The sequence below is a fragment of the Oncorhynchus kisutch genome, linkage group LG13, assembly GCF_002021735.2.
Source record: "Oncorhynchus kisutch isolate 150728-3 linkage group LG13, Okis_V2, whole genome shotgun sequence".
Classification (NCBI taxonomy): Eukaryota; Metazoa; Chordata; class Actinopteri; order Salmoniformes; family Salmonidae; genus Oncorhynchus; species Oncorhynchus kisutch.
In genome coordinates, this window is record NC_034186.2 from 58,643,315 (window position 1) to 58,787,493 (window position 144,179).

The 144,179-nt window shown below is 41.3% G+C and overlaps 6 protein-coding genes across 10 annotated transcripts in view; 2 read left to right on the forward strand and 4 right to left on the reverse strand.

Annotated features, from left to right (window-relative positions):
* Positions 1-13,161: 13,161 nt before the first annotated feature.
* On the reverse strand, positions 13,162-15,756 carry arl4aa (ADP-ribosylation factor-like 4aa). 2 transcript variants are annotated; one of them, XM_020498163.2, is made up of 2 exons: positions 15,629-15,756; positions 13,162-14,621 (listed from the first exon to the last, which is right to left on the reverse strand). In XM_020498163.2, exon 2 carries the CDS (start codon positions 14,519-14,521, stop codon positions 13,919-13,921), a length of 603 nt encoding a protein of 200 aa, XP_020353752.1. In that variant the 5' UTR covers positions 14,522-14,621; positions 15,629-15,756; the 3' UTR covers positions 13,162-13,918. The 2 variants fall into 2 exon arrangements, with proteins under 2 accessions (XP_020353752.1, XP_020353751.1); XM_020498162.2 differs by having other exon boundaries at positions 15,088-15,652.
* A 189-nt stretch (positions 15,757-15,945) lies between these two features.
* Positions 15,946-20,011, reverse strand: lg13h7orf78 (linkage group 13 C7orf78 homolog). Its single transcript, XM_031838058.1, has 4 exons — positions 19,537-20,011; positions 19,292-19,376; positions 18,937-19,079; positions 15,946-18,517 (listed from the first exon to the last, which is right to left on the reverse strand). Exons 1-4 carry the CDS (start codon positions 19,978-19,980, stop codon positions 18,434-18,436), a joined length of 756 nt encoding a protein of 251 aa, XP_031693918.1. The 5' UTR covers positions 19,981-20,011; the 3' UTR covers positions 15,946-18,433.
* A 14,589-nt stretch (positions 20,012-34,600) lies between these two features.
* LOC109901741 (von Willebrand factor D and EGF domain-containing protein-like) lies at positions 34,601-62,253 on the forward strand. Its single transcript, XM_031838086.1, has 31 exons — positions 34,601-34,670; positions 35,765-35,955; positions 42,345-42,576; positions 43,756-43,821; positions 44,562-44,794; positions 45,229-45,318; positions 45,504-45,657; positions 45,866-46,083; positions 46,832-46,905; positions 47,050-47,323; positions 47,662-47,864; positions 48,207-49,075; positions 49,291-49,427; positions 50,959-51,123; positions 51,463-51,567; positions 52,383-52,497; positions 53,049-53,311; positions 53,685-53,904; positions 54,223-54,422; positions 54,521-54,779; positions 55,041-55,472; positions 59,007-59,102; positions 59,264-59,359; positions 59,589-59,684; positions 59,837-59,932; positions 60,046-60,141; positions 60,313-60,408; positions 60,559-60,654; positions 60,789-60,884; positions 61,005-61,102; positions 61,194-62,253. The coding sequence occupies exons 1-31, from the start codon at positions 34,601-34,603 to the stop codon at positions 61,206-61,208; spliced, it is 5,451 nt and encodes a 1,816-aa protein (XP_031693946.1). The 3' UTR covers positions 61,209-62,253.
* A 177-nt stretch (positions 62,254-62,430) lies between these two features.
* LOC109901470 (von Willebrand factor D and EGF domain-containing protein-like) lies at positions 62,431-64,756 on the reverse strand. The gene is made up of 5 exons (XM_020497468.2): positions 64,340-64,756; positions 64,052-64,147; positions 63,709-63,813; positions 63,335-63,430; positions 62,431-62,769 (listed from the first exon to the last, which is right to left on the reverse strand). Exons 1-5 carry the CDS (start codon positions 64,578-64,580, stop codon positions 62,660-62,662), a joined length of 648 nt encoding a protein of 215 aa, XP_020353057.1. The 5' UTR covers positions 64,581-64,756; the 3' UTR covers positions 62,431-62,659.
* Positions 64,757-95,556: 30,800 nt separating this feature from the next.
* Positions 95,557-104,611, reverse strand: LOC109902087 (transmembrane protein 106B-like). Its single transcript, XM_020498161.2, has 8 exons — positions 104,451-104,611; positions 103,445-103,655; positions 103,128-103,191; positions 102,829-102,988; positions 99,923-100,063; positions 99,456-99,505; positions 99,316-99,369; positions 95,557-97,104 (listed from the first exon to the last, which is right to left on the reverse strand). The coding sequence occupies exons 2-8, from the start codon at positions 103,647-103,649 to the stop codon at positions 96,984-96,986; spliced, it is 795 nt and encodes a 264-aa protein (XP_020353750.1). The 5' UTR covers positions 103,650-103,655; positions 104,451-104,611; the 3' UTR covers positions 95,557-96,983.
* Positions 104,612-133,784: 29,173 nt separating this feature from the next.
* LOC109901740 (thrombospondin type-1 domain-containing protein 7A) overlaps positions 133,785-144,179 on the forward strand; it is a 97,660-nt gene continuing 87,265 nt past the window's right edge. For 2 of the 4 annotated variants that reach the window (XM_031786704.1, XM_031786705.1), the window contains exon 1: positions 133,785-134,526. In XM_031786704.1, coding sequence (XP_031642564.1) covers positions 134,346-134,526 — 181 coding nt within the window. In that variant the 5' untranslated portion in view covers positions 133,785-134,345. The remainder of the gene's footprint in view (positions 134,527-144,179) is intronic. The other 2 variants (XM_031786706.1, XM_031786707.1) reach the window with 1 other exon arrangement.

Consider the following 144,179-nt stretch of genomic DNA (forward strand, 5'->3'; position numbering starts at 1 on the left):
AACATTCTGAATGTATAAACTTTAGAATAAAATGGGAAGAACAGGACATGCAACACAGAACACACACACACACACACACACAGAACATGCACAGAACACACACACACACCCACACACACACAATGTTATAATCCTGGGTCATTACACTCAAAAGTACCATACTGACAACTGTAATTTTGGCAAAGCTGAAAATGACAGAGGCCTACTGTATAATATTCTCTTTGAATAGTAGGTACCTGTATCAGTCAATGTTTATGTAATGACTGTTGTGTTAGACTGCATGGCACAGAACATCGGGTTCGGGGTTAGACTTTGACCATTGTGGATGAGCTAACACCCACTGGTAAGGACACTGTCAACAAAACATTGGGAAGAGTTGACATCATGGCGGGTTATCTCATAGTGAATGGAGTCTTTGTTTGCTTACGAGGTGCCACTGGTCATTACTGTTTAGAGGGAGGGCTGTTTTCACAGAGGCACTTCTGAATGACTAAACCAAGTCATTGTGAGCATTGACTATCGTTTAAACTTACAGGGCAGACTTGTTATGTAAAAAATACATGCAATAAACCAGTGTGATTGTTTATTATTTCCTGTCTTTCACGTTAAGCTGACAGATCTCAGTTGGTCAATGTCCACAATGTGAACCACAGAGCCTCATTCCCATAGATCTACATCTATCTGTCCAGTGATTGGGTTAACAGGAAATTATACTCTGACCTGTAAAAATGAAGCAATGAATAACTCAAACGTTCATTTAGGGAGACCTCGTGCGATCCTTGGGAAAGGATATCCCCCCCCAGGTTAGCTAGATAACTGAGAACCGTAACACGTCTTGTGTCCGTGGCGAATAAACGGTCTTCAACAAATGTTCGGCTAGTTGGTAAATTGGGAATGATCAATAACACAATCCTCAGTGTGACCTCTCTGTTTTAGTGTGAAGGCGATCTATTTATATAATCACAATATTACACTCCGTCATGGTCTTACTCCACTCCTCCGTTATTACCATGGGAGAGCCTCAGGTTCCAGAGGCTCAGAATGTCTTTGTATTGGAGTTCAGGTAGGACACATACCTCTTGCTCTGTCTCTGCATCAGTGGAGGCTGCCTATGGGAGGACGGCTTATAATAATGGCCGGAAAGGAGCAAATGGAATGGCATCAAACACATAGAAACCATTTGTTTGATGCATTTGATACCGTTCCACTAATTCTGCTCCAGCCATTACCACGAGCCCGTTCTTCCCAATTAAGGTGCCACCAACCTCTTGTGCGCTGCATGGACATTTTTTATTGGCTGGATTATGGCCTACTTCCCTAGCCTATAGCACCGCTTGTTTCTCTGCCTGTAGAGTGGGTGAGTGTGAAAGAGAATGGGGCGAAAGGGGAGAAAAGGGGGAATCCCCCCTACTGTGAGACAGGACAGCGGATGGGGGAACAAAACAGAACCTTCTCTCCATTAGCAACAGTGCAGAAATAGGATACCATCCACTAATGTATTTTTATATTCAACTAGGCAAGTCAGTTAAGAACAAGTTCTTATTTACAATGACGACCTAGGAACAGTGGGTTAACTGTCTTGCCTAGCGGCTGATTTTTACCTTGTCAGCTCGGGGATGCGATCTAACAACCTTTCGGTTACTGGCAAACACTCTAACCACTAGGCTACCAGCCACCCCAATGCAACAATTGATGACACACTAGCAATTCAAATAGCTCAAAGCACCATAGGCGGGGTGGAACCTGAGTGGTATGTGGACAGGGATTTCCCAATGTGGTTCAAAATCAAACTGCTTCCTTTTATACTGGTTTTGCAGCTTTGTTTAGGAATGATGGCATGTGGACTTGACTATTGTCATGACAGACCATGAAGATTTCTTCCAGACCTACACCAAGTCCACAAAACTGTCACATTCTATGCCAAAATAAAACTGTACTGTATTTCTATCATTGATCGTCTCCGGGCCTTCTGGTGGTATGCCCTCACATGACAAGAAACGCTGCGATGCAGATGTTGACGACAGCGGATGAGGGCTTATGTGCAATGGGTTTTCCTGCCCAGAGAGTGCCCTTTCTCCACATGCCTGTTGTTTGTCCTTCAGTGACCGGTGTGCTCTGCCGCTGGTGAGGATTTTGTACAAGGAAGCACCTGCTCTGAGCAGAGCTAGTCCAAATCACAACACCACCCACGCCTTCTCCCACCGGAGGGGTCCATTGTGAGGACAAAGAGACAGTTGGACTCAAATAACACTCAGGAGTGAGCAAAGTGTCAACAAATACAAACATGTATGTTCTTTGTGAGTAATATGGGGTTTTGGAGGGTTTGGCTTATACTTTTCTTCAACTTTCTATCCAAGTTCTTGGAAAATTAGGATTTGCTGACAACAACTCAATACAGTGTGGGATCTCCCATAAATTCACATGCAGACCATCTCTAATAAGTTTTCAACTTACAGTTGAAGTTGGAAGTTTAAATACACTTCGGTTGGAGTCATTGAAACTTGTTTTTCAACCCCTCCACAAATTTCTTGTTAACAAACTATAGTTTTGGCAAGTTGGTTAGGACATCTACTTTGTGCATGACACAAGTAATATTTCCAACAATTGTTTTTCAGTGGGTCAGAAGTTTACATACACTAAGTTGACTGTGCATTTAGCAGCTTGGAAAATTCCAGAAAATGATGTCATGGCTTTAGATGCTTCTGATAGGCTAATTGACATATTTTGAGTCAATTGGAGGTGAACCTGTGGATGTATTTCAAGGCCTACCTTCAAACTCAGTGCCTCTTTGCTTGGCATCATGGGGAAATCAAAAGAAATCAGCAAAGACCTCAGAAAATTTTTTTGTGGACCTCCACAAGTCTGGTTCATCCTTGGGAGCAATTTCCAAACTCCTGAAGGTACCACGTTCATCTGTACAAACAATAGTATGCTAGTATAAACACCATGGGACCACACAGCCGTCATACTACTCAGGAAGGAGACACGTTCTGTCTCCTAGAGATGAACGTACTTTGGTGCGAAAAGTGCAAATCAATCCCAGAACAACAGCAAAGGACCTTGTGAAGATGCTGGAGGAAACAGGTGCAAAAGTATCTATATCCACAGTAAAATTAGTCCTATAAATCGACATAACATGCTCCAAAACAGCCATTAAAATGCCAGACTACAGTTTGCAACTGCACATGGGGACAAAGATTGTACTTTTTGGGGAAATGTCCTCTGGTCTGAAGAAACAAAAATATAACTGTTTGGCCATAATGACCATCATTATGTTTGAAGGAAAAAGGGGGAGGCTTGCAAGCCGAAGAACACCATCCCAACCGTGAAGCACGAGGGTGGTAGCATCATGGTGTGAGGGTGCTTTGCTGCAAGAGGGACTGGTGAACTTCACAAAATAGATGGCATCATGAGAAGGAAAATTATGTGTATATATTGAAGCAACATCTCAAGACATCAGTCAGGAAGTTAAAGCTTGGTCGCAAATGGTTCTTCCAAATGGACAATGACCCCAAGCATACTTCCAAAGATGTGGCAAAATGGCTTAAGGACAACAAAGGCAAGGTAGTGGAATGGCCATCACAAAGCTTTGACCTCAATCCTATAGAAAATTTGTGGGCAGCACTGAAAAAGTGTGTGCGAGCAAGGAGGCCTACAAACTTGACTCAAATTACACCCGCTCTGTCAGGAGGAATGGGCCAAAATTCACCCAACTTATTGTGGGAAGCTTGTGGAAGGCTACCCAAACATTTGACCCAAGTTAAACAATTTAGAGGCAGTGCTACCAAATACTAATTGAGTGTATGTAAACCTCTGACCCACTGGGAATGTGATGAAAGAAATAAAAGCTGAAATAAATAATTCTCTCTACTATTATTCTGACATTTCACATTCTTAAAATAAAGTGGTGAACCTAACTGACCTAAGACAGAGCATTTTTACTAGGATTAAATGTCAGGAATTGTGAAAAACTGAGTTTAAATGCATTTGGCTAAGGTGTATGTAAACTTCCAACTTCAACTGTATATTGAGTATTATCATTATGTACTCGGTGTTAGTGAGAACAGACATATGCAAAATCACTTTGTCACTAAATGACAGCATGTGCACACTTACTGTCCAGCGAATCAAGATGCCAGTTGTCATTGTCTTAAGGTCCACAGCTCAGAATACAACATAAACAACACACCACCTCAACCAGTATGGAATGTTACCCCCGGTGACAGATAGTGTTTTTGCCATCTCCTAGCTAATTGCCTTCCTGTTTCTGCGTCATTCACTTTTCCTCTCATTCAAGCTTTTCCAGTTACCTGCCAGGCTATTGTGTTGCCCAGAGCGAGTGGGCCACACTTCAAGATCAATGTCAACAAGCATGCCAGCCTTCCGGTGAAGAAGTGAAGTGTCAGTAGCGGGGTATCAAAACTTCCCAAAATCATCCAAGTGAAGTTCCAGATTCCACTATTGTGGTATTGCACCTGTAGTTATCTAATCTGTTACCACATATGTAGGATGAAAGGCAACTACATTAGTGGACAATCTGTATTACAAATCTCTATTGAGCTCATGTTTCAGGGGAGATAGGTACTGAACTGGCCTTGCCCTTGATGACGGGGGATGATGGACAGCCCCTAACTGTCCTCCGTGGTTTCAGGGAGAGCTAAAAGGTGGAGCCAGCCCTCTTTTGAAGTATCTCCATCCTGAGTCAGATTGTCTTTCTCAGCACAGGGCCTCACTGTGTCAAAGACCCAGACTGCATAGAGACAAAGCTACATTGTGTTCAGCCAATGCAGCCAGAGAGATATACTGCTAATGAGCTTCCAGTCTACAGTCTCAGATCTGGCACTGGGAGGCTCGGCTAGAGTTTCAACTACCATCACAAAGTCATTATCGCCGTGCTTTCATTTCAGAAACAAAGTACCGCTCAAAGGAATCTGTTTGTTTGATCCAAATGGTGGGCGCCTGGGCGGAGCAGCTTCTTATGGAACAGCGGAGAGTCAAGTCCCTTTCAAAGAGACAGACGAATTAAACTTTCATCAAGTTATCTTGACGTCCTCTCATTCAACGGGACATTATTTGGTTATGAGGAACACATGAAATAGAATAGTTATTGTATTTCTATGGTTCAGATGTGACAATTATGGTGTAAGAAAACCCAATGCATTTTTTTTGTGTGTAGCAATTGAAGAAATACAAACGCTTATGTGTAAACGCGTTAGAAAAGGTCTACAGCATTGGCCTTATTTGGAAGCTGTGAGAGGTAAGAATCAGGAAAGCGACAGGGACCATAGCAGTAGCAGGAAACAGATTGAACAGGAACCACCTGTGCTCATGGAGTAGAAAGTGATATTGGTTTCCCACAGAAAATAACAGGGACAAATGGCCATAAGGACCGCAAGGAGTTCTGTGTTTCTCAGGTTGGCAACTATTGGATGCATGTCCATTCTAGCATGCCAAGTCTAATGCATGAGGCAAGATAATCCCTATCCACTCAGTCCTCTCACTGCACATTGTTGCACTTGTAGTTCTACCTATTCTTACAGTAGGCCTTAACAAAAGTAGATATTTGTTGGACGGTTAATGCTTAGATCAAGGACGAACCAAGAGGTGTTCAAGGTCTTGGGTCTAATTCAAAAGAACAATACCTAATAGTTAACAACATACTGAAAATGTCAAATTCATATGAAAATAAGTGTTGGTCAGTGGTGTCAGAGAGCTGCATATGGGTCACATGTCCCCATTAAGGATATAGCAAATGACCAGTAACGAGAGGATTACCCTCTTTAAATGGATTTATCAGCCATATCTAGGCAGATAAAAGCACAGCTTTACTAGTGAGTCCACTACAGCTTATCAGGCCCTTCACTTCCCTCAATGCCATAGAGCAGCCTCAAAGCCTATAGTATGCCAAATAATTCTAACAACACTGAACATATGGTACTTGTCCATTTTTCTTTGGTAACATCCTGATTGTGACTTATCAAATAGCAGTCATTGATAAACAGCATATTAACATACATACTGTGGTGGTTTCACAAATAACCCTAATTTGGTCTTTTTTTTTTAAAACCTTTATTTAACTAGGCAAGTCAGTTAAGAACAAATTCTTATTTTCAATGACGGCCTAGGAACAGTGGGTTAACTGCCTGTTCAGCTCGGGAGTTTGAACTTGCAACCTTCCGGTTACTAGTCCAACGCTCTAACCACTAGGCTACCCTGTCTTCACTCCAAGCAGGGGACAATGCTTTAAGAATTTGGGGTGAGTTGAGAGTGAAGGGTTCATGAAAACAGTGGGAGAGAAAGTGATACGAAACTTAACTCTGCATGCAACATACAGTAATTGCTGCCATATGATCCATCAGAGAGAGAGAGAGAGAGAGAAAGAAACCTGAGTTGAAGTAAAGAAGAATCCCATTGCTTCCTCCTGATAACAGGGTTTCTGTTATCCGCAACCCTGTTGCGCCTTCCTCGACAGGAGTGTTCCAGTGCATTGGACACCGATGAGTGAGCACACCAGAGAGAAGCAGTGATGAATGCAAAGGGAGAGCAGGGGCAACGGCAGGGCCAGGCTCTGTTACCAGGGGTGGGGCAACAGATGCACTGGGGATCCTGACTTTAATTTAGTTTGATTTAAGACCAAGGGGGTCAGAGAGCAATAACCGCCCCACGAGGTTTCACTTGTAGAGAAAGGGGTTCTGTCCCATGTCTACTTCATATGAAACCTACACTATCATTCTAGTTCGTCTTTTGTAATATTGTATATATATTTGGGTTCACTAGCTGACATATCACAGCTGTGTTTCAAAACTGACTAAGCTGATCAAACATGAAACCCTTACTATGAACAGATCAATGTACTTAATTCGAAGTACCCCACTGGGCACACACTGGTTGAATTTCATTGGAATGACGTGGAAACATCGTTGAATAGAGGTTGAATTGACGTCTGTGCCCAGTGGGACCATTCTTGCAAGTTACTTTAGCACACACATTTTGGTCCAAAAACATTCTTCAAAGCCGAACACAATCATAATGTTCAAATTGCTAGCTGTAGCCTACAAATCAAGCCCTGGCACTGTAAGATAAGGGTTTGAAGATAAATAATTTAATTACCACAGATTCTGTCAGCCCGCTAACAGTTCCAAGCTCTCCATGCCGACAGCTGAGAACAGAGTGAGAGAGACTAACCAGACATCTCCTCTTACTGTTGTTAAAAAAAGAAAAAAAAGAGGAGACACGGGACAGATAAGGGGAATGTTTGAGTGCAGACCCATGAAACACAGACTCTACTGAACCCAATCATTTGCTCTCTTATCTTGACTTTAATGTGACTGTGGGGCAGATGGTGCACTCGTACAGCCCCCCCTCTAATACACCAGAGTACCGAAGCAGAGCGCCTCGGCCTGAAAGCAATGAGCTCCCACACTGAGGGCCATCCCTGAGTGCCATGGAAATCGAAACAGATTGAGGACCCCTGGCCAGTCGGTGGTGGGCGTAAATGATTGGGCAACATCAATACGACCCCTCCTCGACACCGTTAAAAGTATCTGGTTCCATTATTCAATCCCAATGTTCTTTGTAGTTAATGAACTCCTATAAAGAGTCTTTATGGCACGGCTGTTGAATTACCTTGCAGATAGTAGGGTGCCCCCACAGTGTCTCATAGAAAAGGCTTGCCAAGTGTCAACCTGTGTATAGAAATAGAGACGTTTCTGAGATGTCTACCCCTTACAACTAAAACTACATTTTAGTCAATTACATTAGCAATTAGGGTTAAGTTGTCAAAAACTTTCTTCTGCACACTGATGTTTAACAGTTAGGAATTACATACAATCATAAATCTATCACATCCATTAGATATGACATTAGCGACATACTGTATAGAACAAGAATGAAATGCAATGGGACAAAGAAGAGAAAGTCATGAGGGGAAACTGCATTAACTTCTGTCGTATGACACATTACCCTCTCTTGGATTGCAACTTCATTTTTAGGGTCGACATCCTTATGACAGGCTGACTTGAATATCAATGCGACAGACAGGGACCTTCCAGACAAAGGCAATGTACAGTTGAAGTCGAAGTTTACATACACCTTAGCCAAATGAATTTAAACTCAGTTTTTCACAATTCCTGACATTTAATCTTAGTAAAAATTCCCTGTTTTAGGTCAGTTAGGATCACCACTTTATTTTAAGAATGTGAAATGTCAGAATAATAGCTGATTTATTTCAGCTTTTATTTATTTCATCACATTCCCAGTGGGTCAGAAGTTTACATACACTCAACTACTATTTCATAGCATTGCCGTTAAATTGTTTAACTTGGGTCAAACGTTTGGGTAGCCTTCCACAAGCTTCCCACAATAAGTTGGATGAATTTTGGCCCATTCCTCCTGACAGAGCTGGTGTAACTGAGTCAGGTTTGTAGGCCTCCTTGCACACACGCTTTTTCAGTTTTGCCCACAAATTTTCTATGGGATTGAGGTCAAATCTTTGTGATGGCCACTCCAATCACTTGACTTTGTTGTCCTTATGCCATTTTGCCACAACTTTGGAAGTAGGCTTGGGGTCATTGTCCATTTGGAAGACCCATTTGCGACCAAGCCTTAACTTCCTGACTGATGTCTGGAGATATTGCTTCAATCTATCCACATAATTTTTCTCATGATGCCATCTATTTTGTGACATGCAGTCCCTCCTGCAGCAAAGCACCCCCACAACATGATGCTGCCACCCCCGTGCTTCATGGTTGGGATGGTGTTCTTCAGCTTGCAAGCATCACCCTTTTTCCTACAAACATAACGATGGTCATTATGGCCAAATAGTTCTATTTTTGTTTCATCAGACCAGAGGACATTTCTCCAAAAAGTACAATCTTTGTCCCCATGTGCAGTTGCAAACTGCAGTCTGGCTATTTTATGGATGTTTTGGAGCAGTGGCTTCTTCCTTGCTGAGTGGCCTTTCAGGTTATGTCGATATAGAACTCGTTTTACTATGGATATAGATACTTTTGTACCTGTTTCCTCCGGCATCTTCACAAGGTTGTTTTACTGTGCTGTTGTTCTGGGATTGATTTGCACTTTTTGCACCAAAGTACGTTCATCTCTAGGAGACAGAATATGTCTCTTCCTGAGCAGTATGATGGCTGCGTGGTCCCATGGTGTTTAGACTTGCGTAGTAATGTTTGTACAGATGAACATGGTACCTTCAGGCATTTGGAAATTGCTCCCAAGGATGAACCAGACTTGTGGAGGTCTACAATTTTTTTCCTGAGGTCTTGGCTGATGTTACTTTGATTTCCCCATGATTTCAAGCAAAGAGGCACTGAGTTTGAAGGTAAGCCTTGAAATAAAACCACAGGTACACCTCCAATTGACTCAAATTATGTCAATTAGCCTATCAGAAGCTTCTAAAGCCATGACATCATTTCTGGAATTTTCCAAGCTGTTTAAAAGGCACAGTCAACTTAGTGTATGTAAACTTCTGTCCCGCTTTAATTGTCATACAGTGAATTATAAGTGAAATAATCTGTCTGTAAACAATTGTTGGAAAAATTACTTGAGTCATGCATAAAGTAGATGTCCTAACCGACTTGCCAAAACTATAGTTTGTTGACAAGACATGTGTGGAGTGGTTGAAAAACAAGTTTTAATGATGCCAACCTAAGTGTATGTAAACTTCTGACTTCAACTGTACAGTATGTGTCATTTTTCAGAAACATAGTTCAAAGTAAACAAAATACTTCACAACTAGCCTATTTAGATTTGAGCTGCCTCCATATATTTTTTCCCCGTATCCCCTCACCAAAAGTATCAGTCCTTTGAGTTGAACCCTTGCTTTACAGGTCACAACTTTCCCTAACGTTTGCCACCAGACAATGGAGCCACTACAAAGCTATGGGGACCTCAGTCTGCCCCGGTCCTAATCCTGCACAAACGAGACGAAAGCCAGATTTCACAGGCTCATGCTTCACAATAACTAGATTGACAGGTTTTGTTTTTTTATACACACACACACACACACACACACACACACACACACACACATGCATGTGTGTGTGTGTGTGTATGGCCAAATGGCAGAGAGAATGACAAAGTCATCTACACATTATCTCTCTGTCTGTCCCCCTCTCCCACATAGACAGTCTCCCATACAGATCACAGCTTCCAATGTTCAAGCCCTCTCAGTCACAGACAAAGTTGACAAAGCAATCATCACCTTGACAATGAGCCAATCACAGAGATGCTATCACAGAGCCTTCCACACAGGGTAAGGCAGGGGATGCCATCACAGAGCCTTCCACACAGGGTAAGGCAGGGGATGCCATCACAGAGCCTTCCACACAGGGTAAGGCAGGGGATGCCATCACTGAGCCTTCCACACAGGGTAAGGCAGGGGATGCCATCACTGAGCCTTCCACACAGGGTAAGGCAGGGGATGCCATCACTGAGCCTTCCACACAGGGTAAGGCAGGGGATGCCATCACAGAGCCTTCCACACAGGGTAAGGCAGGGGATGCCATCACAGAGCCTTCCACACAGGGTAAGGCAGGGGATGCCATCACAGAGCCTTCCACACAGGGTAAGGCAGGGGATGCCATCACATGAACACGCAGGCAGCACTGACTTCTATGCATAGTAAAACAGCCCAGACAGGAATAATAAAATCACATTCACATTCAGTGAGTAGCTAATGAACTAACTCATAGAGTTGGCGTTGCCAGCACGATATCCAAACCAACTGAGCAATATTTTATCAAAATAAATCACCACAAGCAACAACAGCAAGGACAACACAATTATTATTGGTCTTACTTCCCATGACTTCCAAGACCCAGAATATTAAATTAATAATTTCTAGGAACATATTCCTAATAAGAACAATGATACAGAAAGTTATAATCCCTAATGAATGGATAATGAATGAATCTATGGGACCAACGATAGATTATATGCCAGGGATCACAAACTACATTAAGCCGCAGGCCGATTTCTTCCTTGAGCGGATAGTCAGGAGGCCAGAACACAATGACAAATCATTTGAAGACTGCAAATTTGAAGTCCAAACTGATATTTTTGACTAAAACATAACAATTTCAAACCTTGCTTAGATTTGTATACGTTCACATATATCTATTATGGTTGGGAATATTTTGGAACAGATTTCCAAATTAAAATCACTTGGAGCTGATTTGCTGGTGGTTTTTTTTTTGCTCAGAAAACTTGGGGGGCCAAATAAAAGTCACCCGCGGCATAAATTTGGTAAAACCCTGTTATACTGTTCACTTTTTCTCAGTCTCTCTTTTCATGCTTCTGAGGATTAATGTAAAGAGAGCAACCTTACACCAAAGAAGAGCAAGAGCAAGCTTCTCTAGAGCGGTCTTTCTTTCCCTCCCCTTGCAGGTGGCCCCGTTCACCCTACCTTCAGAGAGGCTGCTAGGACGATGGAAGAATTCACATGTAAATAGGCCACTCGCTCGCTAAAACAGGAAAAAGATTCATCCTGATATAACCCTGCATAATGAGCAGCATAGGAATATGCATTATTGCTTCTTCCCTTGAGTACAGTGTACACAGCTTGAAAATGTATAGTTATAGAAAATATATTTTTACTACACAGGTAGAGAAAATATTTCCACAAAAAAACATTTGATTCCGACTTGCTCCAGAAGACAGACCTGATGTACATGTTCTTGCATTTTGAGAAAGTGAGTTGAAGCACGACATTCCTAATCTCAAGGTTAGCTAGTAGAGTAGTGGAATGAGGAGTGGTGCTCTCCTTTCCTACAATTGTCTTCCTAAAGCGACACGCAGTTTGCCAGTGCAGCCGTGAGACAATGCCTTTCCTACAGTGATCCTGTTACTGAGGAGAGGGACTTACTATCGTCACAGAGTTGACCTCAGCCAGGGCCAAGCGGTCAAATAAAACCCACCAACTAGTAGATGTCCAGGAAACTAGTTGGGCACAGGGATATCATGTGACGACGGGCCATTACAGGGCATGTACTTTCCCGTGTTAGTGTATAATTGAGTTAGCAAAAGCAAAGTGTGAGAAAGGAAACCAGCTTCAGGATTTCCAAAGCTATGTTCAAACATAATCCCTAGTTAATTACATCAGCAGATCAACGGAAGAGACCCTGCCACCAGGCCTGTATCAGGATCTGACCCCAAATCTAGTCCCATGATCAGACTCACTCCCATTACCTCCATTTCCTAGAATGGAGAGCAGGACATGGGAATAACAGGAATATGTGTTGCTGCCATCCAATAGCGTTTCCTTCCTTGGAAAACAAGCTGGGAAGAGTTGCGCAACACAGATAAGGAGTGACACCCTCAAGATTAATCTTGGACCTGAGACTGTACTGTCTGTCTTTAAAACCTGATGCATATCAATCAAAATGACAGACATTGTAAAATGTGGTGTAGGTTTAACATTACTAATATCATTTGAATCAGGAAAGAAAAGACAGTGAAATGGCATCTATAACACACAGGTCCATTACAAACAGGTCAAATAATTTGGTCAAATACATCATGAGAACATAGAGCAAATTCTGCACTTGAAGTGGAGCATTGTAAGGAACAGAATAACATATGCAAATATAGTACTATATTTAGTAGGTCAACTGCTGCTCCCCCTGTTGCTCTACAGTACAAGGTTAGAATTGTTCTAAAGGGATGGGTGAGCAACAGGCATCACTTCACTGAGCTATGTGACAACAGCCTCTCCCCATCACAAAAATGTTCCCAAGCCTCCAGTCTCCTGCCCCAGCCTGTTGTAGAGGGTATGGCATCTGGCTTGGCATGCAGAGTAGACTGCCCTGACTGCATTGCTGAGCCTCTCGGCTCCAGAAAACAGAAAAAGGACTCCAGGCCCTATAATCACACTGCAAGTAAACACTCAACCACCATCACCTCAATCATATCCGTCTTGTTTACTTTCAGAAAGAGAAAAAAGGGAGGAGATTCATTCTCCATCAGTACAAAGTGTGAGCAGGAGCAACCAAGATTCATTTTTGATTTACTTCAGTTTCTTTCAAATATGAGAATCAGAGGACATACATTGTACACATCTCATCAGGTTTATCAGATCTGCAGAACTTCTCTGAAAATATTATGACGACAAATAATCAAAATAGAAATATCCTTCATACAAAACAAAAGCAGTGCTGCAAAGATTAGGTTTTTATTAAAGATGAAAACATGAAACACATATCCCATCTATTGTCCATGTGGCCAATAGGGACCCAGTAGTTGGCTTCTTCTGAAGCAACTAAACTCTTTGTGTAATAAGCTATATTGGGAAACCTCAAGGCTGTAAACTCCATCAAAAAAGGTCATCTAAAGTGCATTAACAAACAGACAGTAGAGGTACACTAGACAGACAAAAAGCACAAGACTGTACCTTCCTTTTGAGAAGGAAAGAAACATGTAAAAAAAAAAATTACAAAAAAGGTACAACATTTAAAAGTAGCTTAGGCACTCTTTACAAGGTTCAAAAGTTCCCTTTCAGGAAGACCACATTTGTTGTCCTCCCACTAACCTTTGTAGAGAGAAGTTAATTATTTTCTGTTCTTCGTCAAACATGTCATTTTTGGTGTTCAATTTTGAAGTAGCCATTACTAATGGTCTAATATCAAGGATCAAAACCATTCTTTGTAACGACAACTTACAAATTCCTATATAAATCCATAAACACCCAATCCTTTACCTTCATAGTGCTTTCTCAACCACTAAAAAGCAACAAATACCGAAGACGAAGCAAAGAGACTTTGCTGTCTGAGACACGAGAACCTAGTTTAACATTGACTGATAAAACTCAGTGTGCCGATCCTATGGGAGAATTCCTATATCCACCCAGGTGCGAGAACATCTCCTTTTTGTCCTTCATTTAAAACAAGAGATTCAGTTCCCTCCTTGATCATCTCTTTTTCTTCTGTTGACGGAGCATCTTTCTCCGTTTAAGGATCATGTCATGGAGTCTCTCCATGCCATCTTTCAGTCCGTCTCCTATGATGGCACAGGTGGGCTGCAGGTGCCAAGGCGTGCCAGGGCCCAGTTCCTTCAACGCTAGTGCCTTTTCAATCTCCGCCAGGCTCAGAGAGTGCCTCAGGTCTTGCTTGTTAGCCACCACCAGCAGTGGCACTCCCTGGTTGTCTCCGGTCTTGGCGATCTTATGGAGCTCCGTTTTAGCCTCCTCCATGCGTTCGGCATCTACAGAGTCCACCACGAATACAATTCCATCGGTACAGCGTGTGTATGACTTCCACAATGGACGCAACTTCTCTTGACCACCCACGTCCCAGAAATGGAAGGTCACCGTCCTGTGGCCGCCCAAAGACACATTGACCTTTTCTGCATTGAAGCCTTTGGTAGGCACTGTGTTGACAAACTCATTGAACTGCAACCTGTACAGGACAGTTGTTTTACCTGCAGAGTCCAGTCCCAAAATGGCGATATGGAATGACTGAAAGAAGGGGATTCTTGAGAGGAAGGTCTGTGGTTCTGATAATCTATTCCCCATCTTTTCTCATGTGGGGAACAACAGGTGGAATAAAAGGGTTGGGCTACTTTTCCAACGATGATTGGCACTGATTATATTCCAATTAGAAGACAACAGTGACCTAAAAACAAAACAAATTTTACTTCAGCCAAGCAAAAATAGGACACAAATATAAGTCTACCGCAAACTTAAGTCGACACAGAATACCTATAGACTATATGAAGGTGATCAAATCAGTTATCCATGTGTTATTCACTTATTGAGGGCAGCATTTGACCTGAGTACTGCCAAATGCATATGACATTCATTAGACACCCTCAATTATAAAGGCTCAAATGAAAATACAATGCAGAAATACCGGACTTTGTCAAGGTATGCTACACACTTGAATTTTAGGCGGCAGCAATGCACAATCCTATTGCCAAGGATAGGCGCGTAAATGAATATAAAGTCGATAGGCATACAGATGCTGACAGCCAGTAACGCCACTTGACCTGATACCAGGCTCTCAAATTGCGGCATAAATCTTTATAATAGCCTACAACCGTTCCGTCCAGCCAGACATTTTCGTGCAGGGCATCACTTACATCTATCCACTCTGAATACGCGGAACTGTGTTCACGAGGTCCAGTAACATGTTATCCAATGTTCACAATACAGAGCTTCTGATGACTGTCGCGCGGTCAGCAGCGTCCTATTATTTTTACTAGACGGTTTCATTCCCATAGAATAATACTGCAGTGCAATTTGTGGAAAACCCTGCTCATGTTCTAGCAAACGATTGGTTCAAGGGGTAGTCCATCAATAATGTATCCATTCAGACCACGCCCATCACCTGTTGCTGTAACGTCATTATTCCAGCCAATAGATTTATTATACTATCATTACGCAATACTATGCAACATCAACAATGCCTAAAATAAAAACGTATCTGATAGTCTGCTAGGTCAAAGTCTAAACATAATATTTACGAATGGTTATTAACATAACATAGCAAGCCAAGCATTCTGTAGGCTATATTCGTAAAAGTAAAAGAAACAAAAAGTAAAAGAAAAGTCACTAAATAGTTTGTGATATGAATGAATTAAAATGAACAATTTATTGAACTATAAAAAATGCCTAATTTACCGTTTTTTTTGTTGTTGCTGTGTTCGTGTGTCGCATGTGGCTTGGCTTGGGTTTTGATATACGCTAAACAGCGCCGCCCCATGATGCGTCCTTATCTGTTTACTTTCAAACTGATTGGTCAATAGTACAAATTGTATCCCACGCATACTGAATTTATAGTGAGAATAATCACAGGATTAATTGTAGAAATTATAATCCTGCGGTATCTATTTAAATCATGTTAATTATATATAATTAAAAATAAATACGATAGCCTCTGTTTTTATAAATAGCGCCCCATTGATGTTTACATTTAAAATAATGAAGGTGTGATTTAGTTTAGGGACGTCCCAGGGATTCTGGATAGCACTATCCGTCTTGTCATGGGGTTTGCGAAGAAGGAGTCAGACGGAATCAGGTGCAAAATGAACAAAATGGTGGAATTTATTTACAGGTGCAGAAGGTTAGCTTCCTTTTAGGCAGAGTGCCGACAATTCCTCACACAGTTGAGTTTAGCAGAGCCCCAGCTGGGACAACATGCCACTCCAGCCTAAATTTACCCGAAAATGAGCCATCTGAGGCTAGTAAGTTAAAATAATAATAATAACCCAACCCTTAAACCTGGCATCCAAAATTAACATAAACAGGTATTTCCTCAGTTTAAATAAAGATCTCACTCAATACTTCACTAGTTTCAATATCACTAGCAAATACATAATACATTTCAACACATCTGGACATAATGTCACATAAATATTCAACGAAGAAAGATATTAGGCAAACACCCATCAACAAAGAACATTGTAATTACTAAGCACCTGTTGGATAAAATGTGGACGTGACCAAAGCGCGCCATCCAGGTCGAACCAGTTTACAAACAATCGAAATTGGCGAGTACAGACAGAGGGGTCCAACTCGGCGGAAAATCTGCCTTCCTTCAGCAGGTGGCGTTTAATGGCTTATTTGCAACACGAGGTTTATTTGATCGAATATACGTTTTGTAATGTTTAAGTTGTTACGATTGTACTGTTATAAATAGGGTACGTGACATCCCGGCAACTTTGGAAGAAAAAAAACACTTCATATTGGAGTTGTCTCGAGATTGAATACAGGTGGTTGACGTCAACGACTCTAATCTAATATTTAAAAAAGGATTACAATAATGTGATGTAGCAACCAATTCAAAGAAAGGATAGGCGGGAGCGAGACAGCCCTCCATGCCGCTTTGTGGACAAAGGTTTCGTTAGGGCAGAGGGACATGTATCTTGTCAGTATATCCATGGTCTACTGCAGAGGGGTATATGGCCAATATACCACAGCTAAGGGCTATTCTTAAGCACAACGTCTTACATTTTAAATTTTAGGAGACACTCTTATCCAGAGTGACTTACAGGAGCAATTAGGGTTTAGTGCCTAGCCCAAGGGCACATAGATTTTTGTTTTTGCCCAGTCAGCTTGGGGATTCAAACCAGCAACTTTTTGTTTACTGGCGGGACTCTGTTAACCACTAGGCTACCTGCAGAGTGCCTGGAGTCAGACATTAGCCGTGGTATGTTGGCCTTAAGGTGCCTTAATGCTTTCACAAACTGGTTACCAACGTAATTACAACAGTAAAAAAAAAAAAAAGTCATACCCATGGTATACGGTCTGATATACCATGGCTTTCAGCTAATCGGCATTCAGTTTTCGAACCACTCAGTTTATAACAAGGTTTAGAAATTCTGGGCATACTACAAAACAGGATTATACCAATATTCTGATAATTTTGTAGAAAGATAAGCTTGACATGGGCATGGTCTAATTGATTTAACAACTATTTTATTTTATTAACCATAAAACCAAGTTATTTCTGGTTGCTTATAAAAGTTAGCTGGCTAAATCATTGATGCTGCTTTGTAGTATACCCCCCAGGTCAGGAATACAATGTGTAGGCTATAACTTCTAAATATACCTAACTTTTTTCTCGAATGCAAACTTTTATATAGCCTACAAATGTAGGGCATGTTTAGGAATGTGCTTGTAATTGCTACATGAACAAACATTTGCAATAATTTGGTTCCGGGTTCCGAAATTAGTTTGGCTGCTCTCTAATCTCTTGTGGACAGACGACTTTAACATAAATGGTACATTCATTTGTCACGATACAACGGGAAGTGTGAGATAATGAGCAGCATTAGTTCCGGTGCTTTAGAATTTCGTAAAAGGGGAGGGAACATTTGGCCCATAGATTTGCCCCTAACTTGCGAAGAGAACGGGTGGAGCTGTTTGTTCCCTTCTCCCTCCCTCATGTATGGACCCAGAATTTAATCGAGGATCTGACTAATTACACAATATTTTTGTTCTGGATTAAGCAAGGTTTGGCTGCTCTCCAATTGTGAACTTTAATTGCATTTCGGCCTACATTTTAGAAATGTGTTTCAATGGCATTGTAATGACACACTTTGTTTACATTTTCCAGTTACTGGGATTATCTTTGTTGCCTATTGTCTTGAGAGAATAGATTTATACACACACAATAGCCTATTAGGCCTAGATCAATTGAAAAAAATGACATCTTTCAAAAAGTGTCATGGCATGGGCAATTGTTTTGCAATGAACTCTCTAGTCTAGCCTACAATTATTGTATTTTCATGATACCTCAAAGTATTTTAATTATGCTATAGCCTGCAAGATTCCTTTCTGTGAATGCAAATATTTCAGCCATGCCTTTCACACACCCAGATTAGAACATATTGTCTGGTTTAACACACTGGACATTTTAGTGGAGCCGATGCACAGATCACTGCACAGCTGTGGACTCCATAGAAGACTTTAGAGGTCAAAGTGTCAGCCAGTTTTCCAAGAGCTGGAGATCTTCTCCTCTACTCTGTCCATGAAAGCACTGTACACTCCGCGTCTGTGCCTGTGTCTCTGAGAAGAAGAAAATATTTTAGAAAATGTATATCAGTAGACACTTTAAGCAGAAGATACTATATTTATTATGGGTTTGCATTATGCTCTAGGCTTTTTAATGGAGGAAAGATGATCCTACACTGTATATCCTTAAAACATGTAGTTAAAACAATAATCTTGATATCATGGCGGCTCAATCATTGCATCAATATATCTGCCTATGAATTTGAGTGGTTACATTTCTCCAGCCCTAAGCTTTTTACCAAAACAGTGACAGGCGGGGAAATGATTTTGTTTTAGCACTTTTGTGTTAAACAGCATAATAACTTGGTAACTGACTAAGTCACGCTACGGAAGTGGCCTAAAGTATCATGAAAGCATTGAATTAAAATGGTGTGGGGCCTATAGCCAGACTGGGCATAAACCAGCCCACTCACAGTGTAGGAGGCAGATTTTGGGGGCCAAGGCAATTTAGGGAGTGTGAGCCTGGCCTCCCATCTAGGCTCTGTTGGCTTATAGGTGTCCATCTTCCCAAAAGGTTCCCTTGAATAAATGTCTGTGTCCGATCTGGTCCCCCTAACTGGAGTAGAATGGAAACCAGTGTCACAGTCGGCAGGATATTGCTGAGTTTGCTGTGTAATGTAGGCATAGTTTTGATAAAAGGCCATGGACTTAGCCTTCAAATGATAAATGACTTTGTGCTTTTGTCATGAGTGGATGATGCTTAGGAAATTGTCTAATTACAGTAATAGAGCAGTGTCTCCGCACCAATATTCAGGAAAGCTGACTTACTTATACTCAGGTGCTGAGATTTGAAGTTCAACTGACCAGGATCCCTTTCAGCTGCAGTAACCATATTTGGCATGTCATCAGCAAGCTGAAATAAATGTTTCAGAGCAAAATGTTTTTCAATATATTTGTCGCCATCTTGTGTTAGAATCATACGCGGCAAGAATTTTGTACCAGGATTTTGTACAAATCATGGAAATCACAAAGAACATGTAAGGAAGGTGTTATGTTATATCACAGCAACATACCTGTCTAAAGTTACGTGGTTTAGGGTTCTTGTAGGCCACAGGAGGGTATTTCCCTGTTTTAACGAACATCAGCTTGGATTCTAAAGAGCCAGGAGGTCTGTATGATGTGCTGAACTTTGGCAGTGCTTTTTTATTCTGGTCAATCTCAGGAATTAGAATGTTTGGGGTAAATCTGTCCACACTTAAGACTGTCTCACTGGAGGCAAGTGTCAGTAAAGGATGATGTGTATTTTTTGTCTTCTTCCTTCGAGGGACACTCAGAGATGTGTAGAGTTTAGGAGAGAAATCAGGCGGCTTCAAGTTCCATGGGTCAACCTGATGTGAATAATGAGGACGGATAAAACCTTCGCTTCTTATGGTGGCTAAGTTCAGGCTAGCAGAAAAGACTGTCTTTTTATTCAAATAAACGGATGTCGAAGGATCCAAATAACTGTTAGAGGTCATTGTGATATCACAGTCCTGAAATTGTATGAACGGTAACCTGTTCAGGTGCAAAGAAAATAATTAAGGGCTATTGAACTTCTCAACCATACAGCAGTAGAAAACTCTAAAGTGTCTAACATTACACACTTTGCTTCTACCTCTTTTAAATACATCAAACGGCGTTGACCAGGGATAAATGATTTTACTCTTACCTTGAATTTCAAAGACACAATCTGTTACAGAAGACACATGTTCGGAAATTACCAAGTTTCAAGTTCAGCTTGCACTGTTTGATGTGAAGTAAGGGACAACACAGGAAGAAAGTGTTAATACAATAAAAGTGGTTGCTAAGTGACCAGGGTCTGGAGACTTTACATAAAGAACATGCAAAAGGTCTGAGAACAGCAGGAGACTCCGCTAAAAGAAAAAAGAGAAACGTCCTAGCAACCGAGGAACAATGGGCCCTCTGAATGCCAATATCAACCCTCAAACTTAAGAACCTGTCAGATTAGTAAAGACTGACTAAGTCATTTGGAGGCATATGAAATGAGTCTGTGCTTGGTAGACTTTCTATCCTGAAGGGTAGTTTTCGAATGTGTAAACTTTAGTGTAGCTTCTTAGAATATTTTATTAAATCTACAGTGTTTGTCTGTTCACAAATGTGTTTGATCACTGAATTGTTATGAGTAATAGAGTAGAAAATGATATGGTAAGTCTAATCTCATACTAGATAGTACATGAAAATCCGGGACACTCAAATTAGTATGATATGTTATGTTTGGTATGGTTACAGAACATAGAAGGCTACTTAGTCGGGGTGGATGGGTGGGCATAGAAGGCTACTTAGTCGGGGTGGATGGGTGGGCATATAACACGAACGTCTAGCAAACCTGAGGTTGCGTATTTGAATCTCATCATGGACAACTTTTGATTTTTAGCTAATTACTTACAGGATTAAGATTGAATCCTACTACACCGGCTCTGACTCTCGTCGGATGTGTCAGGGCATGAAAACTAATACGGACTACAAAGGGAAACCCAGCTGCGAGCTGCCCATTGATGCAAGTCTACCAGATGAGCTTAATGCCTTTTATGCTCGATCGAGGCAAGCAACACTGAAGCATGCATGAGAACACCAGCTGTTCCAGACGACTATGTGATAACGCTCCCGGTTGCCGATGTGAGCAAGACCTTTAAACAGGACAACATTCACAAAGTCGCGGGGCCAGATGGATTAACAGGACGTGTACTCAAATCATGCACGGACCAACTGGCATGTGTCTTCACTGACAGTTTCAACCTCTCCCTGACAGTGTCTGTAATACCTACATGTTTCAAGCAGACCACCATAGTCCCTGTGCCCCAGGAAGCAAATGTAACCTGCCTAAATGATTACCACCCCGTAGCACTCATGTCGGTAGCCATGAAGTATTTTGAAAGGTTGGTCATGGTTCACATCAACAGAATCATCCCGGATACCCTAGACCCACTCCAATTCGCATACCGCCCCAACTGATCCACAGATGACGCAATCTCAATCACACTCCACACTGCCCTTTCCAACCTGGACAAATTGAACACCTATGTGAGAATGCTGTTCATTGACTACAGCTCAGCATTCAAGACCATAGTGCCCACAAAGTTCATCACTAAGCTAAGGACACTTGGACTAAACACCTCCTCCTGCAACTGGAACCTGGACTTCATGACGGGCCACCCCCAGGTGGTAAGGGTAGGCAACAACATGCCGGCCACGCTGATCCTCAACATTCGGACTCCTTAGGGGTGCGCTCTTAGTTCCCTCCTGTACTCCCTGTTCACCCACGACTGCGTGGTCAAACATGACTCCAACACCATAATTTAGTTTGCTGACGACACAACAGTGGTAGGCCTGATTACCGACAATGATGAGACAACCTATAGGGAGGAGGTCAGAGACCTGGCAGTGTAGTGCCAGGACATCAAACTCTCCCTCAATGTGAGCAAGACAAAGAAGCTGATCGTGGACTACGGGAAAAGGCGTGCCGAACAGGCCCCCGTTAATATCGTCAGGGCTGTAGTGGAGCGGGTTGAGAGTTTCAAGTTCTTTGGTGTCCACATCACCAATAAACTATCATGGTCCAAACACACCAAGAGAGTCGTGATGAGGGCATGACAACACCTATCCCCCCTCCAAAAGATTTGGCATGGGTCCCCAGATCCTCAGATCCTCAAAAAGTTATACAGCAGCCTCCCGGGTGGCGCACCAGAGACCCTGGGTTCGCGCCCAGGCTCTGTCGTAACCGGCCGCGACCAGGAGGTCCGTGGGCTGACGCACAATTGGCCTAGCGTCGCCCTGGTTAGGGAGGGGTTGGCCGGTAAGGGATATCCTTGTCTCATCGCGCACCAGCGACTCCTGTGGCGGGCCGGGCGCATTGTTGGTTAAGTGCTTGTAAGTAAGCATTTCACGGTAAGGTTTAAACCTGTTGTATTAGGCTTGGCGCATGTGACAAGTAAAGTTTGATGTGACTTACTACTTTTTAGCTACTTAGCAACTACTTAACATGTTATCTAACCCTAACCCATAGTCTACACCTGTTTTATTCGGCACCTGTGACTAATAACATTTGATTTGATTTAATGTTAGCCTAGCTAACATTAGCGTTAGCTAACATTAGCCACAACAAATTGGAATTTGCAACATACACTACATGACCAAAAGTATGTTCACACCTGCTTGTCGAACATCTCATTCCAAAATCATGGGCATTAATATGGAGTTGGTCCCCCTTTGCTGCTATAACAGCTTCCATTCTTCTGGGAAGACTTTCCACTAGATGTTGGAACATAAGTGAGGTCGGGCATTGATGTTGGGCAATTAGGCCTAGCTCACAGTCGTCGTTCCAATTCATCTCAAAGTAAGTTTGATGAGGTTAAGGTCAGGGCTCTGTGCAGGCCAGTCAAGTTATTCCACACCAATCTCAACAAACAATTTCTGTATGGACCTCGCTTTGTGCACAGGGGCATTGTCATGCTGAAACAGGAAAGGGCATTCCCCAAACTGTTGCCACAAGGTTGGAATCATTTAGAATGTCATTGTATGCTGTAGTGTTAAGATTTCCCTTCACTGGAACTAAGGGGCCATGCCCGAAACAATGAAAAACACCCCCAGACCGTTATTCCTCCTCCACCAAACTTTACAGTTGGCACTATGCATTCGGGCAGGTAGAGTTCTCCTGGCATCTGCCAAACCCAGATTCGTCCGTCGGAATCCAAGATGATGAAGCATGATTCATCACTCCAGAGAACGCGTTTCCACTGCTCCAGAGTCCGATGTGGCGAGCTTTACACCACTCCAGCCGATGCGTGGCATTGCGCATGGTGATCTTAGGCTTGTGTGTGGCTGCTCGGCCATGGAAACCCATTTCATGAAGCTCCCGATGAACAGTTATTGTGCTGACATTGCTTCCAGGGGAAGTTTGGACCTCGGTAGTGAGTGTTGCAACCGAGGACAGACGATTTTTAGCTACTCGCTTCAGCACTCAGCAGTCCCGTTCTGTGAGCTTGTGTGGCTTACCACTTCACAGCTGAGCCGTTGTTGCTCCTAGACGTTTCCACGTCACAATAACAGCACTTACAGTTGACGGGGTAACTCTAGCAGGGCAGAAATTTGACGAACTGACTTGTTGGAAAGGTGGCATCCTATGACGGTGCCACATTGAAAGTCGCTGAGCTCTTCTGTAAGGCGTTTATACTGCCAATGTTTGTCTTTGGAGATTGCATGGGTGTGTGCTCTATTTTATACACCTGTCAGCAACAGGTGTGGCTAAAATAGTCTAATTCACTAGTTTGAAGGGGTGTCCACATAGTGTATCATACGATTAGAAAATTTGTAACATATTGCACGAATTGTAATTCGTAACATATCATACAAAATGAATGATGGACATCCACAAATGAATACATACCAATACGAAACCTAACATATCATACTAATTGTAGTGTCCCTTGATTTACCTTTACTATGTTACGTCTACCCTTGAGTCCAGGTTGACAGGGAATTTCTAATTATTAATTCGGTCTCCAATAGTTTACCTCTTGTCAGGTGGGGTGAGGAAAATAAGAAACCACTAGATGGCACTACATACTCCAAGTGAAAAGTATGTTGTATGTGTTAACATCAGTTGAGGAGGCTCTACAGTGTGTGAGAGAGAGAAAGAGGAGTCTGCATAGGTGTAGAGGGAATGTCTCTTGTTATATGTAATGTATGTAAACTCGGCAAAAGAAAAGTCCCTTTTTCAGGACCCTGTCTTTCAAAGATAATTTGTAAAAATCCAAATAACTTAACAGATGTTCATTGTAAAGGGTTTAAACCCTGTTTCCTATGCTTGTTCAATGAACCATAAACAATTAATGAACATGCACCTGTGGAACGGTCGTTAAGAAACTAACAGCTGGCCTCTCGGGTGGCATAGTGGTCTAGGGCACTGCATCGCAGCGCTAGCTGTGCCACCAGAGACTCTGGGTTCGCGCCCAGGCTCTGTTGCAGCCGGCTGCGAACCGGGAGGTCCGTGGGGCGACACACAATTGGCCTAGTGTCGTCCGGGTTAGGGAGGGTTTGGCCGGTAGGGATATCCTTGTCTAATCGCGCACCAGCGACTCCTGTGGCGGGCCGGGCGTAGTGCACGCTAACCAAGGTCGCCAGGTGCTTCCTCCGACACATTGGTGCGGCTGGCTTCCGGGTTGGATTCGCGCTGTGTTAAGAAGCAGTGCGGCTTGGTTGGGTTGTGTTTCGGAGGACGCATGGGAGTTGCCTGTATGGGAGCCTGTACAGGATAGTAATTACTAACAATTGGACACCACGAAATTGGGGAGGAAAGGGGTAAAAAAAAACACACTCTAACAGCTTACAGCTTGGCAATTAATGTCACAGTTATGAAAACTTAGGACACTAAAGAGGCTTTTCTACTGACTCTGAAAAACACCAAAAGAAAAATTCCCAGGGTCCCTGCTCATCTGCGTGAACATCCCTTAGGCATGCTGCAAGGAGGCATGAGGACTGCAGATGTGTCCAGGGCAAAAAATGACAATGTCCGTACTGCGAGACACCTAAGACAGCGCTACAGGGAGAAAGGACGGACAGCTGATCATCCTCGCAGTGGCAGATTGTGAGCACTGATGGAGGATTGTGCTTGTTGTCATTGCAGGCAATCTCAACGCTATGCGTTACAGGAAAGACATCCTCCTCCCTCATGTGGTACCCTTCCTGCAGGCTCATCCTGACATGACCCTCCAGCATGACAATGCCACCAGCCATACTGCTCGTTCTGTGCGTGATTCCCTGCAAGACATGTATGTCCGTGTTCTGCCATGGCCAGCGAAGAACCCGGATCTCAATCCCATTGAGCACGTCTGGAACCTGTTGGATCGGAGGGTGAGGGCTAGGGCCATTCCTCCCAGAAATATTCGGGAACTTGCAGGTGCCTTGGTGGAAGAGTGTGGTAACATCTCACAGCAAGAACTGGCAAATCTGGTGCAGTCCATGAGGAGGAGATGCACTGCAGTACTTAATGCAGCTGGTGGCCACACCAGATACTGACTGTTACTTTTGAATTTGACCCCCCTTTTGTTCAGGGACACATTGTTCCATTTTTGTTAGTCAAATGTCTGCGGAACTTGTTCAGTTTATGTCTCAGTTGTTGAATCTTGTGATGTTCATACAAATATTTACAAATATTTAAGTTTGCTGAAAATAAACAGTTGACAGTGAGAGGATGTTTCTTTTTTTGATGGGTTTATTTCAGCAGTTCTCTCAGTATTTCAGTTAAATTCTGAGGCATATTTCCATCAGTAAGACACAGTGTAGCCTACCTGGTAAGCAAACAGTTTATAATGAATACTTCATCAGAAACCCTCTAGAGGCCAGGGCATGCAGAGATTATGCCTCTTCCAGACCTTGACTTGCTATCATTCTCTGAATCAGACCGCTGTTTTATGTCTACTATACAGGTAGCTACATGGAGATACTTTTACAGACTAAACCTCCCAGACAAATCAGACTGTCAGCAGCAAGTTCTGTCCTGCACAATACATTTCCACCTTTAATTATGTCTTTGTAACAACTGTCCCAATAGTAAAATGAGTAGCCCCCTCATCAATATGTTGTGATCATTGTGAAATGGATCTAGTCACATCTCAGTGTTTTATGTCAGCTTTATCCCCAAGCAACAATGAAGTTGTTGGACATTACGTTGTATAGAATAGTATGATGAGTTATCCTCAAGACGGTTTCCTCCTTTCAGGTCAGCGTTCTCAAGGAAACTAAGAGAAACATGCACAAACCATAACTGCATTCATTGTATTCAGTTGCCAGTGTGCTATGCTAAGTCAGCCATCTATAATGGTCAATTGTGCTATGAGTAAAACATTTTTGGACATGCTGAAAGAAACCTTTGTCGATTTTTTTCTTGATAGATTCCCAATATCCTGTGGTCGAATGAGGATGGAACCTCAGGCCTAGACACAGACAGAGGAGGTCAGAGGTCACAGCTGCAATATATTGGGGTCAGACGTAAAGCGGAGGGTATCCCCTTACACAAATTCATATCTGCATGTGGGAGAGTTTACCCACGCAGTTGGTGTGGTGGCCTTTTTATTTGGGCCCATCATGGCAGCTGAACAGAGAGGCTAAAGGCAACAGGAAACCTGATACAGGCCATACAACCCCTGTAAAGGAGTTGACCCTAATGCCACTATAAAGCTGGGTTTAACCTTTGCCTTTTCAGCTGTGTCTTTAGAATAGTTCTTGCCATTGTATCCAGTATCATTTACAGCTACCAAGCCCTCAAGGTTCAGTTGTACCAATTATTGTGGGTTTTTGTCAAAGCTGTCAACCTGAGAGGCCACTGATGACCCTCTGTTTAAGTGCACTTAAATACATCCCACTTAACCCCACAGTAAGTGTAGTGGAGAGTGCCAAAGCAGAGAACTGTCAGCGGTGCCTAATTGCTATATTGTCTGAACACAAACAAGTGAATAGCCCAGACAAATCACGCTGTGAAACAGAGAGATATCTCTGGTAGCTGTAGGTGTACTGAAAGAAAGAAACACACAAAGCTAAATACAGATGGAGAACACAAAGAACAAATGGCAGCCGATAGTATATGTGTGGACTGTGGAGGTGGGCTGTGGAAATGGTTCTTCCATTAACCGCTTGGGTTCATTACTAAGCTGCATGTCTCCTATTTCCTCCCCAGCCATTCTCCTTCAGCTCAACGCCCCCATCTGCCTGGGCCACAGCCCGCCTCTGACCACGTTCCAGGACCCAACGTCTGTTTTTACCGTTGTTTAAGCTCAGTCACAAAAGCAACTGGGTCCTAGATCCAGCCATTCCCCCCCCATCCTTTCAACTGTCTACCCTCTCACCCCTCCTCCCTTAGGTAGGCCTACTTTTATCTTTGTCTGGAAACAGGATGTTTGGTCTTAGAAAAAAAGAAGTGAACAGATTGCAGTGTAAATCAGGGTGCTGGGTCAATGTCATATTTAGATGTCATGTCAGAAAGGGTGGAACACTGAATGCATATCTAAAAAGGTCAGGTCAGCAACTGACTTGATAAAGACCTCATATTTTAGGTTGTTTCTGGAGCACAACAAGCAGTGTGTGGGTTATTTTTTATTTCCTGTACATCTAGGGCACCAGAAGCACGGTCATGTATATCGACGGCTTTAATACGGCATGTTACCATCTTATCTAATAGCCTCCCATCCTTTTGTCTGTATAACAATTAACCATGTCAATATGCCAATCTGCTCAGCAGTACCTCCTCCTTGGCAACTGATTATAATGAACATCACTTTCTCCATAGTGCCATCTTTCTATCAATAAGCAGAAGTGGGCTGGGCATGTGAGCACATGTCTGGACGCGTGTGTGGCTTTGGCCTCTGGAGTGGTTCCCTGTTGCAGCGCCACTGAGCTACATGGACAAGTTCAGTCCGGTAATGGTCCTATAAGGCCTGTCACTAGATCTATCCGTTACTTTTCCTACTGACATAAATCATGGAGCTTGTTCTGTCTTTATCTTTTGTATTTTGCTTCCATTGTTTTGTTCTGTTGGTGATTATAGTTAAAACTGTGTGTGCTTTAGTGGTAGGCTTTACACTGTTTTGTAAATATTGTTTGTGAGAGGGCCGCGTTTTGTGTTGCACAAATTAGGGGATAAAAGTATAAATACCAAAACCATGTTGTGTGTACATGAAGTTGTACATTCAGGGTTTGTAAGTGGAGGTCAAAGTAATTACACAGCAGTATTCCATTAGCTGATATTAGATTTTCCACAGGAGGTATAGGAAGTAGTATTTTCTCCTCACTCCATCCATGCATAACTAATTGTAATAGGGAAAATTGCACAAAATGAGGTCAAGTGTTCAGATTAAAATATCAAATTGTCAATTACCTGTATTTGTTAATGGGTCAGATCACTTATTCTTTCCCGGGATTAGATTTATACATGATTGTATATAGTGTTTACATGGTTGAAAAACTAAGTGATTAGGAATGTACGATCAAGATTTTACCTAATTACTTGTTATGGGAAAGAAACTGCATGAGGGGAATATCTGTGTTTTACCTGATAGATTTTCCAGACACTAACAGGTTGATGGTCCAGGAGATTTACGAGCGAGCGGTTGTGCCTCCCTCTGCCTGAGAGTCAAAAGGAGAAAGCCTTGGACAAGATGGTTAGGGAACCTTTATCCAGCAGTATATAAAGGTCATCATGTGAAAACCATTCTATGACTTTCAGAAAAAGTTATCCCCCATCTGATTGGTTTGTTAGTTTTTCAAGAGCTCTTTGAGCCCACTGAAAATCCTCCCCATTAAGATATCAGTCCTGTCTTTATAGTGTCATTCTGTGTTATGTAATTCTAACAGTTATCAAACAAATGTTAGTGTGGGATGTCAATGTGTTATTGAATGATGTCCACAGCTATAGTAAAATTTCAATCTTTATAAACACAATTCAACAGCTTTTTATTCCCCACACACATCACTGAACATATTTGCCTTTATATCATAGGTTAAATTTCTGCTCAGTAATGAATAGCATTTCACATTTCCCCTCTGTAGGATCTTAATTGGATCACTATTGTTGATGAGAATTTCCCCATACATCAGGAAAAGCAAACGTAGTGTATTCGAAGGTTTAAAAAAAAATCTTCTAACATCATAATACACATAGTAATTTCCACTTTAAAATAACAAATGTGCCATAACAAATGTATCAGCCCCTACAAAACATTTCCATATTACAATCAACATGTTGCTACAGGATTATTTTCCTGCTGTAGCAAACTGGCTCAAATTAAGATCCTACATCTGTGTATAAACGATTCGAACTGAGCGATCATTGTCGGTTCAAATCCAAACACTGAAAGAGATCTTGGAATGCCGTAAACAAGGTATACGGTTGCACAATACACTTTCAAGTTAAATGAGAATGGAAAGATACCGTTTAGAGTGAGCTATATTGGCCTACGTGATATCTGGCCTATCCAAAATCTCACTCTTAGACCGAGTCATTTTCCTGAAAGATACAGTATGACCATCTGGTTTAGTGGATTGGAGTAGTGACTAAACATCCCATGACTGCATAGTGAATGGAAATCATTATCGCCTAGATTGTCGCTGGATAATTAGAGAGAAATCTAGGGAGAGAGAGAAAAATCATAGACTGTACACATCTTTGCCTGTGGTAAATTCAGTTTAACCTTACTGTTCTGGTCCTACATGGGCGTATGGAATGTATAATTATTGTATACTGCAGAATAATTATAAGGCAAATAACCAGCCAAACTCGGTCAAGTTGGTCAGGTTCAATCACCCAATGGTAATGTCATACATTTTAGTGCTAATATTAATTTCCATCGTTTTTGTTTATTATGCATTTGTAATTATGATGGTATTCAACGTCATCCACTCAGCAGCAGCAACGGTGACACAATTATTATGTGTTTTGGGTAGAGTTCACAGTTTGCTGAGTGGTAATTATAGTCCAGAGGAAAAATCAATCATGACTAATAGCATTGTACCAAGAACAAACATTGTAATAACAGTCCATTATTTTCAACAACAAAAAAACATAAATTCTACTTTTATTTCATAATTGATTTAGGTTTACATTTGCTCAAAATGGAAAGCTGCATAAGTTCTCAGCGAATGAATGACCACAATCATGATGACGACTCGACCATTTTCCTGTTGATGCAACTGGATAGTCCCCGACTTTAATCCTTTTATCACTTGTCCTCGTCTAAACAGTCGTCGCTGTTGATTCGGTCGAGATAAGGTTCGTGGACGCTCCTCCTAATATGTTGTTGATTTTGCTCTTGGAGTTTGTGGTCACGCGCCGCAGTCCGGTGTGCCGGGGAAGTGCTTTTATCAGCTCTTGCGAACCTCTTAGAAACGGACTTTCTTTGACTCTCGGCGGTGTCTTTGATGGTCGTTTATTTCTGCCTATCCCTACTCTTTTTTTAAGGCTACTGGAAAATCGAAGGCAGCTGAACTGAGCATACCTTTTGAGGAGCCAAGGACCGTTGTAAAACCGTGGTCTGTCAGTGGTCATTTTGGAAGGCTTCACATTGGCTCGTGAACGATGAAACTTAACATAGTTTTGGAACATTTGTATTTACTAATTTTACTCCCTAATACAATGTTTTGTCAAACAGGTAAGTGGTATGCCAATGTTATTAATTGATAATGCCAAATTGGGACTACATTGGATGTAGACCGTAAAATGATGTGCGTAAATGACCTGTAGCCTATCAATGGGTTTCAAGCTTATTTTTTCAACGGACATTGTTTACGATGAATATTATGAACACAGTAAGCCTACTATTATGAACTGGGGGATAAACGTAGCATAGCTATGGAAGAAAAGGTGACAATACCGTTTTTAATGCTGAAAATATATAATTTATTAGAGCCAGATAAACATTTTGTATCTGCTCTCTCCATTAGTCCTGTCCATCTGGTAAGAATGGTGTAAATCTGTGGCGTGCATACTGATAGTAAAGTTCATCAATCAAGGTTCTGTCATCCAAGGGCACATACCTACGACTCTCATTGCTATGGCAGTCTGTTGACCTGTCATTGGAGGCAGCAGGGGCCAAGCCTGTCTCTGTGTCTTCTCCAACCACACAAGCCTTTGACCCCTGCGGCCAAGGTGGAAAGAGACACGTGTCCATGAGGGCCGCCCACTCGGACAGAGATATGGTGCTGAAGGGTATCTCAGGACATTTACTATGAGAGTTCCCGTCTTGGCGGAAGAGAGATGGACTGACCAGGTGCTGCTGAGAGTGAACGATGATAGGGTAGCTCTGAAAGATCCTGTCGTCACCTGCAACAACTTGTCCGACTGGCGTCACTGTGTCATAGTTAGTTGGGCTATGACTTTTCACTTGGCTGTGAAATCTCTGCCTCATGCTCATCTCATGTTGGCCTTTAAGTCCCACAGCTCTCACTTTTGGAGTTTTCTCTCCATCTTTATCTCTATTCATCTTGTCTTCGTCTTTATGTTCCCTCATGCTGTTCTGCTCTTCATTAACCATTAGCATATATAAGTCTCTGTCAGGGGTACCCACCACTTCTGTTTTGGCCTCAGTTGCCTGACTTGGAAGATTCACCATATCAGTAGCGTCCCATCTCTGATAGTTTGTATAAGAGGTGTCGTCAATTTTGGTTCCAGTCTTGCCCATCACCATCATCAGTCTCCTGTATTTCTGAGTGAAACTGTTAGGGTCTCTTTTTGCCCTCGACCTAACAGCTCGTTGCCTTTTATCCTTCTCTCTTTTCATCACCGTAGAGGGGATGCTGGGATCAACCACAGACACGGGAGGAATAGCAGCCATGGTTGGAACACAGTGGTATGGCTGTGAGGGCCAGGCTGGTCCAATAGGCATCACCGGAAGGTGCTGAGGGTGTGGTGTGTAGACATAATCAATCAATGGAGTAGATGGCTGGATGATACCTCCAGAGGTGTAGGCCTCTGTGGAAATGTTTGCAAGAACAACAGAATCTAGGCCCATTTTTGAACGGTGTCCTGTATATTGAAGACAATCAAATTAGTTTTATAATAAATATTTGATCAATCATGACCATCTATTTTTGTTAGGCTTGCAATTTAATAGTAATCATTAAAAAAAAAAGTACACTTTTTCTTTGTGAAGAAATTTCTGATTGTTTCAACATTTTTGGTTTTGTGGTTATGCTTCTAAAAGATGTTCAAACAACACACTTACCATGATCTTGTTGTAATAAGTGTTGTTGGTAATTGTACTGAAAGTTCATTTTTATCCTCTGCTCTTATGCCAGATACATTATAAAGGACACACCTACATAAAATCAAGAGCATCAGTAGCACATTTTAGAATGTTTTTAGAATGTTACCTGACTGTGATGTCAGAATTGTTACTCAGGTGAACACAGCTGGTGTTACTGTGGCAACAACCAAACATTCCTGCTTCAGAACAGCTGTATTTGCAGTAGGCCCTACTTTCCCTCTCAGCAAAGTTTCAAGAGGATGTCTTTCTTTTAGATTCTGTCCAACGCCCGAGGGTCTTGCTTCGGTATGCTCCAAATAAATACTTTCCCTCCTGTTTCAATTTCACATTTCACCCTAAACTGAGAAGTCGGACTGTCTTTGAAGCTACTTTAAGCATGCTTATCGTAAGCAACATTTTGATCACCACATCAGTTTTTTACCACATACCATTGAATAGCATGTACCTCATATTCCTTCCCCCTTTTATGATACCTCTCATGTGAAGGCATACATTAAAATTGATCATATGGACATTATCAGTCACATCCTGCCAAAGCTGAAGTGTCTCTACTTAACTTGGAAGCCTGTAAATAATAAGGCTGTTAGCTGTGGCTACGGCTTAGTTCCGTAGCCAAAGAGACGCCATGTTTGGTAACGGATCCTTTCATACTAAACACTTCCACTCTAACTGCTCCCAGCTGGGACTGTCATTGGCTACATTAAATTACAATATAGATGTAGGGGAAGTTGAAGACAATCACATACAAAGTGGATCTCCTCACTGTGCATAGTGGATTTGACAATCACCCTTCCCTGTAAATCACATTCAATTAGTGAAACACGACTGTCTGTAACTTGCATACAGTACAGTGACAGTCGGTGTAGAAAACATAGAAGTGAACCGTCTTTACCACCTTTTGTAGTATACCCCGTGCATCACTATAGTTTCCTAAAATATACACTAAACACATGCAAACCAACAAAAATTGCCATTCATTTATTCCAGATCTCCATGAGCTTTTTCCAGGCGCTCATGGTTCCCTTCAGCATGGGTACCGTGGGACTACTCAGGTATTTCTCCAGAGTGTACTGGTCCCTGTTGATGAACACGTTGTGGTCCCAGCCTTGTTTGGTGATCTGGGACACCCTTTCTCTCTGCTGCTGGGTTTTCCTCTTCATGTCCTCCCTCTCCTCCCTCTGCCACAGAGAGATGGGCACCGAGGCCTGCCACGGGCTGGGAAAGTAGAGGGAATCAGGAGGGGGTAACCTCCCGTACTGCCCAGGAGGGGTTGGGTGATGGCACGTGTTGGGATGGCGAGAAGCACGGTACCTTCTCCTTGGTTGAGGGTTGGGGGCTTTGAACGGGGGGTGGTTTTGGGTAATGGGTGGTGCGAAGGGTAGGGGTTGTGTGGGGTCGCTATGGATTGTTCCCCCTGGTGAAGTTGGTTGCCTACTCTGACAGGATGGGGAGACAGACTTGGTTGTGGAGCTAGCATACTTCTGTGAAAGGTTGACAAGTGTTATTGGGTTGTCAAAGACAGTTGGTTTTGCAGACAAAGGATGTTCAGCTTGGGATGCCCCAATGGTATCTACATCATCTCGCATTCTTATTTCCACCACTGAGGAGTGACTGTTTGCTACGGTAACATGAATTGTATCAAAGTCTAGCAGGTCACCGTCAATCAAAATGACCTGTTCTTCTGTTATTTGTTCATTGGCAATAGACTGGTTGGACTGATTGGATGTCTGGGATTTTACCCCAAGTTTGTGGAAAACCTGAACAGACTGCATCATCTGATGACCCAGACGGCTCCTTGTCAATTGGAGTGGTTGGGGAGCGTTTGGGGTAGGCTGCACCCCTAACTTAGCCCCCTTAACACTACCTTTCTGCTTCCTGGATGAGGAAATGTCTGAACTTGTTCTGTCCCCACCTCCATCTGCAGCACCGCTCCTTACACATTGAACCAGCTCCTTCACAGGACTAGGGTTACTCTCCTCTACACTTCTTTCTCCATCCCTCTTTTCACCTTCTATCTTTTCACTGTTCACGCCATCACTACTGTCACCAACCTCTCCAATGATGGCCATTTTCTTTGTCGTCTCCCCTCTTCCCTGCTCTGCATCCTCCTCTTTATTTTTAGCAGCTTCCATCACAGGGCTTCCTGCAGCCTCCTCCAATGGGACTGGATTGCCAGTGTTCATTGTTGTGTCAATAGGTGCCATGGTAATGTTGGTTGCAGCTGCTGGTGCTGGTGCAGCCACACAGATGTACCCTGGTGGGGGGCATACTGCCCAGATTTGTGGCACTGGTGGTGGCTGAGGGGGCTGATCTTTGGTAGACAACAATGTGCCATAGATCGCATGTTGATGGGTTTGATGATGAGAAAGAAGGGGTTGATGGTGATGATGAAGATGGTGATGAAGGAGATTGGGATGATTAGGCGGCTGCTGGAAATGGGCTGTTACAACCGGAGGGTTTGTGCTGTGATCTATGACCAGAGTTATCTGTCCTGCCAGTAAACTGTTTCCTGAAAGGAAACCAAATTATAATTTTTTGATTCACAAAATATTTTGTACAGTATGTTATGAATACATGCATTTGTAAAGTCATTATGCCTTAATTAATTTCTGTCAAAATGATAATTTCATGTTAACTTTAGAATAAAGCATAAAGCATAGATAGTTAGAAAGCTGAAAAGCTAACAGACAGTTTTGAGAGGTTTGAATTGTAATTGAACATAAAATGCTTACCTTGTGTTGAGTCAGGTGTGAATGCATTACTCTGGAAAGGGTTATGATCCTCCATAGTTATAAACAGTTATTTTAACTAGTATAACACAATATTTTTTGAAAGTACTTTGTTGTTTAGTCAAGTAATTGTTTGATTGATGCACCTAGAATGTCAGTGTCTCTCTATGATGTCACCATTTTTTACTTGATTCTGACTAGAGGGAGTACAGCTACGACCGATCGTAGCAGGTTAGGATAATTTACTCAGCAGGTTAGGATAATTAATGTGGCAGGTTAGGAGGCTTAGGTTAAGGTTAGAAAAAGTTTAGGGTTAGCTAAAATGCTCTCCTAACCTGCTGCGAAAAGTAACTTCCGGTCGTAGCTGTACTCCCTCTAGTCACAACTCCTAGACGTTCCAACTCCAAAAGTTTTTTGTTTTGTTAAGAGTTTCATTTCTCCAAATAAATGTTTTTTATGCACAAAAGTACAAACAAGATCAACATATTTTCAACATTAATTTGTCTCATAATTCCATAACTCCTATTTTACAATTATTATGATCAGGCTAGGCCTAGTTATTACATGGTTGCAACATAGTATTGACAGTGTTTCATTGCTAATTCAGTTGATTTTGTTTGTTACCGATCCCAGTAACTTGGGATCGGTAACTTCAAATCAAATTGTGTGCATATGCGTGCGTGTGCTTTGAGTGAAAACACAGCAGCACCTTATTGACTCATGTTTGTGCTACATGTTTGGCTGCTTGTGTCTATCCTCAGTGCTTCCCCCAGAATGTGCTCCGGGGGGTCACTCTCTGCTCCAGAACCCATACCGCAGCACCAGTTTCAGCTCCCGCAGCCTGCAGCAGTCAGCCCTCCAGGACTTCATCTGTGACCATTCCCTCATACCAGGCTGGTACCAGTTCCAGATCTTTGACAAGCCCGCCAGCATGCCCACACAATGTGTGGAGGTAAATGCCGATGATACATTTTATTTTATAGTACTTTTTATCTCTAGGTCTCAAAGCATGTTACAATGTATGGAGGTCACCCAATGCCCCTACCCAATGCTAACACCCATATATAATAAAATTTCCAAAACAATGGATAGAGGACTATTTTTAGGAAATATTTTTTTAAATATCAGTGCCGCCCTCCGGACCTCTGTTGAAGACCGAATGTGGCCCCCAGAGAATTTTTTTGTTGTACACCCCTGGTTTAGGTGGTCTTTCATAGCAAATGCCATACCTCAGTCAGAACAGTACAGAAAAATATTGTCCCCATGATATAAGATCTTATAATGGCGCCGGAGGGGATGGCTGCCGTTTTACAGGATCCTAACCAACTGTGCTATTTTGTGTGATTCTTTGCATTATTTGTAAATTATTTTGTACATAATATTGCAGCTACCATCTCTTATGACTGAAAAGAGCTTCTGGAAATCAGAACAGCGATTACAGGGGGCGGAGATCGGGGTGCCTTAAGAGAATTCATCGGCGAGTGGGTAACCCGTCTCTACCATCCGTTCTATTGGCCAACGTGCAATCACTGGAAAATATACTGGATGATCTCCGTTCGAGACTATCTTACCAACGTGACATTAAAACCTAGTTGTGTTTAAACGACGACACAAATAATATACATTTTTCGTAGCCGCCTATTTACCACCACAAACCGATGCTGGCACTAAGACCAGTAAGGCCATCAGCAAACAAGAAAATATTCATCCAGAAGCGGCGCTCCTAGTGGCCAGGGACTTTAATGCAGGCAAACTTAAATCCATTTCAAATCAAATCAAATCAAATTTTATTTGTCACATCCACATGGTTAGCAGATGTTAATGCGAGTGTAGCGAAATGCTTGTGCTTCTAGTTCCGACAATGCAGTAATAACCAACAAGTAATCTAACTAACAATTCCAAAACTACTGTCTTATACACAGTGTAAGGGGATAAAGAATATGTACATAAGGATATATGAATGAGTGATGGTACAGAGCAGCATAGGCAAGATACAGTAGATGGTATCGAGTACAGTATATACATATGAGTATGTAAACAAAGTGGCATAGTTAAAGTGGCTAGTGATACATGTATTACATAAGGATGCAGTCGATGATATAGAGTACAGTATATACGTATGCATATGAGATGAATAATGTAGGGTAAGTAACATTATATAAGGTAGCATTGTTTAAAGTGGCTAGTGATATATTTACATAATTTCCCATCAATTCCCATTATTAAAGTGGCTGGAGTTGAGTCAGTGTCAGTGTCAGTGTGTTGGCAGCAGCCACTCAATGTTAGTGGTGGCCTTGAAATAGAAGCTGTTTTTCAGTCTCTCGGTCCCAGCTTTGATGCACCTGTACTGACCTCGCCTTCTGGATGATAGCGGGGTGAACAGGCAGTGGCTTGGGTGGTTGATGTCCTTGATGATCTTTATGGCCTTCCTGTAACATCGGGTGGTGTAGGTGTCCTGGAGGGCAGGTAGTTTGCCCCCGGTGATGCGTTGTGCAGACCTCACTACCCTCTGGAGAGCCTTACGGTTGTGGGCGGAGCAGTTGCCGTACCAGGCGGTGATACAGCCCGCCAGGATGCTCTCGATTGTGCATCTGTAGAAGTTTGTGAGTGCTTTTGGTGACAAGCCGAATTTCTTCAGCCTCCTGAGGTTGAAGAGGCGCTGCTGCGCCTTCTTCACGATGCTGTCTGTGTGAGTGGACCAATTCAGTTTGTCTGTGATGTGTATGCCGAGGAACTTAAAACTTGCTACCCTCTCCACTACTGTTCCCTCGATGTGGATAGGGGGGTGTTCCCTCTGCTGTTTCCTGAAGTCCACAATCATCTCCTTAGTTTTGTTGACGTTGAGTGTGAGGTTATTTTCCTGACACCACACTCCGAGGGCCCTCACCTCCTCCCTGTAGGCCGTCTCGTCGTTGTTGGTAATCAAGCCTACCACTGTTGTGTCGTCCGCAAACTTGATGATTGAGTTGGAGGCGTGCGTGGCCACGCAGTCGTGGGTGAACAGGGAGTACAGGAGAGGGCTCAGAACGCACCCTTGTGGGGCCCCAGTGTTGAGGATCAGCGGGGTGGAGATGTTGTTGCCTACCCTCTCCACCTGGGGGCGGCCCGTCAGGAAGTCCAGTACCCAGTTGCACAGGGCGGGGTCGAGACCCAGGGTCTCGAGCTTGATGACGAGCTTGGAGGGTACTATGGTGTTGAATGCCGAGCTGTAGTCGATGAACAGCATTCTCACATAGGTATTCCTCTTGTCCAGATGGGTTAGGGCAGTGTGCAGTGTGGTTGAGATTGCATCGTCTGTGGACCTATTTGGGCGGTAAGCAAATTGGAGTGGGTCTAGGGTGTCAGGTAGGGTGGAGGTGATATTGTCCTTGACTAGTCTCTCAAAGCACTTCATGATGACCTCATTTCTACCAGCATGTCACATGTGCATCCAGAGGGAAAAATACTCTAGACCACCTTTACTCCACACACAGAGAGGCATACAAAGCTCTTCCTCGCCCTCCATTTGGCAAATCTGAGCATAATTCTATCTCCTGATTCCTGCTTACAAGTAAAAACTAAAGTGGTCAGATGACGCGGATGCTACCCTGCAGGACTGTTTTGCTAGCACAGACTAGAATATGTAATGGGATTCATCCAATGGCATTGAGTATACCACCTCAGTCACCTGCTTCATCAATAAGTGCATTGACGACTTCATCCCCACAGTGACCGTACATACTGTACAGTTGAATTCTGAAGTTTACATATCAGTGCCTATTTGCTTGACGTCATGGAAAAATCTAAAGAAATCAGCCAAGAAAAAATGTAGACCTCCACAAGTCTGGTTCATCCTTGGGAGCAATTTCCAAATGCCTGAAGGTACCACATTCATCTGTACAAATAATAGTATGCATGTATAAACATCATGGGACCATGCAGCTGTCATACCACTCAGGAAGGAGTTGCATTCTGCCTCCTAGAGATAAACGTACTTTGGTGTGAAAAGTGCAAATCAATCCCAGAACAACAGCAAAGGACAATGTGAAGATGCTGGAGGCAACAGGTACAAAAGCATCTATATCAACAGTAAAACGAGTCCTATATCGACATAACCTGAAAGGCCGCTCAGCAAGAAAGAAGCCACTGCTCCAAAACCGCCATAAAAAAACAGACTACGGTTTGCAACTGCACATGGGGACAAAGATCGTACTTTTTGGAGAAATGTCCTCTGTTCTGATGAAACAAATATCTAACTTTTTGGCCATTATGACCATCCCAACCATGAAGCACGGAGGTGGCAGCATCATGTTGTGGGGGTGCTTTGCTGCAGGAGGGACTGGTGAACTTCACAAAATAAATGGCATCATGAGGGAGGAAAAGTATGTGGATATATTGAAGCAACATCTCAAGACATCAGTCAGGAAGTTAAAGCTTGGTCACAAATGGGTCTTCCATATGGACAATGACCCCAAACATACTTCCAAAGATGTGGCAAAATGGTTAACGGCAACAAGGTATTGGAGGCAAGTATCAAGGTATTGGAGTGGCCATCACACAGCCCTGACCCCAATCCCATAGAAAATTTGTGGGCAGAACTGAAAAGGCGTGTGCGAGCAAGGAGGCCTACAAACCTGACTCAGTTACACCAACTCTGTCAGGAGGAATGGACCAAAATTCACCCAACTTATTGTGGAAGGCTATAAGTTGACAATTTAAAGGTAATGCTACCAAGTGTATGTAAACATCTGACCCACTAGGAATGTGATGAAAGAAATGAAAGCTGAAATAAATAATTCTCTCTACTATTATTCTGACATTTCACATTCTTAAAATAAATTGGTGATCCTAACTGACCTAAGACAGGGAATTTTTACTAAGATTAAATGTCAGGAATTGTGAAATACTGAGTTTAAGTGAATTTGGCTAAGGGGTATGTAAACTTTCGACTACAACTGCACATATCCCAAACAGAAGCCATGGATTACAGGCAACATCCACACTGAGCTAAAGGCTAGAGCTGCCGCTTTCAAGGAGCGGGACACTAATCCCAATATGCCCTCGTCGGATGTGGCAGGGCTTGCAGACTACAAAGGGAAACCCGACCTGCCCAGTGACGCGAGCCTACCAGACGAGCTAAATGCCTTTTATGCTCACTTCGAGGCAAGCAACACTGAAGCATGCACGAGAGCACCAGCTGTTCTGGACTACTGTGTGATCACGCTCTCCATAGCCGATGTGAGCAAGACCTTTAAACAGGTCAACATTCACAAGGCCGCAGGGACAGACAGATTACCAGGACATGTACTCAGAGCATGCGCGGACCAACTGGCAAGTGTCTTCACTGATATTTTCAACCTTTCCCTGACCGAGACTGTAATACCTACATGTTTCAAGCAGACCACATAGTCCCTGTGCCCAATAAAGTGAAGGTAACCTGCCTCAATGACTACCACCCCGTAGCTCTCATGTCTGTTGCCATGAAGTGCATCATCCTGGAAACCCTAGACCCACTCCAATTCGCATACGGGCCCAACAGACCCACAGATACCGCAATCTTAATCGCACTCTACACTGCCCTTTTCCACCTGGACAAAAGGAACAGCTATGTGAGAATGCGATTCATTGACTACAGTTCAGCATTCAACACCATAGTGCCCACAATGCCCATCACTAAGCTAAGGACCCTGGGACTAAACACCTCCTTCTGCAATTGGATCCTGGACTACCTGACGGGCCACCCCATGTGCTAACAGTAGGCAACAACACATCTGCCACGCTGATCCTCAACACTGGGGCCCCTCAGGGGTGCGTGCTTAGTTCCCTCCTGTACTCCCTGTTCACCCACGACTGCGTGACCAAGCACAACTCCAACACAATCATTAAATTTACAACAGTGGTAGATCACTGTCAACGATGAGATAGCCTATAGGGAGGAGGTCAGAGGTCTGGCAGTGTGGTGCCAGGACAACAACCTTGAGCAAGACAAAGGAGTTGATCGTCGACTACAGGAAAAGGAGGGCCGAACACGCCCCCATTCACATCGACGGGGCTGTAGTGGAGCAGGTTGAGAGTTTCAAGTTCCTTGGTGTCCACATCACCAACAAACTATCATGGTCCAAACACACCAAGACAGTCATGAAGAGGGCATGATAACAACTTTTCCCCCTCAGGAGACCGAAAAGATTTGGCATGGGTCCCAGATCCTAAAAAAGTTATACAGCTGCACCATCGAGAGCATCCTGACCGGTTGCATCACCGCCTTGTATGGCAACTGCTCGGCATCCGACTGTAAGGCGCTACTGAGGGCAGTGACTACCGCCCAGTACATCACTGGGGTCAAGCTTCCTGACATCCAGGACCTATAAACTAGGCGGTGTCAGAGGAAGGCCCAAAAATTGTCAAAGACAATTCACCCAAGTCATAGACTGTTCTCTCTGCTACCGCACGGCAAGCGGTACCGTAGTGTCAAATCTAGGTACAAAAGGCTCCTTAACAACTTTTACCCCCAAGCCATAAGACTACTGAACAATTAATCAAATGCCCCCCCCCCTCCCACTTGTTGTTACACTGCTGCTACTCATTGTTTATTGTTCATGCTTAGTTACTTTAATAACTCTACCTACATGTAAAAATGACCTTAACTAACCTGTAACCCTGCACATTAACTCGGTAACGATACCCCCTGTATATAGCCTCATTGTTGTTATTTTATTGTGTTACTTTTTACTTTAGTTTATTTAGTAAATATTTTCTTAAGCAGCTTTTCTTGCACTTGAGTACTTTTCAGTGAGTAGCCAAATCATTGCAATGGTAACATGAGTGCTAGTCTTGCCCTTTGAAGTGAACATAGGCTCTTTGTTCTGAGGACCCTGGGATGGTATCAGCATTAAGCACAGGACCAAAGAGAGCGAGAGACAGGAGAGAGATATTAGAGACACAGGAGAGACAGGAGAGAGATGAGAGAGACACGAGAGACAGGAGAGAGAGTTAGAGAGAGAAAGAGACATGGTTAGACAGCGAGAGAGGGAGAGAGAGAAAGATGTTCCTCATTTTCCCTAGGCTGCCCACTGTGCTGCAGACTGAAGGATCCATCAGAGGTGTCAGCTTCCTCTTCTTCCCAGGGCATTGTCATGTGTCATATTGCAGTTGTTGCCTGCAAAGTGTCGCCCTACCAATCATTACCCATGTGGTTGTATTATTACCACCCAGTATAAACTAGCCTGGTCCCAGACATATTTGTGCTGTCTTACTTTTTATCACATTGAGTGACTAGAAGTTTGCAAGACAGCGCAAACAGATCTGGAACCAGGCTAAAGTAATCTCATTCTGTTCTCCATTGTCTTTATCTGTGTCCACCAGGTGAACCACTGTGGGACCCAGGCCCCAGTCTGGCTGTCTCTGGGGGAGGGCGAGAGCCTTCCCCGGCCCCTGGAGGTGACGCATCTGACGGCCTGTGCCACCTGGCAGTTCTTCCTCAGCAGCAGTAAGGACTGCTGCCTGTTCCGCATCCCTGTCACCGTGCGCAACTGTGGAGACTTCTACGTCTACCTGCTCCAGCCCACCCAGGGTTGCATGGGCTACTGCGCACAGGGTACAGCAGTTGTTTATGATAGTCTGTTTAGGTGGAGGCAATGAGGAGCTCCAAATGCTATGAAAGTGAGGTGGCATAGTTTTTTTCTTCTTCAATGGGCAAAAGCGTAGTGCCATGGTCTTCAGCGCCACAATGTCATAAAAGGCAATTCATCCACAAACACAAATATAATTTCATAAATGAACGTGTTTTCATTAATTTGATGATATAATCGTCAAGCCCACTCAAAAGATTAGGGCTGACCTCGGAAGTACAGTCCGATGTAGTGCTGCATCACTTTCATAGCGTATTGCCAATGCTCTATGCTGTGATCTCTTACTGTATGTGTCAATGTAAACATGACATTACTTTAATCAAATCAAATTTATTTATATAGCCCTTCGTACATCAGCTGATATCTCAAAGTGCTGTACAGAAACCCAGCCTAAAAAACCCAAACAGCAAGCAATGTAGGTGTAGAAGCACGGTGGCTAGGAAAAACTCCCTAGAAAGGAAGAAACCTAGAGAGGAACCAGGCTATGTGGGATGGCCAGTCCTCTTCTGGCTGTGCCGGGTGGAGATTATAACAGAACATGGGCAAGATGTTCAAATGTTCATAAATGACCAGCATGGTCAAATAATAATAATCACAGGCAGAACAGTTGAAACTGGAGCAGCAGCACGGCCAGGTGGACTGGGGACAGCAAGGAGTCATCATGCCCGGTAGTCCTGAGGCATGGTCCTAGGGCTCAGGTCCTCCGAGAGAGAGAAAGAGAGAATTAGAGAGAGCATACTTAAATTCACACAGGACACCGGATAGGACAGGAGAAGTACTCCAGATATAACAAACTGACCCTAGCCCCCCGACACATAAACTACTGCAGCATAAATACTGGAGGCTGAGACAGGAGGGACTGAGACTTTAGGTTTCTTTAAAAGTGTTAGCTAAATGCTGTACATGCTCCTAGAATAGGATATAACTCATTTTACTATTATTATTATTAAGAGGGAATTCTTATAGTGGTAATAGCGTAAAGGTGACATGATACAACTGTAAAAACGCTAAAGAATTAACACTAACCACATGTAACTCATTAAACTGTTATTTATGTGCTTGTGACTCAGACCTCTGTAGTGTTAACTGTTAAGACCACCACTATTAATTGTCTGTTCATTGTCCTGCTCTCATTCACCATGTAGAGATGTCAGACTCTGCGGCTGTGGTGTGTGGTCCTGACGAGGTGGAGGTTGATGGAGCGTGTAAAGGTGAGTGAGCTCTCTGCCTCCTGACTGTGTGTTGCCTGGCTCTATATGAGGCCCTTGTTAAAGTCAGACACCACAACAATCCACGTCAGAATTGCCATGCGGTGTGGAATGCAGCAACAGGCCCCTCACAGGTCCTCTTAATGAGCTAAGCATGTGTGTCCTGCCTCCCTCGCCCCGTCTCCATGACGATATCTCTCGGCGAGGTCGTGAATTTTCCCTCCCGGTTTTAGGGCGAAGGAGGAGGGGGGCTGGGGACATAGGTGGATGGTTTAATGAACTTTTATTCACACAAGAGATGCTATCAAGTTGGAAGGGATACTATAAATAGGAGAAGGTACCCGCCGTTTAGGTACCTACTCTTTTGGTTTGTTATGGTTGGACCCTTTCCCTGATTAGAGCTACAGAAATAGACCAAAATGTTGGGACCCACTGGAAAGCAGTGGCTGATGACCGGATCTTTGCCTGAAATATAGATTTTGATTACTTAATGGGTCACAGGACAAAAACATTCAGCCAAGCTTCTATTATAACACAACCATCTCATATCACCCAAATACTGTATACACTATTACCTGCTATGTCCATGTAAATACCAGTTACATGTTCAGTAGGAAGAAAACTGGGTGAAACTACCCATTTTGTCCAATAAGACATTTTGTCTAATTTTGTCCAATAAAATATGTTGCTAAACATTTTGCTTCGGTGTACCCTACTGAACACAACTCCGTTATCCCTTCCAGCCAAACATCCTCCTTCCCCAGCGGTACCTGTGATAGTAGCAGAGCTCTCTGGGAGCATCGTCTACCTGAAGTGCAGCTTCGAGGGCCATAGCGTGAACAGCTCCCTAGGCTATGTGGTTGCCTGGTCTCGCCTCTCCCCCCAAGGCATCAAAGAAGAACTGAAACAAGAGATTACTGTCCAAACCGTTGCCTTCATCGAGCTGGACGGGATCAACCTCCGACTGGGGGACAAGGTGGGTAGAAGTTACCCCTAACCACTGACGCAGGTTCAGATATTTTTCCTCTCTAATGGTTAAGGTTAAGATCGGGGGTGGTGTCATTTGATCCGAGACTTGTGGTTACGGGTAGCTTCTACTTCGCTTGTAAAACAGTCAAACGGCCAGAATAATGCTAGCTTCCGAGCTCTCTCTCAAAACTGAAGTGAATTTCTTTTACAAGTGAGGATATAGAGCAATCGAGCTGGCCGTGTTGAAAACCTAGACTGCCACCGGCCATCAAAGTTATACAGTATATTGTCGTGTCATCCTTTTATGAAACTCTTGTCAGACATGTTGTTTTGTTTTCCTGTGGTATCATGTATATTACCTGGCTTCAACTTTTCTACATCCTGAACTGTAGCCTCTCTCTTCCTCCTGGACGGCTGTGGCTGTCCTTCCCTCTCTGTCAGATTTACTGCAGTTGCTCCAGTTTTTTCGTGGACTCGCCGGACATCCAGGGAGCCCCAGCGGAGAGCGAAGAGTTCTTCGCCGGGATCAGGGTAAGTCAAAGAGATAGAACACTATTTCAAGGATTTGGTGTTTGAGTGTGTGTGAAGTGTGTAAGTTGTGTGTGCGTGCATGCCTGTCTGTCTGTCTGTCTCTCTGGGTCTGGGTTTGTGCATCTCCTTTTTGTTTTAAATAGTCACTGGTTAATCAGAATTTCTCTTGTGATTTGTCTGTGCAGTTGAGACCCGAGGTGACTACTGTGTCTGAGGATGGGAAGGACTATGAGTTGACTGTGGAGAGTACCATCCCTGTCCCCTGCCCTGACGGTGCCTCCTCCTCCTCCACCACAGAGCAGTGTACTCTCTCCTTACACCTGAGTACAACCAATCAAGGTAAAGGCTTCGTAAGTAATCCTGCATACTCACAGTATCACCACAGTAAAGTTATTTTTCTTCAAAATGTAGTATTCTTAATAACAGATTTTGGCAATACGTTTGATTTCCATAGCGTGACAACGCATATTGACATGTTGGTATCCCTACGAAATAGACAAAAACAAAGCCAATGACAATAACCATTAAATTATCTATTCCTCCGTAGGAGACGATCTGCTGGGTCCAGACGTGGTGTTGACGTCGTGCCGGGTGGATCTCTCCCAGAGCCTGGGGTGTCGTAACGGGGTGTGTAGCCAGGCCCTGGTTCACCTCAGTGCGGTCACAGACTTCCTCAGGGACGGGGACAGGACAACACAGATCTTTGTCAAACCCATCGTCATATCCAACTTCCTCTGGAGCGGCTACACACCACAGAGTGTGCAGGTACTGGAACTGGAAAAAATACCCTTGTGATGGGTTGGGAGGAGAGTGACGGTTGTTATTAGCCTGGTCCCAGATCTGTTTGTGCGGTCTTGCCAACTCCTATGGTCATTGTCACACTGTTTGCCATAAAACTTTGCAAGACACATAAACAGATCTAGGACCAGTCTATGTTGTTAACAGATCTGGATGTAACATATACGCCGGGATTCAGGAAACAGGTGCAGAAGGTGAGTTTAATAAAGAACCGATACAGATGAACAAACATGAGGCTGAACATTGGAGAAAACAATAACACCTAGTGTCTGAAGACAACTGAGGGCTAAATAAAGGGGGAGTAATCAAGGAGGGAATGACAACCAGGTGTGTGTATTGATGGGGAACAGGTGTGCGTAATAATGAAGCTAGGACCGGAGGTTAGTAGACCGACGAAGTCGAGCACCGGAGGGAGGGAGCAGGAGTAGGCGTGACACCGGAACCAGCCTATGTTAACAGATCTGGGACCAGTCTAGGTTGTTAACAGATCTGGGACCAGTCTAGGTTGTTACACTTAACTCACTCAATGCAGAATATGCTATGATGCTGTATAGTGTACATTTGCTCACTGCCACAGTGCCCATACACAAACTGTAAGTTGCCAACACACTCATATAAGCATGCTCTGTATACACTTTATTTTCTCATCTAGATAGTTGAATGTGAAAATGAAATAAATTATATCTGATATGTGATATTTTCTCTGTATTTTCAGATCACAGTGACGGATGTTCCCTCTGCATACTGCTACTCTTTCACTGATCCTCACATCATCACGTTTGATGGCAGGTACTTCAGTCACTCCTTTATAGTCAGCATAAATGATAGATTCAGTCAAGGCAATGTTAGCCTGCAAATATGACAACAATCACAAGGATACACATTACCGTAACTGATACTGTAGTGTAATGTATTTCATGCATTTCCTTTCAGGCAGTATGACAACTATCAGATCGGGACGTTTGTGTTGTACAAGAGCACAAGGCAGCCGTTCGAGGTTCATGTGCGCCAGTGGGAGTGCGGGAGCGTTGTCCACGGCGCCTCGTGCACGTGCGGTTTCGTGGCGAGACACGGCGGTGACGTCATAGCCTTCGACATGTGCAATGGAGAGCTGGGGGACACCAGGCCGCACCTGTCGGTGAAGAACAGGGACGTGGGCAAGAGTGGCATCCGCATCACTGAGTCTTACCAAGGACGCAAAGTCACAGTGAGTGAATAAATACATCAAGTCTAACGTAAAAAAATGAATTGAATTCAAGTTGTCTTCCGATGAGTTGGTGGTGGCAGGAAAAAGAAAAGGTCACAGAGTTGAAGCCCACGCCCACAGGTAGTAGTCATTAGCCAATAGGGTGTTGAGAAAGGCAATGTAAACTTACAGTGCAAAGTCGGTTTTCAATTGTTTATGCTAATTATGATATGATACAGATGTGGTGATATAGCGAAGCACTGGAAAGCAGAACAATGTTTAGTTGTAATAGAATAGAGCAAAATCAAATGAAATACAACAGAATACAAGATCTAATCCCCTTTCTGTCTGCGCTGTAGATGACCTTCTCGTCTGGGGCATTTGTGCGTGCCGATGTGTCTGACTGGGGCATGAGTCTGACCCTGAGGGCCCCCAGCTCAGACTGGAGCCAAACCCAGGGCCTGTGTGGGACGTATGACGGACAGACCCACAATGACCTCCACACAGCAGGTGGCGCAGCGCTGGACAACGAAGATGTAGCAGCCTTCATCTCTGAATGGAAGTTAGTCTGATGCCAAGTCTCAAATCAACCTCTAGCCCCTAACGCTATGGAGTTTGCAGATCTGAAGAAGATATGTGGTGATGGTTCTAACCAGCCTATCAGTGATTGCACTGCAGCTTTCATTGTAATTCCTATGCCCATACAGTTTCTTTTGATCTGCAAAGCGGGAGTGGGCTTTTGTCCCAACCATGTCTGGACCTGAGACTTCTTTTAAACGATGGATATGAATCATTTTGAACATTTTACATGAGCTCTTTCAGCTGTGGTTGTGTTACGTCATTATTTGTTGAATGTGTTTCCGTCGAGATCCTAACTGATAAGGATGTATTTCTCTTCTGGCAGACTCCCTCCTGGTGGCAGCTTGTTTGACACCGTTCCGTCCTATCAGACCGCCCCAAACCCTCGCAGGTACTGTAACTGTGAAGAGGAGTCCCACCCCACGTCCCCACGAACCAGGTCTCAGCCAATCCCTGGCTCCGACTCCTCCTGTTCTCACCATGGCAACGTGAGACTCCACAGTATCATCCCCACTCTGGATGTCACTGCCGAATACATCAACTCAGTAGAGCTGTTCAAAGGCCACCATGACCAGCCCTCAGGAAACTCCAAAGAGCACGGCCGGGCCGAGGACACCGCCGCCCAGCCTGTAGAGAGAGGCTCTACCCTAACAGGCTCCAGCAATGGAGCCAACAACCAGAGGAGCCGTGGAAGGCGCCAGTCCTACCAGTTCCTCCCCGACACGCCCTACCAGAGCCTGAGCCAGTCCGACCTGGAGGGCTTCACCTACTTCTTCCCAGAGGACCACGAGCTGACGGCCCGGCCCGAGTCTTCCCCTCCCCCCACCTGGCCCACCCTGTCTGGGCTAACACAGCTCCAGGCCAGGGTGCAGTGCCAGCGGGCGGTGGCTAACTCCAGCATGGCCCTGGGCTGCGGCCGGCTCTTAGGCCGGGCCATAGTGAGCCAGGCGGTGGCTATGTGTGTCAGCGACCTCCAGCTAAAGGACGACCAAGCCTGGGTGGGCGCCACTCTGCCTCTGCTTGAGAACGAGTGTGAGAGGAGGCTAGTGGAGGAGAGGGGGAGAGAGGAAGAGCACCAGGACATGCTGTCCTTCCTCAAGTGTCCTAATCTATGTAATGGGAATGGGCAGTGCTCCAAGTTGGGGTGTGTGTGCTTCCCCGGGTTCGGCTCCTATGACTGCAGCATTATCTCTGGTAAGAAGAGGGGGGAGGGTTAGATCTGTAATACACATCTATACTCTAAGTCAATCATACATATTGTCAACACTAGACCAGGGTTTGGCTCATAGTTCATCAAAGACATATCACAGTGATTTACTAATCCTAGTGAAATTATTTTTTTAAAACCTGCTGACATTTTTTTGGCTTCTTATTTCTGTCTGTTTCTGGTGTCATTTGGGATGGTGAAGACCAGACTCCAGAGATCACAGAGCTGGAGAACGAGGGACTGTGTGATGTCAGACAGAGTGACTGCTCCACTGTACAGGTCTTTGGACAAGGCTTCAAAGACTCCTATGAACTCAAGTGTGAATTTTTGAAGGAAAAGGTACCATACTACATCACACACAGAAACACACACATATACAGTGGGGCAAAAAAGTATTTAGTCAGCCACCAATTGTGCAAGTTCTCCCACTTAAAAAGACGAGAGAGGCCTGTAATTTTCATCATAGGTACACTTCAACTAATCAAGAAAATCACATTGTAGGATTTTTAATGAATTTATTTGCAAATTATGGTGGAAAATAAGTATTTGGTCACCTACAAACAAGCAAGATTTCTGGCTCTCACAGACCTGTAACTTCTTCTTTAAGAGGCTCCTCTGTCCTCCACTCGTTACCTGTATTAATGGCACCTGTTTGAACTTGTTATAGTATAAAAGACACCTGTCCACAACCTCAAACAGTCACACTCCAAACTCCACTATGGCCAAGACCAAAGAGCTGTCAAAGGACACCAGAAACAAAATTGTAGACCTTCACCAGGCTGGGAAGACTGAATCTGCAATAGGTAAGCAGCTTGGTTTGAAGAAATCAACTGTGGGAGCAATTATTAGGAAATGGAAGACATACAAGACCACTGATAACACACTACGCCGCCAGGGACTCAAATTCTGCAGTGCCAGACGTGTCCCCCTGCTTAAGCCAGTACATGTCCAGGCCCGTCTGAAGTTTGCTAGAGAGCATTTGGAGGACCCAGAAGAAGATTGGGAGAATGTCATATGGTCAGATGAAACCAAAATAGAACTTTTTGGTAAAAACTCAACTCGTCGTGTTTGGAGGACAAAGAATGCTGAGTTGCATCCAAAGAACACCATACCTACTGTGAAGCATGGGGGTGGAAACGTCATGCTTTGGGGCTGTTTATCTGCAAAGGGACCAGGACGACTGGGCGCCATGTATCGTGAGATTTTGAGTGAAAACTTCCTTCCATCAGCAAGGGCATTGAAGATGAAACGTGGCTGGGTCTTTCAGCATGACAATGATCCCAAACACACCACCCGGGCAACGAAGGAGTGGCTTCGTAAGAAGCATTTCAAGGTCCTGGAGTGGCCTATCCAGTCTCCAGATCTCGACCCCATAGAAAATCTTTGGAGGGTGTTGAAAGTCCGTGTTGCCCAGCAACAGACCCAAAACATCACTGCTCTAGAGGAGATCTGCATGGAGGAATGGGCCAAAATACCAGCAACAGTGTGTGAAAACCTTGTGAAGACTTACAGAAAACGTTTTGACCTCTGTCATTGCCAACAAAGAGTATATAACAAAGTATTGAGAAACTTTTGTTATTGACCAAATACTTATTTTCGACCATAATTTGCAAATAAATAAATAAAAAATCCTACAATGTGATTTTCTGGATTTTTTTTCTCATTTTGTCTGTCGTAGATGAAGTGTACCTATGATGAAAATTACAGGCTCTCTCATCTTTTTAAGTGGGAGAACTTGCACAATTGGTGGCTGACTAAATACTTTTTTGCCCCACTGTACACACACACCTCCATATTTGTGATATTAATTTCTGTAGCACAGTACTTCTGAGCCGAGTGTCCCCACCTGTATCTGTCTGCGTGCGTCCAGTTTGTAGATGGTGAGTGGACCCTGGACGAACCTCAGTTTACCCTGGCTACCTTCCTGGATGTGTCAGGTCTGGAGTGTCAGCTCCCCCTGGAGTACAGACAAGCCACTGCAGGCCTGGACATGGTTACGGCCACCAACAGACCCCTCGCACGCTGGCAGATCAAAGTCAGTGGAACAACACTATGCAGCACATCGCAGTAAAGTTTTTACCGTTTCTAACCAGGAGCCAGTCTTAATCTGTTACCCAAAAGGTCCCAAACCACCAATGGGCAAATCCCTCATAAAATACAGCTGGGTAAGAGAGCCCTAAACAATAGTACGGTTTGCAGCAGGGCAGGGTTCTGGCCTAGTGTTGTAATATGGTTTGTTTGCACACCTACCAGATGTTTTCAAGATGGTGCCACCTGATGTTTTCAAGATGATACCCTTACTTATAGTAGTAGCTTCTGTAAATGTGTATTACCAGTAGTCACTGATAATAAGTCATTAACGTTGTCTTGGCAGGTGTCCAACGACGGCTACGGCTACAGCAACGCCAAGATCCTGACCCTGTTCGATGGAGCCTGTCAGATCTGCACGCTCAACGCTGATGTTTTCTGTACCTCCAGGGTGGGTTTCTCTTGTTTTTTTTTCTCAGGGTTTTAATGGTATCAACGTTTCTGGTAGCATGATCAGAATGTGTTGTTTAATGATTAGAATCTGACTTTAAATGATTCAATACTTGTAACAAGGTAACTTTTCTCCCTCTTTTTCATGCCTGACGATGTATGAATCCGCTTTTCGTAGTTTGTGTTCTTTTTTAGGCACTAACATTCAACAGATACTGTACATTATGTTGTGGGACATTCAACAGATGTTCAGGCTAGCTCAAATTTCAGGCCCCTTTCCCACCAGGAAAAACCAGCACATGGGCCCGTACCCTCTTAAAACGAACTGTGAGTGTAGCACATGGAGATGTGTGAAACGTACTCCTCCACCCGAAGCGTCTTACCAGTCGGCGCCACACAAAAAGCTAGCTATGTGGCGCAAGTGGAGACGCTTCATGCTGACGAGTACGTTTCACACATCCCCATGTGCTATATGAGCACCACTCCTCCTTGTAATGCGTGCCAACCAGTTTCTTCTGAAGAACTCAAACAGAACATTTATCACCCAAATGAAAAGTGGCCAATTCTCTGATTGATTACCTCTCTGGCATCTCTTAACACAGGAAACAATTAGGTGTTTTAGCCCAGTCCACATGTACAGTGTGATTGTCAAGGTTCACTTGCTTGTATATGCAGTAAGACATTGCCAGCCCTTGTTCTCTTGTTGGCCCGAAAAGTGTTCCTGGTTCCTATTTCAATGGCAAGAACCGATGTTTTTATGTTTTCTAAAAGGGAAAGGGATAAATGCCAATTTTGTTACTGTGTATCAATCCCCAGGAGAAAACATGCAACATTGACAGTGTGTGTTATGGAGAAGGAGACCTCAATCCCAGCAGCCCATGCCTGATATGCCGACCAGACTCCTCCAAATACACATGGTCCATCACTGAGAGTAAGTACAATGTCCTCTTACCTATAACGTACTTTTACTCTACAACTGCTGTTTACATTATACAACAGCATCTCTATACACATTCATACCACGCAAACTGAAAGGTATTTGCTGCCACCCACTACTGACGACAGCACACAGTCACAGAGAACACATATGGATGCATGGTCTCTGCAATATGTCTACAGCTCAGTGTTGGTCAGGCTATAGACAACCAGGTGTTATTGGGGTCAGACTCATTATAGTAACATCAGGCCTCTGGGTACTGTAATTGTGGTTGACTCAATGTGTTTTTTGTGCTGTGTTTTGATTTGAGTGTTTATACAAAATGAGGCCAAATCACTCCAGATCAATCAGAGTAAATTATAGAAATTAATACAACTGGTTCAAATTAGGAATAGAACCATTTACAAAGATAGATAAACATATCCATAAACAAGTTGAAATAAAGGGAAAATGATTGTATATTTTGTACCTCAGATAATGGGCATGGACTTTAAGGATGAAATTATTAACGTTATTACTAAATATGACTATTCTGCTCCTGGAAGAGAATGAGCCACCAGTGTTTCAGTCAGCGCAGGGGCGTCTGCAGACGTTCCAGGGAGAGAACTTTGTGTACCAGCTGCAGGCTCAGGATCCAGAAGGCTCTGTCGTTCTGTTCACTCTGGAGTCAGGCCCCAGTGACACCACCCTCTCCCCCACTGGCCTGCTCATCTGGAAGGCTACTGACACTGCTGCCGCCTCCTCCACGCAGACGATTCAGTTCACTATCAAAGACGATTGTAGTGCTGAGACGCTTGCCTCTGTACAGGTAGGTTTCAAAAGACGAGAACACTGTTGAATAAGGATGTTCCCCAAAATAAGAAACTTGGGATGCGAATTCCTTGACTTGATTCTGTTAACTCTGTGAATGGGGATTCCTAGAGATTTCTCTTGATTGTCAGCTTTTCTGTCTACCGCGAGAGGGAGCTCTAGATGTACAATCCTTATTGTCCAGCCTGCCGCTGCACTCTTTCTGCATCTGTTGCTTTGGTATGTCTGTTAGCAAGACATTCAAAACTAAAATGCACTAATTACTCACGGATTGTCAATCATTCTTTCTCATGCTTATATGTCCATTTCAAAGTATTTGTGAATTAAACTCAAGCTTTACTAACACTTCTCGCTCCTTTGTGTACGTCCAGATCTCTCTGCGGCCCTGTGGCTGTCTGAACGGAGCTTCCTGTGTTACAAACATCAACCTCCCCTCTGGCAGCGGGGAGTACCTATGTGTCTGTCCTGCTGGCTTCACAGGGGACAGGTGTGAGGAGGACATAGACGACTGTAAACCCAACCCCTGTCGTCTGGTCAAGTGTATAGACGGACCCAACTCTTTCTCCTGCATCTGTCCCCTCGGAATGACCGGTACTGTACATGACAGAAATAGAATTACAACACACACTGTACATTGTACATGCTTTCCATGCTAATACTGCAGCTCATTTGTGGGTCTCGGATGCTTTTATGACTCTGAGAACTTACTTTGAATCATTCATTTAGGAAGCTGTGCTTTGACATTCTATGAACCATACTCCTTATGGCCACTCTTTTAGTGTTTGGATACAAGCATTGCCAGATTTCCTTATCTGGTTCAGTGAATTTAGATTTTGATGTTTTGTTAGTAGATTACAATCTGTGTGTGTGGAAGGCTGAGTTTTCATTCATGTTGTTTTTGTGTTCCAGGTCATACCTGTAGAGAGGATGTGGATGAATGTGCCGCAGAGCCATGCTTCCCTGGGGTGGGCTGCAAAAACACACTAGGCTCATTCACCTGTGGCTTCTGTCCAGAGGGTTACACTGGGGACGGGAAGAGTTGCAGTGGGTCCCACTCTCCCCCTCTCCCTGTCTCTGTTTCTATCCCTCCCTCTGTATCTCTCTTTCTCTACCCCTATCCTCTCACCCCCACCCCTCATTATTTTATCAATATATTTCTATTGACTGTGAATAATTATATTCTACCTCCTCTTCTTCTGTAGTTAAATCGGAGCCGTCCAGTGGTAAGGATGATGACTTTGAGCCTATTCATAGAGTGACCGTGCCTATACCCGCTGTACCCACAGGAGGTCACCAGGGTTCTGGCACGGTTAAACCATCAAACCAGGCCCCCTGCTCCAGACAACCATGCTACCCAGGGGTGCAGTGCTTTGAGAGCACACACGTGTCCGTAGGGTACGTCTGTGGACCCTGTCCACCTGGGCTCCATGGCAACGGACACACCTGTAGTAGAAGCACCACAACAGGTGAGAAGGGTCACCTGATCACTTAGCTGATGATTCACAGGGTTCGTGTGTTTGGGTGTTTATTATAAGGTTATTAAATATCTGGTCTTATATGGGCTTTTTTTCATAGTTTTATAGCTGGATCATAGCTGGCTCCTAGTAAAGCTAACTGTTATGCCAGTATTATTTAGCTAGGTCTTCAGGGTTAGTTGATATAGGTGATTGAGTTATAATAGCTCTTATACAAATCCCATTTAATTTCTAACTTCCAGTGTTTTACAGGACAGAGGCCAGTTACCACCAACAGAGAAGATGGACGTCCTCAAGTGACGGAAGACTCCAGTAGGGAAATCACTGGCACCACCTCCTCCTCTTCTTCCTCCACCTCCTTCTCCCAGAACAGGAGAAAAACTGAGGGGCCCTCATTGGGTAGCAAGAGAGTCTTCTCCGTGGACAGAAAGACATCTATTAGCCCCCAGGACCAAACTATCACCAGAGTCTCCACCCCCACCAATCACAACCAAGGTCAGAGCAGCAAGGTGGAACTGACTCCTGACCTCAGCCACAGGGTGAGGTGGGGGTCATTGTCTCCCATAGTGACCTGTGCAGACTCTCCCTGCTTCTCCGGTGTGCCCTGCGAGCCCACTGTCTCAGGCTCCTTCAAGTGTGGCCGCTGCCCGTATGGTTACACTGGAGATGGGGTCACCTGCAAAGGTTAGCGGTTAGCACTCTTGTTGTCTGTTTTTCATTCATATGGTCTTTGTTCTTTTTTCATATATTTTTAACATTCAAATCCTTACATGGAAGTACAGTGCCTGGCAAAAGTATTCATCCTCCTTGGCGTTTTCTTATTTTGTTGCATTACAACCTGTAATTTAAATTTATTTTTATTTGGATTTCATGTAGTGGACATACACAAAATAGTCAAAATTGGTGAAGTGAAATGAAGAAAATAACATGTTTCAAAAAATTATACAAAATAAAAAACGGAAAAGTGGTGCATGCATATGTATTCACCCCCTTTGCTATGAAGCCCCTAAATTTAATCTGGTGCAACCAATTACCTTCAGAAGTCACATAATTAGTTAAATAAAGTCCATGTGTTTTTATTTTTTATTTTACCTTTATTTAACCAGGCAAGTCAGTTAAGAACACATTCTTATTTTCAATGACGGCCTGGGAACAGTGGGTTAACTGCCTGTTCAGGGGCAGAACGACAGATTTGTACCTTGTCAGCTCGGGGGTTTGAACTCGCAACCTTCCGGTTACTAGTCCAACGCTCTAACCACTAGGCTACGCTGCCGTGTAATCTAAGTGTCACATGATCTCAGTATATACAGTTGATGTCGGAAGTTTACATACACCTTAGCCAAACCCATTTAAAGTCAGTTTTTCACTATTCCTGACATTTAATCCAAGTTTTAAAAAACTGTCTTAGGTCAGTTAGGATCACCACTGTATTTTAAGAATGTGAAATGTCAGAATAATAGTAGAGAGAATGATTTATTTCAGCTTTTATTTATTTTGTCATATTCCAAGTGGGTCAGAAGTATACATGCAGTCAATTAGTAATTTGTTGCATTGCCTCTAAATTGTTTAACTTGGGTCAAACATTTTGGGTAGCCTTCCACAAGCTTCCCACAATAAGTTGGGTGAATTTTGGCCCATTCCTCCTGACAGAGCTGGTGTAAATGAGTCAGGTTTGTAGGCCTCCATGCTCGCACATGCTTTTTAAGTTCTCCCCACAAATTGTCTATGGGATTGAGGTCAGGGCTTTGTGATGACCACTCCAATACCTTGACTTTGTTTTTCTTAAGCCATTTTGCCACAACATTGGAAGTTTGCTTGGGGTCATTGTCCATTTGGAAGACCCATTTGTGACCAAGCTTTAACTTCCTGACTGATGTTGCTTCAATATATCCACATAATTTTCCTACCTCATGATGCCATCTATTTTGTGAAGTGCACCAGTCCCTCCTGCACCAAAGCACCCCCACAACATGATGCTGCCACCCCCGTGCTTCATGGTTGGGATGGTGTTCTTCAGCTTGCAAGCCTCCACCCTTTTCCGACAAACATTACAATGGTCATTATGGCCAAACAGTTCTATTTTGTTTCATCAGACCAGAGGACATTTCTCCAAAAAGTAGGATCTTTGTCCCCATGTGCAGTTGCAAACCATAGTCTGGCTTTTTTATGGCGGTTTTGGAACAGTGGCTTCTTCCTTGCTGAGCGGCCTTTCAGGTTATGTCGATATAGGACTCGTTTTACTGTGGATATATATACTTTTGTACCTGTTTCTTCCAGCATCTTCACAAGGTCCTTTGCTGTTGTTCTGGGATTGATTTGCACTTTTCGCACCAAAGTACGTTTGTCTCTAGGAGACAGAAGAACGCACCTCCATCCTGAGCGGTATGACAGCTGCATGGTCCCATGGTGTTTATACTTGTGTACTATTGTTTGTACAGATGAACATGGTACCTTCAGGCGTTTGGAAATTGCTCCCAAGGATGAACCAGACTTGTGGAGGTCTACAATTTTTTTTCTGAGGTCTTGGCTGACTTCTTTTGATTTTCCCATGATGTCAAGCAAAGAGGCACTGAGTTTAAAGGTAGGCCTTGAAATACATCCACAGGTACACCTCCAATTGACTCAAATGATGTCAATTAGCCTATCAGAAGCTTCTAAAGCCATGGCATAATTTTCAGGAATTTTCCAAGCTGTTTAAAGGCACAGTCAACTTAGTGTATGTAAACTTCTGACCCACTGGAAGTGTGATACAGTGAATTATGTGAAATAATCAGTCTGTAAACAATTGTTGGAAAAATGACTTGTGTCATGCACAAAGTAGATGTCCTAACCGACTTGCCAAAACTAAAGTTTTTAAGAAATGTGTGGAGTGGTTGAAAAACGAGTTTTAATGACTCCAACCTAAGTGTATGTAAACGTCCGACTTCAACTGTGTATACCTGTTCTGAAAGGCCCCAGAGTCTGCAACACCACTAAGTAAGGGGCACCACTAAGCAAGCGGCACCAAGACCAAGGAGCTCTCCAAACAGGTCAGGGACAAAGTTGAGGAGAAGTACAGATCAGGGTTGAGTTATAAAAAAAAAATCAGAAACTTTGAACATTCCACGGAACACCATTAAATCCATTATTCAAAAATGTAAAGAATATGGCACCACAACAAACCTGCCAAGAGAGGGCCGCCCACCAAAACTCACAGACCAGGCAAGGAGGGCATTAATCAGTGAGGTAACTAAGAGACCAAAGATAACCCCGAAGCAGCTGCAAACCTCCACAGCGGAGATTGGCGTATCTGCCGTACACTCCACAGTGCTGGGCTTTATGGAAGTGTGGCCAGAAAAAAACATAAGCAAACACATTTGGTGTTCACCAAAAGGCATGTGGTAGACTCCCCAAACATATGGAAAAAGGTATTCTGTTCAGATGAGACTAACATTTAGCTTTTTGGCCATCAAGGAAAACACTATGTCTGGTGCAAACCCAACACCTCTCATTACCCCGAGAACACCATTCCCACAGTGAAGCATGGTGGTGGTAGCATCATGCTGTGGGTATGTTTTTCATCGGCAGGGACTAGGAAACTGGTCAGAATTGAAGGAATGATGGATGGCGCTAAATACAGGAAAATTCTTGAGGGAAACCTGTTTCAGTTCACCTTCCAGCAGGACAATGACCCTAAGCATGCTGCTAAAGCAACACTCAAGTGGTTTAAGGGGAAACATTTAAGTGTCTTGGAATGGCCTAGTCAAAGCCCAGACCTCAATCCAATTGAGAATCTGTGGGATGACTTAAAGATTTCTGTACACCAGCGGAACAAATCCAACTTGAAGGAGCTGGAGCAGTTTTGCCTTGAAGAATGGGCAAAAATCCCAGTGGCTAGATGTGCCAAGCTTATAGAGACATACCCCAAGAGACTTGCAGCTGTATTTGCTGCCAAAGGTGTCTCTACAAAGTATTGACTTTGGGGGGGGTGAATAGTTATGGACGCTCAAGTTTTCAGTTTTCTTGTCTTATTTCTTGTTTGTTTCACAATAAAATATATTTTACATCTTCAAAGGGGTAGGCATGTTGTGTAAATCAAATGATACAACCCCCCCCAAAAAATCTATTTTAACTCCAGGTTGTAAGGCAACAAAATAGGAAAATGCCAAGGGGGGTGAATACTTTCGCAAGCCACTGTATACTGTAGGTTCCCATTAAACTGTTTGTGGTGTTTTCCAGCTGTGTGCCGGTATCCATGTGGAAGGAATATGGAGTGCTCTCTACCCAATACATGCACTTGTAAAGAAGGCTATACCGGATATAACTGCCACATAGGTGGGAACAACAGTCAGGGTTGGACGAGACAGATGAGTTTATATTCTTATGGCTTTTTATGAGTTACAAAGTAACTTCTGCAAAAATGTCTGTAAATTAGAATAAGTTGTTTTCAGTTACACATAGAAGTTGTCAATTCTATTAACCTTCTACCTTCTCAGCTGTCTGCCGACCGGACTGCAAGAACCAGGGGAAGTGTGTCAGCCCAGATGTGTGTGTCTGTCCCATGGGCTACAGCGGACCAACATGTGAGGAAGGTAAACATATCATCCCACACATATTTGAACTCGAACTATGTACTCTATATCCTGGCCCCAAATCTGTTTGTGCTAACTTGCCAACTCATTGTAATTCATTGTGTGGCTTGACAATGATATGAGTTGGTAAGATCTGGGTACAGGCTATATGTTCTCCATGTTAAATATTGTATATATTGTCCTTTTCTTACTGGATGCTCTGTACACCCCTTGGTTGCTGTGTTTGTAGCTAACTGTGAGCCATCTTGCCAGCATGGAGGAACCTGTCTGGTCAGGAATCTCTGCACCTGTCCTTACGGTTACGTGGGACCAAGATGTGAAATCAGTGAGAGATAATTCAATCCATTTGACCCTTTCTGGCATATATCATGTTTCCCTACAATTATCTAAACCAGTCTGCTTCCTAAAAAAATGGAATGTGTGTATAGGGGTTAGGAGTTGTCGTGTGTAACTGTGTCTATGCGTGTCTCTGTTCAGTGGTGTGCAACAGGCACTGTGAAAACGGAGGGGAGTGTATTTCTCCCGATGTGTGTAAGTGCAAGTCTGGCTGGTACGGACCAACATGTAACTCAGGTAACTCCAATCAACACCACATGTTTCTACTTAGAAGCCCATGACGAATATATCTCTTTTTGACAACAGTGTGTTTAGCTATGGGCTAAATATTCCATTGTCTTCACCTCCAGCTGTCTGCAATCCAGTGTGTTTGAATGGTGGGACTTGTATCAAACCCAACATCTGCGCCTGTCCCGGTGGCTTCTATGGCTCCCAATGCCAGATTGGTAAGAATAGGTGTCACACTGACAATCAATAACCTCAATTGATTATGACACATTCTACTGTTCCCCTATTAGTGATTGATCCGTCATTTTGCACAGAAGTCTATTGCATGGTGGTACTGTGGTTTAGTGAGGTATAACTGTAGCTGTGTCACTGTGTGCCTTGCCCTCCAGCTGTCTGCAGCCCTCCATGTAAGAATGGAGGTCAGTGTATGAGGAACAACGTGTGCTCCTGCCCCGGGGGCTACACAGGGAAGCGGTGTCAGAAGAGTAAGAGCCACTGCCACCCAACACGACCAAACACCCCACATCACTGTCTATCCATGTAGTATTAAATGGTTATAGGCCCTATACCAAGCTAGTATGTACATGCAGTTATGTTAGTTGAGCCAAAAATGCATGTTGCATTGTGTCTTTCAGGTGTGTGCGACCCCATGTGCATGAACAAGGGGAAGTGTGTGGGGCCCAACTCCTGTTCCTGTGCCTCTGGGTGGAGGGGGAAGAGGTGTAACATTCGTGAGTGACAACATAATGTACAACCACTGTTAACCTGAACTTGTCACCATGTAAAGATACCTTTACAATGCTAAGCAACTCTCTGTGTGTGTGTGTGTGTGTGTGTGTGTGTGTGTGTGTGTGTGTGTATTTAGCTGTGTGCCTGCAGAAGTGTAAGAATGGTGGTGAGTGTGTGGGACCCAACACCTGCCACTGTTCCACAGGATGGGAAGGACTACAGTGTCAGTCCGGTCAGTCCTTCTCTCATTCAATATGATATATTGTTGCCAAGTTTCAATACATAGCTATATACTTTTATCCTGTACTTATATTGAGTTCTATACTATTTCCTCCTTCTGCCTGACGGACAGCCATCTGTAAGCAGAGATGCCTCAACGGGGCAAGGTGTGTCCTGCCCAACTTCTGCCACTGCCGCAAAGGGTACACTGGCATCACCTGTGGGTTAAAGGTGAGCATTGGGCCACAGTTTGGGTGTTTATTAACAGTTTTTTTTTTATTGTTGGGAGATTATGTACTGTAAAATCTCTGCTCTTTTGTAGGCCGCTCTTGCATAAGGGAAATGACTGAAGATGCTGAAGTTTTACAAAATACATAGCGCAAATGGAGTGTCCTTATTAGGCAGTGTGATCATGAAGTGTGTGTGCCTGTATGTGTGCTTGTGTGTGTGTGTATCTTTGTACATTAACTGAGGGGCCGGATATATTGCACGTATCTAATTGTCCCTGTTTTGTTACTACCTCAATGCTCAAGGTAGCACATTGATGTAAAGCCCTTGCATAAGAAATGCATAACATATTCATAAACAACGCATAATACTGTCTTAAACACTGCATATCCATTCAGAAATGTTTATGCCAATCGTGTTGATGTCTCAAAAGCTACATTTACACAGGCAGCCCAAGTCTGATCTTTTTCCACTAATAGGTCTTTTGACCAATCAGATCAGCTCGTTTAACAATAATTGGACAAAAGATCAGAAATGTGCTGCCTATGTAAACGCAGCCAAACTATGTAATCTAACAGAGACATTAAGTCATGTATTTTAATGCATACAAATGTGTTTTATAGTCCGTATCCAAGGCTTTTATAAAAAAAAAGTGTTACTGCACACAGTATGTTGGAGTAAGAGAGGAGGATCAGATGAAAAACGAGTTGATGGTTTATTGAAGAACAATCTGGCTCTATAAGATATTAATACCCACTTTTCTTTTTGATTTGTTGTTCCTTGTTATTGATTTGGCCAAAGTTTTCAGCTCGGGTTTATTGTGGTACAGAAAGCGTTTGTTTTTTGTTGCCTAAGCTGTTGTGCACTGTTTCATACAGTACTTAATATGTATTGAGAAATATCACTATTCTTCTTTATACATCACACCTGCCCTTGGAAATGTTATTAGCTTGTTTGATTTTTAGGGCCACTTGTCTGCAATTGTTTTGAAACTGTTGACGAGATCTGTTGTAAGTAATCAATTCAGATATACTTGATCAATTTTGTACATTATACTGTACATAGGTCAAAACATGTGTTATTTTAACATTTACACCGCGTTGTAAACCACGCATATGGAAACAAAATAAAAAAGTTAGTGTCATTTGCTTTAAGTAACACGTTGAATGCTTGAAATGCAATTCAGTAAGGGATGGACGAACACTTTTGTAACAGTTTAGTTATACTATTAATTGGCTATAGTATATTGTTAGTAAATGCAGTTCGCTAAGTGTTGTTTTACTGTAAATCATCTGACTGCGTGATAAGAAATTATTTCAAAAGAAAATAACAAACCTTTTAGCCACATTTTATTCATAATATAGCTCAAACCCAAAATTGTATAGTACATATTGAGTTAACAGTTAAATGTTATTGTTAACACAAAAATCTGTGGTTCTTTATAAAAAAAAAACATTTTTACAAAAGGCAGAGAGACGATATCTAAAGCACCAGATTTGGAATGAATACGGTTCTACATGGCCTCTGACTGGTCCTCTTTGACCTCTGACCCCTAAAGGGTTAAAACACCTTCCTCTCCTCACAGTGTGGTCCAGAGTAAGGAGGGCGACAGCGGCACGAATCGGGAGACAAACACTTGCCTCCATTCAGACATGGCCGGTGACACAAAGCTGCAAGATAGAGAGACGGAGGGAATGAGAAAAAGAGATGTTACATTAAGAGAGGAAGGAGGGCTCATTATTTTTCACATCTGGGGAATGACAGCTCTCAGAATATCTCAAAACAGTCATTTTCAACAGGTATCTCATATTGACAGGTTTCTCACTCAGATTCTTTCAGGATAAAGGATTTATATTTGTATTATTTAGCCTGATTAACTTCTCTGCTATCTATTGTTTGACCCAAGTGTGTTAAAAATTAACACTCTTAACACACATCCAGAACAGATCAGTGATTAGGCTTCAGTTATGGGTTATACATTTACTTGGCCTGTTGCCTGTATCTGTGTAAGTGTGTCTGCAAGTGTGTGCATAATTACCGTGTTTGTGTGTCTGTTGGGGTCAGAGTAAGGAAGTGCATGTCTGAAAATGTGTATAGTGTATGTTGGTTGTGTGCCAAATATATGAGTGTGAAGTGTGTATGATTCTCACGTTTTACATTACATTTAGTAATTTAGCAGACGTTCGTATCCAGAGCGACTTACAGTTAGTGCATTCATCTTCAGATCTCACTCACCAGTGTGGCAGGCTCCACCCAGCCAGCCCTCTGGACAGCTGCAGATTCCTGGGGCCACACAGCTGCCCCCGTTCCTGCACCCCTGGGGACAGATCGCTGGGGAAACATCGCATTCTCAACATTCTGGGAACCAACAAATCATCATTATACCTTTGGCCATGTGAAGCATTTTCTTTGTCCCATTCAATCGTAATTGAAACAACTATTCTTCATTGTTTTAGTAGGTGTGAAGGTATCTTAGCATTTCAATGGAGTTGTCAGAGGGTTCCGGAGAGGATTAATATGCTACTGTTGATTAATAGGCCAGCTGAGCAACCAGTCTCACTGCTGGTTTCACCTCTGTGTGGATTAGGCTAATTAGGAGGTAAACAAACCCTCTTGGCATTTGGAGCCAGTCCAGCTGGAGGGACAGATGCACTTGGCCACTCCATTCACAGCGATGCAGTCGCCACCGTTCCAGCATCCACTATCACATTTCACTGGAAAAGACAGACATAAAATCAAATCATCCACTTACCTCGCCATGTCCATGTTCAAGTCTTAACTCCCTACCCTTTTCAAACCACAGTCTCTCTAAATAAAACATAATAGGTTACTTGTACTAGCCTACTGTAGTTACCAATAAATAAATATGATTACAATATTTCATCAGATTTTAACATTAACCAAGAACCAACATACTGTATATCTAAAAGGTTAACAGAATTAGATAAGTACCTTTATGACAATATTTTCCTCCAAATCCAGAAGGACATCTGCATTTTCCAGGGCGAAGGCACTCTCCTCCATTCTTACATTTGGGATAGCAGTTAGCTGTTCAAAACAACAGACAATATATTCATCAGCACTCACCCAGTAAGTCATGCAACTTTTGCATCACATGTTGTGATGAAAAAAATATGATATACATATTTAATATATTCTCCAATGCATCACTTTTCTTTTCTAGTTTGGCTATTTTGTTTACCGTCTCCTTTGTAGGTAAATATAAAGTTGTAACATCACCATACTGGCAGGTCTCTCCCTCATAGCCGCGAGAACAGAAGCAGGTGTTGTTTCGGATGCAGATGCCAGCATGTTGGCACGGAGGGTCGCAAGTCGCTTTGAGGTCAAAAACAAAGGGCACCGCCACCCCTCGCGGAGCGTCGGAGCGCGCTAAGCAGATGCCCACAAGCGCAACCAAGCAGGCAAGCAGCGCGACGTTCATCTTTACCGATGCGGGAAAGCAGCAGCGAGCAAGCACCATCCTCTTCACTTAGTGGACAATGGGAACTGGGGTTGAAATGAAGTTCTTCGAACAATGACGCCTCAAGGTTTCTCTCCACGTCGCCCCCACTGATGGACAGAGATACGACAGCAGATGTTAGTCAGTCGAGAGAAAGGATACGGAGGGGACGGGACCTATGTGAAGCTTGCCACAATGTCGATTAACAACAATAGTGGAATTTGCGTTTCGGCTTTCAAATAAAAGTCCCTCATTGAAAGTGACGCAAACGGATACAAATAGTGGTTTTCGTGACATATTTGAACTAGCTAATGCTAATAAAAGGTTGGATTATAAAAGTATTGCATTGGGGGCATACATACACACACATACATACAAAAGTATGTGGACACCTGTCCGTTGCGACATCTCATTCCAAGCCAAACCCAGATTCGTCCTCGGACTGACAGATAGTGAAGCATGATTCATCATTCCATCACTCCAGAGTCCAGTGGTGGCAAGCTTTACACCACTCCAGCCAACGTGTGGCATTACACATGGTGATCTTAGGCTTGTGTGCACGGCTGTTCGGCTATGGAAACCCATTTCATGAAGCTCCCGACGAACAGTTCTTGTGCTGACGTTGCTTCCAGATACAGTTTGGAACTCGGTAGGTAGTGAGGCCAGACGATTTTTAAGTTCTATGCGCTTCAGCACTCAGCGGCCCCATTCTGTGAGTTTGTGTGGCCTACAACTTTGTGACAGAGCCATTGTTGCTCCTAGACGTTTCCACTTCACAATAACATCACCTACAGTTGACTGGGGCAGCTCTAGCAGGGCAGAACCACTTCACAATAACATCACCTACAGTTGACCAGGGCAGCTCTAGCAGGGCAGAAATTGGACAAACTGACTTGTTGGAAAGGTGGCATCCTGTGACGGTGCCACGTTGAAAGTCACTGAGCTCTTCAGTATGGGCCATTCTACGTCCAATGTTTGTCTATGGAGACTGCATGGCTGAGTACTCGATTTTATACACCTGGCAGCAATGGGTGTGGCTGAAATAGCCAAATCCTGTTACGTCCGTCATTCGAATGAGACCCAGGTGCAGCGTGGTAGGCGTACATTTTGAATTTATTAAATGAACACCAAAAAAAACAATACAACAAACATAAAGCTTCGTAGCGCTAACACAGCAACTAACAAAAACAAGATCCCACAACTGAAGGTGGGAAAAAGGGCTGCCTAAGTATGATCCCCAATCAGAGACAACGATAGACAGCTGCCTCTGATTGGGAACCATACTAGGCCAAAAAAGAAAAAGAAAACATAGATATACAAAAACTAGAGTACCCACCCTAGTCACACCCTGACCTAACCAAAATATAGAGAAGAAACAGGGATCTCTGAGGTCAGGGCGTGACAAATCCACTAATTTGAAAGGGTGTCCAAATTCCTTCGGCCATGTAGTGTATATGCACAGTACAGCCTTACCTATGGTGTGCACCTATGAAATGGGGTATATGCCTACTCAGTGACACCCGCAGAACAAAACTGTGTAGAGTTGGCAAATATTAGCCTCATAGCTCTCGCAGGACTTTGACTGTGGCAAATCACCTCTTCATTTCATGGGTGCACACTTCATAGGTCAGACTATACCTTTCAATATGAATGTTCAATACGCACAATAGATTGGCTGGGGAGGGGATTTGCCATGGTCAAAGTCCTGCAATAAGAGCTATGACGCTAATATTTTTGACTCCAACACCATCATCAAGTTTGCTGATGACACAACGGTGGTAGGACTGATCACCGACGACAATGAAGCAGCCTGTAGGGACGAGATCAGAGACCTGCTAGTGTGGTGCCAGGACAACAACCTCTCCTTCAACATCAGCAAGACAAAGGAGCTGATCGTGGACTACGGGAAAAGGAGGGGCGAGCACTCGCCCATCCACATCGATGGGGCTGTAGTAGAGCAGGTCAAGAGCTTCCCACGTCACTAAGGAATTAACATGATCCACACACACCCACACATTTGTGAAGAGGGCACTACAAGAGGCTGAAAAGATTTGGTATGGGCTCTTAAGATCCTCAAAAAGTTATACAGCTGCACCATTGAGAGAATCTTGATTGGCTGCATCACCGCTTGGTACGTCAACTGCAATGCATCCGACCGCAAGGCACTATAGAGGGTGGTGAGTACAGCCCTGTGTGTCACTGGGGCTGAGCTCCCTGCCATCCAGGACCTCTATACCAGGCGGTGTCAGGAGAAGGCCCAAAGAATTGTCAAAGACTCCAGCCACTAAAGTCATATACTGTTCTCTCTGCCACCGCACGGCAAGCAGTTAAGTCTGGAACATTTTACATTTGCATTTTAATAATTTAGCCAACGCTCATATCCAGAGCGACTTACAGTTAGTGCATTCATCTTAAGATAGCTAGGTGGGACAACCACATATCACATAGTACATTTTTTCCTCAATTAAGTACCTATCAGAGAAGTCAGAGGTAGTAAGGGGGAAGAAAGTCAAGTGCAAGTGTTAGTTCACAAAGGGCATTTTGTGTTGGGGGGGGTGGGGAGGGTGTGTGCTGTGGGATTATTTAAGAAACTTATCGAATAGGTAGGGTTTCAGATGTTTCGGGAGATGGGCTATCCTATCTTCAAGGTGAAGCTGGTTCCACCATTCTGGTGCCAGCACAGAGATGAGCTTGGACTGAGCTGCCCTCCCGTATGGGTGCTACTCGGGTTGGGGTGTAGGAGTTGAGCATAGCCTGAAGGTAGGGAGGGGCAGTTCCTCTTGACTGCTCCGTAGGCAAGTACGATGGTCTTTTAGTGGATACGAGCTTCAACTGGAAGCCAGTGGGGTGTGCAGAGGAGCAAAGTGTCATGGTGGACTTGAGAAGGTTGAACACGAGTTGGGCTGCAGCGTTCTGAATAGATTTCAGGGGTTAAGTGGCAAAAGCGGGGAGCCCAGCCAGCAGCGAGTTGCAGTAGTCCAGACGGTAGATGACAAGTGCCTGGATTAGGACCTGCGCCGCTTCCTGTGTGAGGTAGGATCGTACTCAACGAATGTTGTTGAGCATGATCCTGCAGGAGTGTATCACTGCTTTGATGTTTGCAGAGAAGGACAGGGTGTTGTCCTAGGTCACACCAAGGATCTTTGAACTCTAGGAGGGGGACACTGTGGAGTTGTCAACCATGATGGAGAAGTCTTGGAGCGGGCAGGCCTTACCCTGGAGGACAGAGCTTGAGGTGGTGGGTTGACATCCAAGCTGAGATATCTGCCAGGCACGCAAAGATGAGTGTCGCTGTAAGGGTCTATGTGTAGCTGGTGCAGAGGAGTCAGGCGCAGGACAGCAGAGATGAGTAAATAAAAGTAACTTTACTCAAAGTCATCAAAATACAAGATAAATCCAAGCCCACAATACGAACCACAATACAACAAACAATCACTCACAACCAAACATGGGGAACAGAGGGTTAAATAATAAACAGGTAATTGGGGAAGTGAAACCAGGTGTGTAAGACATAGACAAAACAAATGGAAAATGAAAAGTGGATCGGCGGTGGCTAGAAGGCCGGTGGCATCGACTGCCGAACACCGCCCCGACAAGGAGAGGGACCAACTTCGGCGGCAGTCGTGACATTCGCCACCTGGGGTGTCAGAAGGTGGGACGGAGAAAGATAGTCGTGTCATCCGCATAGAAATGATAGGAGAGACTATGTGAGGATATGACAGAGTCGAGTGACTTGGTGTATAGAGAGAAGAGGATAGGGCCTAGAACCGAGCCCTGGAGGACACCAGTAGTGAGACTACATGATGCAGTCACAGATCCCCTCCACGTCAAATGGTAGGAGAGTCCTGCAATTAAAAAGTGTGCAGAGCCTGAGATGCCCAGCCCTGACAGGGTGGAGAGGAGGACCCTGAACAGCTTCTACCCCCAAGCCATAAGACTACTAAATACAGTGGCAAGAAAAAGCATGTGAATCCTTTAGAATTACCTGGATTTCTGCATAAATTTGCCATACAATTTGATATGATCTTCATCTAAGTCACAACAATAGACAAACACAGTCTGCTTAAACTAATAACACACAAAAAAATATACGTTGCTATATCTTTATTGAACACACAGTGTAAACATTCACAGTGCAGGGTGTAAAAAGTATGTGAACCCTTGGATTTAACAATTGGCTGATCCTCCTTTTTGCAGCAACTACCTCAAGCAAACATTTTCTGTGGTTGCGGATCAGACCTGCACAACAGTCAGGAGGAATTTTGGACCATTCCTCTTTACAAAACTGTATCAGTTGAACAATATTCTTGGGATGTCTGGTGTGAACTGCTCTCTTGAGCTCATGCCACAGCATCTCAATTGAGTTGAGGTCTGACTGGGCCATTACAGAAGACGTATTTTCTTCTGTTGAAGCCATTCTGTTGTTGATTTACTTCTGTGTTTTTTGTTGTTGTCTTGTTGCATCACCCAACTCCTGTTGAGCTTCATTTGGTGGACAGATAGCCTAACATTCTCCTGCAAAATGTCTTGAATTCATTTTTCTGTCGATGATAGCAAGCTGTCCAGGCCCTGAGGCAGCAAAGCAGCCCCAAACCATGATGCTCCCTCCACCATGCTTTACAGTTGGGATGAGGTTTCGATGTTGGTGTGCTGTCTTTTTTCTCCACACATAGTGTTGTGTGTTCCTTCCAAACAACTCAACTGTAGTTTCATCTGTCCACAGACTATTTTGCCAGTAGCTCTGTGGAACATCCAGCTGCTCTTTTGCGAACCTCAGATGTGCAGCAATGTTTTTTTGGACAACAGTGGCTTCTTCCGTGGTGTCCTCCCATGAACACCCTTCTTGTTTAGCGTTTTACGTATCGTAGACTCGTCAACAGAGATGGTAGCACGTTCCAGACATTTCTGTAAGTCTTTAGCTGACACTAGGATTCTTCTTAACCTCATTGAGCATTTTGCGCTGTGCTCTTGCAGTCATCTTTGCAGGATGGCCACTCCTAGAGGGAGTAGCAACTTTCTCCATTTATAGACAATTTGTCTTACCGTGGACATCAAGGCTTATAGAGATACATTTGTATCTGTTTCCAGCTTTATGCAAGTCAACCAATCTTAATCTTAGGTCTTTTGATATCTATTTTTTTCAAGGCATGATTCATATCAGACAATGCTTCTTGTGAATAGCAAACTCAAATTTTGTGAGTGTTTTTATAGGGCAGGGCAGCTCTAACCAACATCTCCAATCTTGTCTCATTGATTGGACTCACGATTAGATGACTCCCGACTCCAATTAGGATTTGGAGAAGTCATTAGCCTAGGGGTTCACACATTTTTTCCAGCCTACACTGTGTAAGTTTAAATGATGTATTCAATATAGACTAGAAAAATACAATAATTTGTGTGGTATTAGTTTAATCATACTGTGTTTGTCTATTGTTGTGATTTAGACAAAGATCAGATCACATTTTATGACCAATTTATGCAGAAATCCAGGTAATTCCAAAAGGTTCACATACTTTTTCTTGCCACTGTAGCTAATCAAATGGCTCCCCACTGCTGCTACTGTCTGTTATCTATACTGTTGCCTAGTCACTTTACAGTGACCCTACTTACTGTATATATACATAGCTACCCCAATTACCTCGTACCCCTGCAAATTGACTCAGTACTTGTACTCCCTCTATATAGCCATGTTATTTTTTACTCTGCATTGTTATTCACTCTGTATTTATTCCTCGTCTCACTATTTCTATTTTTTATTTGATCTTTTATCTTTAACCCTGCATTTCACTGTTAGTCTACACCTGTTGTTTACGAAGCATGTGACAAATAACATTTGATTCGATTTTTAATATACTGTATGTGTAAACTCTACAGTTGTAATCTGTGGATGTCACTGAGTAGGCTGATACCCAAATTCTTGGGCGCACACTCCATAGTTAAGGCTGTACAGTCCAATATGAATGAATATTCAATACGCACAAGGGTTTGACTGAGGAGGTGATTTGCCACAGTCAAAGTTCTGCAATAAGACGCTAATATTTTTGACTCCAACACCATCATCAAGGTTTCTGACGACATGACAGTAGCAGGACTGATCACCAATGACAATAAGAGCTCTGACGCTAATATTTGTGTAAACTGTACCGAGTTGTAATCTGTGGGTGTCACTGAATAGGCTGAAACGCCATTCCATGGGTGCCCAGACAGTGCACACTCCATAGGTAAGGCTGTACAGTGCATATACTGTATGTATGCCCCAAAATGCAATTATGCAGTCAAATACACCCACAGTGGGATTAAAACATTTTTTGTACTATTTATTTTCAAATTAATGAATTATTGTATTTATTTAGAAGTATATAACCACAAGCCAGGCTTGCTTAGCATTATCTAGTCCAAATATGGCATAGTTCCACTATTTGTGTCCGTTTGCATCACTTTCAACGTGGGACTTTTATTTTGAAGGCAACTCGCAAATTCCATTATTGTGGCTAATAGTTATTGTGGCTAGCTTCACATCGGTGTGGACAGGGTGGGATTGTGGAGTTTGAAGGTGGTCTCAATTTCCTCTCTGGACCTCTCTGTTAAGTGGTTCTGCAGAGAGCAATGCCTGCCATTCAAAGTGATAAACCCTGCTTATGTAGGTAACTGACAGGAGTGTCAAGGAGTGGAATGTAAGCTAAAAAGACTGGTACACAGACTATGAACACGTGACATAGTAGCTATAAGTATTCAAATGTTTGTGTGAACTGGAAAAGGACCATAATTGGGTTTCTCTAACATTAAGGGAGTCCCTTGTTGACCTTTCACATTAGCTGGAAAAGTCTCGACAGAGTTCAGAGACAGCTGTCAATAAACCACTTCAAAACAGTGAGTGACTTCTGTGCAATGGTAATTTCTGTTCACCCAGAACTAAAGTCTCAGGTAATTTGTCAGCTGCCCACCCACGAAAGATTAGTGCAACGGTAAAAATGTTGTAAATGTTCAGGCGATCTCAATTCTCTAAGTCAACAAGTCTTCAAATAGGCCTAGGCATTATACTTTTTTATTGCATATTTAATTAAACCGACGAATTTGGTGATGTTCAATTTCAGTTCATTGGCACAAAACGTGCGTCAGACCAAAAATATTATTGTGCAATTCATGCATCTCCGCTGGCATCTCTACTGGCCTCTCTTACATCCATCCTCTCTCTATACCTCTTATAACTCTTGAACCAGGTGTCTAGCCCAATGTGTGTCCCAATGCACTGAGTGTACAAAACATTAGGAACACCTTCCTTATATTGAGTTGCCCCTTTCTATTGTCATACCCCTTTCAAAGGCACCTCTCTTACGTTCTTTTGTCTCGCCCGTTCACCCTCTGAATGGCACACATACACAAACCATGTCTCAATTGTCTCGAGGCATAAAAATCCTCTGTTTGGAAAAAGCTGTTCAAAAGAGGGCATTGTATTATCATTTCTTTGTACTCCCTGACAAAAGCCACGCAGCCGAAAGGCGTCGGATATTTAAAACGTTGTTTACATTGAACATGCCATACAAATAAAGGCATTTTAATTCATTATATGAGAGTGCCTTGGTCCTCCTTTCTTTTTGAGCATCAAAATCCTTCTTTAACCTGTCTCTGCCCCTCCATCTACACTGATTGAAGTGGATTTAACAAGTGACATCAATAAGGGATCATAGCTTTCTCCTGGATTCACCTGGTCAGTCTATGTCATGGATAGAGTAGATGTTCCTAATTTTTTGGACACTTAATGTAGTTTGGTCACCTATTTTGAGCAATTAAAACATATATTGGACAAAGAAGCACCTTGCTCTTGCTTGGATATAAAATATGCTACAGTGTTCACAGTAGCGGGGAAGCTTCTCTGGTGTGATGTGATCACATTGGCTGGTGATAAGAAAGCAATGAACGGGAATGCTCTGTTCTCCCCGCGCCCAATGTTTATGTTTACAATAAAATGTTTTATGTCAGAATGCTCAATGTTAGAATGCTTCCAATCAAATGTATGAATTAAGTTTATTTTTATTTTTTAAATGCTATCTAATTTGCATAAACATTGTGATTGGATAGCTGTGAGGGTTATCGAATCAGGATCAAATCCTCTGATCTCCTCGAGCTCATTAATGATAGAACGTTCATATTTGAAGATTGCCGAAAGGCCAGTCTCTTTGGCAAATGACAAGTGGCAAGGAGTGGAATGTAATAGCTGAACAGAGAAGGCAACCTGGCTAATGTGTCCGTCCACCTGATAGACTTCAAAAGAAGTTTAAAAATGATCAGGGCTTCATTATTATGTTCTATGTGCGATGTGATGGTTATTAGTCAGAATGTAGGCCTAATGTGGGCTATAGCCTGTAAAGTATAGCCTGCTGAGTTTGAAGTAGACCTAATTCACAATGATAGCTACACTCTTAGAAAAATTGGTTCCCCATAGGAGAACCCATTTGGTTCCAGGTAGAACCCTTTTTAGTTCCAGGTAGAACTATTTTGGGTTGCATTTAGAACCCTCTGGAAAAAGGGTTCTACATGGAACGCAATAGGGTTATACCTGGAACCAAAAAGGGTTATTCGGGAACCATTTGAGGTTGTACTAGGCAACTCTATTTCTCCATCATGGAAGGGTAGTGGTAGAACATAAATGTTCAGTTGGTTTTCTCTGTAATGGAAGTCCATCAACTGTGCACCTGGAAAAGTAATTTCCTTACATCTGGAAAAGGGAAAGTATATATCATCTATGGGGAAGGAAATGACATTTACACAACCAAACTAGTCTTGTCTGCTCCCATTTCTAACTTCCTAGTCTACCTTACACTGATATCTAAATGTCCTTTTCGGTGTGCTATGATATTTAGTGTTGTTTGTAGAAACGCAATTGGATTTAGATCATTATTTCACACACTTGTTGTTTGTCTAGGCTACATCCCTGAAACATGAACCCATACACTGGCATCCATACATCCCTGGGTAAATGTACTTCCTCAATAGCTGTAAAAACATCATGTTACGTTCACCATTTGTAGCTTTTCTCCCTGAAGAACAACCATATTTCCACAAGAACTCCATTTTGTGAACATTGCACGAAGTCTGAAACCAAATTCACATCCTCACTCAGTCTACTTTCTGTTCCAGATGTCTTGTATCATGTTGAGGAAGCACAGTAAGACTGCACACCATTACAAATAGTTCCCGAATCTTGACCATTAGTTTCAATACACTCTGAATACAGGAAAACTCAGTCTCCCTCATAGTTGGTGGTCATAAATGATGCCAGCATGTGACTGCATTGTGTCTGTGTCTGGACCCGGTTTCCCAATAGATGAAACTTAAGCTTAACATATTACACAATATGATTGAAATACATAGGCCTATGTAGCCTATACTGTATTTACATTTTAATGCAGTCATCTCGGTTTTCATTTGAAGCATATTTTTTATCCTTTGCTTGTTTGTAACAATTGCAAAGCCATTGGCAACTTTGTATTTCTATTGAACTTTGTGGTCACAGAGGTGTATAAACATCCTTATTGTATGTTTAGTGGAGATCTTCTGTGTATAAAGTGACGCAGAAGGGCAAAAAAAGCATTTAACGACGCACTTAGCTGTGTTTTCAAGTGAAACTTTAGTAACAATGGTTTTGGGAAACTATTGAGGCACGAATCCCATTCAAGTCATTGGACCGATATTAGCATTTTTTTGCGCATCATGTTCAAAACATCTAGAACTGTCTTCGTTGAGCTTTTACAATCAATTTGAGATACCTTCAGATGATTTGGACATGGTGCGTGAAAAATGCTAATATTGGTCCCGTGACTTTAATGGGATTTGTGCCACAAATTCTAGAACGTTAGCATGTGGAAACAGTGCCAGGGAAACTAAACCAAATCATGGATTGCTGTCATACCTTTTCCATAGACTGCTTACAGGGCAAGGAAACCAATGTGTAATTTTGTAATTTGGGAGAACTATCGCTTTAAGATGCTTTTGGGAAACTGGGCCCTGGTTAATTAGGAACCGCTCCAAGTCCCAGACCTGAATCCTGGGGAGGAAGTCAACTGCCGTTTAAACGACAGCAACAGATGTGAGGTAAGCATACCGTTACACACTGGAGACCTGAAGCATCTAGAAGCAAACAAAGTAACACACTGACACACATCCAGAACGGTCTACAAATAAAATCAAAGGTCATACAGGACTAGCAGATGCATTACAATACACATACATTACAATACAGCATGCATTACAATACAGCATACATTACAATAGAGCATACATTACAATACAGCATGCATTACAATACAGCATACATTACAATACAGCATGCATTACAATACAGCATACATTACAATAGAGCATGCATTACAATACAGCATGCTTTACAATACAGCATACATTACAATAGAGCATGCATTACAATACAGCATGCATTACAATACAGCATGCATTACAGTACAGCATACATTACAATAGAGCATACATTACAATACAGCATGCATTACAATACAGCATGCATTACAATACAGCATACATTACAATACACATACACTACAATACAGCATGCATTACAATACAGCATGCATTACAATACACATACATTACAATACACATACATTACAATAGAGCATACATTACAATACAGCATGCATTACAATGCAGCATGCATTACAATACAGCATACATTACAATAGAGCATACATTACAATACAGCATGCATTACAATACAGCATACATTACAATAGAGCACACATTACAATACAGCATGCATTACAATACAGCATACATTACAATAGAGCATACATTACAATACAGCATGCATTACAATACAGCATGCATTACAATACAGCATACATTATAATACAGCATACATTACAATACACATACATTACAATACACATACATTATAATACAGCATGCATTACATTACTGCATACATTACAATACAGCATGCATTACAATACAGAATACATTACAATACAGCATGCATTATAATATAGCATACATTACAATACAGCACGCATTACAATACACATACATTACAATACACATACATTACAATACACATACTTTACAATACAGCATACATTACAATACAGCATGTATTACAATACAGCATACATTACAATACAGCATGTATTACAATACAGCATACATTACAATACAGCATAAATTACAAAACAGCATGCATTACAATACAGCATACATTACAATACAGCATGCATTACAATACACATACATAACAATACAGCATACATTACAATACACATGCATTACAATACACATACATTACAATACAGCATACATTACAATACAGCATGCATTACAATACACATACATTACAATACAGCATACATTACAATACAGCATACATTACAATACAGCATGCTTTACAATACACATACACTACAATACAGCATACATTACAATGCACATACATTACAATACAGCATACATTACAATACAGCATGCATTACAATACAGCATACATTACAATACAGCATACATTACAATACAGCATGCATTACAATACAGCATACATTACAATACAGCATGCATTACAATACAGCATACATTACAATACAGCATACATTACAATACACATACATTATAATACAGCATGCATTACATTACTGCATACATTACAATACAGCATGCATTACAATACAGAATACATTACAATACAGCATGCATTATAATACAGCATACATTACAATACACATACATTACAATACACATACATTATAATACAGCATGCATTACATTACTGCATACATTACAATACAGCATGCATTACAATACAGAATACATTACAATACAGCATGCATTATAATACAGCATACATTACAATACAGCACGCATTACAATACACATACATTACAATACAGATACATTACAATACACATACTTTATAATACAGCATACATTACAATACAGCATGCATTACAATACAGCATGCATTATAATACAGCATACATTACAATACAGCACGCATTACAATACACATACACTACAATACACATACATTACAATACACATACTTTATAATACAGCATACATTACAATACAGCATGCATTACAATACAGCATACATTACAATACAGCAGGCATTACAATACACATACATAACAATACAGCATACATTACAATACACATGCATTACAATACACATACATTACAATACAGCATACATTACAATACAGCATACATTACAATACAGCATGCATTACAATACACATACACTACAATACAGCATACATTACAATGCACATACATTACAATACAGCATACATTACAATACAGCATGCATTACAATACAGCATACATTACAATACAGCATACATTACAATACAGCATGCATTACAATACAGCATACATTACAATACAGCATGCATTACAATACAGCATGCATTACAATACAGCATACATTACAATACAGCATACATTACAATACACATACATTATAATACAGCATGCATTACATCACTGCATACATTACAATACAGCATGCATTACAATACAGAATACATTACAATACAGCATGCATTATAATACAGCATGCATTACAATACAGCACGCATTACAATACACATACATTACAATACACATACTTTACAATACAGCATACATTACAATACAGCATGTATTACAATACAGCATACATTACAATACAGCATGTATTACAATACAGCATACATTACAATACAGCATGCATTACAATACAGCATGCATTACAATACAGCATACATTGCAATACAGCATGCATTACAATACACATACATAACAATACAGCATACATTACAATACACATGCATTACAATACACATACATTACAATACAGCATACATTACAATACAGCATGCATTACAATACACATACATTACAATACAGCATACATTACAATACAGCATGCATTACAATACACATACACTACAATACAGCATACATTACAATGCACATACATTACAATACAGCATACATTACAATACAGCATGCATTACAATACAGCATACATTACAATACAGCATGCATTACAATACAGCATACATTACAATACAGCATGCATTACAATACAGCATGCATTACAATACAGCATACATTACAATACAGCATACATTACAATACACATACATTACAATACACATACATTATAATACAGCATGCATTACATTACTGCATACATTACAATACAGCATGCATTACAATACAGAATACATTACAATACAGCATGCATTATAATACAGCATACATTACAATACAGCACGCATTACAATACACATACATTATAATACAGCATGCATTACATTACTGCATACATTACAATACAGCATGCATTACATTACTGCATACATTACAATACAGCATGCATTACAATACAGAATACATTACAATACAGCATTCATTACAATACAGCATACATTACAATACACATACATTACAATACACATACATTATAATACAGCATGCATTACATTACTGCATACATTACAATACAGCATGCATTACAATACAGAATACATTACAATACAGCATGCATTATAATACAGCATACATTACAATACAGCACGCATTACAATACACATACATTACAATACACATACATTACAATACACATACTTTATAATACAGCATACATTACAATACAGCATGCATTACAATACAGCATGCATTATAATACAGCATACATTACAATACAGCACGCATTACAATACACATACATTACAATACACATACATTACAATACACATACTTTATAATACAGCATACATTACAATACAGCATGCATTACAATACAGCATACATTACAATACAGCATGCATTACAATACACATACATAACAATACAGCATACATTACAATACACATGCATTACAATACACATACATTACAATACAGCATACAGTGCCTTGCAAAAGTATTTGGCCCCCTTGAACTTCGCGACCTTTTGCCACATTTCAGGCTTCAAACATAAAGATATAAAACTGTATTTTTTTGTTGTGAAGAATCAACAACAAGTGGGACACAATCATGAAGTGGAATGACATTTATTGGATATTTCAAACATTTTTAACAAATCAAAAACTGAAAAATTGGGCGTGCAAAATTATTCAGCCCCCTTAAGTTAATACTTTGTAGCACCACCTTTTGCTGCGATTACAGCTGTAAGTCGCTTGGGGTATGTCTCTATCAGTTTTGCACATCGAGAGACTGAAATTTTTTCCCATTCCTCCTTGCAAAACAGCTCGAGCTCAGTGAGGTTGGATGGAGAGCATTTGTGAACAGCAGTTTTCAGTTCTTTCCACAGACTCTCGATTGGATTCAGGTCTGGACTTTGACTTGGCCATTCTAACACCTGGATATGTTTATTTTTGAACCATTCCATTGTAGATTTTGCTTTATGTTTTGGATCATTGTCTTGTTGGAAGACAAATCTCCATCCCAGTCTCAGGTCTTTTGCAGACTCCATCAGGTTTTCTTCCAGAATGGTCCTGTATTTGGCTCCATCCATCTTCCCATCAATTTTAACCATCTTCCCTGTCCCTGCTGAAGAAAAGCAGGCCCAAACCATGATGCTGCCACCACCATGTTTGACAGTGGGGATGGTGTTGCATTGTTTTGCATTGTTGCCAAAAAGTTCAATTTTGGTTTCATCTGACCAGAGCACCTTCTTCCACATGTTTGGTGTGTCTCCCAGGTGGCTTGTGGCAAACTTTAAACGACACTTTTTATGGATATCTTTAAGAAATGGCTTTGTTCTTGCCACTCTTCCATAAAGGCCAGATTTGTGCAATATACGACTGATTGTTGTCCTATGGACAGAGTCTCCCACCTCAGCTGTAGATCTCTGCAGTTCATCCAGAGTGATCATGGGCCTCTTGGCTGCATCTCTGATCAGTCTTCTCCTTGTATGAGCTGAAAGTTTAGAGGGACGGCCAGGTCTTGGTAGATTTGCAGTGGTCTGATACTCCTTCCATTTCAATATTATCGCTTGCACAGTGCTCCTTGGGATGTTTAAAGCTTGGGAAATCTTTTTGTTTCCAAATCCGGCTTTAAACTTCTTCACAACAGTATCTCGGACCTGCCTGGTGTGTTCCTTGTTCTTCATGATGCTCTCTGCGCTTTTAACGGACCTCTGAGACTATCACAGTGCAGGTGCATTTATACGGAGACTTGATTACACACAGGTGGATTGTATTTATCATCATTAGTCATTTAGGTCAACATTGGATCATTTAGAGATCCTCACTGAACTTCTGGAGAGAGTTTGCTGCACTGAAAGTAAAGGGGCTGAATAATTTTGCACGCCCAATTTTTCAGTTTTTGATTTGTTAAAAAAGTTTGAAATATCCAATAAATGTCGTTCCACTTCATGATTGTGTCCCACTTGTTGTTGATTCTTCACAAAAAATACAGTTTTATATCTTTATGTTTGAAGCCTGAAATGTGGCAAAAGGTCGCAAAGTTCAAGGAGGCCGAATACTTTCGCAAGGCACTGTACATTACAATACAGCATACATTACAATACAGCATGCATTACAATACACATACACTACAATACAGCATACATTACAATGCACATACATTACAATACAGCATACATTACAATACAGCATGCATTACAATACAGCATGTATTACAATACAGCATACATTACAATACAGCATGTATTACAATACAGCATACATTACAATACAGCATGCATTACAATACAGCATGCATTACAATACAGCATACATTGCAATACAGCATGCATTACAATACACGTACATAACAATACAGCATACATTACAATACACATGCATTACAATACACATGCATTACAATACACATGCATTACAATACAGCATACATTACAATACAGCATACATTACAATACAGCATACATTACAATACAGCATGCATTACAATACACATACATTACAATACAGCATACATTACAATACAGCATGCATTACAATACACATACACTACAATACAGCATACATTACAATGCACATACATTACAATACAGCATGCATTAGAATACACATACATTATAATGCAGCATACATTACAATACACATACATTACAATACAGCATACATTACAATACACATACATCACAATACAGCATGCATTACAATACAGCATACATTACAATACAGCATACATTACAATAGAGCATACATTACAATACAGCATGCATTACAATACAGCATGCATTACAATACAGCATGCATTACAATACAGCATACATTATAATACAGCATACATTACAATACACATACATTACAATACACATACATTATAATACAGCATGCATTACATTACTGCATACATTACAATACAGCATGCATTACAATACAGAATACATTACAATACAGCATGCATTATAATACAGCATACATTACAATACAGCACGCATTACAATACACATACATTACAATACACATACATTACAATACAGCATACATTACAATACAGCATGTATTACAATACAGCATACATTACAATACAGCATGTATTACAATACAGCATACATTACAATACAGCATGCATTACAATACAGCATACATTACAATACAGCATGCATTACAACACACATACATAACAATACAGCATGCATTACAATACACATGCATTACAACACAGCATACATTACAATACAGCATGCATTACAATACACATACATTACAATACAGCATGCATTATAATACAGCATACATTACAATACAGCACGCATTACAATACACATACATTACAATACACATACATTACAATACACATACTTTACAATACAGCATACATTACAATACAGCATGTATTACAATACAGCATACATTACAATACAGCATGCATTACAATACAGCATGCATTACAATACAGCATACATTGCAATACAGCATGCATTACAATACACATACATTACAATACAGCATTCATTACAATACAGCATACATTACAATACAGCATGCATTACAATACACATACATTATAATGCAGCATACATTACAATACACATACATTATAATGCAGCATACATTACAATACACATACATTACAATACAGCATACATTATAATACACATACATCACAATACAGCATGCATTACAATACAGCATACATTACACATACATTACAATACACCCTACATTACAATACAGCATGCATTACAATATAGCATGCATTACAATACAGCATGCATTACAATACAGCATGCATTACAATACACATGCATTACAATACAGCATACATTACAATACACATACATTACAATACAGCCTACATTACAATACAGCATGCATTACAATATAGCATGCATTACAATATAGCATGCATTACAATACAGCATTCATTACAATACACATACATTACAATACAGCATGCATTACAATACACATACATTATAATACAGCATACATTACAATACAGCATACATTATAATACACATACATCACAATACAGCATGCATTACAATACAGCATACATTACAATACAGCATGCATTATAATACAGCATACATTACAATACAGCACGCATTACAATACACATACATTACAATACACATACATTACAATACACATACTTTACAATACAGCATACATTACAATACAGCATGTATTACAATACAGCATACATTACAATACAGCATGCATTACAATACACATACACTACAATACAGCATACATTACAATGCAGCATAGCATTACAATACAGCATACATTGCAATACACAGTACATTATGCATTACAATACACATACATTACAATACAGCATACATTACAATACAGCATACATTACAATACAGCATGCATTACAATACAGCATACATTACAATACAGCATACATTACAATACAGCATACATTACAATACAGCATGCATTACAATACAGCATGCATTACAATACAGCATGCATTACAATACAGCATGCATTACAATACACATACATTACAATACACATACATTACAATACACATACTTTACAATACAGCATACATTACAATACAGCATGTATTACAATACAGCATACATTACAATACAGCATGTATACAATACAGCATGCATTACAATACAGCATGCATTACAATACACATGCATTACAATACAGCATACATTACAATACACATACATTACAATACAGCCTACATTACAATACAGCATGCATTACAATATAGCATGCATTACAATATAGCATGCATTACAATACAGCATTCATTACAATACACATACATTACAATACAGCATGCATTACAATACACATACATTATAATACAGCATACATTACAATACAGCATACATTATAATACACATACATCACAATACAGCATGCATTACAATACAGCATACATTACAATACAGCATGCATTATAATACAGCATACATTACAATACAGCACGCATTACAATACACATACATTACAATACACATTTACAATACACATACTTTACAATACAGCATACATTACAATACAGCATGTATTACAATACAGCATACATTACAATACAGCATGTATTACAATACAGCATACATTACAATACAGCATGCATTACAATACAGCATGCATTACAATACAGCATACATTGCAATACAGCATGCATTACAATACACATACATTACAATACAGCATTCATTACAATACAGCATACATTACAATACAGCATGCCTTACAATACACATACATTACAATACAGCATGCATTACAATACACATACATTATAATACAGCATGCATTATAATACAGCATACATTACAATACACATACATTACAATACACATACATTACAATACACATACTTTACAATACAGCATACATTACAATACAGCATGTATTACAATACAGCATACATTACAATACAGCATGTATTACAATACAGCATACATTACAATACAGCATACATTACAATACAGCATGTATTACAATACAGCATACATTACAATACATTATGTATTACAATACAGCATACATTACAATACAGCATGCATTACAATACAGCATGCATTACAATACAGCATACATTGCAATACAGCATGCATTACAATACAGCATACATTACAATACACATGCATTACAATACACATGCATTACAATACACATGCATTACAATACAGCATACATTACAATACAGCATACATTACAATACAGCATGCATTACAATACACATACATTACAATACAGCATACATTACAATACAGCATGCATTACAATACACATACACTACAATACAGCATACATTACAATGCACATACATTACAATACAGCATGCATTAGAATACACATACATTATAATGCAGCATACATTACAATACACATACATTACAATACAGCATACATTACAATACACATACATCACAATACAGCATGCATTACAATACAGCATACATTACAATACAGCATACATTACAATAGAGCATACATTACAATACAGCATGCATTACAATACAGCATGCATTACAATACAGCATACATTATAATACAGCATACATTACAATACACATACATTACAATACACATACATTATAATACAGCATGCATTACATTACTGCATACATTACAATACAGCATGCATTACAATACAGAATACATTACAATACAGCATGCATTATAATACAGCATACATTACAATACAGCACGCATTACAATACACATACATTACAATACACATACATTACAATACACATACTTTACAATACAGCATACATTACAATACAGCATGTATTACAATACAGCATACATTACAATACAGCATGTATTACAATACAGCATACATTACAATACAGCATGCATTACAATACAGCATACATTACAATACAGCATGCATTACAATACACATACATAACAATACAGCATGCATTACAATACACATGCATTACAACACAGCATACATTACAATACAGCATGCATTACAATACACATACATTACAATACAGCATGCATTATAATACAGCATACATTACAATACAGCACGCATTACAATACACATACATTACAATACACATACATTACAATACACATACTTTACAATACAGCATACATTACAATACAGCATGTATTACAATACAGCATACATTACAATACAGCATGTATTACAATACAGCATACATTACAATACAGCATGCATTACAATACAGCATGCATTACAATACAGCATACATTGCAATACAGCATGCATTACAATACACATACATTACAATACAGCATTCATTACAATACAGCATACATTACAATACAGCATGCATTACAATACACATACATTATAATGCAGCATACATTACAATACACATACATTACAATACAGCATACATTATAATACACATACATCACAATACAGCATGCATTACAATACAGCATACATTACACATACATTACAATACACCCTACATTACAATACAGCATGCATTACAATATAGCATGCATTACAATACAGCATGCATTACAATACACATGCATTACAATACAGCATACATTACAATACACATACATTACAATACAGCCTACATTACAATACAGCATGCATTACAATATAGCATGCATTACAATATAGCATGCATTACAATACAGCATACATTACAATACACATACATTACAATACAGCATGCATTACAATACACATACATTATAATACAGCATACATTACAATACAGCATACAATATAATACACATACATCACAATACAGCATGCATTACAATACAGCATACATTACAATACAGCATGCATTATAATACAGCATACATTACAATACAGCACGCATTACAATACACATACATTACAATACACATACATTACAATACACATACTTTACAATACAGCATACATTACAATACAGCATGTATTACAATACAGCATACATTACAATACAGCATGTATTACAATACAGCATACATTACAATACAGCATGCATTACAATACAGCATGCATTACAATACAGCATACATTGCAATACAGCATGCATTACAATACACATACATTACAATACAGCATTCATTACAATACAGCATACATTACAATACAGCATGCATTACAATACACATACATTACAATACAGCATGCATTACAATACACATACATTATAATACAGCATGCATTATAATACAGCATACATTACAATACAGCACGCATTACAATACACATACATTACAATACACATACATTATAATACAGCATGCATTACATTACTGCATACATTACAATACAGCATGCATTACAATACAGAATACATTACAATACAGCATGCATTATAATACAGCATACATTACAATACAGCACGCATTACAATACACATACATTACAATACACATACATTACAATACACATACTTTATAATACAGCATACATTACAATACAGCATGCATTACAATACAGCATGCATTATAATACAGCATACATTACAATACAGCACGCATTACAATACACATACATTACAATACACATACATTACAATACACATACTTTATAATACAGCATACATTACAATACAGCATGCATTACAATACAGCATACATTACAATACAGCATGCATTACAATACACATACATAACAATACAGCATACATTACAATACACATGCATTACAATACACATACATTACAATACAGCATACAGTGCCTTGCGAAAGTATTTGGCCCCCTTGAACTTCGCGACCTTTTGCCACATTTCAGGCTTCAAACATAAAGATATAAAACTGTATTTTTTTGTTGTGAAGAATCAACAACAAGTGGGACACAATCATGAAGTGGAATGACATTTATTGGATATTTCAAACATTTTTAACAAATCAAAAACTGAAAAATTGGGCGTGCAAAATTATTCAGCCCCCTTAAGTTAATACTTTGTAGCACCACCTTTTGCTGCGATTACAGCTGTAAGTCGCTTGGGGTATGTCTCTATCAGTTTTGCACATCGAGAGACTGAAATTTTTTCCCATTCCTCCTTGCAAAACAGCTCGAGCTCAGTGAGGTTGGATGGAGAGCATTTGTGAACAGCAGTTTTCAGTTCTTTCCACAGACTCTCGATTGGATTCAGGTCTGGACTTTGACTTGGCCATTCTAACACCTGGATATGTTTATTTTTGAACCATTCCATTGTAGATTTTGCTTTATGTTTTGGATCATTGTCTTGTTGGAAGACAAATCTCCATCCCAGTCTCAGGTCTTTTGCAGACTCCATCAGGTTTTCTTCCAGAATGGTCCTGTATTTGGCTCCATCCATCTTCCCATCAATTTTAACCATCTTCCCTGTCCCTGCTGAAGAAAAGCAGGCCCAAACCATGATGCTGCCACCACCATGTTTGACAGTGGGGATGGTGTTGCATTGTTTTGCATTGTTGCCAAAAAGTTCAATTTTGGTTTCATCTGACCAGAGCACCTTCTTCCACATGTTTGGTGTGTCTCCCAGGTGGCTTGTGGCAAACTTTAAACGACACTTTTTATGGATATCTTTAAGAAATGGCTTTGTTCTTGCCACTCTTCCATAAAGGCCAGATTTGTGCAATATACGACTGATTGTTGTCCTATGGACAGAGTCTCCCACCTCAGCTGTAGATCTCTGCAGTTCATCCAGAGTGATCATGGGCCTCTTGGCTGCATCTCTGATCAGTCTTCTCCTTGTATGAGCTGAAAGTTTAGAGGGACGGCCAGGTCTTGGTAGATTTGCAGTGGTCTGATACTCCTTCCATTTCAATATTATCGCTTGCACAGTGCTCCTTGGGATGTTTAAAGCTTGGGAAATCTTTTTGTTTCCAAATCCGGCTTTAAACTTCTTCACAACAGTATCTCGGACCTGCCTGGTGTGTTCCTTGTTCTTCATGATGCTCTCTGCGCTTTTAACGGACCTCTGAGACTATCACAGTGCAGGTGCATTTATACGGAGACTTGATTACACACAGGTGGATTGTATTTATCATCATTAGTCATTTAGGTCAACATTGGATCATTTAGAGATCCTCACTGAACTTCTGGAGAGAGTTTGCTGCACTGAAAGTAAAGGGGCTGAATAATTTTGCACGCCCAATTTTTCAGTTTTTGATTTGTTAAAAAAGTTTGAAATATCCAATAAATGTCATTCCACTTCATGATTGTGTCCCACTTGTTGTTGATTCTTCACAAAAAATACAGTTTTATATCTTTATGTTTGAAGCCTGAAATGTGGCAAAAGGTCGCAAAGTTCAAGGAGGCCGAATACTTTCGCAAGGCACTGTACATTACAATACAGCATACATTACAATACAGCATGCATTACAATACACATACACTACAATACAGCATACATTACAATGCACATACATTACAATACAGCATACATTACAATACAGCATGCATTACAATACAGCATGTATTACAATACAGCATACATTACAATACAGCATGTATTACAATACAGCATACATTACAATACAGCATGCATTACAATACAGCATGCATTACAATACAGCATACATTGCAATACAGCATGCAGTACAATACACGTACATAACAATACAGCATACATTACAATACACATGCATTACAATACACATGCATTACAATACACATGCATTACAATACAGCATACATTACAATACAGCATACATTACAATACAGCATGCATTACAATACACATACATTACAATACAGCATGCATTACAATACACATACACTACAATACAGCATACATTACAATGCACATACATTACAATACAGCATGCATTAGAATACACATACATTATAATGCAGCATACATTACAATACACATACATTACAATACAGCATACATTACAATACACATACATCACAATACAGCATGCATTACAATACAGCATACATTACAATACAGCATACATTACAATAGAGCATACATTACAATACAGCATGCATTACAATACAGCATGCATTACAATACAGCATGCATTACAATACAGCATACATTATAATACAGCATACATTACAATACACATACATTACAATACACATACATTATAATACAGCATGCATTACATTACTGCATACATTACAATACAGCATGCATTACAATACAGAATACATTACAATACAGCATGCATTATAATACAGCATACATTACAATACAGCACGCATTACAATACACATACATTACAATACACATACATTACAATACAGCATACATTACAATACAGCATGTATTACAATACAGCATACATTACAATACAGCATGTATTACAATACAGCATACATTACAATACAGCATGCATTACAATACAGCATACATTACAATACAGCATGCATTACAATACACATACATAACAATACAGCATGCATTACAATACACATGCATTACAACACAGCATACATTACAATACAGCATGCATTACAATACACATACATTACAATACAGCATGCATTATAATACAGCATACATTACAATACAGCACGCATTACAATACACATACATTACAATACACATACATTACAATACACATACTTTACAATACAGCATACATTACAATACAGCATGTATTACAATACAGCATACATTACAATACAGCATGCATTACAATACAGCATGCATTACAATACAGCATACATTGCAATACAGCATGCATTACAATACACATACATTACAATACAGCATTCATTACAATACAGCATACATTACAATACAGCATGCATTACAATACACATACATTATAATGCAGCATACATTACAATACACATACATTACAATACAGCATACATTATAATACACATACATCACAATACAGCATGCATTACAATACAGCATACATTACACATACATTACAATACACCCTACATTACAATACAGCATGCATTACAATATAGCATGCATTACAATACAGCATGCATTACAATACAGCATGCATTACAATACACATGCATTACAATACAGCATACATTACAATACACATACATTACAATACAGCCTACATTACAATACAGCATGCATTACAATATAGCATGCATTACAATATAGCATGCATTACAATACAGCATTCATTACAATACACATACATTACAATACAGCATGCATTACAATACACATACATTATAATACAGCATACATTACAATACAGCATACATTATAATACACATACATCACAATACAGCATGCATTACAATACAGCATACATTACAATACAGCATGCATTATAATACAGCATACATTACAATACAGCACGCATTACAATACACATACATTACAATACACATACATTACAATACACATACTTTACAATACAGCATACATTACAATACAGCATGTATTACAATACAGCATACATTACAATACAGCATGCATTACAATACACATACACTACAATACAGCATACATTACAATGCACATACATTACAATACAGCATGCATTAGAATACACATACATTATAATGCAGCATACATTACAATACACATACATTACAATACAGCATACATTACAATACACATACATCACAATACAGCATGCATTACAATACAGCATACATTACAATACAGCATACATTACAATAGAGCATACATTACAATACAGCATGCATTACAATACAGCATGCATTACAATACAGCATGCATTACAATACAGCATACATTATAATACAGCATACATTACAATACACATACATTACAATACACATACATTATAATACAGCATGCATTACATTACTGCATACATTACAATACAGCATGCATTACAATACAGAATACATTACAATACAGCATGCATTATAATACAGCATACATTACAATACAGCACGCATTACAATACACATACATTACAATACACATACATTACAATACAGCATACATTACAATACAGCATGTATTACAATACAGCATGCATTACAATACAGCATGTATTACAATACAGCATACATTACAATACAGCATGCATTACAATACAGCATACATTACAATACAGCATGCATTACAATACACATACATAACAATACAGCATGCATTACAATACACATGCATTACAACACAGCATACATTACAATACAGCATGCATTACAATACACATACATTACAATACAGCATGCATTATAATACAGCATACATTACAATACAGCACGCATTACAATACACATACATTACAATACACATACATTACAATACACATACTTTACAATACAGCATACATTACAATACAGCATGTATTACAATACAGCATACATTACAATACAGCATGCATTACAATACAGCATGCATTACAATACAGCATACATTGCAATACAGCATGCATTACAATACACATACATTACAATACAGCATTCATTACAATACAGCATACATTACAATACAGCATGCATTACAATACACATACATTATAATGCAGCATACATTACAATACACATACATTACAATACAGCATACATTATAATACACATACATCACAATACAGCATGCATTACAATACAGCATACATTACACATACATTACAATACACCCTACATTACAATACAGCATGCATTACAATATAGCATGCATTACAATACAGCATGCATTACAATACAGCATGCATTACAATACACATGCATTACAATACAGCATACATTACAATACACATACATTACAATACAGCCTACATTACAATACAGCATGCATTACAATATAGCATGCATTACAATATAGCATGCATTACAATACAGCATTCATTACAATACACATACATTACAATACAGCATGCATTACAATACACATACCTTATAATACAGCATACATTACAATACAGCATACATTATAATACACATACATCACAATACAGCATGCATTACAATACAGCATACATTACAATACAGCATGCATTATAATACAGCATACATTACAATACAGCACGCATTACAATACACATACATTACAATACACATACATTACAATACACATACTTTACAATACAGCATACATTACAATACAGCATGTATTACAATACAGCATACATTACAATACAGCATGTATTACAATACAGCATACATTACAATACAGCATGCATTACAATACAGCATGCATTACAATACAGCATACATTGCAATACAGCATGCATTACAATACACATACATTACAATACAGCATTCATTACAATACAGCATACATTACAATACAGCATGCATTACAATACACATACATTACAATACAGCATGCATTACAATACACATACATTATAATACAGCATGCATTATAATACAGCATACATTACAATACAGCACGCATTACAATACACATACATTACAATACACATACATTACAATACACATACTTTACAATACAGCATACATTACAATACAGCATGTATTACAATACAGCATACATTACAATACAGCATGTATTACAATACAGCATACATTACAATACAGCATACATTACAATACAGCATGTATTACAATACAGCATACATTACAATACATTATGTATTACAATACAGCATACATTACAATACAGCATGCATTACAATACAGCATGCATTACAATACAGCATACATTGCAATACAGCATGCATTACAATACAGCATACATTACAATACACATGCATTACAATACACATGCATTACAATACACATGCATTACAATACAGCATACATTACAATACAGCATACATTACAATACAGCATGCATTACAATACACATACATTACAATACAGCATACATTACAATACAGCATGCATTACAATACACATACACTACAATACAGCATACATTACAATGCACATACATTACAATACAGCATGCATTAGAATACACATACATTATAATGCAGCATACATTACAATACACATACATTACAATACAGCATACATTACAATACACATACATCACAATACAGCATGCATTACAATACAGCATACATTACAATACAGCATACATTACAATAGAGCATACATTACAATACAGCATGCATTACAATACAGCATGCATTACAATACAGCATACATTATAATACAGCATACATTACAATACACATACATTACAATACACATACATTATAATACAGCATGCATTACATTACTGCATACATTACAATACAGCATGCATTACAATACAGAATACATTACAATACAGCATGCATTATAATACAGCATACATTACAATACAGCACGCATTACAATACACATACATTACAATACACATACATTACAATACACATACTTTACAATACAGCATACATTACAATACAGCATGTATTACAATACAGCATACATTACAATACAGCATGTATTACAATACAGCATACATTACAATACAGCATGCATTACAATACAGCATACATTACAATACAGCATGCATTACAATACACATACATAACAATACAGCATGCATTACAATACACATGCATTACAACACAGCATACATTACAATACAGCATGCATTACAATACACATACATTACAATACAGCATGCATTATAATACAGCATACATTACAATACAGCACGCATTACAATACACATACATTACAATACACATACATTACAATACACATACTTTACAATACAGCATACATTACAATACAGCATGTATTACAATACAGCATACATTACAATACAGCATGTATTACAATACAGCATACATTACAATACAGCATGCATTACAATACAGCATGCATTACAATACAGCATACATTGCAATACAGCATGCATTACAATACACATACATTACAATACAGCATTCATTACAATACAGCATACATTACAATACAGCATGCATTACAATACACATACATTATAATGCAGCATACATTACAATACACATACATTACAATACAGCATACATTATAATACACATACATCACAATACAGCATGCATTACAATACAGCATACATTACACATACATTACAATACACCCTACATTACAATACAGCATGCATTACAATATAGCATGCATTACAATACAGCATGCATTACAATACAGCATGCATTACAATACACATGCATTACAATACAGCATACATTACAATACACATACATTACAATACAGCCTACATTACAATACAGCATGCATTACAATATAGCATGCATTACAATATAGCATGCATTACAATACAGCATACATTACAATACACATACATTACAATACAGCATGCATTACAATACACATACATTATAATACAGCATACATTACAATACAGCATACAATATAATACACATACATCACAATACAGCATGCATTACAATACAGCATACATTACAATACAGCATGCATTATAATACAGCATACATTACAATACAGCACGCATTACAATACACATACATTACAATACACATACATTACAATACACATACTTTACAATACAGCATACATTACAATACAGCATGTATTACAATACAGCATACATTACAATACAGCATGTATTACAATACAGCATACATTACAATACAGCATGCATTACAATACAGCATGCATTACAATACAGCATACATTGCAATACAGCATGCATTACAATACACATACATTACAATACAGCATTCATTACAATACAGCATACATTACAATACAGCATGCATTACAATACACATACATTACAATACAGCATGCATTACAATACACATACATTATAATACAGCATGCATTATAATACAGCATACATTACAATACAGCACGCATTACAATACACATACATTACAATACACATACATTACAATACACATACTTTACAATACAGCATACATTACAATACAGCATGTATTACAATACAGCATACATTACAATACAGCATGCATTACAATACAGCATGCATTACAATACAGCATACATTGCAATACAGCATGCATTACAATACACATACATTACAATACAGCATTCATTACAATACAGCATACATTACAATACAGCATGCATTACAATACACATACATTACAATACAGCATACATTACAATACAGCATGCATTACAATACACATACACTACAATACAGCATACATTACAATGCACACACATTACAATACAGCATGCATTAGAATACACATACATCACAATACAGCATGCATTACAATACACATACATCACAATACAGCATGCATTACAATACAGCATACATTACAATACACATACATTACAATACACCCTACATTACAATACAGCATGCATTACAATATAGCATGCATTACAATACACATACATTACAATACAGCATGCATTACAATACACATGCATTACAATACAGCATACATTACAATACAGCATGCATTACAATATAGCATGCATTACAATATAGCATGCATTACAATACAGCATACATTACAATACACATACATTACAATACAGCATGCATTACAATACACATACATTATAATACAGCATACATTACAATACAGCATGCATTACAATACACATGCATTACAATACAGCATACATTACAATACACATACATTACAATACAGCCTACATTACAATACAGCATGCATTACAATATAGCATGCATTACAATATAGCATGCATTACAATACAGCATACATTACAATACACACACATTACAATACAGCATGCATTACAATACACATACATTATAATACAGCATACATTACAATACAGCATACATTATAATACACATACATCACAATACAGCATGCATTACAATACAGCATACATTACAATACAGCATACAAACCTGTTTAGGATCTTGTAGAACAGAGTACCACATTGACACAATACTGTATGACAGCAAACACATGCTGTATACTGTCCATTTAGAATAAAAGTACGTGTTCACTAGAGCACCCTGTCAAACATACCTAAGCCTGTCTATTCTGTGTGACTTTAAATGTCACCTCATGCTATTTTTAAGATGCTAAATTATGGACTTGGTGTGTTTTACACATGAATGGCATGCATTGTGTTGTTAATTACTTGGACTTCAATAGTGAGTAAAGTAAGCTTTTTATGCAAACTTGCACATATGGTCATTTGTCATTACAGAAACTATATTTTCATCCAACACTTACTTGTTTCTAAGTTAATTTAGTTAAATTAGGCGCCACCCTGTGCTAGTGATTGGTATTGCACATTTCTCCACCCTTTGAATTCTCCCCCAACTACAAACTATCAATAAATGCACCAAACAAAAACCTCAAAATCAACCCCTTTTATTCCCAGTTTCATGCAAGGAAAAAAACATTGTTACATGTACTGTATGATTGGCAGTGGCTTACATGGACAGTATCCACATTTACACAGTAGTACACAGTCAACGCACCTCAGTGAGGATTCAGAACTGACTTTAAACTGATGAAAATGTTCCTTCTTGGCTGATTTGGTACATAATATGGCACATTGACATATACAACGATACATTGGTGTGATTGTTCCTCCATAGAGTATATCAGATAATATAAACAATGTACACATCTGATATTTTATCTTGGGCATTTTTAATGTCCTCAGTTCAGTATTCTGTGCATGCACAACAGACGTTAAAAGTAATAACAAATGTTTAAGGAAAATAACTAAATGGATACTTACTGTATCCTGACATTTAATCATCTCAGAAAGAAACACAAATTCGAAAAGCACAACTTACTTGCGAGTTTCAGTGATCAATCGTGACAAATGAAAAGGGGCAAAGGGCATCAAATAAAAAATGTAAAGACAAAACGACCTCTTAAAATCGGTTCCCAAAGAGAAAATAAAAACCTAATTTTACAACACCATTGAGGGTATTTATGTAATATCATATTTCGAAATGGGTAGTCATCTACTACCCAAGTTAGAAAAAAACCCTGTAACATTCCCATTACAACAAACAATTAAAGAGTAATTAACATCATAAAACAACACATCTAATAGTTATAGGTACAGTATTTGAATAATTGAATTATAAAAATACAAGATCCCTCTCATTAGATCCCTAAATGACGCAATCTAATTATGGTCCGTAGTCATCACAATTACGCCGACTCCACCCCGACATGATCTGCCACCTCAGTTAGATTTACGTCTCATTCTATCATTACAATGAAAATGTAAGAGTAACGACACACATCATCAGGAAGTACTATTTTGTACAAAATACATCCTTGAAGAAAACAAAATGGCTGGTATATAAAAAAAAGAATGGCATAAAATGCCATCAAAAAAGTGGTTTGGGGTGATTAGTGGTGCTGGTAATCCAAATGAGGATGCTGTCCTATTACTTCATATGTATTGCACGTCCCAAAGCTAGTGTTCTGGGAAGGTTAGTGGTACAGACTACATTACATCAACAACTCTGCCGTATAAATACTTTCTGATGATTGCGTTTCCCATACAAAGCTAAAGTGCATCTTTACCTCAAATGCATGTACACATCGGATTGGGTCATTCGATTAGGAAGAATTTGCACAAGAGATTTTCTACCTGCGACATCTTCAAACCCTCATTAAACTGAACATTGGCACCTTGCTAACTTCATGGTTCCTCCTATTCTCCAGTAGACGTGTGCCCAAAGGAACTCCGTAAAAAACCCTCTCGTCTGCCTTTAGATGGACGGGCTTCCATTATGGCTGTGTTTCGACTGCCTTACTGATACATCTTCACATGTCCATGCAGCGAGGTGGTGTTGCCCCCACAGTCCACATACTGGTATATCTCCTGGGAGACCTGCTCCGAGTGCCCGAAGTAGGATGTGGTCACTGTCACCCTGAAAACCAGTCAATAGACAGTAGTCAGTTTCCCCAAAATGGCTGCCCACATGGGCGTGTGTGGTTTGACAAAATAAATAGAGTAGGTACAGTAACATGTGTAAACTCAATGTATTAGTAGATATTTGAAAAGGTACACTGCATTCAGAAAGTATTCAGACCCCTTGACTTTTTCCACATTTTGTTATGTTACAGCCTTATATTAAAATGGATTAAATAGTGTTTTTCCCTCATCAATCTACAAACAATACCCCGTAATGACAAAGCAAAAAGGGCTTTTTGACATTTCTGCAAAAAAATAAGAATACTTTTTTTTACATGAAGTATTCAGACCCTTTACTCGCTACAAGTTTGGCACACCTGTATTTGGGGAGTTTCTGCGTTGCTGCACAGCTATTTTCAGGTTTCTCCAGAGATGTTTGGTCGGGTTCAAGTCCGGGCTCTGGCTGGACATTCAGAGACTTGTCCCGAAGCCACTCCTGCGTTGTCTTGGTTGTGTGCTTAGGGTCGTTGTCCTGTTGGACGTTGAACCTTTGCCCCAGTCTGAGATCCTGAGCGCTCTGAAGCAGGTTTTCATCAAGGATCTCTGTGTACTTTGCTCCCTCTTTCCCTCAATCCTGACTAGTCTCCCAGTCCCTGCCTCTGAAAAACATCCCAACAGCACGATGCTGCCACCACCATGCTTCACCGTAGGGATAGTGCCAGGTTTCCTCCAGATGTGATTTTTGGCATTTAGGCCAAAGAGAACAATCTGGGTTTCCTCAGACCAGAGAATCTTGTTTCTCATTGTCTGAGAGTCCTTTAGGTGCCCTTTGGCAAACTCCAAGTGGGCTGTCATGTGCCTTTTACTGAGGAGTGGCTTCTGTCTGGCCACTCTACCATAAAGCCCTGATTGGTGGAGTGCTGCAGAGATGGTTGTCCTTCTGGAAGGTTCTCCCATCTCCACAGAGGAACTCTGGAGCTGGTTCTTGGGGTCCTTGATCACCTCCCGTACCGAGGCCCTTTCTCCCCTGAGTGTTCAGTTTGGCTGGGCGGGCCAGCTCTAGGAAGAGTCTTTGTGGTTCCAAACTTCTTCCATTTCAGAATGATGGAGGCCACTGTGTTCTTGGAGAACTTCAATGCTGCAGAAATCTTTTGGTACCCTTCCCCAGATCTGTACCTCGACACAATCGTGTCTTGGAGCTCTACAGACAATTCCTTCGACCTCATGGCTTGGTTTTTGCTCTGACATGCACTGTCAACTGCTCTGACATGCACTGTCAACTGTGGGATCTTATATAGACAGGTGTGTGCCTTTCCAAATCATGTCCAATCAATTGTATTTACCACAGGTGGACTCCAATCAAGTTGTAGAAACATCTCAAGCTGATCAATGGAAACAGGATGCACCTGAGCTCAATGTTCCAAAGCAAAGGGTCTGAATACCAATGTAAATAAGACTTTTCTGTTTTTTAATACATTTCTTCGTCATTATGGGGTATTGTGTGTAGATTTATGAGCAAATGTTTTTAGAATGAGTTTGAGTTTTTTTAAATATTTTTACAGGGACAGTGCACATTAATCAACTTTTCAGTAAAAGTGCCGGTTTTAGCCAGCCGGCTAATTTTCAACCGCAGTCCCTGGGCAGGTTATTAAAAACATTTACAATATAGACAATAGCAACATAGAACAAGCAAGACATAGCAACATAGGACAAGCAAGACATAGCATACAGACAGAGCAACATAGGACAAGCAAGACATAGCATATAGACAGAGCAACATAGGACAAGCAAGACATAGCATACAGACAGAGCAACATAGGACAAGCAAGACATAGCATACAGACAGAGCAACATAAAACAAAAAGCAGCAAGACAAAATTCATAAAAGCAACACAGTGTTTCCACACCTCACAAGCTACAGACAACAGACAACATGGAAAGCGGCAACACACAGCTAGGGACCATGTTCACAAATCTGATTGACCTTTAGCCATGTCTTCAAGCATTTTGTGAAAGTGTGATATGTGGTGCAGTTATGTGTGTCTGATGGCAGTGTATTCCAGACATGGGAAGCTCTCACAGAGAATGCAGATTTACTAAAGGTGCTTTTCCTTAGGGGAACTATACAGTCACCTCTCATGGCAGATCTTGTGATGAGGCTGTAATGTAACAAAATGTGGAAAAAGGGAAGGTGTCTGAATACTTTCCGAATGCACTGTATACTTACTGCATCATGACCACAATGTTGTGAACCTTTATGGACTGCAGGGTGCAATAGTCGCTGCAACACAAAACATTTATTAAAGAAATGTCACCATTTGTACTGCCAACCACACAATAAAATGCAATTACTTGTGAAATACTTACAACATATAACTCATCTCATCAGCAATGACTGTGGGAACCATGTAGTCAATCTGAAATAAACAATATGATGTAATGCAGCCGTTATCCATCTCCCATATTGAACAGGGCGGTTGAGTGCTGACTGAGTAAGTAATGAGTAACGTTTGAGGGCAACAGTCCAAAAATGACATCCTTATTCCATCCTTGCTGCTACTGATGCCCTCAGAACAGGGACAGATGTTCTAGTGGATTCGTCAACAACAACAAGGTTCATTATCAATGAGGCCTGATTTTGTAGCTAGATTTTGCAGCAAAGCGGGCGGAACAATGAGCTGCTGTGTTGAGCGATAGAAAAGCACTTCAGGAGAGTTGAAAGTAGAACTTTGATTCACTTGTCAAGCTATGCTCACTTTATAAACTGTAATATGTTTATAACAAGCAGTTATACCAAGGCATGTTATTCTAAAATTCACATGGTAAAGACCCACCTGCTGCTTATCCAGTGGTATGATGGTCGTCACATTGCTAATACGGGCCTTCCCAATCACAGTCTTAGAGAACTGCACTTGGGCTGTGATGTTGGTCAGGGATACAGCGTAGTAGTTGTTATTGGTGATGTTCAGAGTGTTCTAGAAGAAAAGACATACGGCACAACAGTTGTTGAAAAGAGAGTCATTACGTAGGACCCACTCCAATTTGCATACCGCCCCAACAGAACCACAGATGGTGCAATCTCTGTTGCACTTCACACTGCCCTCTGCCACCTGGACAAGAAGAACACCTATGCGAGAATAGTCTTCATCGACTACAGCTCAACGTTCAACACCAGAGTACCCTCCAGGCTCATCACTAAGCTCAGGACCCTGGGACTGAACACACCTCCCTATGTAACTGGATCCTGGACTTCCTTGCCCCTAGGTTTAAAATATATATATATCCCAGGTGGTGAATGTGAGCAACAACACATCTACCACTATGACCCTCAACACAGGGCCCGTCAGGGGTGCGTGTTCATTTCCCTCCTGTATTCCCTGTTCACCCATGACTGAATGACCGAACACGACTCCCAACACCATCACTAAGTTTGCTAACAACACAATGGTGGTAGGCCTGATCATCGACGACAATGAGACAGCCTATAGGGAGGAGGTCAGTGTGGTGCCAGGACAACACCCTCTCCCTCCACGTCAGCAAGACAAAGGAGCTGATCGTGGACTATAGGAAACGGAGGGCCGAGCACGCTCCCATTCACATCGACAGGGCTGTAGTGGAGCGGGTTGAGAGCTTCCAAGTTCCTCGGTGTCCACATCACTAAGGAAGTAACATTGTCCACACACACCAACACAGTTGTGAAGAAGGCAAGACAACACCTCTCCCCCAAATGGAGGCTGAAAAGATTTGGCACGGACCCTCAGATCCTCAAAAAGTTCTACAGCTGCAAAATTGAAAGCATTTTGACTGGTTGCATCACCACTTGGTATGGTAACTGCTTGGCATCCGACCACAAGGCACTACAGAGGGTAGTGCGTACGGCCCAGTACATCACTGGGGCCGAGCTCCCTGCCATCCAGAATAGAGGTCGACCAATTAATCGGAATGGCCGATTAATTAGGGGCGATTTCAAGTTTTCATTACAATCGGAAATCAGTATTTTTGGACACCGAATTAGCCGATTAAAAAATATATATTCATATTTTTTTACACCTTTATTTAATCTTTATTTAACTAGGCAAGTCAGTTAAGAACACATTGTTATTTTCAACGATGGCCTAGGAACGGTGGGTTAACTGTCTCGTTCAGGGGCAGAACAACAGATTTTTTTCCTTGTCAGCTCGGGGGATTCAATCTTGCAACCTTACAGTTAACTAGTCCAACGCTCTAACCACCTGATTACATTGCACTCCACGAGGAGAATGCCTGTTACGCAAATGCAGTAAGCCAAGGTAAGTTGCTAGCTAGCATTAAACCTATCTTATAAAAAACAATCAATCAATCATAATCACTAGTTAACTACACACGGTTGATGATATTACTAGTTTATCTAGCGTGTCCTGCATTGCATATAATCGATGCGGTGCGTATCGTTGCTCCAATGTGTACCTAACCATAAACATCAATGCCTTTCTTAAAATCAATACACAGAAGTATATATTTTTAAACCTGCATATTTAGCTAAAAGAAATCCAGGTTAGCAGGCAATATTAACCAGGTTAAATTGTGTCACTTCTCTTGCGTTCATTGCACACAGAGTCAGGGTATATGCAACAGTTTGGGCCGCCTAATTTGCCAGAATTTTATGTAATTATGACATACCATTGAAGGTTGTGCAATGTAACAGGAATATTTAAACAATGCCACTTAATATAATGTTTACATACCCTACATTACTCATCTCATACGTATATACTGTACTCGATACCATCTACTGTATCTTGCCTATGCCGTTCTGTACCATCACTCATTAATATATCTTTATGTACGTATTCATTATCCCTTTACACTTGTGTGTATAAGGTAGTAGTTGTGGAATTGTTAGGTTAGATTACTCGTTGGTTATTACTGCATTTCGCTACACTTGCATTAACATCTGCTAACCATGTGTATGTGACAAATAAAATTTGATTTGATTTAGACTTATGGATGTCACCCGTTAGATAAAATACGGAACGGTTCCATATTTCATTGAATGAATAAACGTCTTGTTTTCGAGATGATAGTTTCCGGATTCGGCCATATTAATGACCTAAGGCTAGTATTTCTGTGTGTTATCATGTTATAACTAAGTCTATGATTTGCTAGAGCAGTCTGAGCAGTGGTAGGCAGCAGCAGGCTCGTAAGCATTCATTCAAACAACACTTTTGTGCGTTTGCCAGCAGCTGTTTATGACTTCAAGCCTATCAGACCAGAGGACATTTCTCCAAAAAGTACGATCTTCGTCCCCATGTGCAGTTGCAAACTGTAGTCTGGCTTGTTTATGGCGGTTTTGGAGCAGTGGTTTCTTCCTTGCTGAGCGCGCTTTCAGGTTGTCGATATAGGACTCGTTTTACTGTGGACATAGAAAAATCCAACTTCTGACTCCAACCTAAGTGTATGTAAACTTCTGACTTCAACTGTACATATCTACCTCAATTACCTCATGCCTCTGCACATTGATTCGGTGCTAGTACTCCGTGTATATAGCCATGTTATTGTTACTCATGGTGTATTCAGTCCTTGTGTTGTTGTTTTTCTATTTTTCTCTCAGCACTGTTGGGAACGGTCGGTAAATACTCATTTCACTGTTAGTCTACACCCGTTGTTTTACGAAACATGTGACCAATACAATTTGATTTGAATCCATGTCAACCCTTAGATGGAAACACAAGAAAAACGAACACCAGAGAGAGGATCTTACCGTGATATTAAGATAGACAATCCGTTTGTCCTGGTCATAGGAGACGAATGCAGACTTCACGCCCACATAGGAGACGTCGATAGAACGAGGGAACATGAAAAACACAGCCAGGCCAGACAGCAGGAGGCATAGAAACACAGACACAGTGACATACAGCTTTCTGCAAGAGAAAGGGAGGAAGCGCCATTAAAAGAAAAACAGAAGTTGGATATTAGACCACAGTCAACCACAGTTGAATCATTCAATTGCACAGCTTTCACAGAAAAAAGAGATGTCTGGCTGAGCGAGATGAGACTTACGTTCTCCTTGGCTGGAGCCTCTGGTCACTGTATGGAATCAGAGCCACAAGCTGGTTCTCTTGGCCTGCATTAGAGATGTGATGACAAAGCCATTTACAGAGGAAACTGATGTTGGTTCAAACGTATGTCTTTTTCATTTTCAGTGAATGTTGGAAGTCTCAGTGTTTCTAGGTGGCCTATCAAATCAAAATGCAAATTAGGAAATAAAAAATAGCAGCTCATGAGGTGGAGATTTAGAACAGATGTAGGTGTATTGTGTCAGTGAGTGAGAGTTCATGTTTATTACTGTGTAGGAATATATTTGTTTATCCCCTTACCCCGTGGTATTCTGCCAGTGCCCTGGCATGTGGGGCATGTGACACTGTCTCTGCCAGTAAATTCCACATAGGGGAACTGAGACACATCTCCATTCTTTCCATCCTCTTCACTCTGTGTGTCTATGTACTCTGGACCAGTCGTCAGGCCACTCTGGCTGCTACGGTCGTCTTTCCCCTTCGACAAGAGGGAGTGTGACTTCCCCATCACTTTCTGTGAATAAAACATTTAAGATCTAATAAGTAGGTGTGGTTGGTAGTGAAAACTCATGCCACATATTCATTTGATATTTACATGGTAGTTATGGTCATTTTACACAAATTGTTTTATACTACTTTTGTACTATAACAAGGTACCTGCCTACGTCATGACCATGTATATACAGGTTTAAAAGCCAATTTATACTGTAGACAGGCTGCCATACTCCTATTCCATTTTTGCATAGATTATTTTGGTTTTGTTTAGACCAGTTTACACCAACTCCCCAAAAGCTCTTATCAAGTGCGCACCATCTATGTAATTCATGCGTGCTTGAAACAATTATTGTCAAACAAAAGACACTTGTTCTGACCAAAGTTTCGTATGGACCAAATATATGTAACCTAGTCAAACACATCGCATCGTGTCTTCTACTCCTACTATACATTGTGCGCCAATGGTCGAGGTACTGTGATGACGTGCAGACGACCATTATGCTACACAGTACACCATGTTCCTTCCAGAGAAACTCGTTCGCCGCCTGCCATTTTAATCTGAAACTCACGAATACATTGTCGCGTATTTGCTCCGATATTCTGTTGTATTTTATTTGGTGTCAAGTTATTGATGTGAATGATTGCGTAGAATACTTGCAGAGCACAGGGCATTGTTAGCATGGATAAAATGTTTTCATATTGCAAAATGTTGCCCGGTTCCCCTGACAATGTCAAAGCATCACCTTGCGGTATTACACACGCACTACAGATATGATCAAAATGGCAACATTCGATATTCGATTCATCTGCTTACCTTTGCATATATTCACGCAGAATTGCTTTACATATGCTTGGTCACGAATAGCCGCTGTTATTATCAATATAGTACTGACATAAATACACGCACTAGTATTCTGCCAGCAGCTCCGACGAGACGTCACTTTCGTATGGTAATGTGGAAACCTTCAAAATAAAGGTCGGCATTTCAAAAACTCTATGTCAATGTGTATAACTCATTCAAATTATATTGCATTTTAATCTATGGCCACTTTTATTGTGCCAACAAGAAATTGCAATAAGTAATTTATGAAAACAAATGTAAATAATATTTTTTAAGACCAATAATGAAAATACAATGTTGACACTAGTATGTTGAGAATATTGGGCTGTAATGAGAAAACGTTTCCACCTGTCTCAGCTAAAGTGGGGTAGAAAATACACAGTAGGATCTCTACTAACCAAATATGATTCGTTTTGGAGGGGGACTGTGTCATACATATGTGTGTGTCATACAGCACTTCGTTCTCCAGCACTTCTTGTACTTTATGTTTCTCGTGTAAGGTCAAAAGGCATCCACAGTAATGTGAAACCTTGTGTCCTTATCTCGCTTTATTGATCTTTCAGCAGTTGGCAATGGGAGGTTGACCTACATATTGAGCTCAGTAATCTGTCATTCAGGGATAAATGCCAAAAAAGGACACTACAAGGCACATCTTATATTTGACTCTTTTAAGATGAAGATTATCTCTATAGAGCAGGAGTTATCTAGGGGAGCGCCAGGTAGTCCAGTGGTTAGAGCATTGGGCCAGTAACCGAAAGGTTGCTAGATTGAATCTCGGATGTGACAAGGTAAAAATCTGTCATTCTGCCCCTGAACAAGGCAGTTAACCCACTGTTCCTAGGCTGTCATTGTAAATAAGATGTGGTTCTTAACTGACTTTCCTTGTAAAATAATCTAATAATATATATTTTTATGAATTATAATCCTCAAAAGGTTATACAGCTGCAACATCGAGAGCATCCTGACTGGTTGCATCACTGCCTGGTAAGGCAACTGCTCGGCCTCCGACTGCAAGGTACGCACAGGATGTACTTCGAACACCCGACAAGGCCAACATCCCCGTCATTGGCAAGAGAAAGAGACGCAGGTACAGAGGACACAGAGCAGGGTGCATCGCAAGGATCCACAGAAGGCGAGTGGGAAAGCTCCCGTTACCATCAATATATTACTTGACTGGAACATGTTCGCCACAGTGACTGTACGTAAATACCCCAACCAGAAGCCATGGATTACAGGCAACATTTGCACAGAGCTAAAGGGTAGAGCTGCCACTTTCAAGGTGCGGGACTCTAACCCGGAAGCTTTTAAGAAATCCTGCTATGCCCTCCTACAAACCGTCAAACACGCAAAGTGCTAATACAGGGCTAAGATTGAATAGTACTACACCAGCTCCGACGCTCGTCGGATGTGGCAGGGCTTGCAAACTATTACAGACTACAAAGGGAATCACAGCCGCGAGCTGCCCAGTGACACAAGCCTACCAGATGAGCTAAATCACTTCTATGCTCGCTTCAAGGCAAGCAACACAGGCATGCATGAGAGCATCAGCTGTTCCGGACGACTGTGTGATCACGCTCTCCACAGCCGACGTGAGTAAGACCTTTAAACAGGTCAAAATCCACAAGGATTACCAGGACGTGTGCTCCGGGCATGTGCTGACCAACTGACATGTGCCTTCACTGACATTTTTAACATGTCCCTGATTGAGTCTGTAATACCAAAATGTTTCAAGCAGACCACCATAGTCCCTGTGCACTAGAACACTAAGACAACCTGACTTAATGACTACAGACCCGTAGCACTCACGTCCATAGCCATGAAGTGCTTTGAAAGGCTGGTAATGGCTCACATTAACACTATTATCCCAGAATCCCTAGACCCACTCCAATTTGCATGACTGGTTGCATCGCTGCCTGGCATGGCAACTGCTCGGCCTCCGACAGTAAGGTACTACAGAGAGTAATGCGTACGGCCCAGTACATCACTGGGGCTAAGCTGCCTGCCATCCAGGACCTCTACACCAGGCGGTATCAGAGGAAGGCCCTAAAAATGGTCAAAGTCCCCAGCCACCCCAGTCATAGAATGTTCTCTCTGCTACCGCATGGCAAGCAGTACCGGAGCGCCAAGTCTAGGACCAAAAGGCTTCTCAACAGTTTCTACCCCCAAGCTATAAGACTCCTGAACAAGTAATCAAATGGCTACCAGGACTATTTGTATTGCCCCCCCCCCCCCAACCCCTCTTTTACGCTGCTGCTACTCTCTGTTTATCATAGCCCGACTAACCAGTGCCCCCGCACATTGGCTTCCCGGACTATCTGCATTGTGTCCCGCCACCCACCAACCGCTCTTTTATGCTACTGCTACTCTCTGTTTATCATATATGCAGTCACTTTAACCATATCTACATGTACATAATACTTCAATTAGCCCAACTAACCGGTGCCTATATATAGCCACGCTACTGTATATAGCCTCACTACTGTTATTTTTCACTGTTTCTTTACTTATCTATTGTTCACCAAATACCTATTTTTTACTTAAAAATCACACTGTTGGTAAGTAAGCATTTTACTGTAAGGTCTACCTGTTGCATTCGGAGCACGTGACAAATAAACTTTGATTTGATTTGATTATGTGATAGTGCCTGTGAACTTAATGTCACATTGGACCGTTATAGCCATAGATATGCAACATATAGTTAGTAGCAGTAATTTTATTACAATCCATATTAAAATGATGGATTCCTTAAGCCAGTATGATAGAGAATTAAAGGATACACTACTTCCACTTCAGAAATACCTGGCATTACAGTATCTGGCAATGCATGGATTTTAGAAGACACTCAGATGGTAGTAGTTTTGGTGTTTGTGTGTGCTTATTCTGTAATGCAGTCTTATTAGAGGGCAATGTGAATATGCTTTGTCACAATGGCATGTGAGAGTATGTTTTATATCAGTTGTCAGAGAGAAAATGACTACGTAATACATTTTAATCTCTACAGAAAAGGCCTTTGCTGACCTTGATCGATAATCAACACGTCTCTATATTTAAACAATACGACTACGAGGGGGTGTGGTATATGGCCATCTTATTGAAGACCAAGGGAGTAATCTCATCACCTGTTTAGGTGGGAAAGCCTACGTAGAACAAACGAAAAGACAATTAAAACAACGCATAGCTGAACACCGCAGCTCAATCAGGTGTAAGAACATTGGTTATCCAGAAGCAGCTCACTTTGTTGAAGCTAACCATCCTATCTCCTCCCTCAAATACACAGGCATTGAGCATGTTGCTAAAAAATGAAATAGGAAACAATTAAATATATATGTAAAATGTAATTAAACAATAATGTATGTTGATGCTAATATTATGTACAATATTTAATTATGTTTTCATAAGATAAAATCGCCTAATATATTCAATATGCTATAAACAAATGTTATCAAACAGTTTCACTCAATTCATTCTAATTAACTTAATAATTATGACACACCCCTCACTATTGTCATTGGTTGGACTAATTGCACTGTTTGTCTACATAACCTGGTTCAAGCATTCATGACATTACCCTGAAGACGGCACAGTTATGCCGAAACGTTGGTGATATGCCCAATAATTTACTGGGAGTTTATATATAGAGTGTGCGACTTTCTTTATTTTAATAGCTTATAGTTTATTTGCCGTTAGTCATCGCCTCTACACAAAACAATGTTCTCTTGTTGTGCGCCAGCTTATGTTTTTCATTCGACATACCAGGGGCCTGTTGCACAAAAGTAGAATTAAGACATCCGGGATAAATGACTCAGCTGAGCTCAATGAAGCCAAAACATGTGCGTCCAGGGGCCTGTTGCACAAAACTAGGATAAGGGATTAAGCCAGGATATCTTGGTGATCCTGGCTCAATTGATCCGTAATCCGGTTGCACTAAAGATGGATAGGGGGCAGGAGGATATGTTATGGTATAAATTACCATGGAGATTTATTCTGTGGAGCTAGCCTGCTCCAGACCAGGCTAAATTCCAGGATCTATTTAATCTCATCCCTAATGTCAGTCAGCAGTCACCACAAATGGAAACCAATAGTTATTTCACTGCTCACTATACATTGTTATCACATATAACTAGACCCACTGTTATTATTTAAACGTTTGTGATCATTAATTTCAATGATTTTGGATAAAAAATGATTTTTAGATGTTGCTATCATTAGATAATTTACAGTTTCCCATAGACTATAAGGCTATATATAAAATGATAGAATATTAGGGCCACAGAGGGGAAAAAAACACAAGTCATAATATTGTAACCAGTTGTTTTAAAGGAGGACAGTTGTTAAAATGACAGATGTGGGGCATTTCGTGAAATTGTACTTCAGTATGGTTTCATAAACAAAGACATGCTGATGTGCCAGAATATTAAGTATCACATTGTCATAAGTATCAAAACTGTAAAAACAATATGTAGCTTTTCTGCAGAAAGAACCAGCCTCATAAATGTATGACTTTATCCTTTTTCTTCAGTGTGGCCCTAGTACTCTGTCATATAAACAAATACACATTCCATATGAATATAAAAACACAATGTGTAACATTATGTTCCTTTATTGAATAAGGACAAAACAAAGCAGGTAAACCATCAGCTCCTTTCGAAACTGAAGTCACAGTGACTCTACAAGATGGAAAGCACAGAATCCAAGCATATTATACAAAATGATACATACACATTCAAAGGTCTGTATATAACACACCCTGCATGTCTGCACACTAAAATAAATGCAGGACAAATCCATACACATCAACTGAACAGACAAATGAATGGATGCAGTAGCCTCCCTGCAGCCTTGTATTACACACAGTATACCGCACAAACATAAGAGGCCAAATTAGTCAAAAAACGAACCCAAAAAAACCCAAATTCCTCTGCCACCGCAGGACATATTTAACCAAAATTGAAAGCACACATACTAACTAAAATAATTCAACACATATTGGTCCCTCAGCAGCCGACCACTGTCGTCATCAGGGAAGATTGCCGGATTGTCCCAGTCCATGGCTGGTGGCACTCTGGGGGCCCTCTCCTTCCTCAGGCAGGCCACATTGTGGAGGACAGCACAAGCCACAGTAATATCACATGCCCTAACAGGGCTGACCCTTAATTTGTGAAGGCAGTGAAAGCGTGCCTTCAGGAGGCCAAAGGTCATTTCAACTCTGGCCCTGGTCCTGGCATGGGCATGGTTGTAGGCCTGCTGTGCTTCCTGGGGGTCTGTGAAAGGTGTCAGGAGAAAAGGCTGGCAGCCATACCCCCTGTCTCCCAGCAACACACCAGAGAATTCACCTGTCAACACAAAATCTCATCATTACTACCTCATAAACAGTGATATTCTTGACACAGCCATGATGGTTATAAATAGGGGTTGTGTGGCTTACCTTGTGATAGATTTCAGAGGCCCGAAAGATTCTGGAGTCATGGACTGAGCCAGGCCATTTTGCCACAACATTGCTGATCACACAGTCAGCATTGCAGACCATCTGAAATCATAAGATGAGGACTATTACACCAATCAATGCACATCACTGGCAATGCAGAGTGTTCGTCAATGGACAATATCAAAAAGTTATGTTCACCTGAACATTAATGCTGTGAAAGGATTTCCTATTCACAAAATCGGCCTCATGGGCACCTGAGGGGGCTTTTATCCTTATGTGTGTGCAGTCCACTGCACCAATGACATTGGGGAAACCTGTCACACAAAGTAATGAGTATCCTACTATGTGTTAACAGTTGTCCTGTAATTTGTAGATCCTCTTACCTGCAATCCTATAGAACTCCTCTTTGATGTCACAGAGTCTTCTGTGGCCAGGGAAGGAGATGAAGACATTTGCTAATGCTTTGATAGCCAGACACACACTCCTTATTGTGCGGCAAATTGTGGCCTTGTTCAGCTGTTCTGCATCCCCCACTGAGTACAGGAAGGCTCCACTAGCAAAAAAGCGCAAGGCCACACAAACCATTTGCTCCACACTCAGTGCATGGCTCCGTGCAGTGCGGTGCTTACTCCTGGGACCCAGTAGTCTGCATAGATACCTGATGCCATCTGCAGAAAACCTGTATCTTTCATATAGATGGTCATCAGGGAAGGCCAGTGGGTCCAACCGGTCCCTGAAGACCCTTTCTCGCCTGAAGGCTCTCCTCAGCACAAGTGCTTCTTCATCCACCACATCTCGCACGAATGGGCATGCCATTGTCAGAGCAGAAAGGAACACACAATTTTGGGCCTTCATATAGGCTAGTGGCCACACCTGGTGCTGGGGGGGTGGGCAAAAGAGGGCGATGCCTTATAACGATGACTTGGTTGTACTGATTGCTGGGAAAATAAAAAAAACCTTAGAAAGATGCCACCGTCCTGTGTGCTCACAATAAGAGCTCATATGTCATGGCTCACTTGGCTCACTTGACTTTACGAGAATATACCTAATTCTTCTTGGAGCTGGGGGAGGAAAGAAAAATAATGATTAATACATTTGTGTTACAGTTAGCATACAGTGTACATTGAAGGCATATCTCACCTCCCTCTCAAGTTTTTTTATTTCAAGGTCCAGTTTCCTAATTGTCCTCTTTTTTATTTCGAACTCCAGTGCAAGATTTTCCATCTTTTTCTTCTTGTACTGAATGTCTATGTCTGCCAGTTCTATTTGGCGCCGGAGGTGGTTGCCATACAACTTTCTGATAGCTTGTGAGCTCTGTGAACACAATACAATTAGCGCAGCTGGAATTTGGCAGGATGTGGTGTCCTTTTATTAATACGCACTATGTTGCCAGGCTGGTTTTCCCACTGTATAGCATCTGGGTCCTGTAAAAGAAATTCGATTTTTTGATTTTGATGAGGACTCCTCACCATTGTAGAGTAAATAGTACTTTCACAGTCTTAACATGATACCTCATGCCTTCTGGAATCCAGAGAGATGGTCTCCTCCTCATCATCATCTCCATCATGTGCTGTTGCTGCTGCACTGGGGCCTTCACCCTATCACATTTAATCGGATTCATATTGAAGCTAGTAGACAAGACATGCCAGGCCTACAGTATGCCTTTGCTGGAGTACTCACTGGATCAGCATCGTCTGGTGCTTGTGCTGGTGGCTCTAACAGGAACACAGTGCTGCCAGACACTGCAAGGCAATAGGTAAACCAAAGTCAGACAGTCCAAATTGATTCAATATGAATGTGGTTGTATCCCATGTAGAGATGGAAGGACATACCTTGAATGAAGCGGGTGGCATCTTGGGAGGAACCTATGCTCGTCTCTTTCCCCCCAGGGATCCCCTCTAAGACGGGCCTGCCTTTATTTAGCTCCAAGGCCATGTCCTCTGCTGGGGTAAGGTCAGCCTTTGGTGACCCACCACCCGTGCCTTGTCTGTGGGTATTCTTTTTCACTGCTAAAACAGTACAGACAATGTGTGAGCAGGCACCTTCTGGGTACAATATATGCTTGTGCTTTGTTAAATATTAGTCAGGGACCATACCATTCTGCAGAATGTTCTTGTATTTGATTTTGACCTGCTGCCATGTCCGTTTTGGCCCGTTCATGTTTAATCTACACACACACACACACACACACACACACACACACATTTAATGGAGTCACACTGCAAAAAATTACTTGGTATTTTTGTCTTGTTTTCAGTAAAAATATCAAAAAAATTATCATAGCTTTATACAGTGTGATGGAGTTACTTTACACAATTTCACTCATATCTGCAGTGCATTTCAAAAAAAATTTGAACCGTTTCATAATTACAGTACAACTGCATTTTTGGAGATGTGAATTAAATATTTGAATTGTAATTGTGATGTTTCAGCGGAGCAGTGAGTGTGTAATTGTGCACTACTTACGCATTCAGGCGGTCTGCAATACTTTGCCACGCTTTTTCTCTTTGCTTTATCACTGTGGCGGTGTTGCCTTTCTTCTTAATTATATCTTTTACCTCCTCGTATGCCTCCATGAGGATTTGTGCTTCCGACCGGGAAAAGTACGCGGCTCTAGTTGCCATGGTAAATCAGTTAATCTGTGATCTGTGGCGGGGTCTATTTGAGTGAGCCGTGAGCGCGCACCTATCCAGGATTGGTTTCACCTGGCTTAATGAATCCGTGTCTGCTCATCCTGGCTTGGTCTTTGTGCAACCAATTAAGCCTGGACGCACATGTTTTGGCTTCATTGAGCTCAGCTGAGTCATTTATCCCGGATGTCTTAATTCTACTTTTGTGCAACAGGCCCCTGGCTTAATTGGTTTAAGCCAGGTGAAACCAATCCTGGATAGGTGCGCGCTCACGGCTCACTCAAATAGACCCCGCCACAGATCACAGATTAACTGATTTACCATGGCAACTAGAGCCGCGTACTTTTCCCGGTCGGAAGCACAAATCCTCATGGAGGCATACGAGGAGGTAAAAGATATAATTAAGAAGAAAGGCAACACCGCCACAGTGATAAAGCAAAGAGAAAAAGCGTGGCAAAGTATTGCAGACCGCCTGAATGCGTAAGTAGTGCACAATTACACACTCACCGCTCCGCTGAAACATCACAATTACAATTCAAATATTTAATTCACATCTCCAAAAATGCAGTTGTACTGTAATTATGAAACGGTTCAAATGTTTTTTGAAATGCACTGCAGATATGAGTGAAATTGTGTAAAGTAACTCCATCACACTGTATAAAGCTATGATAATTTTTTGGATATTTTTACTGAAAACAAGACAAAAATACCAAGTAATTTTTTGCAGTGTGACTCCATTAAATGTGTGTGTGTGTGTGTGTGTGTGTAGATTAAACATGAACGGGCCAAAACGGACATGGCAGCAGGTCAAAATCAAATACAAGAACATTCTGCAGAATGGTATGGTCCCTGACTAATATTTAACAAAGCACAAGCATATATTGTACCCAGAAGGTGCCTGCTCACACATTGTCTGTACTGTTTTAGCAGTGAAAAAGAATACCCACAGACAAGGCACGGGTGGTGGGTCACCAAAGGCTGACCTTACCCCAGCAGAGGACATGGCCTTGGAGCTAAATAAAGGCAGGCCCGTCTTAGAGGGGATCCCTGGGGGGAAAGAGACGAGCATAGGTTCCTCCCAAGATGCCACCCGCTTCATTCAAGGTATGTCCTTCCATCTCTACATGGGATACAACCACATTCATATTGAATCAATTTGGACTGTCTGACTTTGGTTTACCTATTGCCTTGCAGTGTCTGGCAGCACTGTGTTCCTGTTAGAGCCACCAGCACAAGCACCAGACGATGCTGATCCAGTGAGTACTCCAGCAAAGGCATACTGTAGGCCTGGCATGTCTTGTCTACTAGCTTCAATATGAATCCGATTAAATGTGATAGGGTGAAGGCCCCAGTGCAGCAGCAACAGCACATGATGGAGATGATGATGAGGAGGAGACCATCTCTCTGGATTCCAGAAGGCATGAGGTATCATGTTAAGACTGTGAAAGTACTATTTACTCTACAATGGTGAGGAGTCCTCATCAAAATCAAAAAATCGAATTTCTTTTACAGGACCCAGATGCTATACAGTGGGAAAACCAGCCTGGCAACATAGTGCGTATTAATAAAAGGACACCACATCCTGCCAAATTCCAGCTGCGCTAATTGTATTGTGTTCACAGAGCTCACAAGCTATCAGAAAGTTGTATGGCAACCACCTCCGGCGCCAAATAGAACTGGCAGACATAGACATTCAGTACAAGAAGAAAAAGATGGAAAATCTTGCACTGGAGTTCGAAATAAAAAAGAGGACAATTAGGAAACTGGACCTTGAAATAAAAAAACTTGAGAGGGAGGTGAGATATGCCTTCAATGTACACTGTATGCTAACTGTAACACAAATGTATTAATCATTATTTTTCTTTCCTCCCCCAGCTCCAAGAAGAATTAGGTATATTCTCGTAAAGTCAAGTGAGCCAAGTGAGCCATGACATATGAGCTCTTATTGTGAGCACACAGGACGGTGGCATCTTTCTAAGGTTTTTTTTATTTTCCCAGCAATCAGTACAACCAAGTCATCGTTATAAGGCATCGCCCTCTTTTGCCCACCCCCCCAGCACCAGGTGTGGCCACTAGCCTATATGAAGGCCCAAAATTGTGTGTTCCTTTCTGCTCTGACAATGGCATGCCCATTCGTGCGAGATGTGGTGGATGAAGAAGCACTTGTGCTGAGGAGAGCCTTCAGGCGAGAAAGGGTCTTCAGGGACCGGTTGGACCCACTGGCCTTCCCTGATGACCATCTATATGAAAGATACAGGTTTTCTGCAGATGGCATCAGGTATCTATGCAGACTACTGGGTCCCAGGAGTAAGCACCGCACTGCACGGAGCCATGCACTGAGTGTGGAGCAAATGGTTTGTGTGGCCTTGCGCTTTTTTGCTAGTGGAGCCTTCCTGTACTCAGTGGGGGATGCAGAACAGCTGAACAAGGCCACAATTTGCCGCACAATAAGGAGTGTGTGTCTGGCTATCAAAGCATTAGCAAATGTCTTCATCTCCTTCCCTGGCCACAGAAGACTCTGTGACATCAAAGAGGAGTTCTATAGGATTGCAGGTAAGAGGATCTACAAATTACAGGACAACTGTTAACACATAGTAGGATACTCATTACTTTGTGTGACAGGTTTCCCCAATGTCATTGGTGCAGTGGACTGCACACACATAAGGATAAAAGCCCCCTCAGGTGCCCATGAGGCCGATTTTGTGAATAGGAAATCCTTTCACAGCATTAATGTTCAGGTGAACATAACTTTTTGATATTGTCCATTGACGAACACTCTGCATTGCCAGTGATGTGCATTGATTGGTGTAATAGTCCTCATCTTATGATTTCAGATGGTCTGCAATGCTGACTGTGTGATCAGCAATGTTGTGGCAAAATGGCCTGGCTCAGTCCATGACTCCAGAATCTTTCGGGCCTCTGAAATCTATCACAAGGTAAGCCACACAACCCCTATTTATAACCATCATGGCTGTGTCAAGAATATCACTGTTTATGAGGTAGTAATGATGAGATTTTGTGTTGACAGGTGAATTCTCTGGTGTGTTGCTGGGAGACAGGGGGTATGGCTGCCAGCCTTTTCTCCTGACACCTTTCACAGACCCCCAGGAAGCACAGCAGGCCTACAACCATGCCCATGCCAGGACCAGGGCCAGAGTTGAAATGACCTTTGGCCTCCTGAAGGCACGCTTTCACTGCCTTCACAAATTAAGGGTCAGCCCTGTTAGGGCATGTGATATTACTGTGGCTTGTGCTGTCCTCCACAATGTGGCCTGCCTGAGGAAGGAGAGGGCCCCCAGAGTGCCACCAGCCATGGACTGGGACAATCCGGCAATCTTCCCTGATGACGACAGTGGTCGGCTGCTGAGGGACCAATATGTGTTGAATTATTTTAGTTAGTATGTGTGCTTTCAATTTTGGTTAAATATGTCCTGCGGTGGCAGAGGAATTTGGGTTTTTTTGGGTTCGTTTTTTGACTAATTTGGCCTCTTATGTTTGTGCGGTATACTGTGTGTAATACAAGGCTGCAGGGAGGCTACTGCATCCATTCATTTGTCTGTTCAGTTGATGTGTATGGATTTGTCCTGCATTTATTTTAGTGTGCAGACATGCAGGGTGTGTTATATACAGACCTTTGAATGTGTATGTATCATTTTGTATAATATGCTTGGATTCTGTGCTTTCCATCTTGTAGAGTCACTGTGACTTCAGTTTCGAAAGGAGCTGATGGTTTACCTGCTTTGTTTTGTCCTTATTCAATAAAGGAACATAATGTTACACATTGTGTTTTTATATTCATATGGAATGTGTATTTGTTTATATGACAGAGTACTAGGGCCACACTGAAGAAAAAGGATAAAGTCATACATTTATGAGGCTGGTTCTTTCTGCAGAAAAGCTACATATTGTTTTTACAGTTTTGATACTTATGACAATGTGATACTTAATATTCTGGCACATCAGCATGTCTTTGTTTATGAAACCATACTGAAGTACAATTTCACGAAATGCCCCACATCTGTCATTTTAACAACTGTCCTCCTTTAAAACAACTGGTTACAATATTATGACTTGTGTTTTCCCCTCTGTGGCCCTAATATTCTATCATTTTATATATAGCCTTATAGTCTATGGGAAACTGTAAATTATCTAATGATAGCAACATCTAAAAATCATTTTTTATCCAAAATCATTGAAATTAATGATCACAAACGTTTAAATAATAACAGTGGGTCTAGTTATATGTGATAACAATGTATAGTGAGCAGTGAAATAACTATTGGTTTCCATTTGTGGTGACTGCTGACTGACATTAGGGATGAGATTAAATAGATCCTGGAATTTAGCCTGGTCTGGAGCAGGCTAGCTCCACAGAATAAATCTCCATGGTAATTTATACCATAACATATCCTCCTGCCCCCTATCCATCTTTAGTGCAACCGGATTACGGATCAATTGAGCCAGGATCACCAAGATATCCTGGCTTAATCCCTTATCCTAGTTTTGTGCAACAGGCCCCAGATATCTAACAATAAAAAGAACACAAAAGATACTACGTCTTAACAGCATAGACAATTCACCACTGTGACATACTAACGTGCATCGGGAGATTGGTTTACCAGTGACTCCATGATCTAAGTTTAAACCGGGCTTTTATTCTTCCAAGAGTGCCAACTCCGAGTATCTCTTATTCTCTAATTAACATCACTTTGAATGGCCCAAAACAGTCAAACAAAGGCATGAAAACAACACACACATTCTTGGATCTAATCATCACAACTCTTCTCTAAATGATACTGGGGCACCCCTGTGTCTCTCCTCTTTGAACTATCAGCCATCGGATGAATAGAAAAACACTGTGTCTCTGTAACTATAAATCCATAGCACTCACAGAACAATGAAACATGTCAAAATGCATAGCTCTTTATAAACTCTTGAAACAATCCAAACATGACAATTTAATTCACACAGTAACTGTACTTCACTATTTATATTTTTGACAACTACTTCACTACATTCCCAAAGAAAAGAATGTACTTTTTACTTCGTACATTTTCCCTGACACCCAAAAGTACTGGTTACATTTTTAATACTTAGCAGGACAGGAAAATGGTCCAATTCACACACTTATCAACAGAACATACCTGGTCATCCCTACTGCCTCTGGTCTGGAGTACTCACTAATCATACATGTTTCATTTGTAAATTATGTCTGAGTGTTGGTGTACCCCTGGCTATCTGTACATTTTAAAAACAAGAAAATGGTACTGCGGTTAGCTTACTATAAAGAGTTAGACATTTGATACTTAAGTATATTTTAGCAATTACATTTATTGTTGTTACTTAAGTATATTTAAAACCAAATACTTTTAGACTTTTACTCAAGTATTCTTTTACTTGAATAATTTTACTTTAGTAATTTTCTAGTATCTTACTTTTAATTAAGAATGACAATTGGGTACTTTTTCCACCACTGAGTAGAGACCCTACTGAGTATGTCCCACCCCACTTTAGCTGGTAGGTAGAAACGTTTTGGAGTGGAGTGGAATACTCTGCACTACATAGGTTGCTCAGCACAAGAACCATTTCAGTTTTTCAGAGTCTTTTGAGTAATTCCAATAACATATATTTGTATTTTATTTTAAGTGTATTTAAAAAAAATCAACGGTGGTTGCAATGCTGTGAAAAACTGCACTAGAGTTAAAAAATATATATATTCGCAAAGTTTAGTAAGCATTTTTCAACGGGACTCTTATTTTGAAAGAAACATTCTGCAATCGTGCTGCTAGAAAAATATCCTGCTGCTAGGAGAACGATATTCGTACATGCCCGGTCATTATCTTCATTGGTCTGACTTTGTTGTTATGTAATTGTGTGACAATAATAGGCCTAGATTTGACATGAAATGTGTTTACAATACTAGTGTGATAATGTACATAATCTTACATCGATTTTGTATTTCAAATATGTTGGTTGCTGTGTCTCATATTGATTATGTAGTCTGTATACTGCATGTTTCTAGAACAAACAGGCAATTCAGATGGGAATGGGACATTTAGAGTATACTTAGTATTCTAGCATTCTTTAGGTTCTAGTTCTACTGTCAGATTCCTGGTAGCTTGTGTCACCTGATGGGAGAGATTAACCTACTGTAATTATTGGCTTTCCAAGTGTTCTACAAATGCCAGCATTGTAACCGGACTAAAAGTTTGTCATATGATTCCAATAGTGAAATAAGGTTACTGTGTGTGTATTCCTTGAAGGAGCCCATGTCCTACTGATGGTTAGATGGTTAAATTCTCTTGTTATGTCAGTCACTGACAGTCACTCAATTAGCCATGTCAGCTAACAATGTTTAGATTGGTAAATTAGTTTAGCCAGCTATCTAAACTTGTAGTAATCATGGCTGAATACCGACCGGTAACTTGCCCAGGAGCCCTGACCTCCAGGGGGCCCCCATTGATATCGTTAGTCATTTTCACTCAGATGTCATTAACACTGCATTAGTTTTGGCAAATGTGTAACATTTTGGCAAAATTAGTAGAATTGCATGAAATGTGTTATACAATTGCAAAATGTTCTCTCTGCCCCATGACAAAATGTGTAGAACTGCAAAAAACTTGCTTTAAAACTGTAACATTTTGTATTTATATTTTTGGAACTCAGTCATGGTTTCAGGCCTCCTGAGTGGCGCAGCAGTCTAAGGCACTGCATCTCAGTGTTTGAGATGTAACTACAGACACCCTGGTTTGAATCCAGGCTCTATCACAACCAGACATGATTGGGAGTCCCATAGGGCGGCTCATGTTTGGCTGGTGTAGGACGTCATTGTAAATAAGAATTTGTTAAACGACTTTCCTTGGTTAAAAAATAAAACACTTACTGTTGGGAGGTAGAAGATACAAGGTTCATGTTTGTGCATCAGCAATTTTTATATTGTTATGTCAGTCACTAACAGTCATTCAATTAGCCATATCAGTGAAAAAGGTTTATTGGTAAATTAGTCTAGCCAGCTATCTAAACTTTTAGTTCTAAAGGCCAAAACCGACCAGGCCCAGGGGCTCTGACCTCAAGGGGGCCCCCATTGATTTTGTTAGTCACTCTCACTCAGACATCATTAACATGGCAAAATGTGTAGAATTAGCTTTCAAATAAATAAAAAATGTCTCTCCACCCCATGGCAAAATGGGTAGAATTGCAGTAAATGCATGATTACTTGGGTGCGGCCAGCTGTGGGCATGTAGGCAGGATTGAAATACCCTTCATTCTGTGACATACAATTTTTCCCTATCATCTCGTAAAACTTACTTTTGGACGAGACTGACTTTATGGCAAAAATGTTCCTATTTAAACTTTTTATCCAATTTTGACACTTGAATAAATGTTTCGGACTGATACCGATGCCTCATGGGCCGTTTTCAAAACGAGAAGTTGCTTTTTAGGGGCAGTCGCTCTTGAAAATGAAGTATGGAAATGAACTGAGACTCAAATAATTTGGTTGGCAGTGTGCATATATTTGTATTAGCTAGACTAGAGGATGATGATAGACATATAGAGAACTCACTACTCCTTCAGATAAGAAGACACATGAGGTAATACACACTTTTTACATTTCTAGAATTGCCTGGCAGGAGGAGGAGTATTGAATTTGATAACCACAGGAGGGCAGTATACCGTTAAGTATTGCAGATGACTGGATGGTTCCTCAGCAGATAATTGGAACAATAGTTTTATTCCACAATCTCTGTACTTATTCCCATGAGCTATTCTAAATAATGTGGGAAAAATTGTGAATTAGGACAAGTAGAAGTATTTCAAAATATTTTGCCCTAACAGTGTTTTAGTCGTGGCCTACTTGGTATTGCCACTAGTTTCGTCATTGTGCCCACACTAAGTAAATTAGAGAGACAGCTCCAAGCATGACGAAATCAGTCGATGCTAATGAGTATAATGTACAAAATATTCCTGAAATCAGTCGATGCTAATGAGTATAATGTACAAAATATTCCTGAAATCAGTCGATGCTAATGAGTATAATGTACAAAATATTCCTAAAATGCAGACCAATGCAGGAGTCTTGAGGTGCTCAAACATATTTACATGTACAGATTTAACAAGCCCAGAGAGACCCTTACAAAAAAAGAATGCCGTTTTGAAACTGCAGTAAAAGTGCAGTAACAGCAGTCAACTGTGGTATTTTGGGCACAGTAATTGCAGAATAACTGCAGTGTACTGCAGTTGAAATGCAGTTATACTGTACCCAAACCGCAATTACACTGCAAAATTACTGTATTTAAAAAAACGGTGCCATTTTGGATGCAGTATTTGCAGCATACTGCAGCTATACTGCACTCTGACTGCTGTCTTTTTTTTGTAAGGGGAGCAAGCCCTACTTTCCTCGACCTCTTATTAGAGAGGTGGCTTCCTCTTACTCAGTCTGAGTTTCCTGTTACCGTACGACTACAGCATCCTAAGCACTCAGCTCCCACTACAAACACAATCATATTTGTACATAACTTACTCTGGATTACCATAAGGGGTATGGAAAACCCTTCAGCTCCAGTCTTAGGTGGAGAGTTAAGAGTCTTCTGGCACTGCAGTTCCAGACAGGCTACAGTCTGAGGCTGCCTGTGTGTCTCTGATAAGACCTTAGGGAGAGCCATGTAGACACATCCGCCCTCTCCCAGTGTCAGCAAACTATCAGCGTCTGTGCAGAGGGTGCGGATGAAATCCATATTGCAAAGGTGGTTTTTTGCGGTCCCTTCAGTCCATTTTCTGCTAAGTTCATTTGCACCTGTCAATTTCAACTGTCAATCATAAATCAGTAACGTGGCATTAGGCAACCAATGTTAATTGAAATGATCAACCACATTCTCTCTTTACATTTCTGGAATTGGCCTTAAGAGGTCTGGACGTTATCAATCCCAGCCATAAGCCGTTAGAATTCTATAAACTACGCACTGAGGTTAAAAATAAATAGTCAAGCTTAAACTGGTATTAGCGATGGTACGTTAGGGACAAGGCAGAACTCCTACATTTTCCCTGAAGCAATATCCTCACTTGAATTGCCATGTGCTTGTTTTTAATTGCTCTGTAAGTTATCAATATCGAACTGCAATGAAATATTAACATGGCCATTCCCTCTGCGATTGGTGAGAACAAGTTTACATGAATTGGTAATTGCAGGCAAAGTCAAAAGCCTCCAAGATACAGAGACCTCAGAAATTCAGGAAGCATGAATATTAGTCGTCTTGGTTGAATCCTCCTAATAATTATGATAAACTGTGATTACTCAACATGCAATCATACAGTTTTCAGATGAGTCCTGGGGGCATTTTGGCCTTTTTTTCAACCCCATCTCTCAACAATCTGAGGGAATATTCACTGGCTTTTCAATCACAAATGCTATTGCTGAACAGTTCTGTACTGTGGTTCAAATAACTACAACACCACTTACAGAATTGTAGATTATCAATGTAAAATGTTGTTTTAGGGATCAAGGAGTCAACTACAAGGAGACAGGTAATCTTGAGGGGATCCACAGTATTGAAACAGTTTAGCTCTGTATTGAAATGTGTCCTATATAGTATAAACTGTTCAGAATACAGTGTGTGTTGAGGTTGTTGTCAGACATAGCTAACTCTAGATTGATCTTGGTTATGTACAGTACAGTACATCTGTTTCCACAGAGGATCACCCAATCACATTCTGACCAAATTGAGAAAAGCCGGGGAGAGATTTTATGACAGTGTCGGGGTGCATGTGGTTTGCATGAGGCTTTTAGTGTGTGGTTAAATGGTTCATTTACTGCCCTCCTTTTTCTTGCCCTCCTTCTTTGAATGAATGAAATGGGACACTCCTTGTAGTGCTGGCCTGATTTGGTTTCCTTTGCTCTCTCCTAGAATATGACTCTTTAGATCTGTGATTTCTCAGAGGGTTTGGTCGTGGCCAATGCAGACTTTCCACCTGGACTATTGGGGTTTCGACTAATGCTTGATGCTCTGCATGGCTCTTCCCCAAAAATGCTGTTTTTGTTGTACTTAACTGTATTTGTTTACATGTTACGGTGACCTTTGACACACATACTACATTACTTGCTTTAATATTTTCTGAGATGATGTTTGTTGCTGTTTATCACCTGCTTGCCATTTTGACCCCCCCCCCCCCTCCACACACACACACACACACATTCTGAGGGGTGTAATATTGGTCCCAACATGTCCAAGGTCAATTACTTAGCCCGTCAATCTGGAGGGCTGCACATTAATCACGTTTGTTGGAGCGTCAGGCCAGCAGTTGGATTAACATGCCACGCTATCTGTGTTTCACCACAGCTGCTAGACTGTAGCATTAGCTTCCTGTTGGGATTGAGACTATAGGAGAGGAACTGACTGGTGCGTTGGGGAGGACGTCGGCCAGATGTGGATGGTCTAGCCAGTAGGTTGTTGGGCATCATGAGGGTTTTGAGGTTACAGTCTATATTTCGGTGATTCTTTTTGTGTTATGTATGTATGTGCAAGGCAGATACCATGTTTTGACCAGTAGGCTGGGGGGCAGGGGATGGAATGTGATTGAAGTCGCTCTAATCTCCATGACAGCATTTTAATAGATCAAATTGCGGTGTGTTTTGAGACCGATAGAGTATAAGGAAGTGGCAGGAGATGGAAATAGAGCAGGCTATGTGATTCTAGGTCATGGTAATGCCTGGTGAACCTGACCCACTGGACCTCTCTCTGTTTGGACTCACTAAGGAGTCCCCCAGGGGCCCAATGTGATGCTCTCGGGTGGGCAGAACCTTGGCCGTGCCTTCCTGCGCCACATGCCACGTACACATGCACGCACACGCATGCACACACACACACACATACACACACACACCCTGTAGGACAGCTTCAGGACTAGCTATAGTGTATCCCTGCTCCAAAGTCTCTCCTTCTGAACAGCAAAGACAAATGAGTGGTGTGGAGTAGTTAATGAGCATCACACACAGGCATGAACACGGGCACATGCCGGCATACACACACACACACACACACACACACACACACACACACACACACACACACACACACACACACACACACACACACACACACACACACACACACACACACACACACACACACACACACACACACACAGCCATCCTGGAAGTTTGTCACAGTACATTACCATTGGGTCTAGTTGCTCTCGTTGCCGTTGCTATGGCAGCACTCATTGAAAAGTGTCTGGCTGTAGGCCTGTCCTCTAGGCTGCGCCTTCAAAAGAAAAGCCAACCACAAGTCAGCGTTTTCACAATTATACTCCTAGAAAGCATTACAGTTTTTTTACAATCACTTTGGCACTATTTTCAGAACCTTATGATCATTTTTCAAAACTCTAGACACAAAACTCAAAACGGTCATCACTTGTAACACAGGCTGTCCAATGTTCAAAACACTGCATTGTGCATTCGTATCTTTAAAGAAACCTTGCACTTGCAGAATCATTGGTTCAAATAACTCATTTATCATGAAATACCATAGGAACATTCATTTAGATCACCCACACACAAGATCCCGATAGTTTCACTGTGTAGTTGTTCGTACAATCATTAAATATTGTAGTACAAAATATGTGATACATGATTCATTATGCTACTACACGTAAATACATCAATGTAAAGGGACTAGTAGAGAGAATACTACAGACACAGTGGAATCATTGAACAAAATATGAAATGTATTGATGAAATGCAATAAAATCACAACATAGGTTTCTTTGAATCAAAGCAAAAATAATTAGCTACAAAAAAAGAAAATAACTACAGTTATCATTTCATGTTTAGATCATTTCATGATCTAAACATGGAATATTGTTTGTCAGTTTCCATAAAACTATGCATTAAGAGTAATGAAACAGTTACTTCTCATTTTGAGCAGTTGCATCAATTGATAGTTAGATCATTGTAATGAAATGAATAGACAGTCATTTCAGATGTAATGTGTTAATTGCATTTTGAAATGGTAATACTTTGATGTTATGTTGTGTCATTTTGAACAGGTGATTTTAATTCAATGAACAAATGATTTTAACTTTATGTGTATTGTATCCAAGCAATTGTAAAAAATGTTAGTTTTGAAAAATTAGCATTTTGATCATTGGTTGTGAGTTTTGTGTCTAGAGTTTTGAAAAAATACATCAAGGTTTCGAAATTAGTGCCAAAGTGATTGTAAAAAACGGTATTATCACCAAAAAGAGCATATGCAGGCTCCTGCTGTTATAGTATTACTCAAAACGACTAAATACCCTTACCGTATAAGCATGTAACCCCTTCACTTTGTTTCACCATTTGCATGGTGTTAATGGTTAAACTTGAGTTATTCAACCTGCAAACTTTGAGAAACCTACATTATTGATGATTCCGTCCTCTATGATATGTTCCGTACATTATTGAACCTCTGCTAAACGGCCAGCCATGCAGGTGCTCTACATGATGACCTGAAGTGTAGGCTGTGATATGACATCTGGGTCATTTCCTGTATTTTGGGTGGATTGGCTAGGAGGCAACTAAAAAGAACTGCATCTGACCTCGTTCTTTCCTGGCTTCTTTGTCTTGTTTTTCAATGCTACTGACCCATAGTTACTTTGACTCTATCCAAGCATCTATATGAAAGTAATTATGGAAGGTGCTTTTTATTCTCAATAGAACCATTCATATGCCCATATTTTTCACAGTTCAGAAGATCAACAAATATGTCGATCACAACTGTCATTTATGATCTCACTGGTAGTTACAGTACAACTGATTCCAATTCATTATCATTCGTTGACCAAATACATATTTGTCATTTTGATTAATCAATAGATTCATTTAGATTAGTTTAACAAAATGGATGCGGCTCGACTGCCATTGATTAGTCGAGTAGTCCATTATGTAATTGATTGTTTGACCCCAGCTTTTAGGGAGGGCGCTGATCAAAGTCACATCAAAGAGTTTAAAGTCTAGTCGAACGGTCCATGAATTTATGTGGAGCTATTTTGAAGTAGCAGCAGCAGCAGCAGGCTTTGTGACAAAAATCTGTCCAGCATACTGCGTGTGTGTTGTGACGCTAGCCTGTCATCAGACTAATTGGTTTTGGCCCATGGTCAGTAGATGAGGACAGCTGAGAGTGGTCGAGGCAGATGAGGTAAGCTCTTAATCTCCTGAAGTCCTTCCTTGCCTCACTGGGAGGACACGACTGGGACTCTAGTGCATTCCAAGGTGCAGTATCTTACTCACACGCATCGCACAGTCTGGACAGTTCTCTGCAGGAGGGGTGTGTATGTGTGTATGTGTGTGTGTGTGTGAGGTTGTGTTTGAGTGTGAGGGAGATGTGTGAGAGAGAGAGCGAGAGTGTGAGTGGGTGTGTATGTGCATAATGCATAGTGTGTTTGTGTGTTAGAGTGTGTGCAAACAAATGTATACAGTATCTGTGTGCACACACGTGTATCTGTTTGTATGTTCAGTGCTCAGGTTTACTTTATACAGCGCCTTGTAAAAGTATTTACCCCCCTTGGTGTTTTTCCTATTTTGTTGCATTACAACCTGTCATTTAATTTGATTTTTATTTGGATTTCATGTAATGGACGTACACAAAATAGTCCAAATTAGGTGATGTGAAATTAAAAAATCACACGTTTCAAAAAATTCTACAAAATTAAACACAGAAAAGTGGTGTGTGCATATGTATTTACCCCCTTCACAATGAAGCCCCTAAATAACATCTGGTGTAACCAATTACCTTCAGAAGTCACATAATTACTTAAATAGTGTCACATGATCTGTCCCATGATCTGAGTGTATGTCCTGTTCTGAAAGGCCCCAGAGTCTGCAACACCACTAAGCAAGCGGCACCACCAAGCAAGCGGCACCATGAAGACCAAGGAGCTCTCCAAACAGGTCATGGATAAAGTGGAGGAGAAGTACAGATCAGGGTTGAGTTATAAAAAAATATCCAAAACTTTGAACATCCCACGGAACACCATTAAATCCATTATTCAAAAATGTACCACAACAAACCTGTCAAGAGAGGACTGCCCATCAAAACTCACAGACCAGGCAAGGAGGGCATTAATCAGAGAGGCAACAAAGAGACCAAAGATAACCCTGAAGGAGCTGCAAAGCTCCACAGCGGAGATTGGAGTATCTGTCCATAGGACCACTTTAAGCTGTACACTTCACAGCAGAGCTGGGCTTTACGGAAGAGTGGCCAGGAAAAAAGCCATTGCTTAAAGAAAAAAATAAGCAAACACGTTCGCTAAAAGGCATGTGGGAGACTCCCCAAACATGTGGAAGAAGGTACTCTGGTCAGATGAGACTCAAATGTAGCTTTTAAGCCATAAAGGAAAACACTATGTCTGGCGCAAACCCAACACCTCTCATCACCCCGAGAACACCATCCCCACAGTGAAGCATGGTGGTGGCAGCATCATCCTGTGGCGATGTTTTTCATCAGCAGGGACTGGGAAACTGGTCAGAATTGAAGGAATGATAGATGGCGCTAAATACAGGGAAATTCTTGAGGGAAACCTGTTTCAGTCTTCCAGAGATTTGAGACTGGGACGGAGGTTCACCTTCCAGCAGGAGAATGACCCTAAGCATACTGCTAAAGCAACACTCGAGTGGTTTAAGGGCAAACATTTAAATGTCTTGGAATGGCCTTGTCAAAGACCAGACCTCAATCCAATTGAGAATCTGTGGTATGACTTAAAGATTGCTGTACACCAGCGGAACCCATCCAACTTGAAGGAGCTGGAGCAGTTTTGCCTTGAATAATGGGCAAAAATCCCAGTGGCTAGGCGTGCCAAGCTTATAGAGACTTGCAGCTATAACTGCTGCAAAAGGTGACGCTACAAAGTATTAACTTTGAGGGGGTGAATAAATATGCATGCTCAAGTTTTCAGTTTTTCTGTCTTATTTCTTGTTTGTTTCACAATAAAAATAAATATTTTACATCTTCAAAATGGTAGGCATGTTGTGTAAATCAATGATACAAGCTCTCCAAAAGTCCATTTTAACTCTAGGTTGTAAGGCAACAAAATCTGAAAAATGCCAAGGGGGGTGAATACTTTCGCAAGCCACCTAATGTGTGGTTGCTTGTGTGCATACTTAATATCTTTACCTTTTGGCATGCCGGGATCTCTGCTAGTGTGCCAGAGGACTTGTAAAAAAGAAGGACTGCCGTGACCTGACCCCAGATTTAATCTCATTGGGCCATTTGGCCACCTGGGGCCTCATGGCACATTCTTTAAAGCCAATGAGGACTGTCTAGGGTGGATTACGCCATGCATTTACCAGAATAGGATCACAGCCAGAAGGAAACAACATGGTTCCTTACATCCAAGCGAAAGTGACGTAGCGGCATTGTAATTGTCTCCAACCCTAATCAGATTTCCGCTCGTTGTACCAATTGGTAAGCTAATGCCAGACCTGGGTTCAAATAGTATTTTAAGTAATTAAAAAATCACTCCTGGCAGGCTAAAGCAAAAGATAAAAGATTTCAGAAAGTATTTCATCCCAGGTTTAATGTTGGTCAGCTAGCATGGAGGAGGAGAGGTGTATTTCCATCTTTCTCTCCCGGCATGGTGTTGATATGAATCATCTGGATCCATTGGAGGGATCTGTGGTTTATATTAACCTTGATGTGTAGACTTGAGTGTGAAATGGTCCCTGGCGAATATAGTGGTGTAGTGGTTTATTTCACCACACAGTCTCTGACAGCTTGATCCAGTGAAGATGTATAGGGAATATTTCACAGCATTTAATCAATTCCCACAACATTGCAGACAAAAAAAATAAAAAATGAACAAAAAAAATTGCAGCTGAGCAATATGGTATTTCGCCCATTTGAGGAGCAATTGTTGTGTAGCGTGGATCAGTTAGACTCAAAATGAATTTATTTCGGTTACTGAAAATGTTAAATGGACTCCTAGAGCTAGACTTAACCATTTCACCTACTTCAATTGTGTGCGCTTATTACAGTGTAGTGTTGTAGTAGTTCAATATGTACTCATATAGAGTACAACATGTAAACATAAACATGTGGCCACAAAGGACATATCTGAAATATAGGCCAAGTAGTTCTAGAGATTGATTGGGGAGGTTTTTACAGTATGTGCTGTACAAAGGCTGCTTGACAATGCTTATGGAAAGAAACAATTGTCTCCCAAGAACTGTACAGTACATGTACTTAGGGCCAAATGGGAACATACTGTATTATTAAGGCAAAAATAGTACTCTCTCTGATCAGAGGGAAATTAAAAATGTCCCAGAGGAGTACTTGAACATACATACTTTGTCATTTGCATGATTTGAGTTTGTTTGCATGTGTATTTTGACTCTTGACAATTCACAGCTTAGTCTTTTTCATAATCTCCCATCTCCCTGCTTTGAGTCAGACACTTGAGCCCTGGTTGTGGGGCCTCGTAGGCTGGCAGCCCTGTTTGACTTTGGCACTGCTGTCACCGTCCCGTGCTTTATGAGTCATCCCACAGTGAATACGCCCCTACAGGAAGACTGGGGTTGCCATTTCTGATACTGGGGGTTGCGATGTAGTATGTTAGGGTGACGTGTAGCTCTGTAATGACCTGTCAAATATTTGGAGAGGATATATGCTTTTTATAGCATGTGTGTGTGTGCTCTGCTTTTCTTAGCAGGTGCGTTCGCTCGTATATGTATTTATGAATGTGAGTGTATGGGTAGGCTATGGGGTTGTGAACGGGGAGTTTATTTGAATGTGGGGGGCCATTTGCTATACGACATGCTGTATTTAAATCATGAATGTGTTATTGATACAGAACCTCTGTCCTGATATTTAATGCAGGAACCCTGCCTCTCTATGTGCTGTTTGGGAGACACTAGTCTTGCTGATGCGCATAGTGTCAGTGCTGAAATAAAAGTGCTTGGGCTGCACCGGGATATTTTGCTACCACACCGTTATTCCAGTCAGTCCAGCTTAAAATGGTGCTGGAGTCTACGAGATTACTGTGATGACTTTGCTCTCAATCCCGTGATGGAGCTCTAATCAATGAAGCAGAATACAACAGGACTGGAGCACTGGGACAGGGACGAGGATTGGAGCTGGCAGCCTGTCTCTCTCAATGAAGCTGTTTTCACCCTGATGGGATGTGAGAGGTATGAACCATTTGGCAAAACGTTTATGGTCGGGTTAGTTGAAGAGTTAGCCATCTTGGTTCTTCAGGTATACCTTATATTCTCTTGAAAAGTATTTCTCCGGACTGCAAACCAAACAAGGATTCAAACATGTATTGGCCCTGTTCTATCAAAGATAATGTGTTGTGGGTTTATGCAACAAGAAAGCCTGTTCAAATGATTTTAAAGATGTTTTACGAAAATGTGTGGTTTTGCTTTGATCTATTCCTGACAAGAAATGTGAAAAACCCTTTACATGCACATTATACTCTTATAGTTTGGGATTTCTGCTGGTACAATAGGAGGGTTGTTGTTCTTCGTCTCCTGTTTAATTTGTAGCCGGAAGTGGTCATTTATTATTCAATAGGAGGCATGCACCAATGGTTTGCTTTGATTCCATGGATGCTAAGTGTTTGCTTAATCCATGTTAATAATCCTAATGAATTTCCACTGGTGGTTGGTTTCCATGGTGATATAATATTTAAGGGTAGAATGATCCTCTGGTTTGTCATAACATTACTGCAATCAATAAAGTGGTCTTTAAAACAATCCCCAATGTAATAGGTAAACAAAGTTTCTGCAGAAATAGAAATGTATACAGTATGTGTGTAGCTTGCTTGGCCTTATTGGGATTCTTCTGTTCTCTTTCCTGGACCTTGCCTATGTGTAAGTTGCATGGACTTTGTTGCATTGAATTCAATTGAGTGGAGATTGCGTATCACCAGTAGGGTTGAATCCCGGTTACCGAGATTTACAGAGATTTACAGCCCAAACCCGCTCCCAATTCCCAGGATAAATAACTGTGAAAAACTGATAAATTATAATTAATTATTTATATGACCAGCATGATGTGAAATGGAACTGTTCATTTATATGTGTCTAAATCTGGATTCTCTGCGGCCTTCACTCTGGTCACTGCTGCATTAATCATCAATGTTCATGATGGGCACCGACAAGCTCATCTCAGTATGTAGACCTATCAACTCATCATGGTAACTTTTTTTTACAGTAATATAAAGACCAAATGTGTGTCTAATTTACATATCTCTATCTGACTTTCTTGGGTCACCTTATTTTTTTATTGTAAAGATGACCAAGAACCCAAAGGTCAGTCTGACAGAGCTCCAGAGTTCCTCTGTGGAGATGGGAGAACCTTCCAGAAGGACAACCATCTCTGCAGCACTCCACCAATCAGGCCTTTATGGTAGAGTGGCCAGAACGGAAGCCACTCCTCAGTAAAAAGCATATGACAGGCTGCTTGGAGTTTGCCAAAGGGCACCAGAAGGACTCTCAGGCCATGAGAAACAAGATTATCTGGTCTTTTGAAACCAAGATTGAACCCTTTGGCCTGAATGCCATGCGTCACGTCAGAAGGAAACATGGCACCATCCCTATGGTGAAGCATGGTGGGGGCAGCATCATGCTGTGGGGATGTTTTTCAGCAGTAGGGACTGGGAGACTAGTCAGGATCAAGGAAAAGATGAACGGAGTGAACTACAGAGAGATCCTTGATGAAAACCTGCTCAAGTACTCAGATTGGAGTGAAGGTTCACCTTCCAACAGGACAAAGACCCTAAGCACGCAGCCAAGACAACACAGGAGTGGCTTCAGGGTAAGTCTCTGAATGTCCTTGACTGGTCCAGCCAGAGCCTGGACTTGACCCAATCAAAGATTTCCGGATAGATCTGAAAATAGCTGTGCAGCGACACTCCATTTGCAAAAATTCTAAAAACCTAATTTTGCCTGGTCATGATGGGGTATTGTGTGTAGATTGACGGTTTTTCGAAATGCTACCATTAGGGGAAATATTATGACAAATTAAAATCTATTTAGCTATTTAGTAGTAACTTTGTAGGCAGCATATGTTGCAACAGAATCACATGTTCTTTCCCTGCTTCATGATGCTTTGAACGAGGTGCATAATTCCGGTCTATATAATACAATACAGTACAGTAATACAGTTCACACTCAAAAATATTAGCCTACTGGAGATTGTTTAATTGATTTACCCAAGAGAGCATAGCTAGGCTTATATCTATGGGCTTTTATGTGTTTCTGTCGTGTGTAATGCATATAGCTTGTGTATTGGATAACGGAATTGTCACATTCTGACCTTAGTTCTTTTATTATGTCTTTGTTTCAGTATGGTCAGGGCGTGAGTTGGGTGTGTTGTCTATGTTCGTTTTTCTATAATTTGGGATTTCTGTGTTCGGCCTGTTTTCGGTTTAGTATATTCACGTCACTGTTTGTTGTTTTATTCGAGTGTTCTATTGTCTTTATTAAAAACCATTATGGACACTTACCACACTGTGCATTGGTCCTCCGATCCTTCTCGCTACTCCTCCTCAGAAGAGGAGGACGAGAACCCTTACAGGAATAATAATTTGGGCTTTTTTGGACTTCGGCTCAGTAAATGTCTTTAATGTAGGGCTCATAAAATACCGGGAAAATATTCAACCCTAATCACCAGTCAAAGTCGGAACAAAGTGTAGATTCCATTACTCCATTATCAGAGTCCATTAGTTGATCCCTGAATCGATCTCTTTGCAGTAATGAACACCCTCTTGGATATTTGGCCCAGTATAATGTTGACATAAAGATGATGGGATTGGTTGGATTTGTATTTCACACACACACACACACACACACACACACACACACACACACACACACACACACACACACACACACACACACACACAGAGAGAGAGAGAGAGAGAGAGACATATTGTGACTGCCATGCCCGCGTGCTCTGCTAGGTGATTACCCTGTTCTCTCATTAATCATGCATTATCGTTTGTCCAGGAACCAAAGTCATAGAAAAACATCTACTAAAAAATGTGAAAACAATAGCAGAATACAACAGGTGTAGATCAGTGAAATGCGTACCTACAAGCCCTTAACAATGCAGTTTTAAGAAAATACCTTAAAAAAGTATGAGATAAGAACAACAAATGATTAAAGAGCGGCAGTAAATAACAATAGTGGGCTATATACAGGGGTACAGAGTCAATGTGCGGGGTCACCGGTTAGTCGAGGTAATTGAGGTAATATGTACATGTAGGTAGAGTTATTAAAGTGACTATGCATAGATAATAACAGAGAGTAGCAGCAGCATAGAAGGGGGGAGGGGCGACAATGCAAATAGCCTGGGTAGCCATTTGATTAGCTGTTCAGGAGTCTTATGGCTTGAGGGTAGTAGCTGTGTAGGAGCCTCTCTTGTCCTCGCAAAGCTAACACTAAAGCTAGCTAAAGCAAACCGACTCAGGTCAGGTCAGAAGCCTGGGCAGGGTCTTAGGCTGGTCTCCTGGCCAGGGAACATGCCGTATGACTATAGGATATCCACCTGTCTGCCTCTCCCCACTGCTTATCTCTTTCTCTCTCTCTCTCTCCATCTCTCTCTCTCTCTCTCTCTCTCTCTCTGTCTCTCTCTCTGTCTGTCTCTCTCTCTGTCTCTCTCTGTCTCTCTCTCTGTCTCTCTCTCTCAGACATTCAGTCTGTCTGACAAACACTACGTCATTGGAGCGTCACTGGAATATTTAGGCACCAAACGATTGTGAAGTTTGTCAAGTCTGTGTCACGCTTTTCAGTCTCAAAATAGAATGAAACGCCAACACACTAACCCAATAGATTATGTGCAAAGAGCCTGGAAATGATATTATGCACACCATGGTATTGTTCTGTTCTGTTCTGTTTTGAAGCACTGCAGTGCTATCTATAAGCCTAATACTCTACAACAGAAATAAAACCCAGTCACTCAACAATCTATATCTGCTTGATTTCGCTGATTGCTTTTACAACTCCCCCCTCTCTCTCTCACACAGTCTACACACACACACACACACACACACACACACACACACACACACACACACACACACACACACACACACACACACACACACACACACACACACACACACACACACACACACACACACACACACACACACACACACACACACATACTCCCCCCCCCCACCTATATCTCTTCCCTCTCTGCGCTGCACCCTCTGATCCTGGAAGCTGTGCTTGCAATAGCTCCTCTGCTCAATGTGAACATTGGTCTCCAGCTGTCCTCTCAGCGCTGCTCGCGAGGAGTGGAACAGAGGACGCGTCCGTCCCTGTGCCCTCGGCAAGAGAGGGACTGTGTGTGTAAAAAAGAGACGGAGCTGGAGCATGGACAGACAGAGAGAGAGAGAGAGAGAGCGAGAGAGTGAGTGAGCGAAAGAGAGCGAGAGAGAGAGGAAAGGAGGGGGGAGAGGAGAGGAGGTACCACTGCAGACGCACAGCCACTGTCACAGCTCCACAGCCAGAGGACAGAGAGCAGGAACGGCAGTGAACAGCAGCAGCACCAGAGAGCATGGAGGAGCAAGACTCTATCGTTCACCTGGACCTCTACCCTTCTCACTGACAACCTTCCTCTGGGAATACCCCGTGACGAGTGGAGTAGAGAAGAGAAGAGGAGGGAGATAGAGGACAAGGAGAGGACTCTCTTGATCTGCCCTTCAGGAGAGGAAGCACCAGTCCCTTACTCTAGTGGGACAAATCACACACTATTCTTTTTTTGTTGCTTGTCGGACCTGTGTAAGTCTTGGGCTATCTTTAATCTGCGGTCACCCTCTCGACTGTGTGGACTTATGTTGACCCTGGAGAGGACCATGGGGCTAGGGTGGAGGTGGAGGGGTGCAGGAGGGACCCCCAGCATAAGGACAGGGGGAAGCACCTTCCTCTGGGTGACAGTACTTCTGCTCTGTGGTACCTGGAGGGCTAACACACAGATGGTAGAGGACACCAAGTCTGTGTACTTCTGGGAAACAGGTACTGGACTCCTATTGTACTATGAGAGACTTAGGGTGAGATTGGTTGTTGTTTTGTACTGTTTGACTTTAATGGCGATCAGAATAAAGAATCTGCGATATTGAAGTCGAAGCAGAATATTGTGTTTCAAGGAGCATGTTTTCAATAGTCAATAGTCAATATGTATTCAGTATTGAAAAAGCTTGTGGACAAGACACTCAGCTTGGGCACGATATTCTCTGCTCTCATTTCCTCTCTGTGAACCTTTTGAAAATTAGAGCAGGTCTCAAGGTCCTTAAAACCCCCGTCATCTCATTACCTCATTTTCCCTGTCCCTTGCACTGGTCTCACAAGCTGATAGTTTGCACATTGTAACTGAAGTCTAGAAGTCTTGAATAGCACGCTATCATGGGAGAACGAGGCAGAGAACCATAAGAGAAATTCACGAGAAGTCTATTAGTAAATGCATTGAATTTGGCACCAAAAGCTGGCATGATCCATCTTGACTGAATGACTTACATTTCTGTCTCTTAGCTGAATTGGTGGTTGAGGTGTGTGGTTGCACGATAGCTTGATGATTGTATATGTGTTGGAGCACAATAGTAGACAACAAAAAAAATGGGGAGTTGATCGCAAACATGGAGATGAAATGGGATGGGTGGTTGCAGAGTGTTTTCTGATCACCTCTGGTATGAACAAGTGCAATGCATTAGTAATGTACGGCTCCTCTCACATAATTAGAAGATCTGAGCCAGGAATAATCATGCCCAGGGAGACTTGGCGCACTTACGTGTGCCTTTAAATATATATGGGCAAATCTCCTTGGCCTTCGAGGTGTTAGTTAACCATTCGCTTTCTCACCTCCCCCACCACCTCCCTCCCCCTCAAGGGACTAGATGAGGGGAAAATAACCCTCCCCCTTCCCAACCCACTGGACAGCTCAGCCCAGTGCCAGTCCTGAATCGATGGGATGTCGTTGTCTCTCGCGCTCCTGCATCTTTAAAGAGGATGTAGCTGAGTAAGGAGATTAAAGGAGTAGGGATTTACTCAAGAAAGAGGTTCCAGGGAGCAGCCCTGCCCTAAGAAATGGAGCGTCAGGGGCTAGATCTTTCCCAGTGTAGATCATTACGATTACACCACTCTCCCACGCTACTGCACCGCTCTCTCCCACGCTACACACACACACACACACCTGCACAAGCACAAGAAAGCAAACACACACACACACACACAAACACACACATTCCTCATACTGCCTATAGCCACATGGCTTTAGGTCTGTGCTGTGATATGTAACCCTCTGTTAGGAGGTTTTCTGATCTTCCTAACTAAAGGAAGACTATTGATTTTAGGATAGAAGTTTGTATATATGTATATTTTTCAATTTTTCCTCTTTGGTTTGGCAATGCCACAGAGCTTGGAGAAAACCTACAGTAGAGCAATTTATTTCTGGGATTTCAAGCACTTTTTATCATCCTTGTGGCTCAGTTGTTGGAGCATGGTGCTTGCAAGGCCAGGGTTGTGAGTTCAATTCCCACTTGGGGACCAGTATAAAAAATGTACGCACTCACTACTGTTAGTCGTTGTGAATAAGAGTGTCTGCTAAATGACTCAAATGTCATATCTTTGCATTTCAGCTCTTTTCATAAAATATGATTATGTTTGTGCACATTTCAGTGAGTGCAGTCAGTGGAGGGAATATTCTGGTGGCAAATGCTGCTGTGATGTTTGCATAATGATGAGTTACTGAAAGACAGCCCTGTCTTCAAACTATAGGGAATTGGCTCACGTTGCTTTTATTGGCTTCTATGAAAATATGATCTATGTTTAGAGGTGCAGAGAACTCAGGGATATTTCCCTCTGGAAGGTTCTATTTAAATGACAAAAGTGAAAACAGGCACTGGCTGCCAACAGGCTTGATAATGATGTTATTGAAGAAGATAAGGTTGATGATGACAGTGATGATGAGGTGAAAGAGGAGGAGCAACCTGTTGAGAATAAGTTTGATGATGAGAGTGAAGATGAGGTGAAGGAGGAGGAGCAACCTGTTGAGAATAAGGTTGATGAAGGCAATGATGATGAGGTGAAGGAGGAGGAGCAACCTGTTGAGAATAAGGTTGATGAAGGCAATGATGATGAGGTGAAGGAGGAGGAGCAACCTGTTGAGAATAAGGTTGATGAAGGCGATGATGATGACGATTATTATATTGATGTGGATGATAATGAGGAGATTGTGAAAGAGTAGAGGGATGATATGGTAAAGTATAGTAGTGTTACAAGCCTTGAAGAGATCCTTGGAGGGTTTATGGCTCTCTATCACACAGTTACTGCTATCCTCTCTATCGCTCACTTACACACACACACACACACACACACACACACACACACACACACACACACACACACACACACACACACACACACACGCACACACACACACACACACACACACACACACACACACACACACACACACACACACACACACACACACACACACACACACACACACACACACACACACACAGTGGGTGGAATTCCTTTCGCAGTTTGGTGCTGTGTGCGCTTCATTAGTTTCCGTTAGTGGAGTGGCAGTACTGCTGTAGTCTGTAGGGTGGAGCTGTCAGGATTGCACCAGCATGTCTGCCCATCAGAGGCCAAGGCAATTATCAGTGTGTGTACAGTGTGACTGTGGGTCACATTCAAGGCCAGAGATCAACCTGGAGTACACACCTCCACAGCAAATGAGGCTTTTGTACTACGCTACCCCACTGCTTGGACTCTCACTCTGACACCATGGGATTTAAATGGGGATACTCCAACTGTCCTGTCTTGTACTGGTATGACACCATCAAACCAACAGTGTTTGGTGTGACTCTTCCAATGTGAAGAGAAATCTTCATTTGTGACATCATATCAAATATTCACCAATATTATTTGAATACCACTAATCAATTTGTAATGATGTAGTAATGCAGTTGGCAAATGTCCTGCTGTGTTGTAGGGAAGCATGAATACATTACAAAGGGCTCCTGAGTGGCTCAGCGGTCTAAGGCACTGCATCTCAGTGCTAGAGGCATCACTACAGACCCTGGTTCAATCCCGGGCTGTATCACAGCTGGCTGAGATTGGGAGTCCCATAAGGCAGCTCAGAATTTGCCCAGTGTCGTCCGAGTTAGGGGAGGGTTTGGCTGGGGTAGGCCGTCACTGTAAAATAAGAATTTGTTCTTAACTAACTTGCCTAGTTAAATAAAGGTAAAAAAAAACATTGACAATGACAGTAGAGATGTTCACCAGAGTGGTTCAGAACCATTCTCTGTGTTACAGCACAACTCAGCACGAGAGCCTGATGCATCTCCAACATTCCCCTTCTCCAGGTCCTAATCTGCCATTGGGAAACAGATTATTCAGATTACGTAGGCATCGTCCCTGACTTCTGATCATCCCAATCCCTTTTAACCAGACTGGCTCCCTCTCTCTGGCCAACTCATGGTTTACACCACGTTTTCCTCCCTTAGACCTATTAGCCACGTCATGGTTATCGCTAATTCTGCTAATTGATTTGAACTGCCCCCCCCGCAGTGTCAAACAATAGGAAACATTTGAGTCATCATCTTATAAAGTGATTATAAAGTCATTCACAATGCTTTATAAACAAGTATAATAGACTACCGAGACGGTATTAGCTGTTGATAACAGCTAACATGTCAAAGCAGTAGTTCAATGTATTTGGATATGCAATGATTGCCACAGATTTTGGGTTGACAATTAGGCTATTTTTGTTATATTTTACTGTCAAAATTGGGTTTTTTCAATAGAGATTCATTTGCCTTTGTCTGTATGTGCACTAATATTATATATAGGCCAAATGAAATTGGTGCTAATTCACCACCTGAAGAAGTGGAAGCTCAAAACACATTAGCTACACTGAGTGTACAAAAACCTTAGGAACGCCTGCTCTTTCCATGACATAGACTGACCAGGTCAAACCCATATCAGATATCTTGACTGTAAAACAGCTTTGAGCTCAGTAATGATCGTTGAGAAATAAAAAGCTGAGACCCTCTCTTTAATATGGAAAACAAATTGCTTGTTGTTGTTTTTTTCACCGCAATTGCATTTTGAAATGTCATGCAATCGCGAGGGGCACACGATGGGGGAGAGAGAGTGTGAGAGGCTCGCTGATTACAGCAACCGGCGCCAGCGAAACAGGCAGGCACAGCTGCAGGGCAGACACGTTTATGACAGGAATCGTGAGGATAATGCACTTTACTGTTGAACAAATTCCTGGTTTTAGCCACCTGACAAATAGGATGTTTTGATTGCGGTGACCAGCTAGATGCTAGAATCTGCATCTCACACCAGTGCGACCCATTTTGAACTCACACAGCCAAGTCAAAGGTTGCAAAATGGAGTCCTGCCTATAGGCCTACAGACGACACCGTTGGCCCGCCTCACAACCACTTGTGTCACTATGGGGGTTTCTAGGAAGGAAATGTAGATGTGCATGTCTATCTGTGAATGTTTGTTGACCTTGCAACTCAAAAGACAAATGAACCAAGTAGCCCACTACTCAATTTCTAGTGTTGTGGACATACTGTAGCTACTGTATGTGTAACCATGATGCTGGACTGATGTCATCGCTCAATGAGATGGGCCAGTGTGAAGAGCACTGACAGGCCATTGTTACTGAATACATTTCCACCTAACGATGGCTCCAGCAGTGAGGGATGTCACCTGACCTAGCTGTTAGCGGCTCTCCCAGTCCCAACCACCTGCTATGACAACATACACTATATATACAAAAGTATGTGGACACCCTTTCAAATCAGTGGATTTGGCTATTTCAGCCAGACCTGTTGCTGACAGATATATACAATAGAACACACAGCCATGCAATCTCCAAAGACAAACATTGGCAATAGAATGGCCTTACTGAAGAGCTCAGTGACTTTCAACGTGGCACCGTCATAGGATGCCACCTTTCCAACGAGACAGTTCGTCAAATTTCTTCCCCGGGCAACTGTAAGTGCTGTTATGTGAAGTGAAAACGTCTAGGAGCAACAACGGCTCAGCAAAGTGGTAGGCCACACAAGCTCACAGAGCTGAACCGCCGAGTGCTGAAGCGCATAGCGTGTAGAAATTGTCTGTCCTCGGTTGCAACACTCACTACCAAGATTCAAACTGTCTCTGGAAGCAACATCAGCACAAGAACTGTTCGCCGGGAGCTTCATGAAATCGGTTTCCATTGACGAACAGCCCGCATACATACCTAAGATCATCATGCACAATTCCAAGCGTTAGCTGGAGTGGTGTAAAGCCGCCATTGGACTCCAGAGCAGTGGTAACGTGTTCTCAGGAGTGATGAATCATGCTTCACCTTCTGGTGCAAGGAGAACTTTACCTGCTTGAATGCATAGTGCCAACTGTGAAGTTTGGTGGAGGATGAATAATGGTCTGGGGCTGTTCTTCATGGTTCGGCCCCTTAGTTCCAGTGCATGGAAATCTTAACGCTAAAGCATACAATGACACTCTAGACGATTCTATGCTTCCAACTTTGTGGCAACAGTTTGGGGATGGCTTGTTTGGCGAAGGCCCCCATGCACAAAGCGAGGTCCATACAGAAATGTTTTGTCGAGATTGGTGTGGAAGAACTTGACTGGCCTGTACAAAGCTCTGACCACAACCCCATTGAACACCTTTGGGACGAATTGGAACACTGACTGCGAGCCAGGCCTAATCGCCCAACATCCATGCCCGACCTCACTAACGCTCTTGTGGTTGACTGGAAGTTTTCCCCTGCAACAATGTTCCAATATGTAGTGGGAAGCCTCCCCAGAAAAGTGGAGGCTGTTATAGCAGCAATGGGGGGACCAACTGCATATTAATGCCCATGATTTTGGAATGAGGTGTTCGACGAGCAGGTGTCCACATACTTTTGGTCATGTAGTGTAGTACGTATTAGAGTGAACAGCCTGCCTGGAAAGCATATGCGGGAAAAGGTCAGAAGCTCAATACCATAACCTAAGGTCATTATCATGGTCAAACAAGCGCGCATGTCCCACTCTCCCAGACTTCCACTAGACCAGGGTAATTCAAACCCGGGCCAAGATCCATAGAGCGACTGGTGTTCTTCCTTCCTCTCTATTCAGGATCTGACTCAGACCTCGGAATCCAGGAGAGTGGACTATCTGGCCAATCAATTAAGAAATCAATCAGTCAATCAATGAACTGTCAGGAAAAAAAACTGCAGTACTGAAAAAACTTTAAGGCCTGGTTTTTAATAGCCTTGTGCTATCATCTGAATGTACAGTGTTAGAGATCGACATGCGCCTTCTGGCAGGAAACAAGCCCACGTCTAGCTGCCACAGTAAGAGATGCTGTCTGGAGATGTGGCCATGGGGGATATCTCTGGCAACATCCCAATTGAATGTATCCCTATGGAGCCCAGCTTCATTTTAGTGACTGCATTTTAATATGACCCATGTTGACTCTCATTACGATAGTACCTGGGGGCATACCAGCTTCTGCGATAGAATTGGCTGGCCACTCTTTAAGACCCATAGCAACAGGCTGCATATTTAGGCCATGAATAAATTAAGGTGATTTCCTTGGGAGTTGGAGATTGTGGCATGCAAGTGTTTTTCTTGTATATTCCATTTTTCAGTTTGCATCTAATGGGCGATAACTGAAGCAATAGGGTGTGACCGGTCTCACATCCAGATTGGAAACTGAGCACTCAGCAGCACTGCAGCCCACGGTGTATTTATATTTCTGGAGAGCGGCAACAACAGCAATGCAATTTACACACAGCGTCAGCAGATTTCTGCCTTTGAAAGGGAGGGTGAAACGTTTCAAAGTTTCGTTTCAAGACGAGTGGTTTGGGGTTGATTTCAAGATCCAAGCTGTTTTGCCCCAGTTGTAACATTCGTAACAGCACCTTTGAACTCTACAGTTATTTCATCACATAGAAACTTGTTTGATGATAAGAGATTCATAGAGACCCGGGAGTATACTTTGCACTGTGATCAAAATCTCTTCTTTTGACCCACACTGGGAGGTAAATCTTCACCTATATGTTGCATGAGCAAATTAAGCCGTATCCTAAAGTTGTCCGGTTCCACGTAGATGCAGCAGTGTGCAGGCCAGGGAGCACAAGAGTTTGTTTAAAGGTAGACTCAACGAAATGGCGTTGCCACGAGCAGCTCTACGGAGATTGTGATGAGCGAGGTGCAAGACTTCGCTCTCACACGGTCACACACAGTATCTGCGCATGTGCAAGCGTTCGCTTCGCCGGTTCGCTTCACAGCGTAGTGGCCACGGACCCAAAACAACGGAGAAGTTGAGCCTCACGCTTCAACGCTCTTACTTGTTGCGGAAATAGACCCACTATGTTATGTACTTTCTGCATATACGTCATATCGCTGAGTCTACCTTTAATCTAGAGTTTACACTAAAACCTGATCATTACTGATATAACGATGCAGGCCGGGATTACAGATTACACTTTATCCCCAAAACTGTATTTATAGTGATTTAAGAGGATTTGCACATTTACACCATATTCTGCAATATTCCAACGGCTCACAACATATGATATTTAGATGGTTGCTAGGTCATAAATGTATTTAATGTGTGTTTACTGGTATTTATTACTTTCTATATAGTAGTGTATATAGTGTATTTGTATGGTGAGAGTAAGCAGATGAATGGTAATACTAGAGGATAAATTGTGGGATATTATAGAATTCTGATGAAAGTCTATCCCTTCACTGCTGTTTAAGCTCTATCGCTTTAAAGGGATGAGTGTATGATTGAATAGACCAACCTACACTTTCCTATTAATCTTCTCAAGTGCCCCTTCAAAGACGAGGAGGGAAGACAGGCGACGAGGGGGACACATTGTGCTGGGACATAGGGTCGTGTCCTCCCAGTGCCTTGACTGACAACTACTTCAGCCATACTGGGTCAAAGCAGAAACATGGTGAACTCTTCTCATTCAGTCAGTGGATACGTTGGGGGAAACATGCTATTTACACTCTGGGAGTGGCATTCAATACCGACTGTCATCTCCTGTGGGAAGCAATAAGGCAGCTTCAGTGGGTTGAGAGGAGAATGGGCTCTCTGAGAGCGAGCAGTGACATTTACTTTAGATGAGAAGAGTTTCTAGTCCACACAGCTCTGATCTGCTGATGGTAATAAAGGCATACTGTGGAGAAGTGGAGAAATATCCATCCATCCACTCATCCATCCATCCATCCACTCATCCACTCATCCATCCATCCATCCATCCATCCATCCATCCATCCATCCATCCATCCATCCATCCATCCATCCATCCACTCATCCATCCACTCATCCATCCATCCATCCATCCACTCATCCATCCATCCATCCATCCATCCATCATCCATCCATCCATCCATCCATCCATCAACTCATCCATCCATCCATCCACTCATCCATCCATCCATCCATCCATCCACTCATCCATCCATCCATCCATCCATCACTCAATCCACCCATCCATCCATCCATCAACTCATCCATCCATCCATCCACTCATCCATCCATCCATCCATCCATTCATCACTCAATCCACCCATCCCTCAGCTCTGCTCAGTTGTATTACCTCAGGATGAGCACGACTTGTATGTTCATTGTATTGGAATGTGGTGGGAAATGTAGTTTTAGTTCTGTGGTGGGTTCATTTACCGCATTGGCTGTATCATACCTCATCATAGGCCCAGCGATGTACCATATTTGATTACGTTTTTATACGTTTCTGTTGGTTTCGGTTTTACTTGCCTTATTTGTATCATGTTACCAATGACGTGATGGAAATGTAATTGAAAATCTATTCTTTGCTAGGCTGTAGCATGCAATGAATATACAAAGTAATGAAGGTCTACTATATTGCACAAGATACTATTTGCTTTCATTATCGCAATGATCCCAGGGTGAATTAATATACTTCTCCGTGTAATCATGTGTAAATACAGATTGATTTAATCTATGGTAGGGGAATCATACACCACAAGCCTCCTGGGTCAGACATTGCATGAGAATGAAGGACTATCTCAGCTGCCGCCTGGAATATGATGATAATATGGTTACCAGTGAGAACCACATGCATGCATTACACATGTATTACACAATAATTGCACAGTATCTAGTACTGAAGTGTTGCTTTGCATATTGGTTTTAAGTGTTGAGGTAGGATGCTGAAAGGTCCGTCAAGTGGTTAACTGACAACAATTGTCAGTTCTCAAGTGGTACTGTAGCTCTAACCGGACCATAGCTAGCAGATCCCTTATGCTTAAAAAACACTCTGCAATATACAGTATAACCCAGTTGGGCCTCTGTTTAGCCACTCTTTAACCTTGTCTTGGTGATACTGGGACATGAATCCCTGGCCATCTATCTCTTTTAAGATGGTGTTTGTACAGGAAGAGCTGTTGGTGTCTGAGATTTGAGGCTTGTAGGGTCCTTCCCCACAGTACTACCATCTTTAATGTCAATTTCACACATGCATGGGCTAATCACTTGTGACAATCCCTTGGATTAGAGCGAAGACAGCAGATGGCCCCAGGCAGAGCAGAGCAGAGCCATGGCGGGGCAGGGCAGGGCAGGGCAGGGCAGGAGGGATCTGCTAGCTAGATCCCTCCTCTGGC

Coding starts and splice junctions, on each gene's coding strand:
- LOC109901741 (XM_031838086.1), top strand. CDS start 34,601: ATGTGCCATAGATCGCATGTTGATGGGTTTGATGATGAGAAAGAAGGG. Junction 45,319..45,503: donor AGTTCTTCGCCGGGATCAGG/GTAAGTCAAAGA, acceptor TTGTCTGTGCAG/TTGAGACCCGAGGTGACTAC. Junction 60,655..60,788: donor GGGGAAGAGGTGTAACATTC/GTGAGTGACAAC, acceptor GTGTGTATTTAG/CTGTGTGCCTGCAGAAGTGT.
- LOC109901470 (XM_020497468.2), bottom strand. CDS start 64,580: ATGGTGCTTGCTCGCTGCTGCTTTCCCGCATCGGTAAAGATGAACGTC. Junction 63,814..64,051: donor AGGAAAATATTGTCATAAAG/GTACTTATCTAA, acceptor TGTCTTTTCCAG/TGAAATGTGATAGTGGATGC. Junction 62,770..63,334: donor GGGTGGAGCCTGCCACACTG/GTGAGTGAGATC, acceptor TCTATCTTGCAG/CTTTGTGTCACCGGCCATGT.
- LOC109902087 (XM_020498161.2), bottom strand. CDS start 103,649: ATGGGGAAGTCACACTCCCTCTTGTCGAAGGGGAAAGACGACCGTAGC. Junction 102,989..103,127: donor AGGCTCCAGCCAAGGAGAAC/GTAAGTCTCATC, acceptor TTTCTCTTGCAG/AAAGCTGTATGTCACTGTGT. Junction 99,506..99,922: donor TACCACTGGATAAGCAGCAG/GTGGGTCTTTAC, acceptor TGTTTATTTCAG/ATTGACTACATGGTTCCCAC.
- arl4aa (XM_020498163.2), bottom strand. CDS start 14,521: ATGGGGAATAGATTATCAGAACCACAGACCTTCCTCTCAAGAATCCCC.
- lg13h7orf78 (XM_031838058.1), bottom strand. CDS start 19,980: ATGACCTCTAACAGTTATTTGGATCCTTCGACATCCGTTTATTTGAAT. Junction 19,377..19,536: donor AACCACGTAACTTTAGACAG/GTATGTTGCTGT, acceptor CATTTATTTCAG/CTTGCTGATGACATGCCAAA. Junction 19,080..19,291: donor ATCTCAGCACCTGAGTATAA/GTAAGTCAGCTT, acceptor ATTCTACTCCAG/TTAGGGGGACCAGATCGGAC.